General features: G+C 36.0%; 3 protein-coding genes and 1 long non-coding RNA gene across 4 annotated transcripts; 1 reads left to right on the plus strand and 3 right to left on the minus strand.

Annotated features, from left to right (window-relative positions):
* Positions 1 to 5,715: 5,715 nt before the first annotated feature.
* LOC118267848 (parapinopsin-like) lies at positions 5,716 to 97,473 on the minus strand. Its single transcript, XM_050694342.1, has 8 exons — positions 97,327 to 97,473; positions 64,956 to 65,483; positions 43,480 to 43,639; positions 25,186 to 25,381; positions 20,973 to 21,105; positions 16,411 to 16,551; positions 6,755 to 6,844; positions 5,716 to 6,676 (listed from the first exon to the last, which is right to left on the minus strand). The coding sequence occupies exons 2-8, from the start codon at positions 65,133 to 65,135 to the stop codon at positions 5,888 to 5,890; spliced, it is 1,689 nt and encodes a 562-aa protein (XP_050550299.1). The 5' UTR covers positions 65,136 to 65,483; positions 97,327 to 97,473; the 3' UTR covers positions 5,716 to 5,887.
* On the plus strand, positions 54,456 to 56,219 carry LOC118271858 (uncharacterized). Its single transcript, XR_007705368.1, has 3 exons — positions 54,456 to 55,173; positions 55,323 to 55,513; positions 55,851 to 56,219. It is a non-coding gene; the product is annotated as an uncharacterized LOC118271858 (long non-coding RNA).
* On the minus strand, positions 76,156 to 82,474 carry LOC126910757 (uncharacterized). The gene has a single exon (XM_050694335.1). It carries the CDS (start codon positions 81,501 to 81,503, stop codon positions 76,299 to 76,301), a length of 5,205 nt encoding a protein of 1,734 aa, XP_050550292.1. The 5' UTR covers positions 81,504 to 82,474; the 3' UTR covers positions 76,156 to 76,298.
* On the minus strand, positions 86,377 to 95,474 carry LOC118264094 (uncharacterized). Its single transcript, XM_050694341.1, has 2 exons — positions 95,032 to 95,474; positions 86,377 to 89,004 (listed from the first exon to the last, which is right to left on the minus strand). The coding sequence occupies exons 1-2, from the start codon at positions 95,061 to 95,063 to the stop codon at positions 87,084 to 87,086; spliced, it is 1,953 nt and encodes a 650-aa protein (XP_050550298.1). The 5' UTR covers positions 95,064 to 95,474; the 3' UTR covers positions 86,377 to 87,083.
* Positions 97,474 to 102,392: the final 4,919 nt, after the last annotated feature.

Genomic DNA, 102,392 nt, shown 5'->3' on the forward strand with positions numbered 1-102,392 from the left:
GGTGACGGCATCGCATTGTTCTAGGTGGAGTACTAAGGGGGAGGCCTTTGTTAAATAGTTGACGTTTTTCGGTTGATGATGATGACACGTTTGTCAAAGAGCGGACAGAAGCGCTTTCTGATAAAACAGGAAGGCGGGTCCTCTCAAAATGGAGATTATGGAAAATGTTTTTATGTTGAGGAAGCCCAAAATCCAACAGTGGACTGTCACATATTTTTAAACATTGAACCGAACCGAAATTCGGTTTACCGAAAATTGACTAAGTTTTTACTCACGGGACTGTAATGACAAATTCTTCTACACAACGTGACGGAACGTAAAAATTCGTTCTGAGAAATATCAGCTAATTTTCCCTTAAGTAAGATTTAGTGAGATTGGGCGTCAGATTTCTTTGTATTCATGTACAAAGGGAGCCTGCTAATATGGCGGCTCACTACACGTAGATTGAATTCGATGAATATTCGAGCTGATAGGATTATCAGAATCTGGAACTCGAACGCGTGATCTGATGTCATTTGTTTCTTGTGTTTTGGAATTGGAATATGAGACAATATTTTAGTGGAATTTCAACATATAAACTGATGTATTGTTATTCCCTTCATCACATTTATTTGCTTTTTTTATATGGTATAAGGCGGTAAACGAGCAGACGGATCACCTGAATCAATCGCCGCCTACCATGGACACCCACAACACCAGAGGCGTTGTTAGGGAATCGGGGTTTGGGAAGATTGGGAATCGGGGGGGGGGGTAACTGGGCAGCTGGTTCTCTTGGGAATGCATTGATATTTTTGTTTATTTTTAAACAGATACCAGCAGTTCAGGAATGTATTTGATAGTTTGTTACTACATGTAGCTATTACTAACGATCTTTATATGTACAATCATTTCTCTACCTTATTGTTTTATGACAAAGTTCAAAATCTCGTTTCATTGTTACCAATTTTGTGACAGATCACAGAGAGAAACTAGTTCCTCTAGAATTATGTCAATTGATTGCAAATTCCAATCAGGATGTTTACTTATACAGCTTTGTGACACTGTTCCATCATATAGTAGATACATAATTATATTCACATACAGATAATACGGGTCGTTGTTCTCACGAGAAATGATCTTGATTCCAAGTTATAATCAGTGATAGGAATAGGTAGTGCTTATTAGCCTAAACTTTGAACAGAGAAAAGAAACGGAGATTTTCTTAGTACTGTATTTTTTCTCGGGCATCTGCATTCATGTTTAGAAATACTATAAATACACCTATATTTGTTAGAATAATATTCACTGCGTTTTATTTTTCTTTTACCGTTTAAGTTTTTTATATTATATGTATAAACTAGTTCAGAAAAGTTGATAGTTGTAACGACTGTGTTATGTTATATCTATTCGCAAACTTTAGGTAAACAACACGAACTTATTCCAAATAACATATTTTTTAATGTATTTAAGTGTTGTCCGGAAAAAATATAGTACTAAGGAAGTTCTTTTCTCTGTTCTTCAAAGTTTAAGCTAATAAGTACTACTTATTCCTATCGCTGGTTATAAGTTACTTGGTTTTATTTAATCTTTAGAAGTTCTAGCTACAAGGTTAAGTTCACGACTGGTAACGAAGTCACCAAGCAAATAACTTTAACTTAAGTTACGATAACTTGTTGGAATTATAACATCATTTTGTATGTAAGAGTACAGACTTACTTAAATAAATACTTGATGTTTATCTAAAGAAGGGAGATGATATTTGAAGTTTCTTTGCGTATTTGTTAGCTCAGATTTTAAGTAGGAACTTAATTATATGAGTATTGTCTGAGAGGAGATTATGGTTTTTCATGTGTGTAGACAGTGAAGGACTAAGGCCGTTGTGCAGCAATTTTATGATGTGTTAGGTTGTATCTAAGTAGCTCGGAAGAGATATTCTTATATTTAATATTATAAAGAGGATGGTTTTGCTTTTTTTTCTTTCCATTCAATAGGCTCCAAAACTACTACCAAATGCCATTTAACGCTTGTCTGCTTAAAGAGTAGAAAACTAAATTATATGTGATTGACGTAAATTTTGACACTTGTCAATGTCATCCCTATGCATTGAGTTTTTGACTCTCTCAGTAGACAAGTGCTACATTAGCATTTGGCTACAGGTAGTAAAACATGAACTACTTTTTAATAACCAGGGATGGGAAACTACTCAAAAGCAATCTTCTTAAAATTCTATTATTGCCCTTACTCCAAACACAGTACAACAATATTGACAAAACTTTAAACATTGTTTACAAAAGCAAGGGCAAAACAAATATAAAATACCAGTGGAGTTGGGCGCACGTTGAACAGCCAAGCTCGTTAGTTGGCGGGAAAATCTCGCCGCCATTTCAAATGTGTGTTCACAAAATGGCGCGCCGCTGTCAGTGGGGTAAGTGCGAGAGTGTCGGTGAAGTACTCGCCATTGTAACAGTTGATATCGTTACTGAAATAGAGACGAGAATAACCAAGAACCAAGGCTGTGTTATGCCTACTTTGTTTTCCTGGGAGAAAATTGAAGAACACGAAACTTTTTGGTTTACAACGATTTCATCTGAGGTGAACTCTGTTTATGAAGGAAAGTTCGTTTTGGTTATTATTTTTCTAAAAAGTTGACTAGTATGTATGTATGCTTAAGTCTTTGACTGCCAATAGAAAACGGGAAATACTCCGCTAACGTCGGTCACCGGTGACCACCACGGCGTTCAATGTGTTAATGAATGACTAAAGTGAATTCTACCAATTTATTATACCTCAGTCAGTATTAAAAGGTGTCATAATTTTTGTACATACTATTTGTTTTTATTGGTAAGTTCAGCAGTATCTACGTAGAAAGTTTAGTTAAGGTTCCTAATTTTACTTTAAAGTTGATTGTTAAGTTAACAAAGATCAGAAACGATTCACCTTTTTGAAGTCAGTTAAAAACTATCAAGCGCAATGTCAGTATAGGATGATATTCCAATTCTGATTGAAGTAAAGTAATTAACTAAAGTGGTAAACAATAACAATTGACTGATTTTAAAACAAATAAATTAAAAATCAAACATCATACTGAATTCACAATTCGATATTTATAAAATAAGACTATAAAAATGTAGCTAATTGTATGACAAGGGCACGGACTCGAGTCTGTGGAGAACAAACTATGTATTCTTAATATAAAACAATTAAAGAACAACATTTTTTATGGAATAGCTGGCAAACGGGCAGACGAGTCACCTGATGGTAAGCGATCGGCGCCGCCCATGGACACCCGCAACACCAGAGGAGTCACAAGTGCGTTGCCGGCCTTTTACCAAAATTAAATTACATACATAATCAAGACTCGATACTCTAAAGGTAATTTCAAGTGTGTTTGCTGCCGGTGACAAACATAATTTCGTCGTGGTAACACAATATTAAACCACTGAACTTCATATGAGGGCCTATTTTATTAAGAGAGACCTTCCAAGGGGTAAATATGACACTATAAAGGAATCATTTGAGCATAAAGCAGAAAGAAGATGTAATAAAGTTTTGGTTTTTCGTAAAACCGCTCTTTTTTTTGTGTTTACAGAGTAGTAATATTTATGACAATAATCGACACTGGCAGTAAAGTCGACAACATTGTACTTGAGAATCGGTTGCTATAAAAAAAATAATTATGACAAAGGTATTATTTTTTTGTGCCAATGTGTTGAATACATTTGGAACATGAAGATAATCGAAATATTTTTAAATAATAATAGACTATTGTACAGATATTGCTATGTTTATTTAGGTAATACTATATTTTCTGACTAGACGAGACATTTTCGATTGCATTTCCATAAAAACAATTAAAATAATTACAAAATAAAATACTTTAACTTACATACTAAACTCGCTTAAACATTAAACCATTAATTAAACATTAATCCTAAAACAATTACTAATATTATTCTTTATTTTTACATCTACATTTTTTCGTTCCAAAAAATAATTTTATTTATTTTTTTCTTATTTTTTATCTTGGCACTCGTATCTATATCACAGAGGTTTGACATTAACCGTCTTTCTAATGACATTTACTTACGCACCTTCTTAATCTGTCAACCAGCACCGCTCTACCCTCAATATTATAACTTCATATAAACTTTAATTTTTACACACAAATAGATGCCAGATATCAATGTGCGTTCAAATATTTTTTTGTTCTTATTTTCCATTTTATAAATCGAACGTCAGATTTTGGCATTGGTGGCTTGACATGGTAAAAGGTTATTTAATAATTTTAAGAACAAGTTTTATATTTAAATTTGTAGAAATAAAGTTTAAAATTAAAAATGATTGACTAGACCATGCCATATTGAGCCACCAACGATTTTCTTTGGGTCAGTTCATATGGTCGATTCTCTATGGTTTCTCGCGGTAATTTCTTTTCCATAATCTGTGACTCTTTCAAAGATTTAATATTATTTTTTTACGATAATTAGCATTATGATAATAATCAACGTAATTACACATTGTTACAAATAACAAAATTGAGACATTAAAATAACAATATTTCGAAGATCTATAAAGCTATGGATTACATAATCATTTCGCTATGGAGACACCATGGTAACAGAATTTATATCATACATAATTATAATGATTGTGCCATATATTATTATACTATTATATAATGATTCTCTATTATTCGGAACTTATTACGACATTCAAATAAAAGTAATAGGTACATCAATTCCGTAAATTATTCTGTCACAAGAAATTAGTATCTCGTTGTAATTGTAGTTTTAATATTATTTTATTTAATATCTTTGGTTGTTTATTATAATTATTTTTTTACAAGCATGTTGTAAGACAGAACAATAAAACATCGAAATAACGGATAAACAGAAATTTCCACACGGCCGTATCCTACGAGCAACAACTAGATTAAAATAAGGCAAAATATTTTAAACCTATTCTACTAAGTAATAAGATATCTAATTCTTTATATCTATTGTCATTTACCAACATACCTACTTAACCTAAACGAAATTAAAAATACAGTATTTTTACATTACAATACAACACAAAATACATATTCCTACTGTATTTCTTAAACATAACTATAACTTAAAATTATAATGACTGGATGGTGTCCATTACTTATAAGTTACACTATAATTTACTACTTATGTCTGTGTTTGTGTCCTCTAATAAAACATTTACTTAGTGTACAATTCGATGGTAGCTTCTTTATAATATGAGTGCTTTTTCCACCAGAGATGTGCTATGCTGTGGATGCGTTTCGCTTCCACCGATCAAATTCATTCGTATACATAGCTTAGCATTGGTGGAAACGGGCTCAGCTAAGCTATGGTTTTTTTATACGGAAAGATGCGTGCAATGCATGGTTTCTATTATCGATGCATCGCATGCTCGAGCTGCGCGTCTTCCTCGCACAGTTACTTAGCTAGTGGAAAGGGTCACATAGTTTTACAGCTTAGTTATTATATCTTCGTAGTATAACTAGATAGAACATCTCTGGTGTGAGAGCCTCCTTAATCTGTTATAGTATAAGGGACTGTTACACAATGTCTGGATAGTCGCTATGTATCATTTATATTTGAATTAGGAACGTAATCTGAATAAACTATCTGTCACATAGGTTAATTGGTTATTTATGTGAAAATGTTGAAATGATGGTTAAAGTTTTGGAATCAAAACATGAAGGGTTTAAGTTTGGTTACATGCTTTAACATTACATTAGGCATTCAAAAGTCAAACTCTATTTATAATTCTTTGAGAAACTTCAGTTTCCCACAGTCGTGACAATTACATCCTTTTTTATATTAAACAGTCCTCAATATATCGATATTTCCTAATAATTTGACATTGATCCCACTAGATTGACTCCATTTTACGACTACAAGAGGTCCTGAACTACTTCTTCTTTGGTCTCACACAAATAGCTCTTGAAGCTATCCTGTCCTTGCTTCGAATCCTGGTCAAACAACTTATTAATTGTCTCTTTAAAAAACCCTTTCGGTTGAATACTTTCGAATTTCGTTTCTATTGACAGTTTTCTCTTCTTATTATCATTTGAAAGGCGAGGGAAGTCGAGGGAATAGCTCTGTCTTATTCTCTTTTGCTTTTCTGCGCTTTGAAGTTCATTTTCGGTTTTGTAAATGTTTTTGTCTGTAGTGTGATCTTCGTGTGTTTCTTTACCAAAAGCGTTGGTTTTATTTGAATCCGTAATTTCTTCTTCAGGAGCTTTGGTGAATAGCAGACGATCAGAGTCCATGAAAGTCAAGACTGGTGATCTTTCATTGATAACTTTGCAAGATTCTCCAAATAAGTCTAGTTTTTTAACATTACTACCTGTATTGCTACTGTCTTCATCATATATCGTGTCTCCTGATCGTTCAGCATCGGAGTTCTTGCTTTCTGGTATGGTACAGAGATCGGGATCCCTCGTGAAAGTCCGGTGGTATTCGTTAGTTGTCATCTCTGATATATCGTCGTTGAACATAATTTTCTTGCCCTTGGAATTTTTGTGGTGACTTGATAGATTTGTTTCTGAGCAATTAAGCCGGGTGTTGACACTCGATAGTTTATTGGCTGGTGACGTCAGAGTGTTGTTGTACGCTTTTTCCGCGTGTGAGTTCTTGCCTTTAGAGTGGACTCCGAAGACCCTCTTTATTGAGTTTCGAAACTGAAAAAAGAATAGAAGAATAAGAATACTGATTTCAATCGATTTTAGTAAGTCTTAGGTCTATAGTTTATAACTTACTTGAGTATTCATACCGACGTATATAAGTGGATCGTAGCATATTGAACTTTTTGCAACCAAAGCTGGTATTACTCCAGCTCCTGGTGACACCTGTAAAGAAAAATTGGTTTTAAAAATGCATACAGCTTCTTACTATGTCTACCAACTTAGATTTGTCTACTATTTTTTTTAAACGTTGCCCCACACTAAGAATTTGTCCTGTATCGTGGGTGCGTTTCCTAGTTACAAGTTCACATACACATGACACTTAGACTCGGTACAACTCGGGGATCGCACGACGATCTCCGGCCACCGTAAGTGCGGGTCTGCGGACGACGAGCAAGGGTAACTCGCCGCCCGACCAGAACCAGACCCGTGCGTGCGGCGCGTCGCGTTCCGCGCGCGCCTCAAAGAGCCATTAGACCACCACAGATGGGGCCCAGTAGGGCTGATGCCTGATCCGGAGCTGCGGACTACCTAGCGGGTTACAGGGGCTCCGGCTCGAAAAGCAGGAGTAGGAACGGGGTGGTTTTTAGTCAGTAAGAGTCTGACACTCCCTCTCGCCTCGCCCAAGGCGGGAGAAGTCATTGGATGATTTTCCCCCTTAAAAAACAAAAACAAAAAGACTCGGTACAACAATTTGTGGATCACACAAAGGGTTGCTCCGTTCGGCAAGCGAACCCGCTATACGTTGCGTGGCAGCAGGTTGCCCAGCCACCGCGTCAATCGTGCAGTCAATTCAATAAATAATACCTAAGATAATATTAAACTTTCTACCATCGGAGCCACTTATATTGAAGTTTTTTTTGTAACTTTTGTAAGTAGGTATGTGCCAGGCTAGATGCCTGAGGCGTTTTCTGCCTTTGAGTGACGTCCTAACCCAGACGTAGGTACAAAAACATTATTGTATAGCTTGTCGCAACAACTGGAGTAAAACGTATAAAGTAAGTAATGTTAGTACATTTTGATCAAATAACTTTTGTAAAAGTCTCGAGCGAATCAATTGTCATAAATTTCTTAATAAAATGTAAACATTTTCTTTGTAGGTATTGTTTTTGTTGTATTAGCTTTGAAACTACGGTCCTTGAGAATTTCATATTATTATTGAATTTACGTATGTATAGGTATTGAAAAAAGTTAATGGTATCAATATGTAAAAGTTTAAGGACTGCGTAGAAAAAAATCGTGAATATATTATTCATACTTTCTAATTATAAGTTTGAAATCGACAATGCGCATTGAGCACAATTCAAGCGAAATGATTAATGTTTAAACCTTCTTCATGCGAGAAGAGGCTTTGGTCAGTAGCCACTAATGGGCTGTTGATATAGGTACATAAGTACACTAGTTAAAAAGTGTAATTTTATATGATGTGAAATAGTAAGTTTTAAAAAGCATTATTCCACGAATTAATTAGTTCTTTTTGGCTGAGGACACCCTCGCATCCCTAAATAAAGATAGAAAAGTAAATACAGTTTATTTTAACAATATTTTTTTTGGAAAATACAACTCTTCTAAGTAGCTGATTGAACCACTTTTCCGCCTAATTTAATTTTAACTTAGCGATAAAATTAAGTGAGCTACTTACTATTTATTACTCTCTAATTTATTTATATTCTCTACAAATATTTCTCTAGAAATGGATAAAATGTTAGAAGTAACTAGTTTATACTAGCTTTTTTATTAAATAAGGTTTTATTTAATTTGTCCTTATATTTCTTCTAGTTTTTACATTTAAGTGTATATTTTACTTTTAGATTTGAGTGAACTACTACAAATATTTCGCCTTCTATTATAACGATAATGAGAAATAATGAGATTTATTACTCTCACTATCTATAAGTATGTAAAATATTATGGTTCTACCACATAATGCTAAAACCACGAAACTAATTCAAAGAGGACAAAAACTCATTCACTAATGAAATTCAAAATCTTAAGAAAATAATGTTCTTTCTATATTTTTAAAGTAAAAAAGGCCTAATGCGTGCTGAACAACTGAATAACTTAAAAAAAGAACAAGTAATGACATGATCCTTGAACCCATAATACAATGTGTACAGTACACTAAATATGCATGTATCGTCACGCATTTTATCCCCGAAGGGTTACGCCGAGCACATTACGGCACATACAATATACACCCACTTTTCACCATAAGTACCGTGTAATAGCAGGTGAGCCTATTGCCATATTGCCATATAACTACTGGGCACGATTTTAGGTCTCATGCTACGCATACATTTTCGAAAAAAGCCCAATAATACTTTGCCCGACCCAGGAATCGAACACGCAACCTTGTACTTAGGACCATTCAACCAACGAGGCTACTAAGTAAGTAAATAACCATAGTACAAGAAGCGCGATGTTTTATCATGTTGTATGACAAATAGGTAACATTCATGTTATACAGTCAGATTTTTTAAAACATTCTATTTTTTTGAGACTTGGGAATCATTCGAACATTGCGTTTTTGAAATAAAGAAAACGAATTACCAAAAAGAAATATCTGACTGTACTGAAGAAAGACGGTATAAAAATCAAGGATCAAAATTACTTTAGTTTCGAAAGTCGGTGTTTCTCATTATTGTTTGTTTCTAATTTAACGACCGACCTTTGAAATAAAAGTGTTTTTTACCACTTTTTAACCCATTTTTTTCTGTAAAGACGGTTTTTTTTATTTAAAAATGAATTGTTTGAATGATACCTGATGACCTGATGATAATTCTCAAAAAATAAAAACAAAATATGGATAGTGATAAAAATCACACAGTGTAACAAATATATGAATTGTTCATTTTGTAGGTTAACCTTTTTTGTCCAATCCTATTTTGTACTCAATCGGGTGTTTGTTTATTGGCTTTGTTCTATAAGCCCGCTTTCTGTCAGTTTGTGATAAGAATAAGCTCTTTCTACCTTTAAGGCTAGGGATGGAAATCTCCACTCAATTGATTGGTACTTATAAAGAAACAATATAAAAATAAAATCAGTTGTAAACAGGTTGTTTTCTACACTGAAACAATTTCGTCATTTTTTATGAAAGGACATCACCCATTTTGGTCCAAGATAAAATTATTATTATATATTTTTCATCTTGGCAGGCACTTTCGAATTTGGATCAAAATTCTTCTAAGCGTGGGTATATCCTTTCTGATTTAGGTTAAGTCAAAGACAAAATTATTTATTTCAAATAGACCGGGAAGGCACTTTTAAAAGTCAAGCAAATGTTAATATTAAAAAACTCTCTGTCTGTCAATAACTTCTCTAGCGAAGCTATTTGCTTCTTCTAAAGTATAGATTCCTGTGGAGAAGAACGGGCAAGCAACTCCTTAGGTTACTCTTTTTCAATCACGTTCACAATACAATTCTTGATTACATTGTTTTGTTGGTTCAATAATGTGTGAACAATATTTTACGTAACAATGTAAATGATTTATGCTAATTAATTAAAAATATGCTTGTTTTGCTCATGTATGAAGATTCGGAGCTGCGGACGACCTAGCGGGTTACCGAAGCTCCTGCTCAAAGCAGTAGTAGAAACTGGGTTGTTTTTAGTCAGTAAGAATCTGACGCCAGGCAGAAGTCATTGGATGATGACCCCTCAAAACGGCCTCTTATTTATGTCTCTTATGTAGATCCTTTATAACAACAATGAACTCATTACATAGCCACATCATTGCCATTCACCTTTACTTTGTCACTTTGTAAACTTTTAATATCATACTCCCATTGTCCATTAACAAAGAAACAAAAACGAAAGAGCAAAAAGCGAAAATGAGTAGTCAGATATAATGTCAGGACAAAAATATCTGACAAAAGACCTGACGGTACTGAGTTTATTCAGAATACAGCTACACATGAAGCTAAACAACCAGTTTATAATGGTCTGGCTTTGTATAATCTTTTTACACACTTGACGGTCAGGTTATACTGGTTGTGTACAGCTTGATGTGGACCGTACCTATCTCTTATTTTGCAACCAACAATGTGTATCAAATACAAAAGGTATTAAAAGGGAATGCAAAGGAATAATTTTGGGAATTTTCATACAATGTGTGTGAGGATGAATCCGGATTTATATTGTATCAGGTCTTGCTTTATTAGTCGGGAAATCTTTTTCAATGAGTTTGTGTATTAAAAGGATTCGTTTGAGAATTAAATTGGGATACAGACTGGTTCATTAGTAGGAAAGTTGCAAGTGTGAGTTGCTGGGGTAGATGGCAGAGCGGGTTACCGGGACTCCGGCTCGAAAAGCAGGAGTAGGAACCGGGTGGTATTTAGTCAGTAAGAGTCTGACACTTTCACCTTACCCAAGGCGAGAAACTCATTGGATAATTTCCACCCCAAAAAATAAACACGTCCCAGTAATTTTTATGTTAAAACGAAATTTAAACATTATAATGTTTTTACATTAAATATTCAAGAGGAGATGCCATAATGTGATTGTGCACTGTGACACAACTTATCAGCCCTGCCCAATTATCATTGGTTAATGATAAAAGATGTCGATAGATTATAAGCGCTCAGAAACTAATACAATAAAATGTGGACAATTAGCAACATATTTGTATTATGAGGCCGCATGATGAAAAATAGAGAGTTGTATAATTGCGTCATGGTATACATACCATGTACAATAATTGTACATATTAAACAAATATAAACATGTGAAGAGTTGTTACCTACAGAAAAAAATAACAAAAACAAACAAATATATAAGTAAAAGGCGCTTTTTCGACTTCCCTAAAGTTCACCGACTTGATCGCATCAAATTGCTTTTGATTTTTATATGAACTAGTAAAGTATTTTCCTGTTTCCTCATAAAATGTTGAAATATAATTTGCGTTCAAATTACAATATTTAGGGAAGAATTTGAATTTTTATTGTTTTGAATATTACTTAGGTATTTGTTATAAGATCGAGTAGATGCTCAAATATTATTTGTTATGAAGTTTAGTAGTTAATATAAAAAATATAACAAATAGTAGTGATTAATTGGGATGATGACGGGGTATCCAAATTAAAAATCTATTTAGTCTGTCAATTAAGTAATAAAAATAATAATAGACACGTATGTTTAATTTTGTCAAGTAACGTAACAGTATTTAAATAAAACAACTCAAAGCTTAGAAGTGGGAGCAAATAAGTCATTTCTACGTATAAAACGTACCTAGAAGTGACGTCACGTTATGTTTTAAATGAATATATCTTTAAAAGTATTTGTTTTCGTAAGTAAATTAAAATATTATGTAAAATAAATATCAGTCATTTACCCTATTCTGGCATTCTAATTTTAAACAGGTTAAATCGTAATAGTAAACTATTCACAATTACAAACAATCCCGAATCACGATTTTAAGTCATCAATTTGACAAATTAATGTTTCATATCAATCTTTAATCTATATTAAAATCTAATTGAAGTTATGATCGCGAACAGAAACCATTTATCAAAAGAAATTAATCTTATACCGAAACTATTTGAACGGACGTTTTCACGTCTATATTGATTATTTTCAGTCTTAATAGAATTGAGATCAATCTCGCTTGCTGTAACAAATTGTAACAGTGATTCTGTTTGTCGCTCGGGACACAATGGGCAACAAAGCGATGCTATGGTATAATTTTTGTTTTTCAGCTAGACGACGCTAACACAATTAAATAAAATAGGAGACTATAAAATAGGAAGCCTCACAGAAAACCGACGTGAAACAACGTGTGCATTGTGTTTTGTTGTGTGAGTGAGGTTATCGGAGGCCCTATTACTTTCGTTCCCAAACTTTCTAATCCCTGATTCCTCAACAATCTTTAAATTCCTAACACCTAAAAGGCCGGCTTAACGCACTTGTAACACCTCTGGTGTTTCAAGTCTATGGGCGGTAGCGATTACTTACCATCTAGGTGATCCGTCTGTTAGTTTATCGACTTATACCATAAAAAAATAATGCACAGTGAGAGTGACACTAGGTTATATCGGACATAATAAAATAGGTGTTACGTAACATTCTAAATGTCCACCTCTGCCTACCCCTTCAGAATACGAGGCATGACGTCATAATACATTATGAACATTAATTATTACCTACCTAATTGACTAAAAGCGAGTTCATCTGACATACACCTTCCTTATATCTCTCTTTCGGAATATTCAGGTGTCATATTCATATCATACATATGTACCTACATAGGTAGGTACATGGTATACAGCGTGTAACAAAATACCCATATACATCAAGAAGCACTGAAGAATACAGGTTGAATAGAATCTCTACATAAAGTTTCAGCTTAAAATACGTAAAAAAAATATTGGTACCAAATACTTGGTGTCGCATGGTTCTTGATTTTATAAATCATACAAACGTGTCACAACACTACAGGGGTCACTCGCTAATTACGAAACATTTCTTCTGTAATTTTGATCGCCTAATACCTATCTACCTAATTTTAATTCGCATGAAAATTAAACAAATAAAATATTGGAAAAATTCATAACTTCGTTCCATGAAAACATAAGTTTAAAAAACCCTTCCCGTATCGTTTGTTATGTTATCTAGAAACCGTGCACTTGATATGTATATCCCTTTTTTGTTACACCTTGTATAACAATGGCATGATAAAACATGACATAGCTAGGAACATGATATATAACAATGGCATGTCAAGGATCGTATTAAGAAATAATTATTCGTATTAAAGGAGGGGTAAATTTCTCGGTAAATCATACAGGGAGGTTTCTCGCTTGAAGTGACGTGATCTTGATCATGATGGGGGGAAGCTTGTAAGGTCGATGAACCATAAGTAGCCTAGTAAGGAAGATGAATATCAATTATTATGTTATCGGCTTACTCACGTAATGTTTAGACGAGGAACTCAACTAGTTTCAAGCTATACTAGAGGCTCATATTCATGAGCAGCATTCCGCGACACACGACGCGGCGATTGTCGCGCTGCTACTTAAAACATTACGTGAGTAAGCCGATAACATAATAATTAGTTTAGTATGTCTCACGAAAGTTACAATAAAATTAAGATGAATATCATTATTCCTTTCACACCTATCTAGTTTGTGGTGATAGTATACATACATAACCTCACGCCTGTCTCCCATGGGCGTAGGCAAAGACAATGGTACGCCAATTGCTACGAATCTTACATACCTCTTTCGCTTCATCAATAGTCACCAGTCTTTTCATGCATGCTGGTCGGTATTTAATGAGAATAGCTGAGCCGAATGATAATTCGGCTCACCAACCCTTCTCTTACCGCGGGTAGTAAGTAATAGAGATAGCACTTTTTGATAAACTTGAACCTTTTACTTTAATCTAATTGTGAAGATTTTTACAAACCCTCTCTTATGTATCTATTAAAAGTTAGTCCAGCAGTGGGCTCGGACTGCCTAGCGGGTTACCGGGGCTTCGGCTCGAAAAGCAGGAGTAGGAACTGGGTGGTTTTAAATCAGTAAGAGTCTGACACTTCCTCTCGCTTCGCTCAATGCGAGAAAATTCATTAGATTTACAACCCCTCTTAAAAAAAGCAGTGGATTATTTAGGGCCATCGATGATGGATGTATAGTAGACATTCCATAAAACACTGTATTGATCTAATAAGACACCTAATGTTTTTTTTACGTGTCTTGTAGGAAAATAAAGAAAAGAAAAACCGACTAACCCAAATTTAATAATCAAAAAGACTTTTTCCTTCGAAATATATTGAACAAATTGAAGTCGTTACGTCGAGCAGTATATTAATTTCACGCCTTATGATTTATGTCAAATATTTTCAGACCAATATAGTAACTAGGCAAGTAAGTATTTATTATGTTGTTTCAGCACTTTTCGTTGGCCTATTTAATTGAGGGTGGGCCTAGTGTGTGTGGGACTCTTTTTTATGGAATAAGCGGGTAAACGAGCAGATGGATCACCTGATGGTAAGCAATCGCCGCCGTCCATGGACACTTGAAACACCAGAGGCGTTACAAGTGAAATCGGGGATTGGGAAGAACGGGAAGGGGGTAATTAGGCCTCCGGTAATTTCACTTATACAATGAAACACAACGCAAGCGTATTGTTTCACGTCGCGTCGGTGTTCTGTGTTCAAATCATGGCTCTCCCACTCTTATAATATATCGCCAATCTGGTCTATATAATAATATGACCGTCTATGGTTCCCTCTTCTGACGGTACTCATCCCTTATTACATGGGACTTATAACACAAATGGTGAAAAGTGGGTATACATTGTGTTCACACGTTTCCTTCATTTACTTATCCTATAAGCCAAAATTAAATAAAATCCGAAACAAAATTTTGTCTAAACATTTTTAGAATTACAGCTAAAATTTATTCAAATTCTAGCAAATAAAATGCTTTGCGGAGCTAAATAAAAAAATAACATTCCTCTAATGGAACTCCAATTATTGTAAATGGATTTTGCTGGCAAAAGCTTTATTTTGCAACTGCAGCTATTTCATTTAAGGTTGTATGTTTGTATGTATATGTACGTATGTGTAGGTTATCGGATCCATTAAATTAGATTGTCAAAGGGTAGTTCAATATATCATTTTAAGTGTGCGAGAGCCATGCTTCGGCACGAATAGGCCGGCTCGACCGGAGTGATACCACGGCCTCACAGAAAACCGACGTGAAACAACGCGTATGTTGTGTTTCGTTGTATGAGTGAGGTTACCGGATTACCCCCTTCTCAATCTTTAAATCCCCGATTCCCCAACATCCTTTAAATTCCCCCCAAAACACAATTGTAACACAATTGTAACGTTTCTGGTGTCTATGAGCGTTGCGATATTTTTCAGCGTCAAATATTTTTTAATTATCTAACTGACGGACTAATTAGATTTTTTAATTTCATACCTTGTCTACTACTAATACTGCATTGACAGAATATTGTTTGAATTTCTATGACAAAACAATTCAATATTTCAATTACAATGTATTGACAGATTAATGTTTTATTCATAGAATTGATTAGAATCTAATATCAAATCTATCTCTGTCAGATTGACTAATTAAGTAGTGAAATCGGTCTACATAATATTAGCGACGGATCATTGGCTTCATGACATTAGGTGTAAATAATTGAAATGTTAATGGAGGAATTCTGAAACTAAATTAGTTGTAAATAAACTAATTATTTTGTTATATATTTAGTTAGAATAATGCCTGCAGTTGGTCACAGCATTCTTAAAAACATTTGTTTATGTTGCATGGTTTTATTACTGTTTCGTTGGTCAAGTGGTCGCAAGTGCAACTGCCGAATAAAGGGTTTGGGGTTCGATTACTGGGTCGGGCAAAGCGTTGATGGACTTTTTAGGCTTTTCGAAAATTTCTCAACAATTGCACAAAAGTTGAAATTGAAATGGCAATCGGGACATGGGACTTAAACACAAATAATAAACAGTGGGTGTTTTACAGTGGCATTACGTGCCGAAACGTTCACTTCTACCTAACCCTCCGAAGATATAAGGCGTGATGATAAAAAAACGCTTTTTATCAGTACCTACATTAACATGATAAGCGAGCTAATCTGACGTCTAAATACTTAAAGCATTTGGAACCGAAATTTTCTACACACAACTTATCCAACACCATACTACTAGACAATCCAAGAAGACTGATCCAGAAGCTGAAATACAATAAGAAAAAAAAAAACACAAGTTACTTACAATTCCTTCTGTAGCAAATTGTTCTAACAATGCGAAGACGGAGTAGGGTGTCCACGCCACGGTGAAGGACACAATCATGATGAACACCATCGCCGTGGCTTTGGTCTCCGCTCGGGACACACGGCCCAGTCGCTGGGAATTCTGTAACAAGAAACACTTTATATAGATTTTGTAAGAAAAATGTATTGGTTTCTGATGTAAGTAGGTAAGAGACATTATAATTATTATGTATCGATAATTCTAACCTACGTACCTACCAGACGTATCACCTGATGGTAAGCAATCGCCGCCGCCTATGGACATTTGAAATACCGGAGTCGTTACAAGTGCGTTGCGGGCAGCTTTTTGGGGGTTAGGGATTTAAGGGTTGTTGAGGAATCGGAGATTGGGAAGATTGGGAAGGGGGAATTTGGCCTCCGGTAACCTCACGCAAACAACAAAACACAACGCAAGGCTTACAAATAGATATCTGTAAATGTGGCTTAATAGAAATCGTTTTTTATTTTTCTTTTTATACGCTCTACACTAGGATTCTTTGCTGTACCGTGAGTAAAACACATAAAACATACAAGTTTACATACACTGTCATGTGTCACAGACCCGAAACGTGGTGCATGCACGCGTTTACAACTGTTCCGTAAATTATATGATTTGCGGAACAGTTGTAAACAGATGCATAAAGGACATATTAGTAAAAACGACAGTAAATTTAGAACTGTTCCAATATGTAATGAAAATTTAAAATTGTGTATAATCAGTACGTAAATACACGTCTCTTCAAAATAAAATACACAGATTTAATGTCGTACTAAAATTAGCTAAACATTTCTGCCGCACAATCCTCTGTAAGTATAAATGTTTTCATTACCATCAAAACAAGGCTAAAGGCCGCAGAAATTATAATTAATAACATAAACGACTTCTCTTACTTCTCTTCCTTAAAATTACTTAACATTCATTAGTAGGGAGATGTAATTATATTAATTTTTGTAATTAGATGTCAAGGCTCGTATTGCCTGCGTAATTCACTAAATAGTCCTTTTGGAAATATCTCCTGCGAGGTCCGTAGAGGGTAATGTAATGTGAGTGGGTATCGTTCAATGTCTTTGTGTTCATATACGTATTACTTTGATGCATAGCTTAATACTCTAACCATCTAACTGCCGTACTAAGTCATTTACCTAATGGTTACTTAACCCAGTCCTTAGTCATTGTTTTTGGAACAAAATCGTTACCAAGGAATAGTTTTAGTAATCATTAAATGTCTCTGAGTATGGTGGTAAGTCTTTTGACACTGAAAAGATTTTTCGTCGGTTTCCATAGATTGCATATCTATGGAAACCGACGATGCGACGATGCAACGCAGCGCAATAGACCAATTGGACATTAAATCAAATGCTACTGGGAGCTTTTCGTCAGCTCGTTTACCGGCTTACTTATACGCAAAACAAAAATTCTTCCAACGAAAATGAATACTAAACTAATTCTTCAATACTGGAATTGAAAAAATATTTAAGCATAGTTTATGAATACATTTTTTCTTTAAGAAAACTTTGAAAAGTCTCCAAGTTACATCGATTGGGAAAATTCCGTTGAACAGTCGTCAAGTGAAAATTGCCTATTTTAACAAATGCTCGAGAAATAAAATGGTATATTGAAAAAAATATATTCAAAACGTTGATCGAATTCAAATTATAGACAGCTGAAGTCGAAGGCAAGTTAAGTGAAGAAAACTTCGTTTGCGTGGATCACACTATAATATTATAAATGTGAAAGTTTGTTTGTTCGGATGCTTGGATGTTTGTCCGTCAATCACGCTGAAACTACTGAACGGATTTTGATGAAATTTGGTGTACAGATAGTTATGCCATAGCTCGAGCAGTTATCAATGGCAGCTTCAAGACTTGAATCTGGCTGCAAGAGCGGTCCGTGTTTGTGAATCACTGGGTAACTGTTCAAGCAGTTCGCGTATGGCGGCTCTAAGAGTCATAAGGGCCTGTTTCATAATGTTGGATAGCCGCTATGTACCAGACAAAGGATTTAGCCCGTAATTTTTATGAACCATCTGCAACGTTAGGTGTATCAGGTTTAATGATGGTGGTGAAAACCGAGCTTAAAATCGAAAATCTCAATAATGATTTGTCCAGAAAACATAAAGCGTTTTCATGCTTGCAAGCGTCTTTATTTATAGATTCATTCCATAACACGAGGTTAGAAGGATATTTTTTATAAAAAAAACATCTGTACTTGAGGTCCTGTCTGTATGACAACGTGAGGCAGACAGATATTATGTAAATAAGGAAAACGCGAGTTGTTGCGTAGGCACTCGTCGGTTGAGGTCGATGCCCTCGTCTCGGGTCTAGACTCGTCAAAAATGCTATCCTGGACTACTTTGAATGCTACGAGAGTACTCCACAACTGACATATCAATTTGTGTAAGTGCTGCTCATTTGAAGAATGTCTTTTTTTTCTTTTATCGCGTTTCTATCTAATCGAATATAGTACTTTCGCGTCCAGAGACAGCCAGCTGGTAACACGCAAGTAAATGTTGCATCTGGCTACACTTTCTACTTAAAGATACTCTGGAATGAGCATAAGCTTCACTGACATATTGACGGACAATTTGACGGTTCAAAAGTGCCTAAGTAAGAAAATAAATGCTTTTTTAACGTTGATAAGTCTACATTTGGCCATCAGCCCACTTATTGCCAGGACGGTGAAACGAAGATGTGTCCGAAGATGGAGCACACAGACTTAGAAACTTTAACTTTGACTTTGGACTTAACTAATCAAAATATAAATAAATAAAGGTTCTCATTTTGCATCGTCAACAAACTGTTTAATTCTGATGTCAATGATCTAATCTCTATGACTATGGGAGATTTTCGAATATTCTGCGCTTATTGGTGTGTCTATCACATTCTTGAAAACAATAAATATTGGAAAATGAACCTAAACGTTCATTCTATAAGATCCAACACAAAACTATGTGAACCCAAGATCATTAAAACGAAGATGACCAGCCAGTAAACTCTAAACTCTTTCAAATACAGTTATAATATATTGCTTTCCGTACCTAAGGCAACGAGCAAACATTTCAATAGAAAAGCATCCATTCAAGATGCCTGCAACATTTACATAAACTAGTTTCCATATCTTAAAGACATTTCTCGCAAAATAAACATTTCACATTTCCAATATATTTAAAGAGATACTGCATTCGTATATCGTGTACTCATTCAAATTGAATATGTATATTAAATTGTGAAGGAATACTGTTTGTCAAAGATATAAGGACAAAGATATTATTATAATGTATTTGATCGTCCAGAAGGTCTGCCTCGTTGGCTGAGTGTTTGTAAGTGCGACTGCCAGTCAGGGTATCTCGGGCTAGATGCCCGAGTCGGGCGAAGTATTACTGGGCTAGTTTCGGTTTTTGGAAAATATCTCAGTAGTAGCACGGAGTCTGGAAATGTGCCCGGTATATGGCAATAGGCTCACCACCTATTACATGGTACTTATAATACAAATGGTGAAAAGTGGGTGTCCATTGTATAGCGGCATTACGTGCCGTAATGTGCACCTCTGCCTGACACACTAAAAGGCATGACGTTGCGTTGCGTCTAGAAGGTTATTTATTTATTAATTTTATTTTCAGCCATGGTCGTCCCACTGCAGGACAAAGGCCTCCCTACCCTCCTTCCACTCGTCTCTTTGTAGAGCTTTCTGTGTCCAATACTTCCTTTTCATAGTCATTAAGATCATCCTGCCATCTCTCATCCCCAGAAGGGTACTACTACTTATTGTTTTATGTCCATGGATTTCTTAGAGGCCTTTGCAAAAGTTGATTGATCGAAATCTAGTTTACAGGATATGTACATTCATAGATTTCAGGGAACCAATTTGTACCTTAGAGCCCTATATGAAAAGATCAAGTTTCATAACGATATCCCTAACTGTTAGCGACGTTTGATGTTTTACAAACTATATTATTTCGAGGAATCCCTCAAATAGTGGAACTTGCCAAATATTTTCTTTGTGTGTATGTAGGGTTAACCCTATTAGGGAGCCTTTCTAAATCCATAATCTTAATGAATGGTCTTATGTGTAGCAAAATATTGTTTGTTTCGTTCTTGATTTAATAGTAGAAAAAAGGTATGATAATTTTCTTTGTCTTAGGGCTAAGATAAGTTTTATCGGAAGAATTTTTCTGGGCAAAAATTATAGCTTAGCTGAATCCGTTTTCACCAGTGCTAAGCTATGTACCATCTCACGTACTATGTACACTATGTACAAACACTGTACACTATGTACATATTGTGATATAGTTTGGTTTATGATCAGTGTTTAATAGTAAGTTTCTACCGGAAGGTGTAGTGTTATTGCATAGGGATCTGGAAGGGTGCTAGAAATGTGCCATGACTACGTTTAAGAATTTCTAAAGATCCCTCGAAACTTATCGACTACCACAAAAATTATTAGACATGAACCAATAGAAAGAAAGAGAGAAAGAAAAAGAAAGACCAGTAGAAAGAAGAAATGAAGAATAAAATCCAACTCACCCTCTTGAGCGTCCTGATGATGTTGACGTAGCTGAAGGTGATGACGGCCAGCGGCACTATCTCCCCCATCGCGAACAGGAACATGATGTACGTCAGGGTGTTCATCGACTGCTCGTGCCAGTTCACTGAGCAACTGTTGAAGAAGATTAGCAATTTAAGACTGTATAAAAGAAAATTTATTTGGGAGGAATTTATTGATTGATGCTTTAATTAAACATGGTTTTTGAGGTAATGGTAGATGTGACTGTAAAATTGTATAGAAAAATCTATATAGGGATATAATATAATTGTACCCGAATGGAGTAGAAGCAGAAATACCATAATCGGTGATAGCAAACCAGACATTAATAAATTTAAGACTAAAAATTAGAATATCATTTGCCATATGACATTTAGTTAGCTTTATGTACCGGTATTTTATTGTATTGTGTACATTAAAGATAACATAAATAAATAAATATATGTCACGCAAATAGGTACTTCGGATTCCACTTAGTGACTATAGCACACGATGCTATTAATTATAACATCGTGTAGATTAGTAAACTTCCAGTTTAATAACCTTACTATAAATCCAATTCCCCTATTATTGTAATTCCAATTTACTTTTATCTCAAAAGAACAAACATTTTATCAAATACATCCCACAAAGAGGTGTAATAGAAGATTTACCAACTTCACTACCCACATACGTGAAACTTCATTCGTCTGACCAAATAGATCGACCTGGGTGATTGCAACTTTGGTGATTAGGATTAGGCAACGCCCATAGAGTGGTGCTTACGAGTAATTGGATGCCAAACACGTAGCCTATACTACTATACTATTTGACGATAAGGTCTGGCTCCAATCTAACTAATGCCCTAACAGAGTATTAAGGCACCTATTTGTTGCTAAAAAGGTTTTTATCAGAACATTGGTCTATTACAAAAAAAGTATCCTTCACCGACGAGCATGCATGAAAAGACTGATGACTGTTGATGAAACGAAAGAGGTTTGTGAGATTCGTAGCAAATGGCATTCCATAATCTCTGCCTTCAGCGAGGCAGTGAGGTTGTATAAGTATGTATGTATGATCTATTACAATTGTTGACACTTGGTCGATTAATATGAAACTAGTGGTCGCCTAGTGGCCGAAATTCGACCATATACGATTTAATTTACAATACCACTTAACATACGTTCAAGGATAATTTTTATTTAACGAATTGCTATTAGTTTTGTAAAATTCAAATTAATATATTCCGGCGCATCATGAATAACCAAACCTCCTTCAATGAGAAACCTCTTTTCATATGAGACGTGAGAATATCATCGCAATGTCTTTCAATTTTGACGTTTTGTCAAATACGATACTATGCATGGTAGTGTGTGTAATGTTTTATTTATTGATTTAATGTACTTTATGAGCATTATTTTTGAAAAATATTAGCGTTCTGCACTTCTCCTACACATAAACTATAAGTGTACCAAATTTTATGCTCCTACGTCCGCGCCATTTTCGTAAAAAGTGTTTTTGCATCACGTATTAATATATAGATTATTTATTTGCAGTGCAACTGTTGACCGACGAGCCGTTTTTACATAAGGTTTCCCATAATCTGCATTCTACATGGTTCCCTCTACATTCATACATTTTTACCTATCGTTGTAAGCAGAATCGTCGTGAGATTTTTTTTCCAAATACAATACCGAAAGGTATAATCCGGATATTTAGTAAAGAAGATTTACTAATACAGAAGAAATAAATAGGTACGAATTAAAATCCAAATCTGGCTGAACAGTCGAGCCCTCACCGAAATCCGTATATAAAATTATCGCGCCCTTTCCAATCCGTCGATGTCAGTAGCATGCTTGCCGATTCGTGGACTCGTGGTTGTCAATCTACCCGATTCGGAAACGTCAGATGCAGTTAAATAAGGCCACAAGAGAATATTCAGGGGAATGCTTTGGGGTTAATGGCTGATTTTGAATTCCTTCATTTATTTGTTAAATGGGAACTGGGATGGAAGTTTTAACAGGTTTTAAAGTGATACTCAATTTTGGACTAAGAAGTTGCTTGTGGTAGTGTTTTATAGAATGTCAGGGTTATTCTATACTAACATATAAAGCTGAAGTGTTTTCTTGTTTGAAGGTGCTAATCACCGGAACTATTGGTCCGATTTGAATAATTCTTTTTGTGTTGGATAGTACTTTTATCGAGGAAGGAGTATATAAAACATCACGCAGAAAACAAAAAATAAAACATCAGCCGCGCGGAAGTAGCTAGTTCTAACATAATTATGACCTATCCTATAGACGTAGCAAAGATTGGACGTAGGGAAATAATACATAAAAGACTATTTGAATAATTTCTTTTTAGGAAGTGTAAAACATCTTATTTCATTGCATTAATTCTATGTAAATCATAAGTGTCTGCTCAGTGATGGGATTCATAGTAGTAATATTAAAAGCAACACACCTATTCCCATGGCAACAAATTATTCAAGTGCTAGAGATTCCTTTGACTCCTTTGTACGTTCTGTTCACGCATAGCTCTGTAGGCCACTTGAATGCAGTGTAAGCCCTTTTGAGATTACGCTTTCAGAAGGCTCTGGCTAGTTCAAGATGTATTCTGTACCCTTTGTACAGCTTTAGTTAATAATTTTAGCTAAAAACAACTTAGATTCCGTCATATTATATATTCATTATAAGGTAGTATTCTCAAAAATGATATAAGTAAGTATCATTGTATATCCTGGATAATGTGTTATTAAGGATTTAGCAATAAAAGAAAGTGTGGCGACACATGACAAGTGACAGATGACAGAAGTCGCACATAGACGATCGACGAGCAAACAACGGATGACGTCATAAATCCTACATTGCACATATGAAGTTTACATGCGAATAAACATGGACAGAAAATCTCAACGAACAACAATCGGATAGAAAGCCCGCCAGGGAACTTTACTCTCTGTCCCCTAAAAAGATAATAAAAGAAAATGTAGACTAGACAGAAATATTTTACTCACAATGAATTTTAATCACGAAATACAATCACATAAAAACACTAATCAAGGCAAAGGGCTACCTTTACCCTTGATTAGTGTTGCTAAGCTGACAGAATAATAAAATTTAAACAAAATACTAAAACACAAACGGTAGGTTTCGACAGGTAAGTGTATACTTCAAACCCTTCTATCCAATTTGACTGTTTAATCTAAACAGAAATTAAATATTCCCATCTAGACACAAGCTTCAAGCTCCAAAAGGATTTTTAGGGAACATTTTTCGGGCAAACACGACAAAAACAGAATCCAGAATAATTTGATTTTAATTACACTACGGGGAAATAAAAAATCATTTGTATTCCGTACTTGTAGTGTACGATACGGCTGCTTCGTGTACGGCCCCGTTTTTAAATCGATCTCGTTCGTGGACCCGCATGTGACGTTTAAGTACTTTCTATAAGTATATGTGAAGTTTGGTACCTATACTTTTTTCTGTTAGTCACTCATAAATAATGTTAAGTTTTTTTCATTTTCATTGTTTACCATCGGGTGATTCTTTAGATTGTTTACTCATATCCCACAAAACAATTGGAATACAAACCTGGATATTACCCATTTCAAACCAAGTTTCACATCAAGATAGTATCATGGCTTTTTGCCTGACTTCCCTGTTCAAACATGCGGCTAATATGTCCGGCCTTACGTGGATTAACTTTAGTAGCCTTTTTGACAACATTAAGAGTGCTATTAATTATTTGTGTAAGCTGTACTTCCTTATCTTCGAGGAGCTAAGTATAATGTAGATGGTATGAATCAAATTCTTAGAACTTTTTACTTAGGCTTACTTAGCAATTTTTAGAACATAGCTGATTTTTCTTAATCAGATATGAAATATTGAAGAAAATGCGCGTAGTCGTTAAGATGTCGTATAGAGTTTGGATTTTTGTTATCAAAAACTTTGTTCTTATTATTGCAATGCAAGTGCCTTTATCCAGTCTTCTTATACCGATCTTTAGTAGAAATTCTTGAACTGATAATATTTCCCACAATTGTAATATATAAAATAACTAAAAGCTTGAAACAATTTCCAAATAAAAGATCTCAGTGCAGACCTATGCCTATGATCCAAAATTTCAAATCATCCGAAAACATCACCATTTTCCCTCAAGAACCATAATATCTGTAACCTTATTTTCTTACAATAAGAACCAAAATCGTACCTGATATTAGCAGCCTCATTGACATAGTGTCCCCATCCCATCAGCGGTGGTGTGGTTAACGCCAGGGAGTACGTCCATATGAACACTATAGACATGATGGCTCCTTTCGAACTGAGGTGCTTCGCGTTCAGAGGCCTCGTCACCATCATGTACCTCTCGAACGATATCACTGTTAATGTTGTTATTGAAGTTATTCCTGGAACAAGATAGATTACATTTTAATATTGAATTTATAAAGAAAATGAGAACAAGTCTAGTGGTGTATATTTTGAGGTATTGGTGAAAATGAGCAGACGTATAAGTGATCAGGGTCACACGGTAATGGTGGTCCTTTAAAAAGTAGTACACTTCTTTCTATGTAGAATCCATTTAGAAATACGAATGCCGACAAACCATTCTACATATTGTCATTATTGAATTTAAAAGAACAATTAATAATGATAAACATTCAGATCGGATCTGTATAAATTTTCGTTAGCATGCCTGAAAGTCTAAGCATCATCATTTAGGTAGCTATAGATTCATCCCATACAGATTTCTCAGCACGAGCACGTTTAACGATTTTAAAACATAATCCATTGGGAAATAAGGTTTAATTTACCTAAACAAACTTTAATAAATTGATGTTAGTGATGTGTAAAGGTTCTGTGGCTCCAATCAAAGTCACACGTGTTCACAAACGGGTTGATATTAGTCGATTCCGTTTAGAACTTGTACAGTACACTAGAGACACAAATCACGTGATAAATTACAACTAGCACACAAGCCATGTGTGGAATTGACGTTCGACAAGTCAAGTCCATACAATAACTTTTTATACTTACTTTTAGACGTACATATACCTAATGATTACTTACTGCCACACTCAGTGTCATTTAATGGTTACTTAACCTAGTCCTTAGCAATTGTTTTCCATACAAATTCATTACTAAGGAATAATTTATGTAATCATTAAATGTCAATTGTAACAACTTTGTACCGAAAACAATTGTTAAGGACTGGGTTAAGAAACCATTAAATGACTTTGAGTATGACAGTTAGACTACAAGTTGTTCACAAAATTACTCGTTTGATCGGATCGATAACAAGGTACGCAGTCGAGCGGGTGATCTTAGATTCGATCTTTGTGTTGGTTAAATTGTAATAGGGATTTTAACATTTTGAAACTAGTCTCAAACTGCTGCTGTCACCAAAGGACTCTTCTCACACGGTGAAGGTTTGAGCATTAATCACCACGCTTGCTCAATGCGGGTTGGCGATTTCAAACTTATAATCAGAAATTATCTCTAATATCCAATATCTACCACGACCTTAACAAGTAATTTCAACATATTTATTTACTTTTAAATAAATACGATATGTACGGTACAAAATTTTATTTACCAAATTCTGTTTTCGAGCCTTTGTATGAGTTAATTTGAATAAAAATCTGTGTAGGTAGGTAATTCTAATTACATTCGTTTAAGACGAGCTATTAGGGAAAACGGTAATTACAAAGCGTAATATTTCGACCTAATTACTGTATAGGTGTGTTTCGACTGTAACGTTTTATTAAATTCATTAAATACCTAAATACTAAAAGGTTCGGTATGGAAAATTTCGGCGTACCGGGTACCGGTGTAGTGGTACGATGACTGATTGCTATACAATGTAAGTGTAGCATTAATTGTTATCGGCGTACTCACGTAACTGTTTGACGAGGAACTCGACTAGTATCTAGTCGATAAAATAATAATTAATTTAGTATGTCTCATCCGTGTGGGATAACTCTTTCATGTTTGATTGTCATGTGAAGCATGGATTAAAGAAAAATAAATTGGGGTTTCCATAGTCCATAAGGATGCTTTTCCACCAATTTTTTTTTATCATATTCAGTGGTACTTATAGCTTAGCACTGGTTAAAACGGACTCAGCTAAGCTATGTTTTTTATATGGCAAAATGCGTGCAATGGATGCGGCCTTTGAATGGCTTCCCTATATCGATACATCGTAAACTCGAGCTACTCATCTTCTTCGCACAGCTTAGTATCATTGGAAACGGCCACACACTTTCACAGTTTTTTTTAATTTCCTAGCAATTACATATTCATAACATAGCTATATAGCACATCTCTGGCGAAAAAGCACCCTTATAATCGTGAGAAGTGCGACACCGGGGTGGTTTTTAGTCAGTATACCTAAGTCTGATAATGCCCTTTATTCTTTGCAGGCGAAGAGGCTCTAAACGAATCCTAATAATCCTACACCCTGACACCAAAAGGGGAATGATATTTGCAAAGCCCTACACATACGTTTGAGATATACAGAGTGTTTGGCGCATGGACCGACAGTTTTTTTTTATGGATTTGTGAAGTCTGCTTTTGCCCATAAATTTAAGGTTCCTAATGTCATGGTTATTTGCATATGATTTGTTTTTATTGAAATGAAAAATATACTCAAAATGTTTCTTTTAACTCAAAATACCTTATTTTAGTTGTTATGTGAGCTTCTAAAATTAATTTATTTATTCAACTCTTTGTGTGATCCACAATTATTGTTGTTCGGGTATCAATGTGAACTTGTTTTTTAAACGCACCAGAGATAGCAGAGAAAATCCAAGTGTGGGGCAAAAATAAAAATTCAATTTTTCGTCAGGTAGGTTAGGTAAGAAACCCCGTAGCAACAAAAATACTTATCTTTCAAATTACTCATATTTCCCTACTAGTCCAGTCATTTGGTAGTTTTACCTGGAAAGTTTTCCGGGAGTTTTGAAAATTGGTGAATTTATAGATTTGGGTATGCTCTTTTCGAATTTCAACTTTGCCACCTCGTACACCCGCCGCTCGCGCCGCCATATTGAAAAAATGGCGCCTAAAAACGGTTTTTTATTAATATCTCCATTCCGACGCATTTTACGAAAAAATATTTATCTACAAAATTAAACTAGAAAAAATTTCCTACAATTTATGTATTGATAACTTTTTCATAAAATCAATAGTTTTTGGAGTACGAGCGCCGCAAAGTATTATTCATCTGCACCACCACGTGTACAAACAATGTGTGTTGTGCAGCAACGACTGTCGCAACCGAGGGCTGGGCTCGCTGTCATTGCAGAGGTAAGTCTCCTGTTTGAGGAGTGGCTAGAGAGGCGCCATGGCGTCCTCACCTACCGCCTGACGCAGGTGCTTACCAGACACAGGAGTTTCGGTAGGATCCTGTTTTTGATTGGGCGGGAGGAAACGCCCGGGTGTCATCACTGCGAAGACCGCCCGGAGGACACAGTGGAACATATAACATAACACATATAACATCAGAAGCAGGAACCTACCGAAACTCCCCTGTTTGTACAACACACATTGTTTGTAAACGGTTTTTTATTAATATCTCCGTTCCGACGCATTTTACGAAAAAATATTTTTTTACAAAATTAAACTAGGAAAAATTTCCTACAATTTATGTATTGATAACTTTTTCATAAAATCAATAGTTTTTGGCGTACGAGCGCCGCAAAGTATTATTCATCTGCACCACCACGTGTACAAACAATGTGTTTTTTTTAAATGTATCAATTCTTAAAAACTAATGATGATATCTCGTTCAAACCAATTTTCTTTGAAAGTTTCCATTAAAATCTACAGCATATATTTTTTTTAGTTTTCTTACTCACTTATTTTAAAAGTTAGAGGGCAGGACACATTCGATAGACCTCATTTTTCCACTTTGGAAGTGTCTATCTTTCAAACAATTGATTTTGACGAAAAATGGTTTTAGGAACCATGACGTATTTTTAATGGCCTATCCATAGACAACCATCACGGATAGGTTAGACGAAAAAAAAATTTTTTTAAGAGGTGCAGTGACCGCGCGCTCTCCGCCCTCTATCTCGGAAACGGTGCACCGTATAAAAAAAAAGTTTAGACAAAAGTTGTAGAGAATTTTGTATTCTACAATATTGGTATTAAATGCAAATACCAAAAACCCATAGGAAATGAGATATTTCCAAAAAAGCGCAAAAAAACGTTTTTTGGGACCTTTGGACCTTAAAATTTAATAGTTGCTTACACCCTAGCATATGTAGGTTTTGAGACAAGTTTCAGGCAGTCAATATACAAGTATATACAAAATTACAGCTGGGTATCTCAAATTCCGAGGTGAAATCCTAATTTGACTGGACTAATAATACTTTGCGGCGCTCGTACGCCAAAAACTATTGATTTTATGATAAAGTTACTAATACGAGTACATAAATTGTAGGAATTTTTTTCTAGTTTAATTTTGTAGATAAATATTTTTTCGTAAAATGCGTCGGAACGGAGATATTAATAAAAAACCGTTTTTAGGCGCCATTTTTTCAATATGGCGGCGCGAGCGGCGGGTGTACGAGGTGGCAAAGTTGAAATTCGAAAAGAGCATACCCAAATCTATAAATTCACCAATTTTCAAAACTCCCGGAAAACTTTCCAGGTAACCCCCTTTTTATCTACCAAATGACTGGACTATACAGGAAAAAATAAAACCAAATTACCTATATAAAAAAATCTTTTACGTCTTTTTTTTATTTTTGGACCGGAAAATACTTGTAGGTATAGGTATTTTTTTATAATTTTATTAGATAATAATTGTAATAGACTATTTTATTGCTTGTCGTAAGAAGCCTAATAAAGATTGTATTTCTTTATAGGTAATTCATTTTATTTATACTTAATTCAAAAGATGGAAGCATCTCTACTTTTGATTGAAAAAATATCTCTTTGAGCTAATTTGGACAATCTTTACAAATACGACATTCTAACAGCCGCGCCACGTGTCCGTAACATTGTTAGACTACCTATAACATTGCAACTCTTTTGTTGATTAATTAATTGAATACTTGATTAATTTAATTTTTTATTTTGTTTTATTTTTTTTTAATTTCGGTTTCGTTGAAATATTTATAATTATGCTACTGTGAACTAGTGATACTTGTGGTTTCATTTAAGTCATAATTATAAGTGATCCTTAATTTATAAATAATAGTAATGTAGTATTACTTGGCTTTTTTCAGTTTTCTAAAAATTTCTCAGTAGTAGCACGGAGTCTGGAATTGTGGCCAGTGTATGGCAAAAGGCTCACCACCTATTACATGGCACAGTGTTTTAGAAACCCCGATTTTGTCTCATGCCCTTTTTATTGTTAAAATCGTTAGTATATATCATTCTAAGCATTACAGCGAAAATCCGGCATCGATACGACTTTTAGTATTGCTAAAAAAAATATCGAAAGTCTCCCTATATCCGGGTCCGAAAAATTACAAAAATGTAAATATAAAATAAAATATACAATTATTAAAAAAAATAAAAATAAAGTTAAGTTGGCACTCAAAACAAGAAACATTCTGTCCATTTTTGGAATATGTAATGTTAATAGATTATGAAATAATCATTGTTTTATTGTATTTCTTTTATATTTTTTATTTCAAGTTTAACGCCATATTAGATTGAGATATTTATATAGTATACTCTTCATACGTTAATCTATCAACATAAAAAAATCACAATCTAATTCCGCGTTATTGGATTTTTTTTTATTTTGGTTAGGGTTGTCACCTCCGAATATCCGGATTTATATTTCTTTTTATCGGCGGTTAAGACGCATGTCAGTAAAAGTATTATGGTTCTTCGCTTACATTCGAAACAACTAAATTTTCGTCATCTTCATAGTATGGAGTATTGTCTACACTGACATTCACAGGTTTCAGTAAACTAATCGCTAATGCCGGCAGTGGATCTTCTTACTTAACTACAACATTTTGAAGGCAGTGCAAGATATAACCAGTCGTCTCCGGGAAAAACGTACATAAACATGCATAAAAAACTCGCGATGAATTGAGAACCTCCTCCTTTTTTGAAGTCGGTTAAAAAACACAGCCATCCTCTGACAAAAAACCCAAAAATACGTTTAATACTATAATGTTTATTAAAGTATGCTTTTTTAGGTTTTATAGACCGTGCCTGTATTTGTTAGTTTTTTAAACTTAAAAATACTGGCACATAACATAATTGTTTTTTTTATTGGGTTACTATGTTGACATGGCGTCAATAAATTAAAAGCAAATCAATTAATAGAAGGCAAATGTTATGCGGAACGCGAATGGGAATGCGAATTAAATAATAATTTTATTTGTGATTTAGTTTTGTGACAACCCTAAGTCTAAAAAGTCCGGATATTATCAGGATATAACTAAAACTCTTAATAACTTTTGAATAACGCGGAATTAGATTGTGATTTTTTTTATGTTGATAGATTAACGTATGAAGAGACTATATAAATATCTCAATCTAATATGGCGTTAAACTTGAAATAAAAAATATAAAAGAAATACAATAAAACAATGATTATTTCATAATCTATTAACATTACATATTCCAAAAATGGACAGAATGTTTCTTGTTTTGAATGCCAACTTAACTTTATTTTTATTTTTTTTAATAATTGTATATTTTATTTTATATTTACATTTTTGTGATTTTTCGGACCCGAATATAGGGAGACTTTCGATATTTTTTTTGGCAAAACTAAAAGTCGTATCGATGCCGGATTTTCGCTGTAATGCTTAGAATGATATATACTAACGATTTTAACAATAAAAAGGGCATGAGACAAAATCGGGGTTTCTAAAACACTGTGCATGGGACTTATAACACAAATGGTGAAAAGTGGGAGTACATTGTATAGCGGCATTTCGTGCCGTGTGCACTTCTGCCAACCCCTTCGAGGATAAACGACGTTGTATAATAATGTAGTCTTCTCAAACAAGGAAGATGGGACGAAGAGAGACGAAAGGTGAAGACAATTTTGCTCTAAGTAGTTTGGGAGTACTTGCCTTTTTGCACCGTGACTGTTATGTTTTCTTTTTCATAATATAAATTTTTATGTTTATTGATTTTTTTTTGTAATGGTGCAAATAAACTGTTTTTTTTTTCTTTCTTTCTTTCTAAGCTGAATACATTCTGTTATCACCGTCCATCGCTCTTCGCGAAGGTATCTTGGACACAACAAAGAGATTATCACGTCTCTAGTGCCATCGAGGTGCTGAGATCCTGTTAAATAAAAATGGAGTATCCCCACACAATACAAGTGAAGTTTTACACCTGTGTATAGAATATAAAGTCGTAATACCGTGAGAATAGAGTGAAAAGTCGTTTGTTTTGGGTTCGAAATAGTGATATTTCTATGGTTTGTAATTTAAAATACACACAACTTACGATCATGATTCCCATCTCCCATTAATTATATTTATGTAATAATATAGTTAATTGAATGAATTGTCTGATCCCGAAATAATATACCGGAGATTAATATCTACTCGCTCTTAGTTGTAGTTACAACCACTTAAACGATAGGGTCATCTATTATAATAGATACAAAAAATCTACAAATTAAAATAAATGAAGTAGGTAATAAAATAGGAAACAAAAATTATTGCACAAATAATTGGTTATCAAACTGTTTAGTAGATTTTCAACATTATTCTTTTGAAATTAAGGTTCGAATCTCCTAACCCACTTTTCAATACAACAATCTTGATATTGTCTTAACAATCTGACTGCAAGTTGTACAAACACAAAGCCGGCTGGACGAGGAACTTCAAAGATAGACAAAAGCGGTTCCCCATTGAGAAAATTAACTATTGTGATTGCTTTATCGCACGGAAAATAAACTAATCGCCAACTTCCACCGTTCGTTCTTGAGAAGTACCCCTTTAGGGAATATAGGCTTGAAGTTATAGATAATCTTCTTCGATGTATATGTATAAATGTAAATAAGACAAAGCCAGGCTAGTTATATGATTTGTGAGCAGAAAACAGTTCATCAGAAATAGTGGAAAGCGCATTTCAGCTGGTAGATTAATAATAATTATTTGCAATGTGGCTGTTAGTGGACAATTGTAAAGAGTTGAAGGTTAAGCTCAAAGAGAGAGTAAGCTGTGTCCAAAGGAAATAGGCTGATTATGACCAAATTTTTGTAACTAATCAGATAATTGTAATACTAGATCAAACGGGAGAAAGCACATAGCAGAACCAACGCCATGTTTACGGGAAATTGCATTTTAAAATTGTTTAGAAGCTGAAAATCGACTAAAGGCAAATAGGACAAATACATCAAAATAATTTTAAAATCCGCAAAGGGAAACAAATTAAGATTCTCGGCATCCAAAGTAATAAATTAGGTACTAACGTTTAATTACTGTGTTACTGGGGAAAACTAATTAATTTTATGTCTGATTTCAGTCATAGATTTTATGTAACGGTAGTTAAAACAGTGTTGATTGCCGTCTTGAAGTTTAGTAACACTAAGCTTATTTTAGTAATCGTTAATTCGACCACTAATAAAATTGATTAAGTTCTAAGAACTAGAACTATTCTTCTTGACAATAGTAAACATATTGTGTCTAGCGTAGATATGTGTTCCGGTATACTACGAGTTAATTTTAATTATGACTCTTTTAGATTTGCTGATAGGTATAAAATTTTAATCTTCATCTTTTTAGCTGATGCGAAACTGAAATAAATCGTCTGTCATAAAAAGCGATGACGTCGCCGTCTTCGGCCGTTTGACCTACAGCGCAATAAATATGTCCTACCACACGCACCTAATCTTTTACAACAAAATTGAAAATTCCGCAGACGGTACTCAATACCCTTTTCACAAAAAGATGAGAAGATATAAAGACAAGTCATTGATCGACAATTTCTCACAAATTCCACAAATTCCTCTGGTTATACATTCATTTGTCAACTGTCTACCACTTGAGAGGAAACTAATTTCTACAGGATTGAGTTGAAGCACTTTCAACCGTCTCCGTTGCGAAAGCTTAACTGGAGAAATGTCTTGATCTTTACGTTTGCGAGACAACCCTACCAAAAATACGTAATGTTAAAAGCATAACTTTGACTTTGACTTTAGAGATAGAGCTCAATCTGTTAAGCTAAAAATATGACTGCCTTGTTGGTCGAGTGGTCGCAAGTGTGACCGGACAAGGGGTCTCGGGTTCGATTCCCGGGTCGGGCAAAGTAATACTGGGCTTTTTTCGGTATTTCAAAAATTTCTCAGTAGTAGCACGGAGTCTGGAACTCAGCACCCATTACATGGGACTTATAATACAAATGGCAGAAAGTGGGTGTACATTGTACAGCGATATAGATTTAGCCTACCCCTTCGGGGATAAAAGGCGTGACGTTGCTTTTTTCTCTGTATGAATAACTAAAATGCCTTTTCTGAAATGAGATGAGTGCAAATATTATGTCACAATTAATTAATATTTGTACAACCCAAAGTAATGTACAATAATGTTTGTCTTTGCCTGTTTCTTTCAAAGGAATTAACTTTTAAATATGTATGTGATTAAATTATGTTTTTTTTTAGCATTGTTAAGTCTGCGTTTGGCCACCAACCCGCTTACTGCCAGAACGGCGAAGCGAAGATGTGGCCGAGGATGGAGCACACAGACTTAGAAAGTACGTCATTTTGACCTTGAAAAGAGCCGGGTTGTGTTTTTCAGGAAAAAATAGAAGCCGGCAGATTGTTCCCTGCCCTGGCTGCACGGATTAGGAACGTGGATTCGAACCGTTTCGTTCATATATGTTGAAATTATATGAATGATATTCCATTATAGTTTTACGCACCTTGCCCTTGAGTACTTCTGATCAAATACATCTAATATTAGACACCATTTTAGATAAAAAATGCCATGCAAAAACCAACAAGTCAATAAATCAACACTAAAAGTTAAAACCTTCATCGATACTAAAATTCTGACTTTCCACTGTCAACACAGAGTGACAGTATATATCAAAACTAACGCAGCTAAACATGTGTATCAATAAAAATATTACTTTAAATAGAAATATAGTGAGAAAGCAACAAGAAATAAATGCGAGAGTAGCTCCAAAAACCCAATGAGCGCTGACTTGTGTTCCATAAGACTGCGCTTTCTAATACTTGTAATTAATACTAGTAACATGATCAATGAACGAAGTACACCCACCTTATGTGTGGATCACTCTATCCTAGCTCCTGTGGCCTTCTTCACAACCTACACAATGATTGGCAATTACTTAATCGGAGGTTATAAAGGAAAGCACGCTTCGAAATTCCTGCAAGCATACGCTTTGGTTGTGTGCTGTTTCTTACACGGACTCCTATCCATGTCTGTGTTCCAAGAACTGAAGCAGATGCGTCCTACCTCAGCCTTGAAACTGAACGGTATTCTACCCATGTTTACCATATTACTGCTAGCAGCTGATCTTGTGGTTGTATTATTCTCTAACCGCCGAATGCCATCTCCACCAGATTCGAGGGACAATCCTATTGTATAGTACACAGTTTAATTACCTGTTTTGTAAGTTAATTTACTTTTACAGTGTATTTTGTAGTGGTATTAAATTGTTACTTTTATGGTGTTATACTGAAGTTTTCTTGGAATGATTAGAATCGTGCTGTAGTTGAATATATACATATTTGTCGCCAGTCTTTCTATTTGGATCCCATAAGAGGCAACTAATATGAGACTACAATTTTGACAAAGATACTTTGATTGAATCTTTTAAACTGCAATCTCTAACCCGTCTTCCAAGCGTGGAGATTTATTTATATTAGGAAGCTCAACAGTGATACGGGATGTTGATGATAAAGAATAAAGAAATCATGATTTATTGTGTCACTTGAATCACATTCATTTCCAGCTAATATGAATAAACCCATCCATTTGCTGTCTATCTGGGGGCTTACTCATGAATCCAATTCTGATCGGCAAAAGTCTTTCTTAGTACAATGTCAGACTATTTCCACTAACCTGACAAAATGTCACCGTACAAGACGGTGGTGTGCCAAGCTCAGAATACTTATCAACAATTGTGACAGTAATATTTTCCCGACATAAATCTAGACCTACAAGCAGACGGATTTCGTGCTTCGAATCTAGTATTACGCCTCAAAACTAGAATATTAGTAGAAGTTAGAATATTAAAGCTTTAAATGCCATATACCCATCATGGAATACAAGTATCTGAATGAGGGGTTTCCTATAATATCCACGATTGGCGGCGGGTTAGAAATCGTAGTTATAATGGATATATTTTACCAGGGCACCATGGCGATGCTACCAGTCGCTGCTACCAACAAAATGTATACAGCTCTATAGAGATTTACACCTGGTGTCCGCTTGGTTGCGCAACCAACATAGCGGCGCGGCTACCTCGGACACATAGAATCTTACTGGTCACGTATCCACGTTGGTCGTGACCAGTGTTAACCGGGATACCACGGCGGCGCAACCAGTCGCTGCTACCAACAAACTGTATGCAGCTTTATGGCGAGATATTCACCTGGTGTCTATCTGGTAACCAATGTGGCAGCGCTACCACCTTGGACACCTAGTATGTTACTGGTCACGTATCCACATTGGTAGCGTGCGTACCACTGATTAATATAATGGTGAATGGTATCTCATGGATGTTTTGATCTTGGTCTTAGTTTTCGGGCTTATTATGTACATAAGTATGTTTTATTATCAAGCTAGCCACCGATAGTATTATTAAAAAGCCAGCCCTGCTTATAACCTCGCTGATAGACTAAAGTAATTCAAAATATAGAATGTTCTAATATTATAAAGTATTTCGCAGCTCGTGACTTCGTTTGCGTGATTGTTTCCCGTCGTCTCATGGGAAATTTGGATACATTCTTTTGTATCAATTTGCATGGTGATTGCTGAGCTCCTAAGAGCTTTGAGAGTTGTGAGGTTATTTCTTTTTTATGTCTTTAAAAAATACTAGCTACTTCCACGCGGTTTCACCCACTTTGCTCGGCTCCTGTGTATGGTAACGTGATGTTTTATACCCTATTGCCTTTCTCGATAAATTCGCTATCCAACACAAAAATAATTATTCAAATCGGACTTGTAATTCCGGAGATTAGCGCGTTCAAACAAACAAACAAGCTTTATAATATTAGTATATATTTATTAAATAAAATTGAATAATGAGAACATAATGTACCGGAGTGTAACAGTTATGGTACTTTTTAAAAATACTTTATGTGAATTTCTTAAAAAATCCGTTATGTCATATTTTTCTCTAATATATGATCAGGACGACTAAATCCAGTAATTAATTAACTCCAGAGATAAAACTGTTGGTAACGAGCTAAAGAAAAACAAAACAAAAATAGGTACCTACTTATTTTCTTTTCGGGCGCCTGCAGAAAACGAGCGAGCATCATGTTGCAGTCTACGCGATAATTACACTAACAAGCGCCATTTTGTTTTCTTTAGTTATTAATCACTCTTTTTCTCTTTACTTACGTTACTAATCTGTACACTTTCGATCGTAATTCTAGAGACTCTGCGGACTACCTAGCGGGTTACCGGGCGGGGATCGCGAGACGATCTCCGGCCACCGTAAGTGCGGGCCTGCGGACGGCGAGCAAGGGTAGCTCACCGCACAGTGTTTTAGAAACCCTTGCCGGAGGACATTTTTAGCTAATAGCATATATGGATGTAGTTAGTCCTAATAACACAAATTGCAAAAGAAACCCCATGTCAATTATTTTTAGTTTTCGAGAAAAAAATACTAAAGTTGCTAATTCGGAGTGTGGTTTAAATAGGTTTTTCTTTTATCTTTAAAATAAAGAGCAAAATGTAATATCCGGATTTTATCATATATATTTACGTGTTATTCAAGCTTTACAACAGGTATAAATTGTAACTAGGTACAAAGATATTTGCAAAAAATGCATTTTCAGTTTCTATTTTTTATTTTTATATTAGCATGGTTTCCGCACGAAATCTTCATCGCAAATGATAGTTAGCCTTTTGTACTATGTACTTGAATTAAATCAGCCACATAATCCGTGGTATTACAAAGTTATGTTCAATTGAAAAAAAAACTAAGCGCCTATATTATTACTAATAGCAAAAGTGACGTCGTGATGTTTGCAATTAAAAAGCGTGTGGTGACTATTACTAGGACCTACGTAATTGAAAGAAATACACAATGAAACAGGTATATATTAAACATATCTATATGGTAGATTAAATAAGAATTTATTTTAATCATCCTCTTCTAAAATATCGACTTCTCTAGATAAAATGCCTGTTGGGCTTTTGTCAGAGCAAGCAGCAGAGACGAGAAACAAATACTGGCGTAGTGATCGCGAACATCATACCAGAAAGATAGACCGCAAAAAAGTAATGTTAGATTTGTTTCACCGAGCTCTTGAATCGTCTGATCCAGTAATATCTAGTATTAGATTAAAAGAGCGACAAAATAGTTGTAAAAAAATACCTCTGTCGGCTCAGGTACGCTCTTTGTTGGAAACTGTAGATGTTAGCCAGGACTTAGTGGACGAAGAAGACGTGGAATCATCATTATCTCCAATGGAAGATATTGTCTCTGATAATAATAATGATACAATCATTTTATCTAGAGAAGTCGATATTTTAGAAGAGGATGATTAAAATAAATTCTTATTTAATCTACCATATAGATATGTTTAATATATACCTGTTTCATTGTGTATTTCTTTCAATTACGTAGGTCCTAGTAATAGTCACCACACGCTTTTTAATTGCAAACATCACGACGTCACTTTTGCTATTAGTAATAATATAGGCGCTTAGTTTTTTTTTCAATTGAACATAACTTTGTAATACCACGGATTATGTGGCTGATTTAATTCAAGTACATAGTACAAAAGGCTAACTATCATTTGCGATGAAGATTTCGTGCGGAAACCATGTTAATATAAAAATAAAAAATAGAAACTGAAAATGCATTTTTTGCAAATATCTTTGTACCTAGTTACAATTTATACCTGTTGTAAAGCTTGAATAACACGTAAATATATGTGATAAAATCCGGATATAAAATTTTGCTCTTTATTTTAAAGATAAAAGAAAAATTAAATAAAAACCTATTTAGACCACACTCCGAATTAGCAACTTTAGTATTTTTTTTCTCGAAAACTAAAAATAATTGACATGGGGTTTCTTTTGCAATTTGTGTTATTAGGACTAACTACATCCATATATGCTATTAGCTAAAAATGTCCTCCGGCAAGGGTTTCTAAAACACTGTGCACCGCCCGAACAGAACCAGACCCGTGCGTGCGGCGCGTCGCGTTCCGCGCGCGCCTCAAAGAGCCATCAGACCACCACAGATGGGGCCCAGCAGGGCTGATGCCTGACCCGGAGCTGCGGACTACCTAGCGGGTTTACCGGGGCTCCGGCTCGAAAAGCAGGAGAAGGAACGGGGTGGTTTTTAGTCAGTAAGAGTCTGACACTCCCTCTCGCCTCACCCAAGGCGAGAAAAGTCATTGGATGATTTTCCCCCCTCAAAAAAAAAAAAAAAAAAAAGCGGGTTACCGGGGCTCCGGCTCGACAAGCAGGAGTAGGAAACCTTAGACCTAACGTTTGGTCTAGAGATCTAGAGATAATGTTAACTCTATCTAGAGTTAGTCTATTAAATGACTCCATGCTTACTGTTTATAATTTAGACCTACATCGAAAATTATAATAAAAAAAAGGAAAAAAGAAATACATATCAATTGGTATTCAAGTAACAAAATACAGTTACTTCAGTACAGAAACAGTAGCCATAATAAATTATTATAAAGATTTTTTTAAACACACTCATAATAAATAAGACAGGGAGAGAGAGATAGAGAAAGAGAAAGAACTGTGTTTTCTGATAGGTATAACCTGCTGGGTATTTTCAAAGCCCGAGTGAATAGGTTACTTATGGGCAGACGTGCTTCATCGTAGGCCGCATCATCACTTACCATCAGGCGAGGTAGCGGCCAAACGTCGACCCATTAAATAAAATTGTATAAAAAAAAGAAAGAGAGAAAGTACATACATAGAAAACAAAGCAATAGAAACAAATTAATGGTGAAAAATCACACAGGAAGCAGGTAAGGTTAAGGTATGTAGTTAACGGTACGAGTAAAAAAATAAGGCGAGAGGCAATTCCTTACATCGGGCGAAACAATATGTATTCATTAATCGCAGTACTAAACCAGCCTGTTTGTAAAATGTATGCGAAAATGTATCTACACTAACTTACATTAAGGTTATTTATTGTTTGAATGTTACCGTGATTCTGTACAATCGTAAGAATTCTCGGTGGTCATGTGTTTGCTGTGAAACTGTCAAGCAAGAGGTCTTGGATTCGATTCGGCTCGAATACCTGTACTATTGTGGAATTTGGGAATGTGTTAGGCATATGGCAATAGATTGTCCTACTACAATACATGGGACTTAAAAATGTTACTAATAACATCATACAAATAATAAAGTTTATTTGTTTGGATGTTGGGATGTTTGTACGTCAATCACGCTGAAACTATTAAACGAATTTTGATGAAATTTGGTATACAGGCAGGAATGAACTGACTTGGACGAACACGGGCGAAACCGCAGACAGAAGCTAGTGATACAATTAATAAATAAACGATACGTTACAGGTTTAAAGTACTCCCCTGTCTGCTACTTTAAGAAAAAGTCGTGATGTTAAAAATATTGTTAAATTTAATGTAAACATAAATTCCAGGAAATGATAAGGATTAAATTTCCTCCAAAGTAAACCGAGATTCAGTGTGATCGCAAAAAACCTTTCGTTTAAAAGTTTTCCGTTTTCATACCGTTTGTGGCTTCGGCAATCTGAAGCCAATCTAAACAGGAGATAGTATTATTACGCCAGAGGATTCCAGTCACAATGTTTTGGTGTTAGCTAAAAATTATAATCGTAAAAGTAAAAATAAGTAAAGTAAAGATTGTTTACCTTTTCCACCTAAATAACTGAACATATTTTGATGAAAAGTACAAATTCAGACATAAAATTAACAATTCCGTTTTTTTTTTAAAATACGTTGCCCCACACTACACTACACACTAGGATATTCAAAGCCACAGGCAAAAGCTGGTTTCAATATTATACTTTTGCTACAATAGGTATCCAATATCCGAAGCTGCGGACTACCTAGCGTGTTACCGTGGCTCCGGCTAGAAAAGCAGGAGTAGGAACAGGGTGGTTTTTAGTTAGTAAGAGTTTGACACTCCTCGCCCATGGGCGAGGCGAGGAGTGTCAAACTCTAACGCGGGAGAAGTCATTGAATGATTTTACCCCCTTAAGTCGTTGGCTGCCAATAGAAAACTGTTGAAGGCAAATCCTCCACTAACGTCGGTCAGAGGTGACCACCACGGCGTTCAATGTGATAAAGAAAAGGTATCTAATATGCATATTGAAACCTTATCCCAATACAAATCAAATTCAGAATTGTCCCCAAAGAACAAGAAAACATTTCGAACCCAATAAAACTTTTTGGAGACAAAATCTAGGTCAGATTCACCATTATTTATTACTTACTTAAAAACTTGGATACTACCAGACCACGAGACATCTAACTTTGCAGATTTGTTTAAAAAATATGTATTTATTCATCTTATACTGTCTACTTTGTTTAAACCGCTGGGAATTTCATTTTCACTGTGTTGGAAATTTGAAACTCGTCTCATTGGGTAAGTGACAGTAAACGTCTCGTACCTTTAACACTTAAATATCTGAACTGATTTTGATGAGAAACACATTCAGGCTATAAAATTATCAATTTCGAGATTAGGCCCAAATCACACCTTACAGAAAACCGACGTGTAACCACGCTTACGTTGTGAGAGTGAGGTTACCAATTACCTCCTTCCGCATCTTAAGAAACCCTTAAATCCTATAAGCCCCAAAAGGCCGGCAACACATTTGTAACGCCTCCGGTGTTTCGGGTGTCGAATCAGAAAAAATATAATAGGACAGTTTCTAAAATTGTTGAACTATCCTTATCTCTATATGTAAAAATGTCAATTGCTGTTCCTTAGTGTCGCTAAAACTCGACAACGGCTGGACCAATTTCGTAGATTTTGGTCTCGAATTATTTGTAGAAGTCCAGGGAAGTTTACGTTTTGATTTCGTTTAACGTAAAAGAAACTTGTAGTAGGTATGTCCTCTAACTTCAATTAATAACCACCCTCGCGAATACTAGGCCAGCGAATTAGCTTGAATTTATAAGCAAGAAAAACGCCATACGAGATTATTTATCTCCCTAAAAAGTTGTACACAACTTAAGTCATAAATTGTACACATCTGTGGTGCATACTTGGCTATTAGAAAAAGTAAACGTTTACTTGTTTCCTTGTTTCAGTGGCTTGTGTATTGTTTATTAGAATTAGTTTCGTGACCACGCACGTTAGATCCAGTTTGATATTACTGGGTTAAGCAATTAATTCAGTTTTCATATACTTTCTTATTAATAGCATGAAATCTAGATTGGATTCTGTTGTAGTCTATGTCCGTAGTTCAGTATAGTTTTTTATGGTATAAGCCGGGAAACGAGCAGACGAATCACCTGATGGTAAGCAATCGTCCCCGCCCATAGACGTCAGAGGCGTTACAAGTGCGTTGTCGGCCTTTTGGGGGTTAGGAATTAAGGGGTTGTTGATAGTACTGTAGTTAATAATACCAATATAGACCAAAACCTCTATTTGCTATAAAAATATGCTTTGGATAACGTTTCCAAGATAATCTTCCATAATAATCAATTTCCAGGATAATTATTAATGAAAACACAAGTTCACCTACAGACACAAGCTATAAGTAACTCTATGTACAAATGATAGGACTCGGTTTGCCTTGGTGTTGTCAATCAATCACTGTCTCCCACCTCTATACGTCCATTAGGAGATACATTCGCTTTGAGTAGTTGCTGAGTGACAAGTGAAACTGACTCCAAGGGTGAGCCAAGGACCTTGGTAGCGGTAAATGAAATATTTTTAGGTAAGTACTCAACTTTCATCAAAGTTCGGTTATGATTTCTGGAGGTGAGATATTTCTTTCTTAAAGTACAAATGACCATAATTATATGTATCGTCATGACTTTTATATAGGCAGAGGTATATATTACAAAATGCAATGCGACTGGACAATGTACATCCACTTTTCACCATTTATAAGTCCTCTGTAATAAGGGATGAGCTTATTGCCATATACCGGACACGATTTCAGCTACCGTGCTACTACTCAGAAATTTTCGAAGAACCGAAAAAACCCTAGTAATACTTTGCCCGACGTGGGAATCGAACCCGAGGCCCTTGTCAGGCAGTCGAACTTGCGACCACCCGAGCAACGACGCAGTAAACCGAAATCGACAATCGGACATAAACTTATTCAGTCTGATTAAAATAAATGCCATTACTTTAAGTTTACAACATATTATAAGAACAATTTAACTCACCTAATAAAGCCATGAAAAACCCGTAGAGAACACACATGGTCTTCCCGAAGATCCATCGATGGAACAGTGCTGATATGAGTGTGAAGGGATTCCCCAGCACTGACACTGAGAAGTCGGAGAACACCAGGTTGAATAATATTATGTTGAGCGGTGTCCATAACTGAAACAAAGAGAAAAATTTAATTAATAAAGATACACCCTATGAAGTTGCAACAAATTGCAACGTCACGCCTTTTATCCCTGAAGGGGTAGGCAGAGGTGCTCATTACTTTTCACCATTCGTGTTATAAGTTCCATGTAATAGGGGGGTGAGCCTATTGCTATATACTGGACACAATTCCAGACTCCGTGCTACTACTATGATATTTTCGAAAAACCGAAAACACCCCAGCAATACTTTGCCCGACACAGGAATCGAACCCGAGACCCCTTGTTCGGCAGTCGCACTTGCGACCATTCGACCAACGAGGCAGTCTGTTGAAGCAAAGAGATGTCAGAACTGAATTTCGCTTTAACATAATGCGTGCCTTTTTACGTAGCGTGCGGGACGTTACTAACCACGCCCCTCTCTATTTTCCAATATGCAGTCCCATACTACAAACTCGTTGCCTATTGTCCACATTTTAATATGCCACTTTCTGAGCGCTTATAACCTATCTATACCTTTTTACTTATAATCAGTGATAGGAATAGGTAGTACTTATTAGTCTTAAACTTTGAACAGAGAAAAGAAACGGAGACTTTAATTTTATTGTAAGTTTCGTGAGACATACTAAATTAATTATTATGTTATCGGCTTACTCACGTAACGTTTTGACGAGGAACTCGACTAGTTTCACACACGACGCGGCGATTGTCGTGTGTCGCGGAATGCTGCTCATGAATATAAGCCTCTAGCATGGCTTGAAACTAGTCGACTTCCTCGTCAAAACGTTACGTGAGTAAGCCGATAACATAATAAGTAATTAACGGAGACTTCCATAGTACTATATTTTTTCCAGAACAGTAATTAAAAACATTAAAAAATTATGTTATTTGGAATAAGTCCGTATTGCTAAATATCTATTTACTCTCTCTATAAGTAACAGCTATTTGGCAATAGGTTTACCAAAGCATATTCTATTAGTGAACACAAATATAGGGAAGTTCACATTAATTACCAGTTAGTAAACGATATGCTGATCTAGGAACAGAACCGTTCAAAGCTACGTTCAACTATAAAGCTAACAATAGCCGTACGTGACTTGAATTCGATTCCGTTTCAATTATATCTAGGATCGCACTATCCAAGGGTTAGGTATTATTGCTTTGGTTTCACATTTTGAATTTACCATCGATTGTATATAGGTACTAGTAGTACTTACAGCGTTTTGCCATAAGCCATAAATAGAAATCTGTGCAATATAACTAAATCGGACGGACAGACAGACATGACGAATCTATAAGGGTTCCGTTTTTTGCCATTTGGCTGCGGAACCCTAAAATAAAAATGTGCTTTGTTTTTTGAAGATATAAGATATTATTTTTTTGTTAGTTTTTTTTTGTACCCATTTTTGGGACATTATACTGTATAAAATTGTGGACCACACTGTACACTATGGATGCATTAAAGTGATTTGATTTGAAGAGTGAAAAATACATGCTAAGAGTGATTTTTCACCAGAGATGTGCTATGTAGCTATGCTACGAAACTGCCATAGCTAAACTGTAAAACTATATACACTCCTATTGTCACAATCCTGTTGTGCGTTTACAAATAGACCTGCAAGTTCTCATTTACATCGCACCCAGAAGAACAATTTGTGGAATATTAAAAAACAAGTTGGTCAGCCACCACGTCAACTATGCAGACACTAAATAAGGTTACATTGATTCAAACATTTTAAATTGACATTTGTTTTCTTCAAATTACAATATCAATATTTATTTAGAGTACACCGATGTAGTAATAACAATTATATTACTAAAACAATTGTTATAAGTAACTTTATTATTGTAAAAACTAAGTAAGTTCAAACTTTTTCGTTTTTTAGTTTACGTAACTTATTATTTACTTCCTTGTTAACTATTACGTAACTCTATTTACAAAGATAGTTAATTACTTAGGGAAAGCTTTTAAGGTTTCATTGTGAAAGTGAAAAATCTTTTGACGCGCCGGACTTTAGTGTTCCGGTGTTTTCATTGTTGTATCTACTGTAGATTCTGTCTTACACGAGTTACAGCGGTTTTGGGAGGTTGTGGCAGTAAAATAATCATTTTGTGTTAAACTGTGGGATCCAAAAAACTATGGTAATAGATCATTGTTTATTGTATTAGTAATCAGGATAATGAAGTAAAGGATAAATATAACAAACTCACATACATGTAGAAAGAATAGATGAAAGTAGATTTACGAATGAAATATATAAGGCGGATATGTATAGGGCCATAGGGTAGAATGTGTATTTATAGAGACCACATAGGCGATATATTAAAGAAGGCCCAAATTAACAGTACCTTTAACCGATAAGCATGCTTGAAAAGACTGACGACTGTTGATGAAGCGGTGTGTAAGATTCGTAGCAAATTTCGTTCCATTGTCTCTTCTTACCCCCATGGGAGACAGGCGTGAGATTATGTTTGTAGGTTTGCATAGAATTTTCGCTAGTTACATTATATTCTCATCCACCTTATGTAGAAAAAAAAAACAATTACCAAGTCTATTTTGATAGCTGAAACATGTAATAGTTGAGTGGTCAGTAACTCATATTGTATTATTAGTGTCTTTGTTCACGAATTAGTTAAATAATTGTTTAACAATTGTGGTCCCAGTTCCAAGAACTCGTACGTTTCCTGCAAATCCTTTGATAATTCTTCCCGGGACCATGAATGTATGTGCCTTTGTTTGTTTATGGATGTGTTATGTAACACCTTATTAGTTATTATTATAATATTTCATTCATTGCTTAGAACCACGGTTTGTTACGTTCTATCTATATTAAAAAGGACTAGCTTTATACCGTTGCATGTTTTACATTATAAAATAACCTTTGGCCCGGGGTTTCGCTCGCGTTAAGAAGTATTATTATTAGTGAGAGTGTGTTGGACAAGTGCGTTGCCGGACTTTTGGGGGTTAGGAATTTAAGGGTTGTTGGGGAATCGGGGCTTGGGAAGATTAGGAAGGGGTGTCATTGGGCCTCCAGTAACCTCACGCACACAACTCAAACGTTGTTTCACGTCGGTTTTCTGTGAAGCCTGGTTTCAGTGTCACTCTGGTGGAGTCGGCCCATTCGTGCCTAAGTATGGGTCTCCCACACTTAAGTATTTAATCAATAACGCCCATTATTGCGTAAACGAAACCACAAGTATACCTTACTACCAACACAAACGACAACAATACAATTTTACGTAAATTTGAACCTTGAATACAGTTACAAACGGGATTAGACCTCACGTGTCTTAATAAATTATTAATTGGTTAACAATGGATCACATTGGACTAGGCTCGTTATAGACCCATTCATAAGCCCGTCACATTGGCCTATTGTGTGTCCTAGACGTAATTCAAAATGTTTAGACTGTACCCAGTCTATATGACTCCACATGAACCTATACAACTAGTATAAACTGACCATCGAATGTGAGAAAAGGTTATATAAAGCCAGACCATGATAAACTGGATATGTATAGGTCTATGTGCAGCTATGTATACTTAGAATGGAGGTTTATATCTATAGGTACTTCTTACTTCTAAGTTTATTTTGTTTCAAGCTTGTTAGTTCTTGTAGGCATAGAATCTATAAGAAAAATGGAGGACAATAGCCTTCATATTATGGCTATACATGATAAGCCACATATAATAATGCTTATTAATAAGTCGCCCATAGACTACCGGACGAACAAATCAACTGAAGATGTCATATATACTACATCGCACATGTGAAGTTTACATGCGAATAAACATGGATAGAAAATCCCAACAAACAACTTTGGGGCAGAAAGCCCGCCAGGCACGATCAACTCGTTTGATACGACCAAGGAACCTTCTTTTCTTACGGAACTTTACTCTCTGTTCCCTAAAAGTAAGATATCTCTACAAAAAAATAAAATTGGAGTGTCTGTTTGTTTGTAATATTGAAATAGCTGCTTTCTACTTCATGCATATCAATAAACATACGACACATACACCAACATATTTTTTTGTCTATCTGTTTGTTCCGAAGTTCCGACTAATCTTTGAAATGACTTAACCGATTTTGACGGGACTTTTACTGGTAGATACCTAATATACCTTCTAAAAAGTAACTTAGGTTACTTTCATTTAAGAAAAAATACTTTATTTCGTAGGTAACTTCCAAAGCACGTAATACACGCGAGCTAAGTCGTGCGCATCAGCTGGTAATTATAATAAAAAAAAACAATTATTATTTTAATCTAATTTAATGTTGACTACAGCCATAGTTGAATTAGACTTTCTTACGTAACAAAACTAATAAAAAACAAACTAAAACAGAAACTACACTACCTACGAATGTTACTAAGGCTTAGCCATTAATTATAGAACATACCAAAACCATTTCATTACAACCGTTTTCCCAGTACAACACATCCGTGATAAAAGAAGTGTTAGAAAACCAAAAAAGGGGGGAGAAAAAGGAAAAAGATTCGCAATTTGCGAGCATTTCAACCATCTGTGTTCTGTGTTCTGTGCACCAAAATCCCGGAACATTCGTAAAACGTTTGTGAATGCATGTAAAGCCTTTGTTTCGTAGCTTTGATTTGCATCAGTTGCAACAAATCGCTTATATTAAAAGTTCTAAAATAGGATAAAATTGTTTTACCCCGTACCCGTAGCTAAACGGTACGTGCAATAAAAACGTCAAATCATTCATATCATTAATATCACTTTAATGCATTTATAGTGTACATTCAATAAGGCAAACAGCTTTAAAAAGATGTACACTATTGAAAAAGTACTAATACTTTTTCTTCGTATTTATTTTTTCTCAAATATAACAACAATACTTAGATAAAACAAATCAAAGTTTAGCAGTGAGAGCGAACACGTCATTTCTAAACGTACCTAGAAATGACGTCCCGCGATATATCAAATGCATACATATATCTTCGAAAGTATACGTTTTCGAAAGAAAATATCTAAAACACGTATCTAATGTTTTAAAATAATCTACAAGACATACATTAAAATAAAAATTAGTCATCTACCCTGTTGATTAAGGTAGTTGGAGGGTGAACTGGGTTCACTCCACCCACGTTTACAACAGCCTCTATAATTTTTACAGGCAACACAAGCCGAGCTGTTATGCAATCTACACAATTCCAGCATGATTACTGCTAAAGCTAAATGTAAGGCTTCTTAGCTATTTACATTCACAACGATTATTCAATACTATTCAGTAGCTTTAGTACGAGTTTGCTTTATGTTGAACGAAAACGAAACGAGATTGCGTTCCGCACTCTGATTGGCCGGAGCGAATGAATCAACCAATGAGAGAGCCGAACGCGTCCTCGTTACGTTTTCGTTCAACGTAAACCAAACTCCTACTAAGGGTACTGAACTGTGGGTCTTAGAAACGTGACGAGTAAACGTGCAAATAAAATACTGGTACACTATAACGTGATTATTTGTTTGTAGCATACACTTCAATGGTTCCTCGTGGTTGTCGCTATTGTTCTATGAAATAGCAAGTCTAAAATAAGATAGGTAGTAGTTGAAGAAGAGAATAATAAAACTGTCTGCACATATAGAGGATTTTTGTTTTAGTTTTCGTAGAGATTGCGGTTTATGCTGGTTCTATAGAAATTAAATATTCACGTAAAAAAAGGGATATTTTACGACACCCGAAACACCAGAGGCGTTAGAAATGCGTTGCTGGCCTTTCGGGCGTTAGAAATTTAAGGATTGTTGGGGAATCGGGGTTTGGGAGGAGGGTAATTGGGTTCCACGTTTGTGCTCTGCCTTAGAATTCATGGGAGATAACCAGATCAAACTTATGGTATTTCTAACCACCAGATTAGTTTATATATTTTAAATAAACATTTCCTAAGTTATAAATTCTAAGAATTGTTTGCAAGGTGATTTTTGAATCATTGAATGCTTGCCAGGTTTGTAATCATTGGATTTTCAAATTTTATTTCTGAAAGAACTTGCTTCGTTTTAAAATAAAAATGTATGCAGCTATTGCAAGTAAATTGCTTGAATAATTCAATAGAGTCGATCAGTCGAATCGCTCCCTAAATGTCAGTTGCACTCGTAATCGATTTTATAACTCGTCTGGAGTGTTCAACTCTTCAGAGTTTAGCTAAAATAAATGAAGATATTTTTGTTTTTTTGTCAGCCACGTAGGAATCTGTTTAATTTAACTTTAGGGAACAGAGAGTTTACTACCCTAAGAAAAGGAGAACCAGGTGAAGTGATCGTGCCTGGCGGGCTCTCCGTCCAACAGTTGTTCGTCGGGATTTTCCATTTTATCCATGTTTATTTGTATGTAAAATTCACATGTGCATTGTAGGATTTATGACGTCATCCGTTGATTTGTTCATTCCCCAACACCTCTTAAAATCCTAACTTCTGTCATTTTTCATGAGTCACCATCTGTCGCTTATCATGTATCGCTACAAAACTGACAGAACCATACCATATATTTTTATAAGTTCTTCCATAATTTTCAATATTATAATAGCATAATAAAACCTGAAAATTTTATGAAATATTATTGCAAGACAGACATGGAGAAATTCCAGATTTGCTCCCTTTCATAAATTGACTTTAATAACAATGTAAGTCAAAATGTTGACATGCTTTTAGTATATTAATGCCTTCCCCCTTCGAAATATAATAAGCGTGATGCTACCTTATACTCCGTCAGAAAGTGGCAATTAATTTTCAAGTCAGAAAGGCTTTAATCCTGATTTTAGTAGACACGTGTAAAGACGAAATAATTTCCAGCTGTTTATTGTGAAGCTATTTCGGAATACTAATTAAATTATGAATGACATGTTTCTTGTACAACCGAGCCCTTTGGTTTCTAACCAAAATATTAAATTATAGTACAATTACGGAAATTTCGTTCTTGTCAAATCTTTGACAAATTACGGCTCGTTATTTATAGAATAGTTATTATTTAATGTTAATGTTCTTAATGTTATTCACTGCTGGTGTGGTCTAAGCTAATTTTCTTGTCAAATACGAAATCATAATGTAATTATATTGATTATTTGTCCTACTGAAAATGAAAATGGTTTAAGTTTATCGGATATCGCTGGGCTTGAAGGTCGCAGTTTAAACGGCAAATCATAACCCTGCAATTGCTGCGGACTACCAAGCGGGTTACCGGGGCTCCGGCTCGATAAGCAGGAGTTGGAACAGGGTGATTTTTAGACAGTAAGAGCCTGACACTCCTTCTCACCTTGCCTAAGGCGTGAGAAGTCATTCAACGATTTCCCCTCAAGAAAACCTAATAGAGTATTTGCTTCATGACATCATCACATCCAGACCGCTAACAATTCGTAAACCATACAAAAATTCTTTCTCAAACTGAACTTTTACATAAAATCAAAAACCACGGATGTATATTCAAGGTCAAGGTTGAAACCGATACCGCTCCTAACCCTTTAACTTCAGCCAATCGGTATTGGGTTTGTAAAAAAGTCACTTAACTTACTCCTCACATTTCGAGTAGGAAATTCAATTTCGAGGACCGTCGTCGTGAAATACTCGGTCAAGTGCGATTAACGCGTGAAATGGTTCCGTAGCACGATGAATATTCCAGAAAGAAAGAGATAGAGGTTTATGGTGATATATGTGCATACTATTCGACGCTTATATTTTATTAATAGGTGTCACCCGTCGTCTTAGTATGCATGGTGAAAGAAAAAGGGTGGCTTTTAGGTTTATCCATCTTACTAACATTACTAATTCATACTAAGTATTGTGAATTTGTGAGTTTATGTGTATGTTTATTATTCAATCACGTCAAAAAGGCTGAAGGGATCGGGGATGAATTTTGGAACAGAGGTAGATTGTAGTTTAGAATAACACAAAGGCTACTCTTTATCCCATGAGAACTACGGCTGAAGTCGCTCGGCAGAAGCTAGTTTATAATATTAGTAAAAATGATTCCATTGTCTTAGAAGGTCAGTTTATGTTTTCATTCAGGTATACGACCGACAATCCAGGTCCGTACTTGAAATCTCCGTACCTGACCTACCACTGTAAATATTTTATTCTGATCTGGTAATCAAACCCCAGATACCTAGCAAGGTAGTCATACTTAATCAGCCGACTTTATTGCATTGGTGGTTGTGGTTGGTTAATTGGGAAAATTAACACTGAATTAGGTATACTTCAGAAGACACGTATGCAATCACATTGCTTTTCCACCAGAGATATGTTATACTACGTTGCTGTGGATACGTTTGGATTCCAACAATCATATTCATTGGTACACATAGCATAGCACTGCTTAAAACGAACTCAGCAAAGCTATGTTTTTTACTGTGGAACCGATGTATGCTATGAATGCGTGCTAGGATGTAGTTTACAACCTTTGACTGAAAGAACTAGGTATCGAGTAAAATCAACTCGTCATTCGATTCAACGTATCGAAATCGAGATACAGAAGTAATAGATAGAATTGGAATGGTTTTAAAAACATTTCTTTATAGGAATTAGATAATCAGGGGGATAATGGATTAAAAAAAGTGTGATAATGTGTGATACGTTGTATTTAACTGCACGGTAAAACGTGTGGCGGATTCGATTCTGGGCAACTGGCTTCCATAAAACGTGTGGCGGATTCGATTCTGGGCAACTGGCTTCCATACAACGCGTGGCGGATTCGATTCTGGGCAACTGGCTTCCATACAACGCGTGGCGGATTCGATTCCCGCACGGAACAACACTTTATGTGATCCACAAATTGTTGTTTCGTGTCTGGGTGTCATGTGTATGTGAAATTGTATGTTTGTAAACGTACGCACGACGCAAAAGAAAATCCTAGTGTGGGGCAACGCTTTTATTTTAACATTTATTAATTTCTTTGTTACCTTTTTACGTTTTATTTTACATACTATTTTTATTGTATCACCACGAAAAACTGAACCGTACCTACATAAAATATATATACGAGAATAATGTATGCAACAAACCGTTCAGTTTTAGTTAGAACTCGCTAACGAAGTGAGTTTACCGTTTTATTGCAGAATAACTTAAAATTGAGAATAATACAGTACATAGTATAAAAACATCACAAGTTGTTGAAAAAGCAAATTATTTAGCGGGACTCGCCTCGACTCGATTTGACAACATCTGTAAAGTCTTGTACACACTACGCTAGTATTTTAGTCGAGTAGCGAGTATTTAGTAGCTTTCTCTCGTTTCAATTTTGGGACAGAAGCGAGAGAGAGTTTCTATGTAATGATGAATGTATGTATGGACTAAAATAGTAATGCGAACAAGGCATAAATGGCGTTCTATGTTGCATTTTTCTTCATTTCAGATATTATCCATCCTAAGATTATTCGGAAGAGATCGCTTGAAGTGATACGGCCGCTGATTCTACTTTGCCTAAATATTTAAATTTATTATGTGCAATCTGTAGAGATAGATGGTGTATCACGTAAATATACCAGAAGAATAGCTTTACTAGTTTCAAGTCACAGACAGAGGTTTGCTATATTTATATAATTTTCAACCCTCTGCTTAGCTCCTATTAGTCATAGCGTGATGTTTTCGTCTTTTTCTTCCTCGATAAATGCAATATCCAATACAAGAAGAATTATTCCAATTGGACCAGTAGTTTCTGAAATTAGCGCGTTTCAAACAAACAAACTCTTCAGCTATATCTATTAGTATAGACATCTTTGTTATGATTCCTTACTTACGTTAAGCGAAAATAAAACTTGAACGTTATGGAAAGGGAAGGGTTGAACAGATTGACATTAATAGTGACACCATTGAAGGCACGTGCAAACGTTTATAAAAATAACCCTTGCTTGCGACTTCCTACGCAAATACACAACGTCTTTTCGCGTTCCTTAGCATTCGTTTACGCTTTCCAAGGAATACATATGTTAAATTCCAGCCTTTTGGCAGTCAGTCACATGTAGCGGAAGATATTTATGTAGTACTAACTTTCCACGTGCAAGGTTGGCTGTATGAAAATTAGGAGATTTCTCTTGTGTAGGTAGGTACTACGTACGTTCTATTGTGTAATACGTTGGTACTGATCATGTAGGGAGTCCGTATATCCATATAAAAAGATTAAAAAATAACGCAGTTTCAGTGTGTAACATATCCTAATCCGGTCATGGCCTGGCAAATGTGGTGCAGTCACGGAAGTATTAACAATAGGATGTAGCCCAGAATTTACACGGATTAACTACGATTATAAGATAAAAAGTATCGTATCAACAAAATCAGTTCATACCCTATCTGGATACCAAACATTAAAATCCGTTCAGTAATTTCAGCGTGATTGACGGACAACCATCCAATCATCCAAACAAACTTTCACATTTATATCTTAAGTGTAATTAGCTTGACCTGTTTGTTTCGGTTAAAGGAGAATGGCAGAATTCGTACAGCATACTTTTTTGGTGTTCCCTGATAAAATTTGTACCACTTATTGAGGCAACTAAACCATTCATTTTTCTGTAAAAATAATATTTTTAGAAGCTGGGGTTTAGCAAATATATCAATTAAAAGATTTTAGTAACGAAACGTAATATAATGAAACGAAACGTAAAAGACATGTTTAGTTAGTTGCCATTAATAAAATATCAGAAGGCTCGAAATGATAAATAAATATTTTGAAATAGAAATAATAGTAAATATAATTAACCAATTACAGGTTATACCTTAGAATATATAATTAATGCATATAAATGTATTATATTTATAGGAATTATTTTTGCCATCAATATTTTTTTTGTAATGGCAATCATTTATTGACAGGTTTGTAAAACCCGTTTTTTGCCGTTGTTTTGTTTTGGATTGTAGTTTGTAACTTCATCTCAACAATTTAGCAATTATCTGGCCATTTTTACGTTGAGTTGAGCAACTGCTTCTCCGTTCTCTATCTGTTGATACTACTTTCGCGAAAGGACGCTTTATTAATTGTGTTGTGTGTACGTGTTTTATTGAAAATGACGAGTTTGCAATGCATCAATTGCTATGTTCGCTTGTCCCGAAGAAGAAGACACGCTTTATCCAATGACGGTGAAGATATCGTCAACACTATTCGTCTGTGGACATATCTTAGAGATGTAAGTAGTTTCCACATAACATTGTGTGTACGAATGGGCCATAGTTACGAACTTCAATAACTTTTACGTGAGATATCACACTAAATAAACACATAAGTAATCGGTAACATGTATTATTTACTTGCCTTACTTGGTTTGCATAACACTGTTATAATTTATTAGTACCTATTATTTTGTTTAATGGTGAGCCATACTCAAAATCATTTAATTATTTCTAGATTACACCAGATGACCATGTTTACCATGAATGCTGGCAGCTAGCTAGTCATTCGTGTTCTTCTGATAATATGCCGAGAAGACACATAGGACATCAGTGTTTGTGTTGTATGTGGACAATCCATACTAAGAATCAGGCAATGCAGAATTTTGATTGAAGAAGAACAAAGAACGGCTTACACAATGGCTACTTGGATCAAACCACAACAGGTATAAATAAGAACATGTATTATAACTTTTATCAATTCAGTATTTTATTTATTTGAAACAAACTAAGAAATAAAACAATGTAAATATTTTCCACTAATAGCATGTATGTTTAAATGAAAGCTTTTCTTTATTTATATTATTTATTTTAGCTTCATCCTGAAGATAAAGCTTGTGTGCGGTGTTGGTTAAGAGTGAGAACTAAGGATACTTCACTAAATGAAGATATTCAATCCGTTGAACCTATAATCAGCAGGAAAGTGATAATTCTGAACTGATGTGTGCTGCATGTGGTCAAAGTCTTACTCCCAACAACACTGCTTGTTTGTTGGAGCACCAGCAGGTATATAATAATATGAAATAATATATTTATAGTAATTAGCTTCTAAAAACGCAATGCAAAGAGCAATTACAATTTTATGTTGCTAAATGTAAGACACTAATGATTTTGGCTCTACTAACAACAAAAGGATACTGATTTTTCCATTCTCTACTCCAGTGAACAATAAATATATTCAGTATTTTTGGAAAGGTCTTCGGTAAAAACCAATCATTGTGTGTCGAGATTTATTCTCTAGCCTGGTCATGTTTTGCGCAATTTATTATTAATAAATTATTATTTATCATATGTAAATGCTTAATTTTGAATTACATGAATTATTTATATTATTTATTTACAGACACCTTCGATGAATGAAGTTTGTGAAGTTTGCTGGGGCCAAGTATGCAATTTGAGCTTCTATGTTCCAGATGGTCTATGTTGCTTCAAGCTAAAATAAAGTCCTGCCACTCTTCTCCTAGAACTTATTTTGTTTTCATAGTTGCAGAAACAAATATGAATAGCCGGGACACAATCAAAAGTGATTGCTGTAATTGTATTGTAGGTTTAAGAACAGTGGGATGCTGCTCACATATTATGAGCATTCTTTGGTATTTGAGTTATGCTTGCTATGAGGGTATGACCCGACCTGCCCCTTTCTTGGATGAAGTAATATTAAGAACCAATCAAGTAATTATAGGAAAATAAAGTAAATGTATTTCTACAAAAACTATGTTGTTTTATTTACCTACACTCAAAACTTCATCAGCACTTAATCATTATCAAACTATTGTAGACTGCTGCTGGACATAGGTCACTCCTTAAGCACCCTACTGAATGGGTAAATTCGCATGTCAATTTATCAACTTCCTACATTCTTTTTCACTTAAACAATGTTTATGTGCTTAGTGCTTATACGTGATAAAGAACAAAGAGTAATGTTGGGACCACCTCTCAATAGTAATGAGACACCCTTCTATAGATAAATATTCTCAAACTTAATAAACTTACTAAAGTACTACAATTAAGGTCAAAAGTCGGGTTTCGGAGTTATACTAGGTAAGTATCTTTTTTATGCAATAAGTTGGTAAACGAGCAGACGGATCATCTGATGGTAAGCAATCGCCGCAGCCCATGTACACCTGAGGCGTTAGAAGTGCGTTGCCGGCCTTTTGGGGGTTCGGAATTTAAGGGTTGTTAGGGAAGGGGTAATTGCGCCTCCGGTAACCTCACTCACTCAACGAAATACAACGCCAATGCGAAACAAACTCTAGACAATGATGATAGTAGCTTACTTTATTATAAGATAAATGTTCCATAAGTCATTTCTTATCTTCCTACTCTTTCTCCTTCCGAAACACGAAGGAGACTTGCTATGATGGTCACCCATCCACACACCAAAGTCGGCAAGGGTTGCTTAACCTTGGCGATTGACCTGTGCTTTTGATATTATTAACAACAAGCTTCTCTACTAGCCCATACCTACTATATGTATATTCTACCTTATAAATAATATGAAAATCTTGTAAAATATCCATATTTACAGAATATTTCCATTGACCATAGACAAACATAACCTCAAACATAAAACTGGTTATATCTCTTATCTCCCAACTTCTAAAAATCTGAGAATTTTTATAGGGCTTTCCAATCATGTTTACTACCAATTAAACCCAAAAATATTCGGGAACACGAAAATTTTTTGCTGTACGAAACTCCCATACAACCCTGCCATTCGCCTTTAGTAGTTTAGAAATGAAACCCCTTTCCTAACATCTGATCTATCTGATATTTGGTACATAATCTTAATCTTCAACAAACGCATCCACAGCAACGTAGCATAGTACATCACTGGTGGAAAAGAACGCTAAAATGAAGACTCAACATGACTTGCAAAAACTGTCTTTAAAACAGTTAAACATAAAACATATTTTTATGTATTACTTGTTTACGCATCGTATCGAAGTATCCACATTCCATAGTCATATTTAGTACGGATATATAACAAAGTTACCAACTGTACTCATTGTTTGTTACGTAACACTTCGACTCCTGGCCATCTGGCCTCTCAATCAGCGTGCTCCGGACGACGTACTAGTAATTTAATAAACATCCAGCTACTACAGTACTGTCACTCACTGTCACGATAATAAAATAATTGTTTCGCAAAAATATTGTTTCGGAATATTATCCTTTTATGTTCCATTTGTTATTAAAATATGGCCCTTCCTAGTTTTGCGTGTCTTTAAAAATTTCTTCTTATTATTATGTTAGATATCTAGTATAATTAATTACTCCAAAGTATTTTATCAAAGTATAAGAAGCTATGATTCTAACTGAAATACAGACATGTCAATCTTGAGGGTGCTTTTCCGCCAGAGATGTGCTATGTAGCTATGCTATGAAGATGTAATAGCTAAGCTGTGAAAATATGTGACCGTTTTCACTAATGCTATGTAGCAATGCGAGGAAGATGCGCAGCTTGAGTATGTGATGTATCGATAGTAGAGAAGCCATCCATAACACGCACCTTTCCACCAGTGCTAAGCTATGTGTACCAATGAATATGACTAGTAGAAGTCAAATGCATCAATGCACAATAACGTAGCATAGCACATCACTGGTGGAAAAGCATCCTTAAAACCGCTCAGTTTTCACTGTGGGTTAACTAAAAACAAATCTAATTATTTCTCAAATACATTAAACTGTGTACACATTGTCTGTGTGAAGTGACAGTGAATAATACCACAACTTCCTATTATGTTACAGGTATTTCATTTACCCTCTACCCTTATGGGATTTGATGACGGTTTCGGGTACCTAAATCTTATTACGTGATAATTTCAATTATCTTACCTATAGTTCCGCATAACATAACACACACAATACATACATATATACATAGTTTGCCAGATCTGGACCAGACTAGAATCAGTAGAGTTTGTTTGTTTGAACGCACTAATCTCCAGAACTACTAGTTGATTTAAAAAAAAAATGTGTTCGACAGTCCATTTATCGAGGATGGTTTAATCTTCGGCCGTAGGTTTTATTGATTTAATAATAGAATTACGTAAAATAACGTTTTATTTTATCTTCATTTAATTCGTTCATTTTTGTTCACGAAAGTTCGCAATAAATAGAATTGTAGTATGCAATCTGCGAAGTTTTTTCGTTCGTTCGTTGAATTAGAGTAGGCCCCCTGATGTGGCCTGAATAGAGAAGCGAAGTTGAGTTGATACGCGGATGTCCGTATAAAAACTGGCCTTAATGCCTCTCTTTGTTCAAAAGCTCGATCGAGCGGAATCAGTGTAATTAATCTCTTTGAACGTTAACGTTAGTTAATGTATTAAATCGTTGACTGACTGAATCGTTGCTGATTTTATGAGCAAATGTAGACTGGCCGTTACAGTCTCACAAACGTATAGCTATCGGTAGATAGAAGATCGTATTAGATAGTTTTTTTTAAACCGTCGCCCCGAAGTAGGTTTTCTCCTGTGTTGTAGGTGCATTTACAAACATACAAGTTCACATACACATGACACCAATTTGAGGTTCACACAAAGAATTGGTCCGTGTGGGAATCGAACCCGCTACACTTTGCAAGGTAGCCGTTTTTCCAGTCACCACGCCAACCTTGCAGTCAATAGTATCTGTAACATATTCTTTTATGCCAAATGACAGCGTTGACCATGGCGTTGACAGCGAAATGCTGGATGTCAATAGATTTTGAATATAAACAGATTATCTGTTGGTCTCGTCCCTTTTTCTCTCTAACTCCCAGCCTCTACGCATACATATACGACAGAGCAAGAACTCCTTTTTTTGAAGTCGGTTAAAATATCATAGTATACCTAATAGTCAATCTACGAAAACAGTAATCCTTAATGCTCTCATCAATCAATCAGCCAATTGATTCCAGATCCTGATAACATCGTTTTAACAAAAAATAATTTAGAAAAATCTGCCGATCCTATAATCCCTTTTTTATGAACCCTAAATCAACAAACCCTATATTTTTTAATTAAACCAATCAAAATTTAACGACTGAGTGTTGACAATTTGTTTTTTTCTTATGTATAAATCCGTGGATAATGAAAATTAGGTTTTGTTTCATTTTGTCCCTTTTCATGTTATACTGGTTGTGTATCAAGAATAGCATACCTGAGCATTGTTTAGCACCATTCTTCATCTTTCGTGAGATAAAAAGAGACCTACGTATTATGCCAGACCGTAATCGACCCTTGTTTCAAATTTCATCTCGATATCTTTAGCCGTTTTGGCGTGAAGGAGTAACAAACAAACAAAGAAACTTTTGCATTTATAATATTAGTAGGATTTACACCTTTACCAATCGTATATAATGTAATGAACTAGTAACATTATGTAAAGGATTTAACATAGCTCAGCACATCTGGTAAGCTGCTCTATTAAGTTTTAACCACGTATTCAAAGTTACTACATTCTACATAGTAACTTCTTAAACAGTTTGGGAGAAATGCAAACAGAATGTGGAATGTATGCAATAACTACCAGTAAAGTAACTATAGAGCTTACATTTTCTGCAATTAATAGGGTAGTAGATAGATAGGGTATGAAAATTAAATTACTCCGTCAGTAGATAAATAAAACATATTAGATAGGTATTTTTTTCATTTGTCATATAAGATTACAATACTGCATGGTTGGCGCGCTGGCTGGGCAACTGGCTACCGTGTAACGGGTAGCGGGATCGATTCCTGCACAGAGCAACTCTTTGTGTGATCCACAAATTGTTATTTCGGGTGTAAGTGTCATGTTTGTAACCCACGACATAGGAGACAATCCTAGTGTTGGGGCAACGTTAAAAAAAATACTTATATACGATAAAACTGAGTTATGTTTGTGGAAGGTCGTTACATTACGTTACCCTATAAAATGTAATAAATCGAGTTGTTACACGATACTTCTAAACAATGTATCGTCGAAAGTTATTAATTTTGTTAGAAAAATAAATAAAAAAATTAGGATACCACCCTATTATAAATTCGGTATCCTATTAAGCCCCGGACAGATTAAATGCCGATGCGAAATCGCGGCGGATTTTTCCCGCGACAAATTTTAATATTAAGTGATGTAATATTCACTGCGCGGTTCCAACTTAGTTTAGCCTTTTATGCCTTAAGTTATTTTAAGCTCTGAGTTAGTTTCGGTGTTACTTTTCAAAGAAGTCAGAAAAGAAATGCTTCATAAATTTTAAAGTTTTGTAGTTTGTTTACACAGAACTTATAAATAATTCGAGCGAAATTTTGTTACTTTGTTATTATGATAAAAATAGAACTAATGAGTATACAAAAAAAGTTTCTTTGGGAAAGTTATTTGTAATCATGAGTACAATCACGTGTTTAAATATCGTACACTAATTTACCAGTCACCCTACATATGTATAATTGATTATTTATGTGAAATATTCAGTGGAAGTCCAATACCAAGATATCCGCCGTTCAATTTGCATTTCATCAAGTTCCGTAGTCCGGAAGATTATAATAATATCAGACTCGTCTCGTCCTCGGCTTCGCTTTACGATCTTGTTAGTACAGGTAAGGGGGAATAAAATATCACCTATGTTATTCGTTGTTAGGTCTAGAATCTAGGTTCGCATTTCTTGATAAATCTAGCTTTAAGATTCTAGGTGTCAAAGGATTATTGTTTACAATATAACGATTGACAAACGAAATTAAATAGTAATTTTAGTTGACTTCTGATTGAGATCAGTTTTTCATATTATTTCTATTGATTTTCTGTCAAAAATTTAGATCGCCCCAACCCCTTAAAAAGAGCGTGCATAGCCGCGGGCAGAAAGCTAGTTCATAAGAATGATTAGGTATTAAGTATGAGTATAACGGTAGTTCATAAAAAATATTAGGTATTAAGTATTAATCTTTGCCCATTTATTGCCATTCAAAATGCTGTACAATAAAGAATTTATTTTAGTAGTAAGAATAACCGAATGATATTCAAAGTACAATAATTTTACTAATTTAGAGTCTAACAGATGGTTTCAAAGACAGTTCGAACTTGACAACTTTTCAAACTCAATGTAAGTACTTAACGTAAAACTTTGATTTTATCTACAGAATTAAATGTCCTGGAGATGTCAATTAGAATTTCGTCGATAAAACTCATTTATTTATCGTCTCAACTATGACGGTGGTAGATATATAGAATATAGATGTCGTATGTGGTGGCCCGGAGGTTTAAGGCGCCCGCTTCTCATGTATGGGTTCAAAACCTACTAACAGCAAGTACCAATGTGACATTTTCCGAGTTATATGTACTTTCTAAGATAGGATAGGTCAAGGAAAATATCATGAGAATACCTATGCTTATTTTGAAATCGCGAACTCGTATTGAGCAAGCGTGAAGATTAATGCTCAAACCTCCATGTGAGAAGAGGCCTTTGATCAGCAGTGGCCACTTTTGGGCTGTTGATATAATGTGATACAGTAATCTAAAGGATTGTAAAAGAAACCAATAAATCGTTTTTAAACCCAACAACTGAATTAATATCATTTTATTTTATAGTGACTTAACAATGAAAACTATTACACCAATCAAATTACCACAGATAAAAAAAACAACCTTCAACTTCATTACCACATCCAGTTATCCGAATTCGATAATAAAACAATATCGAAGTACCTACTAATACTTAATAAGAGATCCGAGTTTTCAACTCAAGATTCTCGGATTTACAACTGGGTGCAAATCCGTCTCACCCGATATCCGGTACTACAACTGAGAAAAACCGCTTTTGACAATTCTCAAAGAGCTCTCAACATTACGATAAACAATTGAAACTTGAGAGGCCAACTTTAGCTATCAAACTGTGATCATCTATTTGGTATTAACTTAAAAAGCGCTTCTTTATGTTTAAGGAGCTAAATGAGAATTTAATCGACCACAAGATCTATGTTGATATACTGGGCACAATTCCAGACTCTGTAATATTAATGAGAAAGTTCTGGATAACCGAAAGTACCCTAGTAATACTTTGCCCGACCCGGGAATCGAGCCCGAGACCTCTTGTCCGGCAGTCGCACTTGCGACCACTCGACTAACGAGGCAGTCTAAATCACTGTGATCGACTATTTGAATTTAACTTAAAAAGCGCTTCTTTATGTTTAAGGAGCTAAATGAGAATTTAATCGACCACTTGTGTTGAAATCTATGTTGATATTATGCAGGACAGTAATTGGCATAATGAGACAACCCTGCGGCGCTTTAAAAATAGCCTATAAGGGTAATTTTTATGTGCTACTCAGCACATGAAGTCTCTTTTTGAAACCTTAATATCTATTGATAAATGCCACTTTAAGGATGTTTTTTTCACCAATGATGTGCTATGTAGCTATACTAAATTGGAGTATCTATTTCTAATATTGAAATAACCGCTTTTTACTACATGCCTATGAACATACATACAACACATACACCAAAATAATATGTTTTACAATTTTTGTCTGACGGTCTGTTTGTTCTGGCTAATCTCTGAAATGGCTGGATCGATTTTGACGGGTTTTTTTGTTAGCAGAAAGTAAGCTATCTTATTTGTCACAAAGTCTGTAATACACCCGAGCAAAACCGCGGGTATTAGCTAGTCTAATATACATATTAACAAAAAAAATCCACAGAAATCATTTTCAAAGTTATGGCCCTAACATTAAATCTCAATCTTACAAAATGTCGATAAGTAAGAAAACGATCTGTCGATATGAGTTATGCTGACTATCAGCCATAATCAGTGTTCTTGACAGGCTATCCTAGCTACCCTCTGAAAATAGACAGGACGAGGCCTCGTGTTTGACATAAATATTCTGTGGAAACTTTGTCCAGACGTATTTAATATGAGTTGCCGTCTACGACAGAAAATAATAAGAAATAGAAAAATAGTAGTTACTAGACAGTTCAAGAGTCGGCAACGACGCTGTATTGTATTGTACTAAAATAAAAATAGAAAAAGTAATATAGTGGAAAGAAATTGTTTTGAATTTAAAAATACTTTTCTCTGTCTTTTTATAATTGCAAAGGCATTCAAGGTAGTGAAATAGTTTTGTACAGTCACTTTAAAAATGACAAAAGATGCACTTTCTAAAGAACAAAATTATTATCCAGTAATTTTATACCTACTTAACAATAGACCTCTCTTTCGCTTCATCAACAGTTATAAGTCTTTTCATACATGCTCGTCGATTAAAGGTACTTTTAATTTAGCCTTTCTTTAATATATCGCCAATCTGGTCTTTATATGTCCGCCTAGCCGCCATTTATCGACAGCTCCATTCATATCCACCTTGTATATTTCTTTCATAAATCTTCTTTCATCTATCTTTTCTATATGTCCAAATAATTATTGGTTCTTTAATTTAATGAAGAAATACAGAAACCTCAACAGTCAGTAGAGTAAAAACTATATTATACTAGTAACGCAAATACAGAATTTCTCAACTGATAAACAGCCTCCATTGTCAAGTAAAAGCTAGCAGACCAATACCTATATTTTATACCTAAGCAGAAATGTCCGAAGCTTATCTGCCAAAGCCAATCAACGACACTAGAGGGTCAAATTGGGTAGCTGATAACAAAACTGCTGGATAGAAAATCTGATATATTTTGCAGAATCTTGATATTGGGTAAAAAAGTTTTGACGAAGCTGTAATGTTCGGTAATTTTCTGAAGATCGATCTGATGTTATTGAAAGATTAAATCAGTTTAAAAATTTTGTAAGTGGTGAAGTTATTGAAGTGGAGAGAGGTCTAATTTATTACTATGAGGGTCTTGATCGCATATTTGTCGTACCACGGAAGGAAAAACTATTAATAACATAGATGTCAGCTACAAGTCCTCGGAGATATTGATTTTTAATAATAATTAATTGTATAGAGCTGTGGCTGATCAATGATTGTAGACCACTGCGATGCGTGTGTCACTGTTTCGTCTATTTTGGATCAAGATAGAACTGAATGAGGAGAAGAAACCGTTGGTGGAAACTACCAAAAATGACATATGAATCCGAAAAATTCAAATAGACAAATTGAATTTACATGTAGTGCCAAAACTCTTACATCAACAGCTTATAAGTGGCCATTGCTAACCAAAAGCCTCTTCTCAGTTGAAGAAAGTTTGAACATTAATCACCACGCTTGTTCAACGCAGGTTTTTGATTTCAAACTAAAACATTAGTCCACGCCTCACGACTTTTGCTTAACCGTTTATCAGTGATTTCAAAATAATCTTAGAAAGTACATATAACTTGGAAAAACATAAATTATTAGGTTTTTGCCGTTAGAAGGGTTTGAATCCACACTCTTATGCACGACGCGCGTCTTAAACCTTCGGGGCACCATGACATACCACCAAAACTCTTATCAGTAGAACATAAAAAAATAGCAATAACAAAAAAATGTACTAATAAATTAAATCACCTCACCTGTCGATCCTTAAACATGAGTAATATCACCATTAGATTCAGGAAGAACCCGAAGAATCCGATCAGGAACAGCACGAACGCTGACACCACGTACCCCCACCTCGGCATGAGAAGGGGGAACCCTTCATCCACTGCCTTCACCACTGAGTCATTGAAGTGCTCCGTATATGACGTCATCATTACTCACTCACACTTCACTCACTGACACTAAAACTTCATAAATGGTATTTAAATCAAGTTAGAATACTGATTTCATTTAACTTAATTTCTTTTGCATTGCTTTAGCAATTTATGCGTTGTCGTCAAGGTCAAAATTGTTGTTATTGACTAGACATGCAGTTTATTATTTACTACATGTGAATTCAATTTGTCTATTTGAATTTTTCGGATTCATATGACATTTTTGGTAGTTTCCACCAACGGTTTCTTCTCCTCATTCAGTTCTATCTTGATTCATCCCTACGTTTAGCACACACAAAGCTTCACTTTTTGGAAAAACGTTCGGTCATCAAACGGCCCGTTTGTTACCTGAAACAAAAAGGCTTACATAAAAAACTCTATACTATAATGGTAGAAAAGATTTCGTCGAATTGAACGCCTCATTTTTTCTCCCGAACTCCTAAATTATGTTTCCACGAAATCGTTCAAAACATTTTTATTAAGTGTAACTTTCAGGAAAGCTGTTTCTTTAGACAAATTGTGTCATAATGTTGTTTTATACTCAGTACCATTTATCTTGCCAATCATGATCATCTCATATCAGACACAAGACGACCTTTGCCGAACTGGCTTCTCAGAAGTAATAAGATTTTTTAGTTATCTCAATAATTCTATTATCCAATTCAGCAATTGAACTTACCACTATACTAAAGAAATTCTATTTTTTATCAAGCCAAAATTCGGTACTGAAGGTAAAATATTAACAAATATGTACGTAACAGCTGTTTGTATGTGTACAAATATTTCAATGTTACCAGCCACAAATTGCTCTGCTCAACGAAGCGTTTGCAACACTCAATCATACGCGTATTCCTTCATTTGTGGCTGGTAGACATTTTGAATTACTTTCGATACAATAAATCAGATGGGTGAGCATTGCAGGGTCATTACATAACGGGATATCATGCCGTATTTATCTAGAAGGGGTGGGCAGAGATGCAAGTAATAAAAGGTTGAACTTATTTTCGTCTTATTTTGTCTTACATCGATCTTTTATTTTAGTGTGAATGTTTTACAAACGTGTCTGAAAAGTAAGAGCTTTTGGGTTCAGGTGAAATACTCGTACTATTAGAGTTTTATGGAATAAGGTAAACATTAACTAAAAACAACGGTTTACTAATGTAAATATACTAAAAAAATCTCTACCAGGTTCGCGTCACAGAGGGACTCTTCCTCATGAGCAGCGTTGCGAACTGTAGAACAGTTCCGTACAGTAGGTTGCACGGTGCCACCGCGTTCTAATGAGGAAGAGTCCCTCTGTGACTCGAAACTTTTTTATAAAAATAGCAACTACTGTTGGCAATCTGCGCCACCCATGGACAGTGCGTAGTCGTCCTTTAAAAAGGACGGTTTACATTTTTCAATAATCGAATTTCTTAGTATGTAACAACGATAAGACTCGCATCATTCAGTTTGAAATGATAATAAATCATTTAGTAGATGATAAATACTTGTGTGCATGTCCGTCTTTCCTAACTCTTCTAGGGTTAAAAGGTGCCATGTTATGTTATCTGTCTCACAGAGATCCTGCACTCCATTTTCCTCGTGCGTCTCTCAGAATTACTACGTAGTAAAGTACTCGAGCGTTGCTTGATGTGAGATGAAGGTTATGGTGGTATATCTACTGTACATACATGTACAGGAAGGAAAGAGAAGGAAAATTGCAATCATATTATATATGTTGTCTTGCCGGAACTCGTCACTTCATGTGCGGTATATCGTATTGCTCTTGTCTACTATTCGATACGTACACAAAAGTGTATCACACTAATATTATCTGGATCGATCCAAAGATTTTAAATTAAGATCAGTTATTGAAATTAATCAGTTTATCGGGTTGTAGTGATTAAAAAAGTAGATTATTTATATTATTCAAATTTTGTTTGTTTGGATGTTAATTCGTTAATTACGCTGGAACTACTGAACGGATTTTGATGAAATTTGGAATATAGAAAAGGTGTATGAATTAACTTGGGTATTAGGATATTTTTTATATCACGGGAACGTAGGCGTAGCCGCTGGCAGTACCTAGTTGTTCATAAATATGTTTGAATTTCTTGAAATCGTTTCATTTTCTTTTTCATACCTTCGATGCAGGTACATACCAGTATATACCTAGGGTATTCCAAAAATTCTTTTCAACATGTACAACATTGTACATACCTAAATGGACGTTTGAAATTACAAAACTGAAATGCTTTTGAAGTGGGTCAAACAACAAACAGTTAGCAAGGAGCTTGTCATTCATTAAATAGTTGTAGGATTGTAGGATTGCCAATCAAAATACCAACATCTACATAGCTTCACGCTAGTAGCCTTAGCCTTCGTGGAATATTACTTACTGAAATGTATACATACCGATCTTATTTTGTTAAATCGGTCAAATAGTTGCAGAGCCAGAGTACAATGGAAACATAAATATTCAACAAATCTATCGATGCTAAAGTACTAATGCTGATATGTATAACGTTTTTTGATTGTTTGAACGCACTAATCTCTGGAACTAGTGGTCCGATTTGAATATTTCTGTTTTGTGTTGGATAGTGCATTTGTGAAGTTGTAGGCACCATAGAGGCTCTGGAGAAAGTCTATTAAGAGGACTCGGTGCCCATTATAGGTGCTGAAGGTGGCCACCGGGGTAGTTTTTGTGAGATAAAAATCACACACACAGTCTTTCTCCCCAAAATGCTAGGCGCCTCTTAAAGGTTTCCCCCGTCATCAAAAAATGGCTATAAAACATCACGCTACGATCAATAGGACCAGAGTAGACCGGGGAAACCTTTTTACTTATCAGAGAAAGGGCCTTGGGAACAGAAAAATATCAACAGTCAACAATAACAATGTTCACATATTCACAAAATGGCGTCGAACGCGTTCAAAGTAACGATAAATTAAATACTTCCGCCATTCTGTCGTCAAGAATTTGAAGGGTTAAGTAATTTTGGTAAACGAATGATGGGCTCGAAGGGTTGACACACAAAAAACCAATAAACAATAATATAGGAAACAATTCGTGAACTTTGTGTCGTCGCATTGTTCGCGTTCGTGTTCTGCTTTTGTTTTGTTTACAGATGGTTAAGTTATTTTAAAGCCTCGTCTCCACTAGGAATTTTGAGGTATTCCACATTGGGCACCCGTTTAAATGGCACCCAAGCTAATGGCACCGATGATGTTCCACATTGGGCACCCATAGGTATTTTTCGTGGGTGCCATTTGTGGAATAACTTTTAATTTTATATTTTATTCCACATATGGCACCTGCGCCTAGTGCGCCTACTCTCTACAACTTATGATGAAGAGTCCCTCTGTGACTTGAAATTAGTACTACTAGAGCTACTACTACTAGTAGAGCTTTTCTCCACTAACGTAAGTGAGTAAACCGTAATTTTTTAGTTAACATTTAATAACTTACAAATTTCATTGACTTTGAAAACAAATAATAATATTATTATATTCTGTAACCACAACTTCTCACTAACAGAACCACGTCAAAAGGTCGTCTTAAGGCTTCCAATTAGGCCTATTCTCTTCCCAAGGCCGCGACTGTTTAGCCCCTATCTGTACTCTGTAGGTAATAACACTGTTGAATCTCTGCCGATATTACAAGAGCCTGCGTTTAATGGAAACATAAAATTATTTTAATTTTCTGCGCGAGTAGAGGGTGCGTGGAACGATCGCAGATTGCATAGTTGATGAAGAATGGTGTTTGGACGAAGTTGGGTTCCGATTTTCTTGTATTTTTAAGATTTTATAAAAATGTCTGAAATAATATAGTTTTTAGTTTGTAATAATTCATAAACACTTCTCATAGAAACAGATGTACAGATGCATTGCTTTTTATTAATTATTCTTCTGAATTACAATCTACATACGATATTGCTATTTATAATAACAATAGTGAAACATGCTTTTTTTTTTTTTTTTTTTTTAGGGTGGAAAATCATCCAATGACTTCTCCCGCCTTGGGCGAGGCGAGAGGGAGTGTCAGACTCTTACTGACTAAAAACCACCCCGTTCCTACTCCTGCCCGTCGAGCCGGAGCCCCGGTAAACCCGCTAGGTTGTCCGCAGCTCCGGATTAGGCATCAGCCCTACTGGGCCCCATCTGTGGTGGTCTGATGGCTCTTTGAGGCGCGCGCGGAACGCAACGCGCCGCACGCACGGGTCTGGTTCTGGTCGAGCGGCGAGCTACCCTTGCTCGCCGTCCGCAGACCCGCACTTACGGTGGCCGGAGATCGTCGCGCGATCCCCGACGCCCGGAGTGTCTCTCGCGACGGCTGGGGCGTGAAGAGGTTCGTTCTCTCACGCGCCCCGCCTCCTCCTTAGCTAGCATGACTGCTTCGCAGAAGGAGGAGACGGCATCCCAGTCCCCCTCGCTCCGCACCATGGCTTGTATCAGTGCCGGACGCGAGAGGGTGCCGTCGCCGACCACATCCCTGAGGACACGGCGGTGCTCAGCCCACGCAGGGCAGACCGCAAGCGTATGTTCCACCGTGAGCGTATGTTCCACCGTGAGTGAAACATGCTAAATTGACTAAAAATCACGATTTACTCACGTAAATTAAAGGTGAAAAGTTCTACTACTTTCGAGTCACAGAGGGACTCTACTATTTTACAGCCACAGAAGGATTCTTCATCATCGCCAGAGCGTCGCACAGCCTACTCGAAACTAGAACAGCTTTTCTTCATTAATTTACGGGAGTAAACGGTGATTTTTGAATGAATTGATACTGTTTTTCTTTTAACTTTGCCTTACATTAAATACTTTTCCCGTGCTTAAACCTATATCATTTTTAACAATAGACTTAGGTACCACAACTATAAGTAATTGTAGATAAAATAATCACTCCAAATAATGGAATTTAATAATTGAACCAGCCATCATTGTCTTTGTGTTCTGAAGCATCGAGATTATAAACAAATGCCGATCTCAAATCTCCAGGGGTACTGCGGAGTGCTTGAGGGTCGCGGTTACGTTAGAGGAGGCACTGAGTGAATTTTGGCACTGATGTTCAATAGCGTGAAGCGCGGTGGAGATCCCCACCTTTGGGAGTTAGGAAGACGTACCAAGGTGTTCCAAATGCGGTTGACATTGTATGAGTTTAATATTATATATCTGTTATTTCCCCACGGGAATGTGTATTGTTGTTTATTGTATAAGTTAATTGTTTATTTCGGACTTATAATAGTAACTTTACTTAGAAAATGTCAACAATTCGCAACACGTTGCAAAAGCTGGTCAAAATACTCATCCACAGATGATGTTGACTACTGCTCATCACAATTGACTGTTGAAATTGTTGTTTAGTTTGTTGTTGGAATATGAGCTTCCCCTACATTAGAGGATTTACCATATTCTCTCAATTCTCTATCACGTGCAATGTGTAGCGGAATCTTGCATGCAGCAACTCTTTATGTGATCCATAAATTTTAGTTTCGGGTCTAGGTGTCATGTGTATGTGAACTTCTATGTTTGTAAACGTACTCATGACACAGGAGAAAATTTTAGAAAAGTAGTAGGTAGTGATAATAATTGTTAAAATAAATATATTCTAATCTGCAGTCACCAAACAATTGGTAGCTTCCAAATAACTTTAATTAAAAAGTAAGGAAATAATATCATATTATTACAATTATACGCGCGTACCTAATAATAGCTGACAAAATATATAGCAAGTCTATTATAAATATTAAATAACTTTTCTGTATTGTGATTGGTCTACCTACTATGTTGAGTAAATATTTCATATTCGTCGGGTCAAAACTAATACGGACAAGGAAATTGTGAGTTACAAAATGGGCTTTTATATCCAACTATTGGACCCAACAGATGTTGTCAACATTGGATGAAAAGCGATCGAAGCGCCACCTACTGTAACCAAATTGTCATTTGGACCTTCCGAGAAACTGTTATACACCTAAAAGTGTTAATTATTATAGATTCCATAAAGTTTTATAATGTACGTAAATATACATAAAAGAGATTTTAATAGAAATTCGGATATCCAAAAATTCCAACATTATTGGGTGACATAACTTTTTGATTCCAAAGCAGTATAAAAGCGGGTCACATAGTAGACTATATAAAGGTATTTTGGAAAGTACTAACTAACTTTGAGGGATCAACTATGAACTGTAGATTAAAGGACTAATAACCGGTTCATTATAATAGGGATCGAGCCTATTGCTTAGAAGCGGAATCAATTCCAAACTCCATACAATTGAGATGAGATTTCGGCCCATCTGATTCAATAGGCACAAAAGGGTGAGATTTTCCACTAGAGATGTGTTATGCTACTTGGCTGTGGATGCGTTTAGCTTTCACCAATCACATTCATTGGTGCACATAGCCTAGCATTGGTGGAAACAGACTTAGCTAAACAATGTTTTTATATGTAAAGATGCGTGTTATGAAATATTAGTGAACCTATTGGCCCGTTCCAAAGTGTAGATCCCTATGCAGAAGAACGAGCAAGAAACTCCATAGGTTACTCTTTTTCAATCGGGTGCAACAAGACAATTATTGTTTACATTGTAGATTTACACTTCATTACTTACCTATGAGATTACATGTTAGGAGCCTGGTAAGTAGTAAATAAGATATGAAGATTTGGCGTTTTACTATGTGTTTTCTTAGTTTCTAAACCAACTGATAAACGATTAAGAAAATTGTCGTTAGGAAACCTAGATAAAGTCTGAAATCGCATGGCAATCAATGTTGAATTAACATTAGTTTGATACCAATTATTTGGCTTAAGTAAATCTGGCTGAATAATTCAAGTAGGTGTACTATGCGTATACTTCTGCCTACGCCTTCACGAAATACAGGTGTGATTCTAAAGCTCACGGCTCATATACGTGAGCTAACAACACTTTGAATACCAGTTAATTTTGAATGTACTACTTAGGTTGTTTCAAGCTCAATTTAACTTAGTAACGTACGCAGACTAGATTGGTAGGTACTAAGTTATTTATCATGTGTTATTAAATCAGCTGAGCAAATTTTATTATAATTTTCGTGAGACATAATACATTAATTATTATGTTATTGGCTTACTGTCACTCTCAGAGACATTTAATGGTTACTTAAGCTATTCCTTAGTAACGATTTTGTATCGAAAACCATTGCTAAGGAGTGGGTTAAGTAATCATTAAATAACTCTAAGTATTAATTATTATGTTATGGGATTACTCACGTAACTATTTGACGAGGAACTCGACTAGTTTCAAGCCATACTAAAGGCTTATATTCATGAGTAGCATTTCACGACAGTCGCGTGAGTAAGCCAATAACATAATAATTAATTTAGTATGTCTCACGAAAGTTATAATAAAATCAGACTTTAAGTATGGCAGTTATTCACGTCACTCTTAACTCTTTGACGAGGAACTCGACTAGTTTCAAGCCATGCTAGAGGCTCATATTAGCTTACCTTTATATGGATACTAAGGCATAGTGTCACGTTACGTTTATTACTCCATACATATTCAAATATCGGTCAGCCACCTACTATTAAATGGTGAATCGAAATTGTCTCTTTGATAGCAACACCAACTGCCATTAATTCCGCTATTGTTCTCAATATGGCAACACTGTTGTCATTAGCTGGATCAATGGAGCTGTTTGTGACACGAGGAAATTTATAGTGTAGCAACACTTAGTAGTAAAACGTAACGTTATCCTTGTTTTTTTCCTGAACGCTAAGTAGAGTAGTCACTATTGTAAATATACTTTAGTTTTATTGTATTGAAGAAGCGCAAACTGTTGGTCTGATTTCGTAAGGTGCTTATTATATGTACCGATTATGTTGGCTTCATAGATGCAAATTGTCATCATCTACTAATTATCAGCTGTCACCAATCACACCAAGAGTGGGAGAGCCATGCTTCGGAATGGGCCGGCTCGACCGGACTGATACCACGGCCTCACAGAAAACCGACGTGAAACAACGTTTGCGTTGTGTTTCTTTGTGTGAGTGAGGTTACCGGAGGCCCACCAACAACCCTTACATTCTTAACTCCCAAAAGACTGGCAACGCACTTGTAACGCCTCTCCTTAAAAAAAGATTCAGTCAAAGAGATAGAAAAAAAACCTTGATTTTTTTTTCACTCGCCCCTATTAGACGTTTCGGATGATCGACGTATTATCTCTCACACTATCTATTCATCTCTATGTATAAAAGGTTACAAGTACGAGTACTGACACATCATTCACACAAAATTCCATTCCATTATTACAAATCTATTCTAAATCTATCGCCATTAATCTACAGATATCTAAATCTGTAAATCCGACAATATTTTGCTGGAAGAACGAACCCAAGGTCTTGGTAGACAAAATCGATGTAGGCTTTAGCTAGGGCTGACCATCAGACCGTAAAATACTCATTAATTCACAAACTTATGTACTAAGCGAATAGGGTTAGTACCTAGCTATAAAATACTTTGTCAGACAACCATTTATTCCTTTTACTTGATAATATGTTAGCGAGTCCCTTTTAAACTTTTCATGCAAAATTAAACCTTAATGCGTATAATATTAATAGGGGAATAGAAAAGTTTCTGCCCTTTCAAGCATGCAATGAGCTCGGTGGAGTGTTAAATGTTGCATAATAAATGAATGGTCTATGATGTGAGGTTGAAATTTTCATTTTTGAAATAACTGCTTCCCATGTCCAGTGGTAAAAAAAGAATTTAACTTTTAGCAAGCAGTCGTACCAAATGCGTCCTGCTATATGGCATGCCATCTCTAAACCTTTTTTTATTTTTTTTGAAGGGGGAAAATCATCCAATGACTTCTCCCACCTTGGGTGAGGCGAGAGGGTGTGTCAGACTCTTACTGACTAAACACCACCCCGTTCCTACTCCTGCTTTGAGCCGGAGCCTCGGTAACCTTCGATTGGAATCCCCTGGGGAAAAGGAAGCGTGGCCGACCCCGTCAGACCTGGCACCGCGCTGTGTTGGCTGAAACGGCGGGCATCGGAATGACGTGGAGTCAGGTGAAGCGAGAAGTGAAGAAGAAGGCCGGTGGTGATGGACTTCTATGGACGCCCCAATGGAGACATAGGACATTAAGCCAAGTAAGTCAATGAATTCTTAATTCTATCCAACAGAAAAGGAAGCATAGTATTCATGAGATATTCCTTATTACCATGTGACTTTTTTAAGATACATTTGAAAATAGTACCTAAACGTCTTAGAATATGGTTGAAGGTTCAATGTCTCTGAAGGTCTGAAGAAGATACCATTGCTTTACATTTGATATCTTTATGAAACATTCGTCTTCACAATGCGTTGAATAAATAATTTAGGTCTCTGGCGAGATCCACGCGTACTTTTATTATATATTTGGCTGTTGTTTTTGTATATAAGGTATTTCCTGTGGTTCTGTTTGCAATAAATTTTATGAGTATGAGGTGGTAGAAACCAGTAACTTTCCATGTTTTTCCTTACAATGTTAGTGTAAGTTATAAGGCTCCACCGTGCCGTAATGTGCACCTTTGCTTACCCCTTCGGGGATAAAAACTATAGTTTCAAGTATGGTTTCAAGAGAGTTAGCATGTTTATTTTAGTCCCTTATTAGAGGTACCTCTGTACACATAATTCATCTATGCTGTTTATCAGCGTATGTTACACAACAAAATCTAAATTAAACAATCATTATTTCTTATTTAAAAATTCTAAATAAAATAGTAGCTGTACATTTTTGTGACGTTTTTCTTTGCGTTTACCGTTAACGTAATCTGAGAGTTTGTCGCGGGTACTTTTACGCCGTAATACAATATTAATTAGTCGTATATTTAAAACTTTAAAGACTTTAAAGGACAGCCTCTGTAGTAATTTCAAACAAATTTTATTTGGTTGTAAATAATTTTGCTTGGTAAGGTCAAGGATTATGAATTTTTTAGCAAAAATCTATATACTAATATTACTAATATAATATAATAAAGCTGAAGAGTTTGTTTGTTTGAACGCGCTAATCTGCGGAACTACTGTGGTCTAAATAGAATAATTCTTTTTGTATTGGATAGGGCATTTATCGAGGAAGGTTATAGGCTATAAAATATCACGCTATGACCAATAGGAGCCAAGTAGAGCGGGTGAAACCTAGGCTAGGCTCACCCCCTATTACATGGGACCTATAACACAAATGGTGAAAAGCGGGTGTACCTTGTATAGTGGCATTAAGTGCCGTAACGTGTAGATGCACCTCTGCCTATACCTTAGGGAATAAAAGGTGTGACGTTGTTTGTTGATTATCTTTACAATAATGAGAATTATGTTGCTTTAAATAAATCACAGTTTTGCTTGTTATTAGTTGAAATTAGAGTGATGTTTATAGTTCACTTGGCTAAACTTAATTCAAACCCAAGAGAAAAGCCTAGTGTTACACAGTATTGAAAAATATAATAAAAATCCCAATTACTCTCCATTCTTGAATGGAACTACTATTTATTTTAGAATAAACTATGAAGTATAAAAAAATACGAACTAAATCTACTCAGTCGTATTGTTCGTTAAACGAATAGTACACAAAACATCCTACGCAATGCTACGCACCGCTACGCAACACTACGCGCCGTGCGTAATACGAACGTTGAGTAGTGACGTACATACGTATTTGTAATAGTAAATGAAAGGCGAGTTTTTCAACGAAATAATTGTACAATAAAAACAAAAACGTACAAAAACCTATATTAACGTCGACAAACAATGTAAACATTTACTTTTTTTGTTTTGTAACAACAAAGCGACAGTTGAACAACATGGTTTTAGTTTTATTAATTTTATTCAGTTCCTACCTATTATTCAACTTATTCCTACCTATATTAGAGGAAAACGCTAACGTTTTTGTAACAAAAAATAAAGAATTTCATTTTCATCTTATTCATTGTAGAAAATGGTGATAGCTCAGTAGAATATTTCGGGAATAAAACAATCAGGAACGTAGCTTGCAGTGTGCAGTTTAATAAAAGAGAAGTGACATGACATTCAAAGGAACAAAGGTCAGGGACTTTAAGCGCCTGTTACAAATGTTATAATTAAATCTTACAAACTATGTCTTATTGCTATTCCTAATTTAAGAGGCGCTTCAACATGCCGCCGGCCGTTGAAAGCTTGCCTTTCAACAGCTAGTTTCCAATAAGGGACAAATCTTGGAGAATGCCCGTCTAACAGTGCCAGTTGCAGTCCGGATATCGGCTACTCTGCTTATACCGTCTGTGCCAGGATGAAGAGCAACAACGCGACCCAGCTTCCACTTCATGGGTGGCTGGTTATCCTCTTTTATAACCACGAGGGTGTCCAGGTTCAGGCTGTGGTTGCCGGTCCGCCACTTCACGCGCTGCTGCAGCTCTGAGACGTACTCCTTGCTCCATCTCGTCCAAAAATGCTGCCGCAATTGCTCAAGGCGTTGATGGCGCGTCAAGTGAGAGGTGGAGTGATCCCGTAAATCCTTGACAGGAAGAGAGGTGAGAGGCCGTCCGATTAAAAAGTGACCAGGAGTGAGAGGTAATAGATCCTCAGGATTCGACGAAAGTGGTGTGAGCGGTCGAGAGTTTAAAATGCCCTCAATTTGAATCAGGATGGAGTTAAGCTCCTCGTAAGTTAAATTACAATTGCCCAACACTCGGAGTAAATGATACTTGGTCGACTTGACACCCGCCTCCCAAAGACCACCAAAATGCGGAGCGTAAGCAGGTATAAAATGGAAGGTTATACCATCCTGAGCTGCACTATCAGAAATGGAGTCACAATTGCGCTTCAAAAACTCAGCAATTTCATTACATGCTCCTACGAAAGCAGTTCCATTATCGGAATAAATATTGAGAGGTTTTCCTCTCCGAGACATAAACCTGCGTAAAGCTTGTAAATAATTGTTGCTCGTCAAGTCACCCACCAACTCTAAATGAATGGCCTTTGTTGTGAAGCATACGAAAAGTACTATATATACCTTCACCAATCTACAACCACGACCTTGACGACTAGCCGAGGCAATAGGGCCTGCGTAGTCAACGCCTACGTTTTGGAAGGGATAGTCAGCTGGTGAGAGTCTGCTGAGTGGGAGATTACCCATCTGAGGAGCAATTGTGCGAGGCTTTACTCGCTGGCACCGAACACACTGACGACAACAGGCTCTCGCTAAGTTGCGACCACCAAGGGGCCAGTAGGTCTCTCGTATTGTGCTTAATAATAATTGAGGACCTGCATGCATTAATCTAATATGCTCAAATTGAAATAAAAGTTTAGCAAAATGATGAGTGGACTGTATCAAAATTGGGTGTTTCTTTGTGTAAGAATATTCTGAATTGTGTAAACGACCTCCTATACGAATAATTTTGTTATTATCTAGAAATACATTTAAATTTAATAATCTATTCTTATGAGGTAACTGTTTATTATTTAGTAATAAATTATATTCTGGAAAAGACTCCTTTTGTGATTGAATAATAATAAAGTTCAATGCATCTTGTAATTCCTGAGCAGTAAAATAGGATGTATTTATTGAGGAACAGCGTTTACAAAGATTGATAAAACGTAAAACATAACAAATAGAACGATGTAATCGACTAAAATTGGAAAATCGGTTGAATTCGATTACTCCTTTAACTGAATCTCCAGTAGCATGATTTTCTTGAGCTAAATTAACTAAGATATTATTAGGTTTGAGTTCTGGAAGATTTTGAGTATTTATAGAAATGGGTGGCCATGTAGAACTGTCACATTTTAAGAAACATGGGCCGAACCACCACAAGTCCAGTGATTGCATAGCGGTCGGTTCTACCCCGCGTGTTATCAAATCGGCTGGATTGTCGTGGGTCGATACATGTCTCCAACCACACGTACCGGATATTTCTAAAACTTCGGCAACACGGTTGCGAACAAAAGTGTTTAATTTTATAGGCAACATTTTAAGCCAACCCAACACTATCATGGAGTCAGTCCAAAACACAACACTAGACGGTTGAATGTGAAGGTGACTAACAACCTTTTGGTATAAACGTACACCAAGCACAGCAGCACAGAGCTCCAATCGCGGTATAGTCAACGGTTTAATAGGAGCGATGCGACTTTTGGCTGTAAATAATCGCACATCGACATCACCCTGCTCATTAATACTGCGAACATACAAACAAGCTCCGTATGCTTGCTCCGAAGCGTCGGTAAAAATGTGAAAGTCAAATTGTCTGTATGCGTCACAGACCACCCGACGTGCTACCCGCAAATTGTGAATACACGGTAAGTTTTTAATTGTGTTTGCCCATATTGCTGCAATGTCAGGTGATAAGTGATCGTCCCATTCTAATTTGTCTAGCCATAATTTTTGAAGCAACATCTTCATGCTCACGACACACGGTGCTAACAACCCTAAAGGATCATAAATTTGTGCTATTACTGCCAACATGCCACGCTTAGTATTTACCGTGCAGTCAGGAACCTTTATAGGAAAAAGGAGATCATCTGTGTCAGTTCGCCAACTAAGTCCTAGTGTTTTACTGCAGGTGTCGCCCGGCTGGTGGAACTCGAAATAAGACTCGTCAGTTGATTCTGAGATTAAAGAGGGCTCGTTCGATTTCCACTTCCGTAATGGCATGCAAGCAGACGCAAGAGCATCGGTCACCTTATGTCGCAACATTTGAGCTTCCTCAAACACGTCAGTACCTGTCAGAAGATCATCTACATAAAAATCATGAAGAATGGCTTCCGCGGCTTTTTTATCCTGGCATTCAAGACCGATTTGTTTGATACACCTAGTTGCGAGAAACGGTGCACTAGCTGTGCCGTACGTCACCGTATTTAATTGGTACGTTTCAAAAGTGTTATCAAAATTATCACGCCAAATGATTTGCTGCAGGTGCCTATCTGAAGGATGTACAGACACCTGCCTGTACATTTTCTCAACATCAGCAGAAAGGACGTACTTATGCATTCGAAATCTAAGAAGGATTGCAGTCAAATCGTCCTGAACGGTGGGTCCCACCATTTGGATTGCATTTAAAGAGATTCCAGAGGTAGTGGGTGCACTAGCATTAAATACAACGCGTAATTTGGTTGTGATACTACTTTCGCGCAGGATTCCGTGATGAGGAATGAAATATGACTGTAAATTTTCATTAATGTGACACTCTGACATATGACCTAAATGAATATACTCAGTCATGAAGTCTTTGTACATTTTATCGAGTGAAGGTTGTTTGAGATTTCTGCGCTCTAATGACAGAAAACATCGTTTTGCACGATGATATGAGTCGCCTAAACTATCCGTAGATGCCTTCAGCGGTATTTTAACGCAAAAACGGCCATCTGACAGGCGCGTCGTGTTTTTTATAAAGTGTTCTTCACACATTTGCTCCTCAGCTGAATAAGTTGATGCATCACGGCCAACTTCCTCAAGCTGCCAGAAACGCGTCAATTGGTTTCGGATGTCAGTTAACTCATTCGAACTGGAAGACGAAGAACTTTCGCAACAATCATTAACATAATTACAGTTAATTGAATTATTATCATAGCCGCCGTTAATTGGGCCACAAACTAGCCAACCTAGTCTAGTTTGATAAAGTGTTGGTTTCCCATCACCTAATAAAACTTTATCTGATCCTAATAAACTCCAGAATACGTCAGCTCCTATAATAATATCAATAGAAGCCGGTGTGTGGAAATACGGATCAGCTAAATGAATATTTGAGGGTATGTTTACGTGTACCTGTCGAGCGGGAACGTTATCTGTAATTGTGGGTAAGACAAAACAAGTTAAGTCGTTTGAGTATGATTCGTGCAACGATTTAATGTGTACTCGACACATTTTTTTAATATGCGACAGAGAATTGTTAATACCTTGTATAGATTTGTTTGTATTCAAGTAAGGCAGCTGTAACTTATTAAATAAATTCTCCGTCATTAAACAAGCCGAACTACCAGAATCAAGGAGCGCTCGAGCGATGTCTTCCTCATTATTAACATCGTAGCACCTAATTAATGCAGTTGACAATAAAATGTTACCTGTGCTGCTCGTATGCGATTGTGCGGAGATATTAGCTGAGAGCGCAACGTGATTATTATTGTTTGTGTCAGCACTGGAGGATGACTCAGCGCTAGCCTTATCAGTAGTCCCAGGTGATTTACTTGAAGCAGGTTTATAATCTGAGTTATGAATAAGCGTGTGGTGCTTGCGTTTACATATTTTGCACCCTGATTTCTTGCAATTGCTGGGATAATGACCGTGACGCAAACAATTATAGCATAGCTTATAGCCAGGCAGTAAGGACATTCTATCGTTGACACTTAGTGATAAAAACTGTGGGCATGAATTGAGATTGTGATCGCTTTTACATTTTGGACAACTACGTGACAATGAACTACTAATGTTTTCTGTCGTTACAAAGGATTTAATTTTAGTGTTTTGTTTTGTGTTTGTGTGTGTATTTGTGGAGTGACGTGATTTTTCCAGTGTTTCTATTAACTCAGCGCGATTACGCATAAACTCAATGAACTGATCAAAAGTGATTCGTTTCGATTTATCAATACGCCCTTTATATTCCTCCCACTCTCGGAATGTTTTAGTGTCTAGTTTTTGTCTGATTATGTAAATAAGTAATGTGTCCCAACTATCAACAGGTTCACCCAATGTTTTTAACGCTCTGATATTTTTGTTGACATTGTCTACGATGCTCTTTAATGCAGTTGAGGACTCCTTAGTGATTGATTCGACATTAAATAACGCGGTAACGTGATTCTCAATCAATAATCTTTCATTATCGAATCGCTCACAAAGAAGTTCCCATGCCATGTTGTAGTTTTGAGCAGAAAACTCGATTGATTGTATGACGATAGCAGCAGATTCTGTCAGCGATGATCTCAAATAATGGAATTTATTTATCTCGTCTATGTCGTCACTGCCGTGAATGAGACTAGTGAAGGTATCGCGAAATTCAAGCCAACTGTTATAGGAACCTGAAAATTTCGGTAATTGTATGGTGGGCAACTTGATGAATTGACGCTTACTACTAGTGGTTGATTTTATTTCCTCTTGTTCAGATTTTGAATATTTATTTAACATGACTTTAGCTTGAGCCACTAACTCATAATATTGAGATTCGATTGAGGTTCGTTCAAGTGCCTCCGCGTCAATGTCACACATACATTCTAGCTGTAATTGAATTTCGTTAAATTCGTTGTATAAATCTTCTAATTTATTGACACGCAATTGCAACTCCATTACCTGAGACGGACTTACTGTGGAATCTTGTATTTTGTTTAAAAACGTTGAAAATACAGTTAATCTTCCTTTATAGCTGCTTCGCTTTTTTCTAAGTTCTTTAACGTCAGTCATTTTGAAAGGAGGGTGTCGTAGACCTGAAATTGTACAGTAATAATATTAAATTACGAAACTATATGTCACAAAATACCTAATTTTATGAATAATGAAACTAAGCAACAATGATGATGAATTATTAACAAAACATTCACTGCAAATTATAATGAACTACCGTAGTTAAGTAGGTAGGTAAGGTTAACTATTTTGATGAATAATGTAACAAACAAATTAATTACTTTATCTACGTTTTAAAGGATATACAAAGCAACAATTATGTAATTGTAAAGATTAATTTGAATAAATAATGTTTTGTAAATCAACAATAAAAAGTTAACTAATGTAGGTTAACATTAACACTACTGTACTGTATTTTTAAGCACATATTAACTTTATTTTACAAAATATATTTTAATCTAATGCTCTGTACATAATTCCTTGTAAATAAATTGTATAAAGTTGTAAATAATTTGTAAATAACTATGTATAAATATGTTACTAACCTTTTCTTTGTTCTTATAATCGCTACTTAATTCCTATGTTAATTATATTACCTATATTACCTGATTTATTATTATGAGTGTTGGGTGAATTTAATTAATATTATAATGCTTTGGCTTTAACACTTCTTGTTTGATTTCACTCGTTGTTCAATCCACTTTTTCCAAAACGTGTTCGTCACCTCTTCACTCTGGTACTTATTAACTCCAATTTCCAAAATATCCAATATTTAGATTATTCCACTTTGCTGGTTGTAGATGATGGATTATCCGGCTCGTACGGACCATGTAGAAAATGATGATAGCTCAGTAGAATATTTCGGGAATAAAACAATCAGGAACGTAGCTTGCAGTGTGCAGTTTAATAAAAAAAGAGAATGACATGACATTTAAATTAACAAAGGTCAGGGACTTTAAGCGCCTGTTACAAATGTTATAATTAAATCTTACAAACTATGTCTTATTGCTATTCCTAATTTAAGAGGCGCTTCAACATTCATCTGATGCTGAGGCGCATCGCTAACTTCGTGTCGCTAACCACAGGGGTGACTTCATAAAAATACATAGAAACTAGTAATGTCGCTGCAATACGTCGTCCGCTGCTGCCTAATGTCGCTCGCTTCCAATTGACTGCACGGTTGGTGCGGTGGCTGGGCAACTGGCTGCCGCGCAACGGGTAGCGGGTTCGATTCCCGCACGAAGCAACTCTTTGTGTGATCCACAAATTGTTGTTTCAGGTCTGGGTGTCATGTGCGTGTGAACTTGTATGTTTGTAAACGCACCCACGACACAGGAGAAAATCCTAATGTGGGGCAACGTTTTATTAAAAAGAAAAAGAATTTGTACCTTTTTTACTTTTGTTGATCCCGTTTTTCTGTAGCGTTCTATTCATCATCACCAGCCTGTTCTGTCCACTGCTGGATAGGCCTTTCAATGGCAAGCCAGTTAACCCGATCTTCAGCTCTACGCACCCAAACACTGTGCGGATATCGTCACTCCACCTCTATTTCAGAGTCATAAAAATCCATAATATTTTATGAAAACTACAACTCAAAAGTATTTGTAACAACTTCTCACACGATAAATTTGAATTCCATACAATAACTCTTCTTCCATAAAGTATTCAATGTCCGAATTGTTGAGTGCTACTCGTGAAAGGTGCAAAAATACACCTCTATGACGTCTTCGACGGGTTTAGATCACGAGTGGGCATCATTGTGTTTGAACTGACCGGGAAATCGAATCTACGTACAATAATATTGTTGCTTATTTCCCTAAGGAGTATGCAGGTGGCATCGGATCTTTCATTTGATGTAGGTATATGTACATATTAGAGCTATGTAGTAGCTTTTTATGACACTACGTAAGCGTTTTGTTGTGTAGAATTATGAAGTAAGTACAAAGAGGAGATGCCATAATGTGATTGTGCACTATGACAAAACATATTAGCCCTGTAAACAAAAATATATGGATAGTTTATAAGCGCCAAAAAAGGGGCATATCAAAATGTGGACATTTAGCAACGTTTTATGAGACCGCTAGATAGAAAATAGAAAGGGCGTGATTTGTAACGTCTCGCGCTCCGCATGAAGTATCACGCATTATAGGGAAATCTAGTTATGAAATCTCCCCTTTATATTTGCTTCGTGCATAGAACTATATCAAAAACATTACACAATTTCAATCCCTGTTATTAAAAAAAATATAGTCTTCTAATAATTTTGATTTCTTCAATCAAAACAATACGATTAGCAGTGTAATAAAAAAATTTGGTTTACAATGTCCAATAAATTTTAATATTTATTAAACTTGTAATCGGTACCCGGAAATTATTAACAATACAACGTTACGTCGAAACAAATATGGTAGCTAATTGCTATTTAGTCTGAATCAAAACAAGAGGTGCGGGTTAGTAGACTAAGTAAGTATTCTGATTATCGTCAGCCAAATAGTCAATGACTGACTGTGTCTACCGGAAAAAGGTCTCAGCAAGGTTTTCGGTTTTAAACCGACTTCAAAAAAGAAAAACAAGGAGTTTCTCAGTCTTAGTTTGACCTTTGTATTTGTATGTATGTTTGTGCGCGATTATCTCGCATTTGGCTGAACCGATTTTGATGTGGTTTTCAGCGTAGTATCTTTAAGATTTATTACTTGACTTTAAAAAATTGAGGAGGTATAAAAATTAAAGGCGGTGCCATTTTTTGAGAGAAAAAAAAGTTTTATTAGTAATTCTTAATTCTTAATATGACCAATATTTCCATGGAGTAAGAGATTAGGCTTGATGTATGATAACATTCTGTTTTTTTTAATACATTGCCCTACATTTTGATTTTCTCCTGTGTCGTGGGTGCGTTTATAAATATAGGTACAAGTTCCCGAACCCGCTATACGTTACGCGCCAGCTAGTTGTCCAGCTTCCGCCGCGTCAACCATGCAAGCATTATCACTTCTCACCAAATTTTATTCGGTAACATAACCGGTGTAACGTATAAGAAAATTAATTGGTTTAGGTAAGTACGTACCATCATACCAACCGCTTCAAAGATAAAAAAGACGTCACTATAATAATTAATAATACGTTACAATTAAAACCTTTCAAAGAAACTAGACGAAATTAATCTAGATTTTCTATCAGACGTGTCTACATAAATACAGACACCAGCCATTATTTCCATTGTACCCGGCCGTGACCCATTAATGGCGACGTCGGGAATTTAATGAAATAATTGAAAATTGTTCCCGTCCTGCTCACCCTCCGTACATATAATGGAGACAACGAGATGAGTTATGTTTTTCTTTAGTTTCTCAAACCTTCTTTTGTTGGAATAAAGTTAAGGACTATAAATTGTCCTGAGAAGAGTTTAGATAATACTAGTTAATGGCCAATTTTATAGGCTCTTTATAGCCAAATGCAACGTCACGCCTTTTATCCCTTAAGGGGTAGGCAGAGGTGCACATTACAGCGCGTAATGCCGCTATTCAATGTATACTTTTCACCATTTGTGTTATAGTAAGTACCATGTAATAGGGAATGAGCCTACCCTCCTACCCTTTCGGGGATAAAAGGCGTGACGTTGCACCATTTTTTACAAACAATATTTTTTCACGTACAATAAGGGATGAGATCATCCTTAAATTTGTCCAATTATTAAGAGTTTTGAAAATCAAAAACATAATACCACTTTACTCAATCGAATAGTCTTTAATTATATTATTAAGAACTAAGCTACTTCCGCGCGGTTTCACCCGCTCTGCTCGGTTTCTATTAATCGTAGCGTAATGTTTTATACTATATTAGGCCTATAACCTTCCTCGATAAATGCGCTATCCAACACAAAAAGAATTATTCAAATCGGACCAGTAGTTCCGGAGATTAGCGCATTTAAACAAACAAATAAACTCTTCAGCTTTATAATATTAGTATTTTAAATATCAAAAACTCAATACCACTGTACCCAAATCAAAAGTCGGCCTCGCTGGGCAACAATCACGATCATTAGGCCCGTGGGCCGTAGTCTAGTCATTATAATTTATGCAAAATGTCATTACAGCTGAGCCAAGTTCGTAGTAGAAGCAATGAACCACCAAATTGAATTTTAAATCGGCTGTATATATTCTGAGTTAGCAATGAGTATGAACAAACATATAAGATTAATTGAAACTCAGAGGCCCAATTAAAGGCCTGGCTACACACTTGTAACTTCTCTGGTGTTGCGGGAGTTCTTGAGTGTCGTTTGCTTACCATCAGGTGATGCTTCTGCTCGTTTACTTCTCTATCACATATAAAAATTATGTTCGGTAAAGAACTGGTAACAAACTTGTAACTCCTCTGGTGTTGTGGGTGTTCATGAGCGTCGCTTGCTTATTACCATCAGGTGATGCAACTGCTCGTTTACCTTCCTATCTGTTATAAAGAGTATGTTCATTAAAGAACGGGTAACACACATGTAACTTCTCTGGTGGTGCGGTTGTTTATGAGCGTCGTTTGCTTACCATCAGGTGATATATCTGCTCGTTTACCTTCCCTATCAGATATACAAAGTATGTTCAATTGTTCATATATTAAGTAAGAGTGCGATAGTAGGAATCGACCCGCAACGTAAACTTCAAGGCATATGTGGTCAAAACGCCAGTTTTTCCTAAAATTATACGTATCTCGGTTTGTAAGTCAAAGATAAATTCCTAGTAAGAGATTTTTTCAAAGAATTTAATGGCAACAAATAACACCTAGCTTCACTGACGGACAGACAGACAGACTATTATTTATATCTTTATTTGTTGACGTTTCAAAAGTACATAATTAAGTATTTATTTTGGTCTAATTGAAATAAATGATTTGACTTTTGAAAACCCTCACATTTACAATGTCTACTTATGGGTTCTGTTACGGAGCGGGTCGGAAGATGGTTTTTAAAAAAACTATTTAATATGCTAAAATAAAGATATATTGAATAATTGACACGTTTTACAAGTTACTATGCTCGACGGAAGTCCAATCCAATCTGCCCGAATATCAATTAGAATTACTTATGAAAACAACAGCGGTTTCCTATTGCATTGACGTCAATGCAATGGGAAACTCAGCACTTTTATTTTATATTCTAGGTAATAGTTATTCCGATATAACAACCCCCCCGTTAAGATCGATCATCACATCTTAAAGTGATGAGAGATTTCGAGATGAATGCGTGCTAAATATTGAATGCTAAGTTGGATTTACGTCGAGGCATTAAAATATAGTTGTACTTTATATGACAATTACAAATATAATTAAGATAAAAGTAAAACATCGAGATAACGATTATTCTTAAGTCTAAGATAATAATCTTTTAATCTAGAATAAGAAGACTTGAATATAATTAGTAAAGAAACAAGTTGAACAATTACTCTAAAGTTGTTATTAAAATAAGATTGATCATCGTTAATTAAGATCGAATACAAACTATTAAAGTCAAGGTTAGGGTTGACAATAGGAGTTGCTTAAATAGAGTTTAGTTATACATTAAAGAGTAATTATTAAGATCTAAACTTATAAAATAACAATATAGAAAGAAAGAAAATTATAGTCTAATTCACAACCATGTGCATTCGTCCCAATTTAGTTATCGTGAGTTTTGCTAAACAAAATGTTTCTCTTAATAGGGGTTGGTGTTACCCGTAAATCTTCTACAGATTCTGACTCGTCCTTATTGATTGGTGTTACTGAGTCACCATGAAATACAGTTTGAGAAACGGGAACCGATTTATTTTTAGTATTATGACATTGATTAAATATTTGAATGCAACATGGGGCGTTAGTTGAGTAGAAGAACTTTCGGCTTTTATATAAAATATATAATAAAGTTAGCAGAGAGATGCACAGGCTTACAGACAGATAGTGAGTGCTATAAGTTTGAAAATGAGATGGATTTTCTATTTTATTAATCTCTTCTTCAAAAGATTTCAAATGGATACTGGCCTGTAGTAGAGAATCAAGGTTGTCTAAGTTATTTAGTTTTGAGTAAGGTAATCGCTGTAAAGTTTTATTCAACTTAGAACGCTCACAACAGTCATCTTGTAAGATGTCGAAATTGGATATAGTATTAGTAACATTCCCGATAATTGTTTCGCCAACAGCGGCAAATTGCAGCGTTTTGTAAAAAGCTTTACAATTCCTGGGCAAGGTCAAGATACCAGTACCAAACAAAATAACATCGGAATTTATATCCTTATCATTACAAGCTACGTGACACTTGCCAGGTTCAGATTGTACAAAAATCCAACGGTTAAAAGTTAACTTATGAAATAGATCGATTGAACCGTGAATAAGTTTCGTTACACATATGTCAGGAAGTTTGTTAATTACGTCACTTAAGAGAGTTGTTTCACACGTAGGATTGGCGATCGCTGAAAACACATTAGTTAACACGCACACATAACACTTATCACTTATTAACTTGCACTTGTCTATGTCTGCTATGAGTGAATAAAACATTCGATCAGCTGTAATCGCTACATATGAGCTAGTTGGCTCGATAAGAATGTAGGTATCGGGTTTCGACATATCGTATGGGACAGGTAAGGGAATTATCCTATATAGGTCGTAGATTTGCGGTAATACTAGAGGGATCTTGACAACAATAATAACTCTATTTAAATGAAAGAAACACGCAAGTTGCGAAACATCGATTAGACTGTGTATATTCTGCAACGTTAAAGGTATAGGAAGTTCATAATGGCCAGGAAGGTCATTCCTATGCTTATCTAATTCACTATACAATTGGTGTGGACTCAGTACAGTAGGATGCAAAACGTTGAGTTTCGCGAAAAGAATTGCATTATTAATATCTTCTATATCGAAAGACAATGTCATTATAATGGACTCTAATGATTGTAGTAAAGAACTTAACTCAGATTTAATTTCTAATTTATCGTTACTATTCACTACCGTTTCTAATATTTTGTGGATTGTTTCCATGTTCCGTAATATATGGTTTTCGTTTTCATTTACTTTAGATATGGTGTTGTTGAAGTATGAAATAGTTGATTTTATCACGTGGATATTGTCTTTCATGAGATGAGCAAGACGTTTTTCATCCGTCTGTACTTCTTCTATGGCTTTTGAGAATTTCACTGCGTCATCAGAATCTAAAGTACCAAAAATGGTTTTCAGCAATGTGCCACCGATGTCCATGAGACCTCTTTTAGGACGTCTACTAGGTTTTTCATCGACCAATAAATATGATATGGAGGAGAATTTGCTTACGTTAAGAATGTGACGATTTTTTAAAGCAGATAATGAATTAATACAGTCAGTCTGTATTTTAGAAGAAGTTAATGAATTGCAGAATACGTTAAGTTTTTCAAATAAGAATTCGACTTTATCTAAATTAGGTTGTACGTGACTTATATCTACGTATGCTATAACATTCCAGTCACTATTAGTAAACTTAATATCTAGGAGCTTATCAAAGTAAAGTCCGGGACTGCTGACTATCGAAGAAACGTATTCGCATGAGATCGGCGACGGCAGCGTCGATCTGAAATAACAATGAAGTACTTATGTATCTATTGTTACGTCACTAATATTATACTGTTACGTCACCGGCCAGCTTGATTTCGTCGTAGTGGTGACGTACGTATTTGCGATTAATGAGCAGCGTAACAGAATGATTGCCATTTAACCTTATTATTTTGTATGGGCCTTTCCATACTGGAGATAGTGCCTTGTTTTGCTTATGGTGGCAACGGACATATACCATGTCTCCTGTTTTATAGGATAATGGCTTCGTGCGGGAATCGTAATAAGTTTTTGATTTCTCTTTTGAGGATTGAATGTTTTCGAGAGCTTTCTGACGACTATAGTATAGTCGGTGATTAAGGGCTCGGATGTAATCTGTATAAGTGTTAGATTCGAGAGTATCGATACTTGAAGGTAAATAGGGTTTGAATCCGAAAAGTAATTCCAGGGGTGAATAACCTGTGGTGCTATGTATATTTGAATTATACGCTATCATAGCACTGGGGATGTAGAGGTCCCAAGTATGTTGATTTTCACCTATATATGACCTGAGGTATTCTTTTAGGGTGGAATGACTACGTTCGAGTGCACCACATGTTTGAGGGTGGTAAGGAGATGCGAACACGTGTTTGATGCTGAACAGTTTCTCGAGTTGTTTGAAGAGATCAGAGCAGAAGTTGGTGCCCTGATCGGATATTATTAGTTTAGGAATTCCCATATGGGATATGAATAGAACTAAAGATTTCGCGGTTTCTTCAGCGGAACAGGATTGCATTGGATAGGCCTGAGAATATTTAGTTAAGTCATCTTGTACTGTAAGCAAAAATTTATATTTATGTTCGTGTGTTTCGGGAAGAGGGCCGACTAAATCGAGGTAGACCTTTTCATTAGGCCGAGATGCCGTTGATGTGATAATCATAGGGGCCCTATTTATTTTTCTTAGAGGTTTATTAATTTGGCAAGAGCGACAGTTTTTCACATAATCCTCGATATCTTGCCTCATATTTCTCCACCAGAATTGGGTTTTGATTCTGTCAAACATGCGTGATATACCCGGGTGACCAGCTAGAGGAGAGTCGTGGTTATCTCTAAGAATACGTTTGACTTCATCAGGTGTCGGGTATCGAATAGAATTACGGTAGATGTTGATTTTAATGTTCGTGTTATGAAATAGAAATGATAAAGTATTGTAGATTTTTGTGTATGATAGTTTCGTGTATGGATCTGCAAAGTCCGATATCGCGAATTCTTTTTCTTCCATGTACCAATATTTTATCATATCTCTATAATCACGAACCAGGTTAAATATGTCCTTGTGAGTCATTTCGTCATAGTGATGTACTTTTAGAAATAAATGCGTGAATAAATGATCATTGTTAGAGGTGGAGTAAAAAGTATATAGTTCGCGTTCTATGTCGCGGATGTTAGGTTCGCTAGTGGAGGCGTCTATAATATCTTGGCAATAAGGCACAGATTCGTCTAAGTCAATGGACGTTGGATAGACAATAAGTTTACACTTTGCTTTCATTAATGACTCATTATGTTCCTGGATAACGGTGTCGAATGTCACGTTATGGTGTTTTATAATTTTAAGGAACTGCTCATAAGTTTCTGACGTGGATGGTGAATCGTGAGAGACCTCTTCGTCGTTAGATGTCATTGCTGGATTGCAGATAATCGAATCGGAACCTTCGTTATCTTGCAATACGTTTACAGGGAATCGAGATAAGGCGTCGGCGTTTGCGTTTAATTTACCTTTCTTATATACGATTTCATAATCGTATTCCTCAAGCTTCAAACGCCATCTAATGAGCCTAGATCCTGGATCTTTGACATTGAAAAGCCAGACTAGAGGTTTGTGGTCGGTAATGATTTTAAATTTTCGACCAAACAAGTAAGGGCGAAATGTTTTTACGCCAAATAAAATCGCTAGGAGCTCCTTTTCAATAGTCGAGTAGTTACCCTCGGCTTTATTTAGTGTACGCGATGCATACGAGACGGGTTTGTCAGACCCGATTGCGCCTTGAGATAGTACAGCTCCTATTGCGTAATTAGAGGCGTCGGTAGTTAGGAGAAATGGTTGTGTAAAATCAGGATATTGGAGTAGAGGTGCGGAGGTTAATTTATCTTTGAGAGTGGTAAACGCAAGTTCTTGGCTCTGCGACCATTGAAATATAGCGTCCTTTTTCAGGAGGCTGGTCAGTGGTTTAGTGATTTGAGAGAAATTACTAATAAAACGACGGTAGTAGCCGACTAACCCAAGAAATGATTTTATATCCTTTGGATTCTTGGGAGTAGGGAATTGAGAGACGGCCTTAACCTTCTCGGGATTTGGACAAACACCTTTATCTGTGATTATATGACCGAGATATGCAACCTCGCGTCTTAAGAACTCGCATTTATCCGGTTGAAGCTTTAAATTAAATTTTCGGATACGGTCGAAGACTAACCTTATTTTTTCCATATGAGATGTTAAATTACTGCTGTAAATTATGACGTCATCAAGATAAACATATGCATGGAGGCCTTGGAGACCAGAAAGGACGGTGTTCATCAACCTTTGAAAAGTTGACGGGGCGTTTTTAAGCCCAAAAGGCATTCGTAGGAATTCATAGTGCCCTGTAGTGCTAGAATTTGTATTAATTGAAAACCCTGTTTTTTGTGCGTCTAGGGAGTTCATTTTGATCTGATGGAAGCCACTCGACAGGTCCAATGTACTAAAATATTTTGAGTGACCTAACTGATCCAAAATATCAGTAATCAGTGGCAAAGGGTAGCTCTCAGAAACAGTGACGTCATTCAAACGGCGATAGTCTATTACTATACGCCATTTCTTTTTCCCAGAAGCGTCCATCTTCTTAGGGACTACCCAAACAGGGGCGCTCCAAGGTGACGTAGACGGACGTATAATATCTTGATCAAGCATCTTGCGGATTTGTGAGTCCACTTCTTCCTTGTGGCACTCAGGGAAGCGGTAAGATTTTACATGAATAGGGGGCGCATCACCCGAATCTATAGTGTGCTCGATTGCGTTTGTGAATGATAAAGGTTCACCTTCTAAGTGGAAAATGTCCGTATACTGAGAGCAACATTCTAGCAAAGCCTCCTTTTCTTCGGAGTTTAGATGAGAACAGCGTATCAGATTTAGTACTTTTTGTGGTCTATCAGATTCAGAGTAGGATAAAGCGTTGACGCATTCGTTCGAATCAGTGGCAATATCATGTTCAAGAGGTGTCAACTGGACTTTAAAGTCTTGGACCTGTATATCAGAGTCAGTAGTATTTAACACAGTTACGTTAATCCTTTTATTTGGTTTTATAGTAACAAGGCAATTTGCTATGTAAATACCTTCACTTATAGAGTGGTCTAATAATAAACCCTCATTGTTTTTATAATGATTGCGCGAGTAATTAGACACTGCGCATTCGATGACCGCTTCAGAGCGAGCTGGGATGACGTAAATCGGTTGGATATAGTTAATATCCAGATTCTGTCCGCATATATGGACTGATTGTGAAGTGTAGTCTATATTGGCTTTGAAATGATTTAAAAAGTCGCTACCAATGATACCATCATACTCTAGGTTAATGTTATCGTTAACTACATGGAACTTATACTCGTGGTAATTATTATTCAAGATAAATTTTATTTGACAGGTGCCTAGAGTTTCTGAATAAGTGTCAATGTTATTAAAACCTTTTATCTTAGCTATTTCGCTAGATAATTCAGGTACTTTGGTTAAACTTGACCGTTTGACTAAGGTAATACTTGCTCCCGTATCGATAAGAAGACACAACGGTTGAATAGAGAGTGAGGTAGTTATATATACGTGGGGCAATGACACTTTCTTTGAGTATGAAGATATTTCATAGACTGGAATTTCAGGATTTACTATGATTTCTAAATTAGGGTATGGCTGTACCGCACGCACAGCGGATTCATTATGAGAAAGTATATTTGGACTCAACGATACAGGGGCTTTATTAGAAGCGTGTTGAGATGAAATGGTATTTTGACTCGACGAAACAGCGGTTCTCTGGGGAATGTGTCGAGATGAAATGGTATTTTGACTCAGCGAAACAGGGACTCTTTTGGAGCGTGCTGAGATGTAGAACGATTTTGACTCGACGAGACAGGGGCTCTTGGAAGAGGATGTCGAGATGAAATAGAAGAATGACTCAGCGAAACAGGGACTCTCTTTGGAGCGTGCTGAGATGTAGAACGATTTTGACTCGACGAGACAGGGGCTCTTGGAAGAGGATGTCGAGATGAAATAGAAGAATGACTCAGCGAAACAGGGACTCTCTTTGGAGCGTGCTGAGATGAGAACGATTTTGACTCGACGAGACACTCTTGGAAGAGGATGTCGAGATGAAATAGAAGAATGACTCAGCGAAACAGGGACTCTCTTTGGAGTGCTGAGATGTAGAACGATTTTGACTCGACGAGACAGGGGCTCTTGGAAGAGGATGTCGAGATGAAATAGAAGAATGACTCAGCGAAACAGGGACTCTCTTTGGAGCGTGCTGAGATGTAGAACGATTTTGACTCGACGAGACAGGGGCTCTTGGAAGAGGATGTCGAGATGAAATAGAAGAATGACTCAGCGAAACAGGGACTCTCTTTGGAGCGTGCTGAGATGTAGAACGATTTTGACTCGACGAGACAGGGGCTCTTGGAAGAGTGTGTCGAGATGAAATAGAAGATTGACTCAGCGAAACAGGGACTCTCTTTGGAGCATGCTGAGATGTAATATGTTTTTGACTCAACGATTCAGGGACTCTCGAGGGAGCGTGTTGAGATGAGATATTATTTTTATGCGATTTATGTATAAAAGTTCGAGTGCCTAAATTATCCGGATAACGACGGCACGTTTTCGTAATCCGTGAGTTTAGTTTAAAGAGTTATTGTGATCGTCATCGTTCTCACAAGTAGTATAATAAGGTGTCGGTGACGGTGCCGACGGCATCGGCGGCTCGAATGTAATATGATTCATCGTAGCTGGTCTATCGCGAGTATGTGGGTTGAATGTATTACGCCGTTCATTATTGTATTTTCTTTTGCGGCATTGAGTAATATCATGACCCTTATTTTTACAGTATTTGCAGAAAAGTTGGGACCCGAATTATTAAATAATGTTGATGGTTGAGGATCCGACGGGACATGTGGTGGGCCCGTGCGCTTTTGTTTCTCCCGGCATTCAGAGTCTGAGTGCCCGGGTTTACCACAGATCCTACATTTAGGCTTAATAGATGTTTTATATAGGAGGTTTTGTATTTTTTCCTCCTCGAGAGCCACGTTAATCGCGTCATTAAGTGACTTTGGGTTTCTGCATCTGACATTATTACTAAGTCGTGGATTTAACCCTAAACTAAACGTGAATAAGGCCAAATCTTCGGTCATGGCGATACGACCAGATACATCTCTTTTAAGAGATTCAGAGTTATAAATTTCTGATTGAAGATCTGTTAGGCAACTTTCGATACGAAGTGAGAATTGCGCAACAGTTTCATTTGGTAACTGCTTGCACGACTGCAAATCTAACAATAAATGATTGTAGTGCTTTCTTTCACCGAAATTTTGTTTTAGGAAGCATTTCAGTTGGTTAAAATCTTCAAATATCTTATTTGAACATGCAATCTGAGCCTTGCCTTCTAGGCGTGATAAAATATATTTAGTTAACAAGACCGTTTGGCTTGGTGAAGCTAGATCTAATGCGTTCTGGCAGTTGGTAAGAAAAGCGGTAAGTGTATCGCGCTCTCCTTTATAAGGGCTAATAAAATCGCAAAGTACTTTGATTGGAAACTGTTCGCTCATCGAGATTTTCGCACTTTTCCTAGAAGTGGTAGATTCGTTAGTTTCCGTCGACATTATGAATTTAAAGAATGATACAACGCAACGGTAGGATAATAGGGTGGTAAATCGTGTAACACAAATATATGTATAGGATGTACGATATGTGATACCCTAGGTAAAAAGAATATCCACAGTTACTCGTAATTAAGGATATTGTAGCGATAACAGCAAATTAAAATGTTGTACTCACAGACACAGGAACACGAGGTACTCGATGCGCATTTCGGCACTGGGTTAGCACGGTTTCTGGAGTGGCAGTACAGCAGCACGACCTACAGGTCGCAGCCAGCAGCAACGGGGACGTCAGGCAGGAACAGCGGGACGGCAGCGGCGGCCCGTGACACCAGAGCGTTGTCGAAGTTACACGTGGAAGCACCACGTGGCAGCGCGTGGCACCGCGTGGCAGGACGGCGAGACGGCGGCGGCGGTATCGCGAATCGCGATGACGGGGCGTATGTTGAGCCCCGTGGCAGAAGGAATCGGCGGGAATTTCGGACGATCGGCAGGCTTACGCACGATACTCGTAAGGCTTACTGCCGCGGCTCGTCTTTAGAGATGAGACTGAGTTTGTCGAGGTGCGGTTTTGCTCAGCAAGGATAGCAACACCCCGGAGACGGATTACTCGTCGGCAACGTGTAGTTCGCGACCCGATAGGGAATACCAGCGGAACGGTTACGACGATATCAACACTGGTATCCCACTTCTGACACCACTGTTACGGAGCGGGTCGGAAGATGGTTTTTAAAAAAAACTATTTAATATGCTAAAATAAAGATATATTGAATAATTGACACGTTTTACAAGTTACTATGCTCGACGGAAGTCCAATCCAATCTGCCCGAATATCAATTAGAATTACTTATGAAAACAACAGCGGTTTCCTATTGCATTGACGTCAATGCAATGGGAAACTCAGCACTTTTATTTTATATTCTAGGTAATAGTTATTCCGATATAACAGTTCATTAGGATCAGATTAAACGGAGTTCCAGGAAACGTTGAGTAATTACGTACCTACAAATAATTCATGACAATTCGGTTACATACATAATATACCGTACATTGGTAGATATATGTATAGATATGTGGAATGGTTATTTGAAATGAAGATAGCGTACTTCTTTATTTACAGCAATACGCACACTAAAATTATAAATGTGAAAGTTTGTTTGTTTTGTAATCTTCAAACACAAAACTATCGAGTGTGGAACCCAATACAGAAATACGCTTGTACGATATGACTATATACAGAAAGCACAGTTAATAGAAATCTCTATTCCTAGACTGTATCAGTATTCTCCCATTAAAGCCGTGGCAGATAATTTTAAACACCTTATATAAGTTACTTTTTTAAACTAATTCCCGTGCTAATGCATCTATCATTTCAGCATGGGTAAAAATGGAAACCGTTTCCTTCCACCTCCCACTGATGTTATTTTCTGATTGATTTCGTTGGGAACTGGAACACTTGAATAATGTCCCAGAGGCAACGTATCGCGTGTCAGTATCATTTTACTTTTTGTGGTCAGTGGCTACTGACTACTGATAATTCTCTATACATATTATTAGAGTCTACGTACATTACGGGACCAGTTATATCAACATTCGTAATAGAATAGGTTGTAAAAGTAATAGAACTACAGGGAAAAATGTGTACTTTTATTTTTCGACACCTGTGTCCCCATTTTACAGGGATACAGTTGGAAATTTTGACGAAAGTCAAAGTCAAAGTTTTTATTTCAATTAATCCTTAATGAGGCACTTTTGTAATTTCAAATGGAATTGTCCGTTAGTCTGTTTGTCCGTGAAGCTAGATGAAGCTTCGACTGGAGAATGAAATGACAAAGCGTGTAATCAATTGAATTAGCATCACTTTTGTTGATGACGACTTTATTTGTTAAATTTTGCATTTATTTGTAGATTTCGTTTGTTATAGTTTCAAAACGAATGATACATTGAAATTAAGTTATCTATCTTATGATTTTGAAATGTTAAATTACTAAATGTGTACAGACCATATACATTACACAACCTATTACTCGAGAACTTGAATTTCTAATCTCACTCATATAAATTTTATTGATATTCACATTAGTGAACATAGACATTAATACATTAAAATTAAATTATGTTATTAATGTGTGTTTGTGTGTAATGTTTATTTTTAGAAAATTATTACACCGAAGAATAAATAACGCTTTCGTAAATTCAAAGTCAAAGCTAAAGAACTTTATCGCTACTGAAATCCTGAGGTCGAGTAACTTAGTCAAATTTTCACTCATCGGACCATTAGTTTTGCATTTAGTATAATTATTATATTTTTAATTGTTACAATATTCAGTAAAAACTATATCTTTAACTGAAATTTAAATCACAATCTTTCAAAACCACTGAAAATATAACCAACTTTTCCTAAACCACGATAAAAATTAAGTTTTTTAATTAAAACTTTTCCAAAATAAAAGATCCGTCTCTAAAAACTTACCTAAGGCATAATGATCCACTTAAAACCACAACAAATCACTTCAAAAACAAAACGTACGAAAAGTAATCGCGTTGTTAAGATATTCCGAGAATGGGAAGTACGAATCGACAGCACGGAGTACGGAGCGACGCGAGACGTCCGTCGCCATCGACGCCCGACGCGGTACTAAATTCTGAGGGGTAGAAAATTTATTATATAGCTACCCGTTTTAATACTCTGTTGCAACCACCTGTAGGGAACAAATGAAAAACTTTTTTTATGGCTTTGGGCACTGGAACAATGTCGAAACAGCCTAGCTTTGAAACATTTGATTAGGCCGCGTGATTCACAAAGTTTTCGTGTAATTTTCCGAGGTTTCAGGGTTTCTAAAAACGTGTTTTTGGCCAACTGTTTATTTTGAAATTCTGTGAAGTATATTGCTTAGGGATAATTTATGTGGAGGGTGAAGAGTAAATTGGTTGAATTTCTAACCAAGGTAAAGATTGTTTTGAAGGAAATTCTCATTGTTTACATCTGTAGGGTTATACGTATTTTTAACCGACTTCAAAGAAGAAAAATGTTCTCTGTTTGACCTGTATGTTTGTGCGCGATTATCTCACGATTGGCCAAACCGATTTTGATGCGGTTTTTAGAAAAGTTTTTTTACACTTCGTAGTACCAACTACTAAACAACAACAACTACGAATTGTTTCAATGAAATGTAATAATATTTTGGTTGTATAATTGAGGTTGTAAATTTTTCAAACCAAGATCATAATTTTCATTTGTTTACAAATACTCACATTTAAAATTGACAATATTAAAATACTCTAGCTTCTTGTACACATGTATATAACCTACAATCTGGGCAAAGCAGAAAAGGCTTTACAGAGAAGGAGAAATCATTAATCATGACCTTAGCCAAAGAGATTAACTTTTTAGATTTATGTTTATTATAAGTCTAGATTTAAAGCTATTTTTGTGCTATGAAAAAATATGTTTCCTGGGATTGTTTTTTTTCATCCGAAACACCAGGGGCGTTACAAAAGCATTGCCAGCCTTTTAAAAGTTAGAAATTTAAGGGATTGGGATGATTGGGGAGGGGCAATTGGGCCTTCAGTAACCTCACACAACGCAAGCGTTGTTTCACGTCGGTTTTCTGTGAGGCCGTGATATCACTCCGGTCGAGCTGGCCCATTCGTGCCGAAACATGGCTCTCCCACACTTTACGTTACTGTTTAACTTATACCTCATAATTAACTGACAAAAATGTATTATCAGGCTTAAATAGAACAACAGAAATAATCTGTTCTTTGAAGATTCCACTAGCGACAATTAATAAAGGAGCTTAAAAAAGAAAAAAGCCCTCAAAATCTCGTGTTTCGTCTCCAACCCTAGATGAACACAGTTTTATATTACCTTAATCCCTATAATGGGGGAGATCCGACAATATAAAAAGTCCTTTTGAAATCTGATTCGGATTACTGCGGATATAAGGATTATCTATTACGGATTAGGAAGTGTACATAGTCCCTTTTGTCTGTAATAAATACATCGGCTAACAGAAAAGCGTACTATCTCAGATGACGATATTATGAGATGAGGTAGGTAGGTACCATTTCCAGTGTACTGATAGATTTTGTTGCTGTGCTGTTAATAATTCAAGTTTTGGTTGGAGTTTATCTAGACTTTTATTAATCGTTAACTGACTTATTTGGGTGCTTTTCCACCACAGATGTGCTATGCTACATCGCTGTGGATGCGTTTGGCTTCCACCAATCATAATCATTGGTACACATAGCTTAGAAATGGGGGAAATGGACTCAGCTAAGCTATGTTTAGCGCTATATGGAAAGATGCGTGCTATGGATGGCTTCCTTACTATCTAAATGTGCATCTTCCTCGCACAGTTACATAGCTTAGTATCAGTGGAAATGGTCACATAGTTTCACAACTTAGCTATTACATCCTCGCAGCATAGCTACATAGCACATCTCTAATGGAAAAGCACCCTTAGTAGATGTCGTCTATGACATTGAATATATTTTTAAAACACACAAGACACAATCCTGTTTGGGGTATATCATGAAAAAAATTAGTTTACGACGAGTAGACACGAATACTGGAGTGATGACGCAAAGGTAGCCATTAAGTACTAAATCAATTATATAGAATTACTAGCTTTCTGCCCCCGGCTTCCCACGTGGTTTTTTAAGGGATTATGGGCAGATTAAAACAAAAATGCGCTTTTTTTGTTAATCACAAATAGTTCGCATACCAATCTTGAAAATTGCTGAATGTTCTATACAAACTTCCACCATTTTGGAACAAAACGTTCATAAATTAAGGGACGACTGCACAGTTGGCGCGGTGGCGTGACATCCGTCTGCCGCGAAACGTGTAACGGGTTCGATTCTTTGTGTAATCCACAAATTGTTGTTTCATGTCAAAGACAAAGATTGTATGTTTGTAAACGCACTCACGACACAGGATACAATCCTAGGTGTGGAGAAAATTAAAAAAAAAATTAAGTAACAAAAAAATCATGTCATAAACTCACTCCGTTGTGTCGTAAAGAAAGGACAAACAAAAACACTTTAAATAATATTAGTATATTTCGGAATACAATTATGGAACTCAAAAATAGTAGGTACTTAGGTACCTAAGAGGTGACATTTTCTCCCGGACACACTTAAGATGCCAGAGGTCAACTTTATTAAAAAAATCTGATAAAAGAACCAAAAATAAAATAGGTACGGGTAGCGACTAGTACCTACTCGTTGTCGAACCAAAAATAGGTTGAAAAAATACCTATTAAAGGACTTTTTATAGGAAATTTGAGTTTTTTTTGGCCAATTAGTTGCTGTGACTCTATTTTCAACTTGGTATATTATAATTTACTTGATTTTGTTTCCTGTTCTCATTTACAGTCCACATTAAGTATAGTTTACTGTTACGAAGATCATTCTATGTTTTTGATCCCTTAAGGAAATGAAAGATACTTTTGCAAAACTATTGTAATTGTTAAACTATTTCTTTGTATCTAATGTTAAAACACGAGTATCATTTTGTGGATGCTTTTAGCTTCCATACGTTACTGTGTATGTTTGTATATTCATTGGCACACATAGCTTACCACTGGTGGATACGGTAACATAATTTCATGGCTTAGCTATTACATCTTCGTTGCATAGCTACATAGCGTACCTCTGGTGAAATCAAAATCCTGGCTGCAATAAGAATTCGAAGAGAAGGCACATCTTACAAAAATACATTGAAAGATATCAAAAATATACAAACAGATTATCATTGTCTTACAATCCCGAAATGGGTTAAAATATTTTATTCATACTATTCCTGAATACGGACGAAGCAGAAGTATTTAAGGTCGTGCCTGTTACGCGTCGGTATTCAGACAAACCCACGGGTTTCAATAGAAATTGGACGAGTTAGCTATGCGTATTTGCATATATTGTAGTACTCTTTTGATCCATTCAGAACTGATAAAGACGATCCTGTGTGTCTTCAAATGTTGAATTGTAATTAATAATTTTCGAATAATTCTCATCACCATCATTACATTAACAGTCCGTGACTGCCCATTGATGGACTATACAGGTTGTCCCGTAAGCAACCCTGTAACCGATTCCTAACCCCCAAAAAGCCGGCAACGTACTTATAACGCCTCTGGTGTTTCAAGTGTCCATGGGCGACGGCGATTGCTTACCATCAGGTGATCCGTCAGCTCGTTTACCGGCTTATTCCATAAAAAACCACATTGTTCCGAGTTCGTTTAAAAATGCTATCCCCACTTCTTATATCGATTATATTTAAAAGAAGTTTCTAATTCAATTTCACTGATAGCAATCTATTTATTACAGATGGCCGCTATTCGCGTGTCTCAAGTCAGTTAAGCAAAAATATATTATGAACCTACCTTTTACAGGCCTCCTGGCCTAATCCAATATTTTAACATGTTTACAGTAAAAGGTTCAAGAATATATTTGGATAATAAGATAATCGTTTTTGGATACTAAAAATGGAACCGCCTTCAATTTTCTTTACCGCCTCCACTTTTTTAAGTCAGGTATCAATATGCTGAAAACTACATCAAAACGGATTCAGCCAAATGCGAGATAATCGCGCCCAAATATACATACAACTTAAACTGCGATCTCCAAGCCGCCTTCCAAGTTCGGAGATTATGGAAAATCTTCTTTAGTAAAGGATGTACAGAAACCTGTATTGGATTATCATAGACTGTCAATATTATCATCAGGGTCCATTTGCACCAGAGATGTACTATACTACCTACATATATGTTGCTGTGGATGCGTTTGGCTTCCACTTATCATATTCATTACTCACATAGCTTAGTATTGGTGGAAACAGACTCAGTTAATAGTGATTATTACGGTGATTACCACGTGCTATGGATGTGTGCTATGTATGGCTTCACTACTATTGATATATTGCATACTCGAAGCATCTTCCTCGCACAGCTACATGGCGTAGTATAAGTAGAAACTGTCTCATAGGTTCACAGCTACAACCTACTACCTACAACCTCGCAGCATAGTACATCCTGGTGCTACTAAGCTATGCTATGTAAAGCTGATGAGGGTTCATAATTGTAATAATTATGAAGTACATAAGTAATATTTGGTACATAGAAAAATAATATGTTACTACGTAGCTCTACAGGGTTCGTAGTAAAATAAATTATAAAAGTAGTAAAGAAAATTCGTCGAAGACAAATCGTAAAATAAATATTATTGTCTGTTTCTAAGCCAAGATCATAACAAAGTTTTAATATCAAATTATAATATATTAATGATTTTTGAAAAACTTTCCTCTGGTTTTCTTCATTTCGTTTCCATCCATATTTTACAAAATGTCATAAAAACAAAAAAGTCGCGTAACTTTGTCGTCAGTTTTCTTAAGTGATGTCTTTAAATTAAGCGTGAATTTTTGCGGATCTAAAGTTTTAAGCTCAAGCAGCTTAGTAAAATATTTACCAATGACTTTAACTGCTTAGCTACAGCGATATCAATTAATTAAAAGTGCCATGATCACGGATGAAGTGG

Source organism: Spodoptera frugiperda, chromosome 6, assembly GCF_023101765.2.
Source record: "Spodoptera frugiperda isolate SF20-4 chromosome 6, AGI-APGP_CSIRO_Sfru_2.0, whole genome shotgun sequence".
Classification (NCBI taxonomy): Eukaryota; Metazoa; Arthropoda; class Insecta; order Lepidoptera; family Noctuidae; genus Spodoptera; species Spodoptera frugiperda.

What these genes read in the sequence shown, in the direction of transcription:
- LOC118264094 (XM_050694341.1), bottom strand. Translation starts at nt 95,063, where the DNA reads ATGCGCATCGAGTACCTCGTGTTCCTGTGTCT. An exon ending in TACCTCGTGTTCCTGTGTCT is followed by an intron (nt 89,005 to 95,031) that starts GTGAGTACAACA and finishes TTGTTATTTCAG; the next exon opens with ATCGACGCTGCCGTCGCCGA.
- LOC118267848 (XM_050694342.1), bottom strand. Translation starts at nt 65,135, where the DNA reads ATGATGACGTCATATACGGAGCACTTCAATGACTCAGTGGTGAAGGCA. An exon ending in TCATGTTTAAGGATCGACAG is followed by an intron (nt 43,640 to 64,955) that starts GTGAGGTGATTT and finishes TCTTTGTTTCAG; the next exon opens with TTATGGACACCGCTCAACAT. An exon ending in AATGAGGCTGCTAATATCAG is followed by an intron (nt 21,106 to 25,185) that starts GTACGATTTTGG and finishes CTTCTTCAACAG; the next exon opens with TTGCTCAGTGAACTGGCACG.
- LOC126910757 (XM_050694335.1), bottom strand. Translation starts at nt 81,503, where the DNA reads ATGACTGACGTTAAAGAACTTAGAAAAAAGCGAAGCAGCTATAAAGGA.